The 144,179-nt window shown below is 38.7% G+C and overlaps 6 protein-coding genes and 1 long non-coding RNA gene across 28 annotated transcripts in view; 3 read left to right on the top strand and 4 right to left on the bottom strand.

Annotated features, from left to right (window-relative positions):
- Nep3 (Neprilysin 3) overlaps nucleotides 1–18,180 on the top strand; it is a 97,883-nt gene extending 79,703 nt beyond the window's left edge. For all 10 annotated transcript variants that reach the window (XM_045736062.2, XM_045736064.2, XM_045736058.2 and 7 more), the window contains one exon: nucleotides 7,591–18,180. In XM_045736062.2, coding sequence (XP_045592018.1) covers nucleotides 7,591–7,767 — 177 coding nt within the window. In that variant the 3' untranslated portion in view covers nucleotides 7,768–18,180. The remainder of the gene's footprint in view (nucleotides 1–7,590) is intronic.
- The window catches only part of LOC123753994 (uncharacterized), a 59,367-nt gene extending 30,607 nt beyond the window's left edge, over nucleotides 1–28,760 (bottom strand). For 2 of the 3 annotated variants that reach the window (XR_006772341.2, XR_011223357.1), the window contains exon 1: nucleotides 28,258–28,750. This is a non-coding gene — a long non-coding RNA (uncharacterized lncRNA). Of the gene's footprint in view, nucleotides 1–28,257 lie in introns of all 3 variants that reach the window. The other variant, XR_011223358.1, reaches the window with a different exon arrangement.
- A 13,220-nt stretch (nucleotides 28,761–41,980) lies between these two features.
- Nucleotides 41,981–42,913, bottom strand: LOC123753870 (collagen alpha-1(IX) chain-like). Its single transcript, XM_045735820.1, has one exon. The coding sequence runs from the start codon at nucleotides 42,911–42,913 to the stop codon at nucleotides 41,981–41,983; it is 933 nt and encodes a 310-aa protein (XP_045591776.1).
- A 2,353-nt stretch (nucleotides 42,914–45,266) lies between these two features.
- Nucleotides 45,267–66,659, bottom strand: LOC123753995 (mitochondrial nicotinamide adenine dinucleotide transporter SLC25A51). Of its 5 annotated transcripts, XM_045736069.2 has the most exons (9): nucleotides 66,536–66,659; nucleotides 66,050–66,416; nucleotides 62,463–62,518; nucleotides 61,442–61,680; nucleotides 57,508–57,735; nucleotides 54,366–54,546; nucleotides 53,728–53,839; nucleotides 50,324–50,588; nucleotides 45,267–48,677 (listed from the first exon to the last, which is right to left on the bottom strand). In XM_045736069.2, the coding sequence occupies exons 5-9, from the start codon at nucleotides 57,646–57,648 to the stop codon at nucleotides 48,504–48,506; spliced, it is 873 nt and encodes a 290-aa protein (XP_045592025.1). In that variant the 5' UTR covers nucleotides 57,649–57,735; nucleotides 61,442–61,680; nucleotides 62,463–62,518; nucleotides 66,050–66,416; nucleotides 66,536–66,659; the 3' UTR covers nucleotides 45,267–48,503. The 5 variants fall into 5 exon arrangements, with proteins under 5 accessions (XP_045592025.1, XP_045592024.1, XP_069163645.1 ...); XM_045736068.2 differs by lacking the exon at nucleotides 61,442–61,680; XM_069307544.1 differs by lacking the exon at nucleotides 61,442–61,680 and having other exon boundaries at nucleotides 66,050–66,315; nucleotides 66,536–66,655.
- Nucleotides 66,660–70,285: 3,626 nt separating this feature from the next.
- Nucleotides 70,286–97,126, top strand: LOC123753996 (BBSome complex member BBS7). 4 transcript variants are annotated; one of them, XM_045736072.2, is made up of 17 exons: nucleotides 70,286–70,398; nucleotides 72,532–72,671; nucleotides 73,540–73,663; nucleotides 73,778–73,892; nucleotides 74,281–74,410; nucleotides 75,626–75,822; nucleotides 76,355–76,565; nucleotides 77,564–77,648; nucleotides 80,804–80,909; nucleotides 83,653–83,770; nucleotides 86,265–86,417; nucleotides 87,129–87,266; nucleotides 87,554–87,766; nucleotides 87,959–88,063; nucleotides 90,914–91,015; nucleotides 93,602–93,749; nucleotides 96,285–97,126. In XM_045736072.2, the coding sequence occupies exons 2-17, from the start codon at nucleotides 72,570–72,572 to the stop codon at nucleotides 96,425–96,427; spliced, it is 2,190 nt and encodes a 729-aa protein (XP_045592028.2). In that variant the 5' UTR covers nucleotides 70,286–70,398; nucleotides 72,532–72,569; the 3' UTR covers nucleotides 96,428–97,126. The 4 variants fall into 4 exon arrangements, with proteins under 4 accessions (XP_045592028.2, XP_045592027.2, XP_069163614.1 ...); XM_045736071.2 differs by having other exon boundaries at nucleotides 70,307–70,398; nucleotides 72,561–72,671; XM_069307513.1 differs by lacking the exon at nucleotides 70,286–70,398 and adding an exon at nucleotides 71,245–71,388 and having other exon boundaries at nucleotides 72,561–72,671.
- A 1,644-nt stretch (nucleotides 97,127–98,770) lies between these two features.
- On the bottom strand, nucleotides 98,771–110,551 carry snf (U1 small nuclear ribonucleoprotein A snf). 3 transcript variants are annotated; one of them, XM_045736075.2, is made up of 6 exons: nucleotides 110,421–110,551; nucleotides 107,983–108,068; nucleotides 104,597–104,769; nucleotides 100,736–100,898; nucleotides 100,187–100,358; nucleotides 98,771–99,494 (listed from the first exon to the last, which is right to left on the bottom strand). In XM_045736075.2, exons 2-6 carry the CDS (start codon nucleotides 108,047–108,049, stop codon nucleotides 99,335–99,337), a joined length of 735 nt encoding a protein of 244 aa, XP_045592031.1. In that variant the 5' UTR covers nucleotides 108,050–108,068; nucleotides 110,421–110,551; the 3' UTR covers nucleotides 98,771–99,334. The 3 variants fall into 3 exon arrangements, with proteins under 3 accessions (XP_045592031.1, XP_045592033.1, XP_045592034.1); XM_045736077.2 differs by having other exon boundaries at nucleotides 110,445–110,551; XM_045736078.2 differs by having other exon boundaries at nucleotides 110,294–110,421.
- Nucleotides 110,552–110,944: 393 nt separating this feature from the next.
- On the top strand, nucleotides 110,945–134,941 carry Vps26 (vacuolar protein sorting 26). 2 transcript variants are annotated; one of them, XM_045736079.2, is made up of 9 exons: nucleotides 110,945–111,087; nucleotides 114,168–114,311; nucleotides 115,837–116,069; nucleotides 117,591–117,755; nucleotides 120,684–120,790; nucleotides 121,582–121,793; nucleotides 125,216–125,365; nucleotides 131,375–131,542; nucleotides 132,632–134,941. In XM_045736079.2, exons 1-9 carry the CDS (start codon nucleotides 111,085–111,087, stop codon nucleotides 132,821–132,823), a joined length of 1,374 nt encoding a protein of 457 aa, XP_045592035.1. In that variant the 5' UTR covers nucleotides 110,945–111,084; the 3' UTR covers nucleotides 132,824–134,941. The 2 variants fall into 2 exon arrangements, with proteins under 2 accessions (XP_045592035.1, XP_045592036.1); XM_045736080.2 differs by lacking the exon at nucleotides 110,945–111,087 and adding an exon at nucleotides 111,931–112,094.
- Nucleotides 134,942–144,179: the final 9,238 nt, after the last annotated feature.

The following is a 144,179-nucleotide window of genomic DNA, read 5'->3' as shown; positions in this document are numbered from 1 at the left end:
ATGATAGAACCCAACAGGCTCAGGAACTTGTACATTATTGATTGACAGTTGAAAGGCAGAACCAAAGAGCCAAAGTTCACTTCCCACAAGCATCATTATGCGAGTACACCCCCTTTCCCCATCCACCATAAAGCACAGGAATATAATTATACACTAATCCTACCATCATGTGCAAGAGTTAAGTATAAGAGCAGACAAATCAGTGCACAAGTCCTCAACCCACTTAAACAGTGACAATTACAATCATGAACTGTTGCCATAACACACAAACAATCTCTTCCATCTTTTCACATTTTAGCTAATGGCTAATGATGCATGATATCAAAGTTAGCTCTAGAACCAAGCAGTGCAAATAACCTCCCTCCCCCACCCCCCAGCAATGCACAAGACTGGAAATTCACCCAGACCCTATCTGAGTGGATAGCCATGTACTCAAGTGGATGTTACAGGCTGTGATGCCACATCAACAAAAATGCATACCACTAATTGGCACGCACCAAGTGCAAGCCAACTATGAGCGTGGAACCCCTCACCCAATTGAGTATACACTCAAGAACCATACTAAATTACTTTTAAGCCATGCCCTTCTACTACTAGTTTCTTGCTTGTTGACCAAGTCTCACAGCACCACCTGAAATATGGAAAACTCAAGAGAAGGCCATCCTATGAAGGAATCGTCTATGTTAGAGCAGATAACTATGTTCACAGACACTGCACTAATCAGCATGCCAGAAAAGATGACCCTAGAGCCACAGCTGAAGCAAGCTAAAAAACATGAGAGATGCAAAGTGACAGGCAAATTCACTTGCTTAATTCCTTTGGAAAAAAAAAAAAATGTACTCGGCAGACCAAAGAAACATGAAGAGCTAGTGGTTTGGCTAACACACCCCCTCCCCTTCCGGCCCGTTGGCGTCGTGAGGGGGCTTGGTGGACGGCTGCCGGAGTGTGATGCTCCGTTGGGCAGTCCTCTGTCCTTTTCTGGCCTTGCACTCCTGCTGCTGTCTTCTCCAATTGTGCCGGATCGCTTTTCCTTTTCCTTCTGTTTCGTTTTTCTCCCCCCTCTTCTCCTATCTGCTTGTCGTTTCCTGCCGACCTTTTGCTTGTTTTGGATTCTTTCTTTGGACTTCTTCTATTTTGACGCCCGGGTGCTTGAGGAGGCATACTCTTGCACCCGTAGAACTGTAGTACCCGACGTCTCGAGCGAGGGGAACCTTTTATTGTCAATCCCCCTTTCGTCGCTGAACCCGATCTCGACGGACTGACGGTTCTTAAGGTGGCGTTTGTGGGGCGTATACTCACGACGCACCCCTAGGGGGCCCCGGCATGATCAGCGATAGCTTCCTGTTGGGTGTCCTGCCTCTAATTGTGGCTCCATGGTGGGTATGGGGGCACATTCGTGGATGAATTTGTCACTTTTCGTCTCTATGTCGTTGAATGTTTCCGTTGTACCCTCTCAGGCTCGTGGGGTGGGCGACCAAGCCCCCGAGTCGGCCTGTATTGGAAGACCAGGCTCTGTAGCTCCCGCTGCGTTGGGCCCCGACCTTGCTCCTCCTTTGACCGTCCTGACTTCTTCCCCCAGCTCCCCTCCCTCCTCTGAGGTTGGGTCGAGCCTCCAGCCCCCGGTGGTGACCACTTCGTCCCCTGGTGTGGCTAAGTCTTTCGTTGTGACTACTGCGCCTTTTGACCCCTCTCTCTCTAGGGGTTCTCACCGCCGTTCGCGCCCCAACCGCACTCGCTCGATTCCTTCCCGTGCTGATGCGTATCAGGCCTTGTTTGGTCCTGCTTCATGGGCCAAATACTTTGATCTCCTCCCTCTTGATTCTGCGCCTCCTGACGATTTCTCCCTCCATCGGCATCTTGTAGATTCCGTGGATGCGTGTGTTACTTTCAACCCCACTCGTCTCGGTACACGTGTCGTTGCTGCTCCTTCTCAGGATGCGGCTTCCCGCTTGGCTGCCTTATCTTGCCTTGGCGAGATCCCTGTTCGGGTCTCCAAGAACGTTCAGATGAATTCCAGTGTTGGCACCATTCTCCTCCCACCCCATGTTGCAACCGGTGTTCGGAATCTGCAGGATTGCCACGATGATATTCGGCATATCCTTGATGCCCAAGGCCATTCTGTCCTCCAGGTTGACTCGTTTACTCGTCCCCCTCGTGGTCGTCGCCGTCAACCCCTTCGCGTTGTGAAGATCACCTTTGATGGTAGGACCCTTCCATCCTCTGTCATTCTTGCTGGTGCTAGGTGCTCTGTCCAGGAGTATATTCCTTCTCCTCGACTTTGTAATAAGTGCTGGAGGTTTGGGCATGGTGCCCTCCGCTGCTCTGGGACTGTCTCTCTCTGTCCTTTGTGTGGGAGTGAAGGTCACTCTAAGTCGGAGTGCACTTCTCCCCAAGCTCGCTGCCTCAACTGCGGTGAGGCCCATCCTACGTTCTCCCGTGCCTGTGTCCATTACAAGCTTGAGGCGGCCGTCCTTAACCTGAAGCACCGGGAGCGTTTGTCTTTTCCTGAGGCGAGGCGCCAGGTTCGCCGGCTCCCGCCTTATACTGACATCTCTTATGCTCGCGTGTTGCGCTCTTCCTCTCCTCGTCCTTCCCGCCTTCCTCAGACTCTCAACCGTTTCCAGGCCTTGGACCCTGATGCGCCCACTGCCCCCTCCTCTGTCCCTTTGGGTTCTCTCCCGAAGGATCCTCCTCCTGGTCCTCTGTCTGGGGTTCCCCTTCCTTCTACCCGGTCTGTCGTGTCTTCTGTGTCTCCTTCCTCGTCCCCCTCCGATCCTCCTTCCCATCCTCTTCCTCCATCTATCGGCTCTCCCCGCCGCCTGTCGGTGCGGGCGGATGTCCATCGCTCTCCTAACGGCCGTCGTGTGTGCTCTCGTTCGGCTTCTCCTGTTGAGACACTGGAATCCGTTGCCCGGTACGTAGTTGCTGGGACACCGGTCTCTTTAAGTCAGAAGCGTAAGCCTGGCTCCTCTCCTTCCTCTTCCCCGGCGGGTAAGAAGGCTTCGCTTTCTTCCTCAGCTCCTCCTTCTGGCTCTGTTGCTCCTTCCCCTCCCGTTTCAGTGCTTGCGCCCCCTGTTCCTGCTATGGAGGTTTCTTTGGCCCCTGCTTCCCTTTCGGTTGCTGCTCTTGCTGGGGTGCGCTCCTCTCTTTCTACTCCCCCTCTTCCTGCTGCTGTCCTTGACTGCTCCTCTCCATTGTCTCCTCCTCCTCCTCCTCCTCCTCCTCCGGACCCTGCCCGCCCACCTCTGATCTGTTCTCCCGTTTCCTTCCCTCTGTCTTTGCTCAGTTTACCCATGCCCCCTAACCCTGACTTTGCTGACCCTGATCCCGACCCTGATATTCTTTAACGTGCTCTGTTGGTCTTTCGCCTTTGTTTCTTCCTTGTTCTCTGTTTTTGTCCTTTCTCTTCTCGTCGTTGTCCATTCTTCAATGGAACGTTCGAGGTTATTACGCCAATTTCCTCGAACTCCAACTTCTGGTTTCGCGGTTTTCGCCCCTTTGTGTCTGTCTCCAGGAGCCGTTGCTTGGTGCTCGTCCTGGTCGTTTTCGTGGCTATTCCTTTCTCTCCCCCCCCCCAGCCATTGCTGGGGCTTCTAATTCTTCTGCTCTCTTGATTCGGGCTGATGTTCCCTTTGTTCCTTTACTTTTTCCTTCGCCTCTCCATTGTTCTGCTGCTCGTATCTTTGTGGGGAAATGGTACACAGTTTGTTCCATTTATCTCCCCCCGAGTGTCCCGCTCTCTCTTCCTGATTTGAAACACCTCCTAGACTCCTTGCCGGAGCCTGTGCTCCTGCTGGGTGACTTCAATTGTCGTCATTCTCTTTGGGGTGACGTTCTGACGAATACCCGGGGTCGCCTCCTTGAGCCGTTTCTCCTCTCTTCTTCCCTGTCTCTTCTGAATTCTGGTGAGCCCACTCATTTGGACTCTCGAACTCGCACCCTTTCTTGTCTTGATCTTTCTCTCTGCTCTTCTTCTCTTTACTTAGATTTCACATGGCAGGTTCTTGATGACCTCCATGGTAGTGATCATTTCCCCATCCTTGTTTCCTTTTTCTCTTTTCGCCCTTCCCTCTCTTTCCCTAGGTGGCAGTTTGCTAAGGCGGACTGGACCCTATTTTCCCTCAGTGCTACTCTCTCTGACCTCTCCCTTCTGCCCCTCTCTCGCGCTCTCCTCCTTTTTCATGACACTGTCTTCGACGCTGCCCTCCGCTCTATTCCTCGCTCTTCCTCTCGGGGTCCACGGAAGTGCGTTCCCTGGTGGAATGCGGACTGTGCTCGGGCTGTCCGCTGTAAGCGTGCAGCCTGGAAGAAGCACCGCCGTAGGCAGACGACCGATTCTTTTCTTTTCTTTCGGAAAGCGAGTGCGGTGGCCCGTAGGGCCATCCGTACGGCTAAACGTGAATGTTGGGCATCTTATGTCTCGACAATTACGTCCGAAACCCCTCTGGCCCAGATCTGGAAGCGTATCCGCAAGATAGCGGGTAAGTTCGTTCCCGATGTTTCACCGGTCCTTCACCTCCATGATACTCTTGTGGCGGACCCGTTGCAGGTCGCTTCCGAACTGGGTTCCCACTTTTCTTCTGTTAGCTCTGGTCTTCATCTTCCCCAATCTTTCCTTCTTCGTAAACCTGTCCTTGAGTCTCGTCCTTTAGATTTCTGCACTCATCTTCAGCTTCCCTATAATGATCCCTTCTCTCTCTCTGAACTTCGTTCTGCCCTGGCCCTCTGCGGTTCTACGGCGGCGGGCTCCGATGGTATTCATTATGAGATGCTTCGCCATCTCCCTCCGAGCACGTCTCAGTATTTACTGAGTCTGTATAATCGGATCTGGGAGTCGTCGTCAGTCCCTGAGGACTGGCTCGATGCCGTTGTCCTCCCTGTTCGCAAACCGGGGTCTCTGGGTACTTCCCCTAAGGACTTTCGCCCTATTGCTCTCACGAGTTGTGTCTGCAAACTCTTTGAACGTATGGTTAACGTTCGTCTGATGTGGTTCCTGGAACACCATCACCTCCTCTCCCCTTCTCAATTTGGTTTCCGCAAGTGCCGCAGCACGACAGATGTCCTGGTGAACTTGGAGGTCTATATTCGTACTGCTTTTGCTGCGCAGACCTCCGTTGTTGCCGTCCTTTTTGACCTGGAAAAGGCTTACGACACCACTTGGCGTTATCATATCCTATCTCAACTTCATTCTTTTGGCCTTCGTGGTCATCTCCCTCTCTTTCTCCGCAGCTTCCTCTCTCGTCGTTCCTTTCGGGTGCGCCTTGGTACCGCTCTCTCTCCCTCTTTTCAGCAATACGAAGGTGTGCCCCAGGGTAGTGTTCTGAGCACTACTCTTTTTCTGGTTGCCCTCAATGGTCTTCTTTCCTCTCTTCCTTCTGGTGTCTTCTCCGCTCTCTATGTCGATGATCTTACCCTTTGTTGTCAGGGTGATGATTCGCCTCTCCTTCAACGCCGGCTTCAACTTGCGATTGATGCCGTGTCGTCTTGGGCCACAGGTCATGGCTTCAAGTTCTCTACTTCTAAGACTTGTGCCATGACTTTTACGCGGAAACGGGTTGTTCTTCGTCCCTCTTTGTCACTTTATGGTCATCCCCTTGAATACAAAGATTCCGCGAAGCTTTTGGGGTTATTCCTTGACACTCGTTTGTCTTGGTCTCCCCATATCTCTTACCTCCGTGTTGAGTGCTCTAAGTCCCTTACCCTCCTTCGGGTCTTGTCCCATACTTCTTGGGGGGCAGATAGGCGCACTCTCCTTGCTTTACATTCCTCTCTCGTCCTGTCTAAGCTCGATTATGGTTGCCCTGCTTACTCGTCTGCTTCTCCTTCTACTCTTCGCCGTCTTGATGCTTTGCACCATACTGGGTTGCGCCTCAGTTCTGGTGCCTTTCGTTCGACTCCCGTCCTTAGCTTGTATGTTGACACTGGCTTCCTGTCTCTCCAGGACCGCCGTGATCGCTACTGTCTTCGCTATCTTGCGCGGTCCTTGCAACATCCTTCCTCTCGTCTCTGTCGTGCTTTAACTTTTACCCCTCCTGCGGTTCCTGTTCCTCTTCACCACCTCCCTCTTTCTGTCCGGTTATCTCGCCTACAGGATTCTCTTTCCGTTCGTATTTCTGATGTTTCTCCTCGTGTTGTTCCTTCTTTGCCCCCGTGGAGGGTCCCTCTTCCGCGGTTTTGTACATCCTTGACTCGTATCACTAAAGCTTTTACCCCTCCTACAGTTCTAAAACGCCTTTTCCTCGAGCACTTTTCTTCTCACTCCCGCTCCGTTTCTGTCTTCACCGATGGGTCTAAGTCAGCGGACGGTGTTGGCTACTCTGTTGTTTTTCCTGATCGCACTTATATGTGTCGCTTGCCTCCGGAGACTAGCATCTTTACAGCGGAACTTTATGCTATTCTCTATGCTCTTCGTCTCCTGCTTTCTCGTTGTCAGTCTTCCTTTGTGGTTGTTGTTGACTCTCGTAGTGCCCTCATGGCTCTCGGGTGCTTTAATCCAGTTCATCCGGTAGTTGTCGAGATCCAGCATTGGCTGTTTCTCGTTCACAGTAAATTTAAGTCGGTTGAGTTTTGTTGGGTTCCCAGCCATATTGGCGTGTCTTTAAATGAGCGTGCGGATGCTGCCGCTAAGGAAGCTGTCCGCTCTTGTCCCATCTCTCGTAAAGGCATTCCGTATTCCGACTTTTACCCGGTTATCCATTCCTCAGTCCTTACCCGTTGGCAGGCTTCTTGGTTGTCTGTTACTGGTAACAAGCTACGTACTCTTAAATGTTGTGTTTCCTCGTGGCCGTCCTCCTTCCACCGTAACCGGCGGTGGGAAACAGCTCTAGCGAGGTTGCGTATTGGCCATACTCGCTTAACCCATGGTCACTTGATGGAGCGCCGCCCTGCTCCTTATTGTCCTAGTTGCATTGTCCCTCTTACGGTCGTGCATGTCCTTCTTGAATGTCCTGACTTCCAGGACGAGCGTGTGTCTTGCTTTCCGACCGCCCCTCGCGGTCACCTGTCCCTCGATAGAATTCTTGGTGACTCGGATACTTTTGATATCGTTCGCCTTATGCGTTTTTGTTCTCGTATTGGCATCCTTGGTGATATTTAGCGCCCTCTGATTATTTTGCGTATTTGATGGTGCTACATAGCCTTCCCGGTTTGGTGCCTTCTTTTGATAATTACTTACTTACTTGGCTAACACAGGTCTCAGGTGAAATGAAGGTGGTAATGGGTAGCTGGGTAATGATGGAGGCAAAATTTCATAGCAAGTAAAGAGATGGTCACAGTTACCTGGTGTGTTGGATATGGCCCTCGGAGGTAACTATACATAAGCTCTGTGGAGCCACTGAGTGGGACTGCCCATAAAAATGGAGGTTTGAAAGTTTCTGAAACTCAACCCAAATTTTCCCTATACCTTTAACTTTGATTTTTGTGGATATTTTATTAATATGGTTTGTATATGAATGTAACCCCTGTGAAAGTTGAGGCATATTATTGTACAGTACAGCATTTGGAAACAGTTCTGCACAATACTCGTGGTTCAGTGGCATTTAGCTGTGCTAATCATTAAGGTGAAATTAACAGAATTTTAATTTAATACAGGTATGGTGTTCCTCTATCACTAAAGAAGCAGCTCACCTGGAGATCATGAAGGATTCTCATGTGCCCGGTGAGTTCCGTGTATTTGGTTCTCTCACAAATTCTCCAGATTTTGCTACTGCTTTTAATTGTCCAGTAGGGTCTAAAATGAACCCAAAGAAGAAATGCACTGTGTGGTGAAACTAAGGGCATATTCTCATATTTAAATAATTTTTTAAGCAAAAGTAAGAAATATATAATTGAATAAACATTTCAGATTGTGTCACTTGAAACTAGCACAAACTTAAGTACAATGTAATAATAATCTTATCAGTACTTAATTTTAAATTTTGGTTAACAGGCTGTAAACACTTTAGCATGGCTCATTTAGTGTCTGGAATAAGCACTGATATATTTCAAATTTATAATATACAATTATATAAAGTAATACAAATGTTTCATGATTTTTTAAATGAAGCATATATACCTACAGTGTAATGGTAAATGCTGTATACAAACTTAAACTTGCATTAAAAAATAGCAGTGCAGAAGGAAATGAAAAAAACTTGCATTAAAAAATAGCAGTGCAGAAGGAAATGAAAAAAACTTGCATTAAAAAATAGCAGTGCAGAAGGAAATGAAAATATTTGTATATATTGCCATCAAGCCTGCTGTTGGGTCTATACTGTATATAGATACTGTACTTTTTTTTTACATACAGTAATTAAAAAAAAAATTATAGTGATGTCAATGTAAGCTGGGAACCAGCAGGGTATAAAAGCTTCCTGAATAGTGGGCTGGTTAGTTGTACCCTTTCCTGACTCTCGGGCAAGCACATCATTACTGTATATATAAGCAGTTGAACATATCCAGTTACACGCAGAGACACTATTAATTCATCTTCTCATCTCCTTCATTCTTTCCAATCATGCTTCAGTTTCTACTCTCCATCCTCCCCTCTCTTTACACACTTCATTTCTTTGTCCTGCACCTCTTGCTAGTTGAATCCTTCCTCTGCTCTCTCTTCTCTCACTCACCCTCTCTTCTCACTATCACTGCTGCTCTTCCTCCTCCTCTTCCACTCACTTACAAACTTCAAGAACTGCACACAATCAGTAGAAAGTCTTCAACTGCAAGACATTGTACCCCAGTGGGCACAGTATGCAAGAATGGCATTAAATCAACACCATCAACGTTGAATTGGCATTGCTCTTGAATATTATGCATACTGGGTACAGTGTGCTACATATACCACACACAATAGTTCAGATATTGCTGATAGAAAAGCAACACAAACATCATAAATTTTAATGTTACTGTACTAATAACAAGAGATTTAAATTGTCTTTACAAGATTTTCTAGGAAAACATTGCAGTTCATCATATTTATGGCAGACAAAACATGTGACAGTTTTTTATCAGATAACGAATCATTAAAGCTATAATTGTAACTTATTTTACTGAAAACCAACATACAAGGTCATTGCTGACATACTGGACAAGAACAATATCACTACAGTATTACTATATGGTATTGTGAACAAGAATGGATATTGTGAACAGTATGGACATTTTTGGACAGACAAAATCAGTACTACCATATTGGATACTGACAAAATAAATACTAGTACTGCCATATTGAATACTGACAGAGTGAATATCCGTATTGCCATACTGGATACCTATGGTTGCTGTAGTACTGTATATTAATGTATAATAATAAATGCAGTGTTTGACCCCTGACAACTTAATATGTAATGGCAGGACTTATTTAGCCCGGTAATTAAACTGGTTTTCATTAAATCCAAAATACAGTAGACCTGCAGATCAACAGAGGGATACATTCCTTGAAACCACATGTAAAAATCAACCATAAACAATTTATTTAACCCTATTGAAATAATGTTACATTCCAAGACAAATATATTACATATATTAACTATTTTACTGTAAAATAACAAATTTGAATGTAAAACAAAATAATCTGAGGCAATTTAAAAAATGTCATATCTTTTTGATGAGAATGAGCATTGATAAGACTATGTAAACTTCATGGGCTTAAATATTGACAAACAAAGTTACTGCTTACCAAGCTATTTAACATTCAAGTATATAGCCTCAATATGATTTAAGTTATGTTTGTTCCAAATCAGTAAAGACTGTTGGCAGCATCTGTCCTGCTATTGATTTCCATAGCATGGCAGATGAATGATATTCTTGTGTGCAAGGGGCTGGAGAGACTGGTACACCACCACAGGGGCATGCTTAGTCTCCTATTGAGAATGCAATTATTGAATGCAATTGATTTTAAATTCTAATTGTTGGTACTAACGTACTAACATTGGTACTAATTGTTTGAGTGTGTAGAATTATAATTTTACCATGCAGAATATTTTAATTGTTTAATGTATTTTATTGTAAAGCAGAGGGACATGTAAAATTGCAGTACAAGGAATTGTGAGCCTACTGTATTATCTTTCATAAACTTTAATTATTTTGGTGCATTATTTCTGGGAGGATCCCATCAGTAACTTTCTGAGTTTATTCTGATACAGTACCACTAAACTTTAGCCCAACACACCTGGCTTCAAAGACTCATTTATTACCTACTGCAGGCCATGGGTAGAATCGGGCTCCCTTAGAAGCACGATAAAGAGAAGTTTGCAGAACAGAGATTGACCCAAAATCAGGACACCCCCTTCCCCCAAAAAATAGGTACAACGAGATAAGCAACTACTTGAAGGAAATATACCCTAGCTGTGATGTGCCCGATTGCCAATCAGATGGTAGCCCAAAATCTTCAGCTTCAGCCAGTTTACCCTTTACCCTTTTTTGGTGCCTGGTGTTACAAGCTTTCACTGGAACATTAATTCCATTGGGGCCACTGCTTATCAGTGCTCCATAATTATGTCTGTGCCACCCACTGTGTGCGCTCCCTATACCCTGCTTGATATATCTGTTCTGAGGGCTTACAACCTATCTTTTCTATAAGCCTACACCTCTTGAGTCATTTCACTTCCAGACACTATGCGAGATTAATTCTTGTCTGAGGGGCCTGTTGATGGGGAAGAGACGGGTGTATGGACCATATGCTTGTACTGCATACATTTAAAAAACTATTTATCATGCCAGCGTCTCTCTCCTGTGTGTTAGGTGTCTTGAACGTTTGTCGAGAATACACTAGGATAGTGTACTGTACATGACTTATGGATTTATTTATCTTGTATGTGTAATGAGCTGGGTCATTATGGCTTTCCAATCAATTCCACTATTAATGCTGCAGTTTGTACTTCTCCAGGATATGCTTTGTATTCTTTAGATGCCAAGGGCCATTATTGTTGGTTTCATTGTCTGAATAGCTTAGGCATGGGGACCCTTTTGTTCGACAAATGGCTTCTTTGCCTATTGACCTAGGTTCTGGTTCTCTTAGATCTGGCTTACTCCATATTTTTGGTCAACATAGCCATCCCAGTTGGTGCCTTTTCAGTGTCTGGCTGGATTGGGCATGATCTGTGTTGCCAGGGTAGGTTCCCTCTCTTTCCCTCAGTCATGATGAGACTGCATTTCAGAGCTCTGGATAGTTCTTAGGTGTCTAATTTTCTCTCAGGACATCTTTTTTCACCTTTTGGGGTGGCCATTCATCTTATTCCCTTAGCCATGTGATGCATGCCTCATTTTGCCCAAGATGAATTCTGTATCAACATTTTCATCAAACGTAATATTTGGGTTCTGGACTTTTTGGCAGTCCTTATGATGTTGACCTCTCATTCCTTGTTGGAATCATTTGGTCTTGCCACACTTGTGTGCTTGAGTACTGTATTTGGCATGCAGCTTCCATTTTATGCTCCATGGGTATGCTCTGCCTGTCTAAGCTGTTTTCTGAGAAAACGTGCCTTTTGCTTGAATTTACCCGATGGCCACTAACTCTCAAGTGGACTCAACAAGGATAGGAAGTCGTCGGCTTGTCAAACGTCCCCCCATTTGTCTTAAAGATTTTTATGGAACTGGATTTTGAAATTCAGCAGTTTTGGCATTCATGGCTTTGGCGAATAAGCAGTTTTGGCGGTTTATAACCACTATGGGTGAAAACGCATCTATTGTACTGTTTTCTGTCCTACATTGTGGTTTAACCAGTTATCCCAGAGCTACCAAGCAATCAAACTATAAGCTGAACCCCTGCGATGTGTGCAAGCACAAGGACCTAGAGGAGAGCCACCAAAATCCTACAAGTGGTCCTACCGCCACACCAGGCAGACCCCCGCCAGTCAAAACAAAACAAAATTAAAAGAAAACCTAGCAAAAGCACGTCTCCACGGGAACAGAACCGGCCACTATGCGTATATCAGACAGCTGCACAGTACCTTGTGCCCCTGCCAGCGACGAAACTACCTCCTACCCAAGGGAAAACAGGGGCAAGAACCACCCCAGCTGAATCCCAAGGGCGGGCAATCACCGAACAGCAACATAACCACGCGGAGGTAGTTCCCGAACGACTCAGGGAAGATAACCCTGAAGCCGCAAGGGCAATACTTACAGGGCACCTAGGTGGCACCTAATGCCATCTAGGGAAGGTGGCATTAGGTGCATGCAGCCCCAGTACTCTTGTGTTACTCCTGGCTTGCACGATGCTAAAACTGGACAACAACACCGCACTGTAGCACTGCTCAAAGGATAGAGCCAGAGTCTATCAACTGTTCGCCCTCATAACAGCCTGTGAACTGAGGAGAGTTGCTGGCATGGAGGTCTGGGACCCCCCCTGTCACCCCTTCCGGGGAGGGGGGTTGTGCAGACGGATGCGCGGCATTTGTGGTGACATACTTGTTTCCTTGGTTTTGATTGGGGAGTTCTGTTGCTTGTTCGGCTTTTGGTTTGCAATATTTTTTTATCAGCAGTAGTTTGTTTTGGGATTCCTACCTTTCTGGGTGCCTGCCCTGGTAGATGGCAGACAAAGACTGCATCCAATTACACAAGGTTGTCTTTAGGCCATTGCTCCTCATGCCTCTCTTGAGGGGGCCAGGTTTTGGCTCTGATCCCCGGTAGGCCTAGAACTCCTTTGATTGACTGTTGCCACGGTCTAATATATACACATCAGCCAGGTATAGCTCCGGGGAGCTGAAGGGGCTCTCCACAGAAAAGCAGGCTAGCCGAGACCCAAGGCATCCTGGGCTGCCAAATAATGACAGCCTGGTGCACTACAGTTAGGATATTTATGCAGCATCAACGATAATTTGCCTGGTGAACTAGTTAGGGTATTTATGCAACACCAACGATAATTTGCCTTGTTTACATAGGACAGTCAATTTTTGTTGTACCTGTTCTTTCTGGCAAGCTTTCTTGGTTTTCAGTCATTTTCTGATCCTCAATCTACCCTTTGCTTAGTAGAGTGAGCCAGATTATGGTCCTGCTTTCCAGTAGATGGCAGAGGAATCTCCAAGGCCAGATGCATTTGGCTAAGGCTTGGTGGTCTCAAGATTATGCTCAGGGAGCTTCAGGGGGCCCCACCAAATGTCATTTCATTACATTCAATGCTTTATATTTCTGTTCATATCATAATTACCTCACTTTTTACATGAGAAATGCTTTGTGTAATGTTGATCAAATAAGCTAATTAATTAATGAATGTATCTTTATTTGTTGCCTTTTTTTAACCCTTAAGGTGTGGTAAGCAATAGGAATATTCTCAAAAATATGCCTTAAAACATGACAACCAACTTGAGTCTAGATGATTGGAAAAACTTTTCAGAATCAAGTAATGTTGTACCAGGTTCTTTGACCTTTAACAGAAGCTCCTAGATATGGTAAATACTACCTGCAGTCTCTGGTAGAATCAAATATTTACTGTTGTGACAAGTTTTAATTATTGTAATTTGTATAAAAGAGACACTATTATATATACTGTACAATATATATACTATTATATATATATACTGTATAGTACATATATACTATTACATGTACTGTACAGTATATATATACATTCATTACATACATAAATTTGTACACCATTTTTTTTTTATAAATGCACACTTGGAATGAGCAGGCTTTTATTTTATTACACAATAATAATTTATTATTATTTTTTTTTTGCTGTGGGGGAAATGCAAAACAACAAATGTCACAAACAAAAGTTAAAAACTAATTATTTGTTATCATAATGTGAACTGATCTAAGAATTATTACTGTATGTATAAAAACTTTATTAACATTTAAGATTTTAATGAAATAATATTAGTTCTCTTATATACTAAATGCAGTAGTAGTAAAGTAACTTTTGCTAATTACTGTACATAAATATTCAATGAACTTTTATTATAATGCTTTGTATATTTTTGTAACATTAAATACTTAATGAGATGCCAAAGTGCAAGGTCAAAGCACTTGCGTATCAAGCACACGTCCGACATGCATAATTTTCCACAAATCTTGTTTAACAGTACTGTATAAACTATACTTCTCAAGGGAAGAATCTTTTCAGAGTAGTTACTAAATGGAATGCATTAGGAAGTGATGTGGTGGAAGTAGACTTCATACACACTTTAAATGTAGATATGATAGAGCCCAGTAGGCTCAAAAACCTGCACACCAGTTGATTGACGGTTGAGAGGCGGGACCTAAGAACCGAAGCTCAACCCCCACAACCACAACTAGGCGAGTACAAGCTAAGGTACTCGAGATATCTTCACAATGAGAAATTTGTCAAAATGCTTTCCTAATATTTTGATGTTAACGAAACTCGATCTAAGCTTACGTACCTGCGTTCAAGATTATTTTCAATAAAAAGTTGCGCAAAAAAAATCAGTTATGTTGACTCGTAAATTTTAACATCCAATTCTGTAATTTAGTTTGGCTCTAAACAGTGTAAGGTAATCAGTCTGCTTTAATTTGGAATAACCCTGTATATATGAAGACAGCATATTGATATAATAAAATATGTGCCATGATATAAGTATCAGTGATGGTAGCATTTTTAACATATTAAGTCAGCCAGTAATGACTTGTTTTCATTCGTCCTTAAGTTTTTCCATTGGAGATTTACCTTGATGCATATTTAATCATTGGTAAATGTGCTCCTGAAGACCCTTACAGCCAATAGACTGAGTAATCTTCAGTATCGGGCTTTCCCCACTGTTACCTTGTGAGAGACATAAGCATAGTGCCCTACCATAACACAAGAGTAAATGTCGACAATTGCTTATCCTTTGATGAAGCTGCTTTTTGCTTCAGGGAACAACAGAATGGCCTGGCTCGTATAAAAACTTCATAATAAATCTTTTTCCCCAATATTACAGATTTTTAGTCATATAGTACTTAATAATTATACTCTGGAATAATGGTGTTTGTACAATATGTATTAAAAATATAAATGTTCCAAATGCACCTTTCATATTGTTTATTGATAAAACTGTCAAGAAGTAAAGACAAAATTATCTCTTGGAAACTATATAACAATATAGCAAGTCTTCATCTACCCACGGCTCTGTATATGCTTCTCATGTGTAAAATATTTTATTTTTGCTACATCTATATTTTCACCACATTAATTTATCATTGTGTAGCTTAATAATCCAACCCACATATATGAAATGAAATGAAAGTGACTGTTTCAGTCCATCCTGGAGCTTTATCAAGTCATGATATACTGTACTTGATAAAGGTCGAGGACAGAGAAGACCATCATCATTTCCATTTTATTTCATATGTGTAGGTTGGGTATTTTGTTTCGCCAATGTTGTTGTGACTTGTTCTCTTCACTGTATAGTTTTCTCGATCTAAAGAAATCTCTACTTAAATTAGTGTAAATACATAAACTATTTTATAGTGCACTGGTTGATGTCATGATTATTAAATTGATTGTGCATTTAATATGTTTGAAACCCATAATTTCTATGGATATATGAACTGGACATATAATATACAAAACAAAAAAATATTAATTATGCATTTGAATATTTTAATTAAAAATCATTTGGCACTACAAATATTTAATTCTTGTGATAATTATTATTCTCTTCACAATTATATTAAAAATTAACCAACATTTATAGAATACAATATACCATTTTTATCTCACTGTACAGTACTGTACTGTATTCATGTACAGTACTGTACTGTATTCATACACAGAATTGTGCCAGTAAATATTTTCAAAAAGAGTTTATTCACACTAGTGTTAATTTCATTTTGCATACATGTACACACATTCTTTTAGGCATATACTGTAATTATATCCCAAAAGCAACATATTATTCCTCCAGTAGCTTTTGAAAAAAGAGTTTTCATGGAACATCTGAGATACTGTTCTAGATACAGTATTTTGCTGCCGTGTGGTTCTGAGAGTTTTCCCCGAGATGCTATTGTGTGGAAGGCATTAAGAATAGGTATTGCCACTCATTATCTATAACACTATTACTACAATACATTTCCATTCTTTCAAGATAAGCTCCTTCCTCCTCATAAGTGGTTGAATGTTAAAGAGCTGTGTGTGTTAAAAAATATTGCATTTTTTTCTCCAAAAAAAGTGAAAAACATCAATTAGCTTTGTACTTAACATATTTTCTGAGAAGGTGGAGAGAGAAGCAGGGGGTTGGTTGGAAGTGAGTCAAAGCGTGGGTGGAAAAGGGGAGGTACAAAGGGGTGGGAAGGATGGATAGATGAAAGGCTAGATTTATATGGACATATAGACCAGGCAAACTTGGTCAAAAGTGGTCATGTAGAAAGAGGGGTAAGGAATGTACCGGTTCAGCCCCGAAAGGTTGAGGATGAACCGGAGCTCCACCGAGTCCCATTTGGGGACTGGTGAGGAAAGGGACACCCACCGAAGCGATGAAGGTTACTGTAACCTGCTTCCTTTTCAAAGGAAGCAAGTTACTTTTTCCTGTATTGTCTTGTGTTGTAGCCATGTGATAAATGAGAAAGCTGTATACAGTAGTACTGATATGTTGACATGGCAGATTAAGGGGAGGATGTATAGTGAGAATAAACGGTGCTTATTTTATTGTTAATTCTTGGATTTTTCAAATGCATGATAGGGATCATATGTACCTTTGCCACAATTTCCCCAGCATTTCACAATTTGTTATATGCATTATAATTTCATTTCCTTAATTAACCTTGACTAATGTGGTACCTGAAGAAGAAACATTAAATGTTATTTGATTGGTTACATTTCAAGTTGATTTGATATCTGTACTACAATGCCAATAGTGTAATGCTGAGGAATATATTTTAATTGTCTTCATTTATTTAGTTACATTGACATTTAGCATATTTATGTTGCAATGAAACTGTAGCAGCAGATGTTTTGACAAATGTACCTATGGACTGTGCTTTCTTATCTAGCAAGGGTAGAGTACTCGCTGTAGCTGTCTTTGATATAATGAAGCTTTATATAACTCACAAATTTTAATAAAATAATGAGCAAATTAACCCATTTGTGTGTAAATAACTTCATTATCAAATTCAATGTCTTGGCAATGAAAACAACTGAAAAAGTTCTAAAAGGGCTGAATTACTGGAAATGTGCAATGGATTTTACTGCACTATACTTATGAATTGTTGCAGTAATTTTACTCCATAGCAAACAAGGGGCTACCCATCACCCTGCTAACAGAATTTTATTTACAGTACTGTACTGTACTTTAACATTCTTTAGAAATTCATGAATATACACAGTGCCGTCTTAATGTACGAGCATACTGGGCAGTTGCCCAGGGGCCTGGGCAACTGCTCAGGCCCTAATTCTAGGGGCCCCATGCTGCCATATTGCTCATGAAAGATCTCTTGACAGAGTGGCCAATTACTCAGCTTGCTGGGAAGGCTTGGGATTCAAATCCCTTTTTAAATTATGTTTAAAACATAAATAATTGGTGCAACTATCTGACGGTAGTCCTGCACTTTAGCAGATGGGTAGAGGCCATCAACTGGGTAGGGACAACAGTGCATTGCTTTACCCAGGCCCTACAATGTTATTAAGATGGCTCTAAATATACAGCACTGTAGTGTATCACTTACAGTAACATGTACAGTACATGATAGGTCTGTTACCAGGCTCTAGCAAAATGTTGTGACCATAATGATATAGTATACTAACTATATATATGAAAATTGTGGCAGCAACAGGTAACAAGAGGAAATAATATAAAATTACCAATCGATGAAATTTGACTATCCCAAAGCTATATCTTTAATTATTTGGATAAGTTACTCAACTATATTTTCTTTATCTGGTACTGTACCAAATAACAGTGTACACTATATTTTCACGTAAAGGTACTGTATAACCATTTAAAATCATTGGCATATTTAATGCCTGCATTAAAGACATACATCTTCATCTAAGACAAGCTTTTAAAAAAAAAAAAAAGCAAATCAGAAGCCAAATGCACTTGGTGCTATATAAAATTTCAAAACATCAAATATGAAATGGCCGTATCTCACCCTGTCATATCATGTGTAGGCTATCAGTCAACTCTTATTATAATCCATGATGAAATGTCTAGTTATATGTATGCTTAGAAAATATTTTATACCAACATATCCATATTGTCTCACATATGTACTGCATCTGAATTATGTGATCTGAAGGTATTTTGAGTGAATAAAGCAGAATTTTTATTTGCAATTTCAGTTCCACCTTTCATAATTACATATTACCCAGGAAACGACAATCATCAGTACAATGCCACCAAACGATCTTGAAGTGATTGCACAAGTTTGGTTGGTGGACAATGTTTCCTTGTAAGGTACAAGATTCTTTATATTTTATTTCTTTAAATTAATTAGTTTATCTCAACACCCATTAATAATATAAAAATTAAACTTGTACAAATAGAAGCTTTGAGTTCCACTGGACTCTACACACAACTATTTCAACTCGTGGGATTCAATCAAGCCAATAAAGTGTACATTATACTGTCCCAGTTCACTTATCTGAATTATATGGGAAGGAAGCCCTGTCAGATAAGCAGAAGTCTTACAGGGGGAAGTCAAATGACCATATTTGCAATTTTTTTGTATCACAACCACCATCAGATTTGCAATTTCTAATTCTAATAATTAGAAAGTAGAATTTGGTACTTTTGAATTTAGACAAACCAGAAAAAGATTTTGTATTTGTTAATAAAACGTGACCTGACCTAACCTAATCATCCTAGGCCTAATATAGTACATACACATGCTATACTAGGCCTAGGAATATTTAGGTTATAAAATAAAGCTAACTATTTTAGCTTTATTTTTTCTGGACTCTTATAAAGTGAATACTGTAGTACGAAATTTAACTTTCTAATTGTCCATTATGTCAATGTGCGATGGTACACATAATTACTAAAAGTACTATCTAAAGAGGAGGATGGTTGTTACACACAGAAATCACAATAGCATGATGCATCAAATGAACAAATCCACAAGGGCCATGACGAGGGTTCCAACCCTCGTTACAGCCCTTGTGGATTTGTTCAGAGGACGGTTGTACATATTATATTGAGCCAGGTATGCTGTAACTCTGGGCAAATGAACAAAGACAAAGCCAAATGGCAAAATAATAATGCACAATGAAATCACATGGAAAATTAGGAGCCATGAGAAAGATTTGAACCTATTCACTTTGTACTACCAAGCAAATACCCTAGACCACTACACCACGACATGGTAAAAGCCATGCAACCTGGGGTTCCACTGAATCCTCTAAGGGTCCTGAGGCTTCCAACTGAAGCCCAATCAGGGTTTTACACATTACACTCTGGCTTATGGTCGAGTAGTTCTACCTCCAATGGTTCGTGTCAAATGTACAATGAAATCACATTAAAGTCACGTATCAATGAGAAAATTAGGAGCTATGAGGAGGATTTGAACCCACTCATTTGGCACTTCCAAGCAAATATCCGAGACCACTACACCACTGAGTACACTGAGTTGGAAGCCTCACAACCCCTAGAGGATTCAGTGGAATCCCAGGTTGCAATGCTTTTACCATGTTGTGGTGTAGTGGTCTTGGGCATTTCCTTGGGAGTACTAAGTGAATGGGTTCAAATCCTCCTCATGGTTCCTACTGATTTTCTAAATAATAATAATGTGAGTACTGTATATAGATATAGAGTATAATAATAATAATAATTTATTTGCAAGAAGGTACAATGGGTTGGCGAGATTACATAAGCTTGGTATTTTTACAGTCATACAAAGCCACTAACATACATAGCATTTTGAGTAGGTCCTTAATATAACATTTCAAGTAAGATGAACGGGTACATTGTAGCAAGGTTTTTATATCAACAAATAACTACAACATAAGTTGACAGTGGTGATTACACTGTTAAGGATATATGTCTTAAGTACTAATATTGGGGAAATGGGTAATACAAGATACAGTGTGAGTTTGAAGCACAAGGTAGGAAACTATGAGGATGAAATTAGGTGCTTTTTTATTTTACTTTCTTTTGAACAGGAGATGGGTTGGATAATTTTTTAATTCAACAGGGAGTGAGTTCCAAAGACTGGGCCCTTTTATTTGCATGGAGTGTTTGCACAGATTTAGTCTGACTCTGGGGATATCAAAGAGACATTTATTTCTGGTGTGATGCTCATGGGTTCTATTACACCTATCAAGGAAAAGTTTCAGATCAAGATTAGCATTTAGGAACAAGGTTTTGTACATGTAGATAGCACATGAGAATGTGTGGAGTGAGTGTATGTTTAGCATGTTAATGGACTTAAATAGTGGGGTTGTGTATTGTCTGAAGACAGAGTTTGTTATAGTTCTGATAGCAGAGTTAGCCTGAGGTAATTTGCAGTGGGTGAACCCCCATGAAACTCTCTTCTCCTTTCACCAGTCAGCCCGACAGATGTTGGGTCCACCATTCACTCACTAAAAACCAAAGCTGGGAACATCAGTGAAATACCATCTATGGTATACAAGAGTGCCTCCCATACCCTTGCACTGCCCATAGCTTCGCTGGACAAACTAGTGGAGTGCACAATAAATAGGATGTTCATAGGATGAGTCTTATGATATTCGTGCTCTATATTAGGGTAATTAAAATACACCTCTGTTTCCAAAATTGAACAGTACGATTGAACAGTAGTTCAATCAGTACATTAATAAAAATAATAATGGAAAACTTACTATAATACCCTTGTGCTTGAATGAAACTGAAGGAAAGACCCAATAAATGTGTAAGTGTATTAAAAACTAAATTTTCGAATCTAACCTTCATTCCTTCTCAATGTGTTGTATACATGAAATGATTATACATTGTTCTGTTGTGAACATTGTATACAGTGCCTCAAGATATACATTCCCACAACAATTAACTAGCTCCCAAGTACCTAATTACTGCTAGGTGAACAGCAGTTCATCTAGCAGTGAGCAACACCTGCCAGCTCACCTAGTAATGAACACCACCTGCACATTGCACCACACCACTTGCCAGCAGGTGCAGAAGTACGATGGAGAGAGGAAAGTATACAATATTTCATGTATAAGAATAAAGATATATTTAGGATTTAACGTTTTCCTATAAAGTTTCAATAATACCTGTACCTTTATTTGATGGTGCTACATAGCCTTCCTGGCTTGGTGCCTTCTTTGATAATTACTTACTTACATTTATTGAACTTTATCATCATCATTTACAAAAAGAAATTAATATAAAAATGTAGTCATTTTAATACACAAAACAGAAGTAGATATGTATGTTAATTATGATGCATGATAAGATCACTATTAATAAGAACTTAATTATAAACCACAATATGTTTTATATCATCAGAAATTTGGAAACATACCATATATTTTCAAATATTTGTAATTAAAGTATTTATTTAGCAAATAAGTATTTTAATTACCCTAGTTAGCTCTGAGAACACACATTCTTGCAGCAAGAATTTCTTCGCACCAATCTGAGGTGCTAATGAGACCAGTCTCGACCCACTGGACAAGTCATGAACAACAGTGAACTACAGCACCATTTATGCCAGAGGAAATTCAAAATGTTCTTGATATCATTCAAATTGTCAATAGCAGAATACATAAGTTGAGTGATGTCAAAGGAATCATATTGACTGACCGAGCCCCACTGTAAATGATTGTGGCTTCCTGACCATAAAGTTACCGCCGTGGTCAAGGGTAAGAGACTAGATGTACCCAGTATACAAATCACACCAGCTATTAGTTCATATAAGCTGACAACTTACCCAGATAAACAAAACTTCCTAATGATATATATATTCAATTAATACAACTGAAATGTTTAAATTATGATTATATATGGACAATTTTTAATGTAATTTTTTCTCCTGATATTCGGGCTCTTTATTATGCTTCGTCTTGAGGCAAAGCCCAATACCTTACGCCATATTGATGCTCTGTCCACAGACCATTCTCTCTCTCTCTCAAATCATATACATTGATGGTTTCCTACACCGTCCCAAGGGTGCAGCTGCAAGTGCAGTTGCCTCTACCCATCAGACAGAACTATTTGCCTTGCTTCTTACACAAAAATGTGTACAAATCTCCAAACTTGATGCATTAATTTTAAGTGATTTTCTATCATCCTTAATTACGCTTAACTCTCTAAGACACAATTGTAATATGACCGTGTCTGAAGGTAGACAGAGAAAACACAAAATTATTAGTGATGGTAGCAGAATCCATTTCATGTAAATTCCATCTTCGTTGGCCTCCGAAACTTGAGGAATGGTCTAGAAAATATCTACTAAAGTTTAACTCAAGTGTGCCTAACCCTTTACCTAAGTTAAAGAAATTCTTAGTCGAGTCTAAGCCGAGCAGTAGTAACATCTAGGAGTCTGCTGATTTTACTCATTTTATGTCCAAAATAGAGTATGACTTTAAGGAGACACACACTTTTTTAAAGAAGCCAAAATTGTCGAATGATAACGACAGCAAAAGTTTTGGCAATCTTCACCATGGAAACTTTTTAGTCGTAGAAGTCTATTGGCAGTTGCGAGAAAATAGCAAAGTATTTAAAAGTATCCCAAATGGGCCTAAAGAAGCCCCTTTTATGTGGTTAAAAATTCACATAATCTTACTAAGGGCGACAAAACACAGTTGAACTTTCCAGACGACTGTAGAGTGTGGAACAGTGCCAGAAGTACTACCGTGAACTCCTTCTTTGTATGGGAAACTAATAAAAGTTTGAAAATGATATCAGAAAAATTATATATTTTGTTAAAAAGAAATATCAAAAGGGAAAGCGCAGTGGGTTCCCTTAGAACCACAGCCCTCCCCAGATACCCTAATCACCATGCACCGCTGTTACACAGTCCTCAAAGGTCAGGAAAGCCTCAAAAAACAAGTAATTTATTAAAGAGCTGCAGTCTGTAGCTATTGTAGAATACTCTGGCAAGCAAACAGGAGAGACGATGCATGGTAATTAAAAAAAAAACGTTCCATATGTTCGGACCAGGCCTGAAGTTTTAGAAAATATAGGCAAGATGGTTAAGATCCAACCTCCACGAGAGGTTTATCAGAATATGCTTATTGAAGACTCAGGTTTAGCCCCAAGAGACTTCCAACAAGTAAGGAGTAAAAAATACCATGACAAGAAAAAGGAACGCAAACCTATCCATAGGCACAATGTTGCTGATGACGCTTTAAATGTAATTAGCATGATAGATACTCATGATTATGTACAGGAGATAATTCATAAAAAGAACAAAGTTCCCTGTATGATATTGTTTTCGAAGGAACAATATGAAAATTTCAAGCAACATTTGTTTGCTGCAGGAAAAGAAAACCCTAATGTCATCAGTGTTGACAGGACTTTCAATCTTGGCCCTTGTTATTTAACAACAATTGTGTACAAGAATACTACTGTAATAAAAAAAGAAACATCAAGCAATCCTATATTCCTCGGGCCACTGTATTTACACTGGGATGGTGAATACGAGACTTACTTTTAATTTTTCTCCCACTTAAGCAGCAAACTCGCAGACTGTATTAATAATTCCAACGTAATGATTGGTAGTAATCAGGAAATCGCTTTAAGAAAGGCACTTATGTTTTGTTTTCCGAAGGCAACATTGTTATTGTGTAGTAACCACTTGAAGGAAAATGTTCGACACTATTTGATAGATAATATTGGTTGTACAAACACCGAGAGGATTTGTATCCAAAAGCAAATTTTTTATAAAACTGGACTAGTAAGAAGTGATTGTGAGGATCAGTTTGAAAAAGGAATCAACAATCTCATTTCTTACTTTTACAAACACCCAAAATTCAAAGATTATTTTGACAGCCGTTTGAAATCTTCTCTATGGAATTATGTGTGTGTGTGTGCCTCATGCAAAAGCTAAAATGGATAAGTTATGGACTAATAACAATTGTGAATCACTAAACCACATCCTGAAACTGACTGTTGACTGGAATCCACAAAAGCTACCGGAATTAATTGAAAAAGTGTGCAATGTTTCAACACTCCAAATGCTAGACCTGAGGAGAGCATTACATGGGGAAGGAAATTATGTACTAACACCAAATTTAGATAAGTACCTTGTTTCTAAGGCAGTTTGGAACCAAAAAACTAAAGCTGAAAAGAGAAATTACTTATGGTGCTTCATATCAAGAAAACCTTATATTGAAAAATGCTAAAATATGTTCCAAAGACAAAATATTTTCAATCCCAAAAAATTTGGAATTGTCAAAACACCTTATTAGCGTAAGCGCCCACGAAGTGAGAGAGCAGTTTAATTAAATAGTGTATAATAAAATTCTTTTGGAAAATAGCAGCTGATGATTTTGTGTTTATATTACATATCTTTATCTAATTTGCATTTTACAATATATGATAGTGCAAATACAATCTTCATTTAGGAAATTATTGGACTTGTAATTTGATTATTCATCTGTATTCTGGTTAATTAATAATGTAAATATTAATTAATTTATTCTTTCCTTTAATGAAATTAATTAAATGTGCTAAATTTCCATTTATATATATGCTAAATAATATTAGTTGTCAATTGTTCTTTTTTTAATGTTAATTTATTATTAATTAAATCTTATTTTTAAATTCCTTCATATATCCAACTCCATATCTTAAGATGTTTGTAAATTATTGTTAAATTTTTACCTTTAGTTCTTTATTTTTCACTTACATATTAAATAGATTTTGATATTGCCAGTGTCGAGTGCAGTAATTGCCAGTGTTCAATAAGTGTTCAAGTAGTTCACTGTTGTTCATGACCTAAAATACATGTTTCATACATAAAGAAACATTTCAATCATATATACATACAATACTAAAATACATGTTTCCTAAATAAATACTTTAATTACAAATATTTGAAAATATATGTTAAGTTTCTGAATTTCTGATGATATAAAACATATTGTGGTTTATAATTAAGTATTTAATAGTGATCCTGCATCATAATTAGCATACATATATAAATCTACTTCTGTTTTGTGTATTAAAATGACTACATTTGTATGTTAATTTTTATGTAAATGAAGATGATGATAAAATGCAATAGAGATATTATTGAAATTTTATAGGAAGTTATTAAATCCTACATACTATATCTTAATTCTTATACTTGAAAAATTGTATACTTTGCTCTCTCCATCGTACTAGCAAGTGGTGTGGTGCAATGTGCAAGTGGTGTTCATTACTGGGTGAGCCGGCAGGTGTTGCTCACTGCTAGATGAACTGCTGTTCACCTAGCAGTACTTAGGTACAGTACCTGGGAGCTAGTTAATTGTTGTGGGGATGTATATCCAGAGGCACTGTATACAATGTTCACAACAGAACAATGTACAGTACTGTATAATCATTTCATGGCATACAACACATTGAGAAAGAATGAAGGTTAGATCCAAAAATTAGTTTTTTAATACACTTACACATTTATTGGGTCTTTCTTTCACCTTCATTCAAGCACAAGGGTATTACAGTAAGTTTTCCATTATTATTTTTATTAATATCATTAATTTTATTTTTTATTATTATTAATAACAGAAGGAGTAGGGGAGGGGGGGTAATGGTTCACATGTCCACATTCAAATGCCCCCTTCCCAGGGCTGGGGGTGCGAGGGTGCACAATAAACCACGCACCTCCAGCGGCAGCTGGTCGAAGGTGGAAGTGTAGCCCAGGCCGTTTGTCATGATCATTAGTGATGGCTCATATTTTGATTATGGGTCCGTAATCCAGTTAAGCCTTTATTCTTAATTTACATTACAATGCTGGTAAAATACACTTCTTTATGATGAGTATGGAGTACCAATGAACTCATTGTGTACCCTATACTCACAGGATGAGTATAGGGTACACAATGAACTACCACTCACATGTTGGGTATGGGTTGCACAAGAAACTATCGCGCAGAGGATGAGAATAGAGAGCAAAGTAAACAAAGATTCACACGATGAGAAAGAGTTGCCCAATGTCCTATATGACTCATAGGATGAGTATGAGGTGCACAATAAACTACAGGTCACAGGATGAGTATGGGTTGCACAAAAAATTGCAGGTCATAGGATGGGTATGGGTTGCACAAACTACTGGTAACAGGATGAGTATGGGTTGCACAATAAATTACCGCACAGAGGATGAGTATAGGGTGCACGTAAACAGGACTCACAGGACGAGTATGGGGTGCACAATAAACTACCATTCACAGGATGAGTCTATGATATTCGTGCTCTATATTAGGGTAACTAAAATACACCTCTGTTTCCAAAATAAATACTTAAATGACAAATATTTGCAAATATATTTTATGTTTCCAATTTTCTGATGATATAAAACATATCATCATATATATAGGAGTCCCAGTAGTACAGTCGTGTTCGTTCTCGACGCACAATCGAGAATTCCGCGTTCGAATTCTGGGATGGACAGAAATGGTTGGGTACATTTTCTTTCACGTAATAAGACTGTTCACCTAGCAGTAAGTAGGTACTCAAGAGTTAGTCAGCTTGTTGTGGGGTTACATCCTGGGCGGGGTCAGTAATTCGACCTTAGGGATGACCTTGATAAAAGCCTATCGTGTATGAATATACTGTGGCTTCCTGTCCCCCATCACAATGAATTATTATAATTATAATATTATGGTTTATAATTAAGTTCTTAAGAGCGATCCTGTGTCATAATTAACATATGTCTATCTTTACCTCAACATTTTATAAGTTAATTTCTGTCTGTATATGATGATGATGATCATATACAATTAATATACCATTGCAACTTTATAGGAAATTGTTAAATCCAAAATATATCTTGATTCTTATACTTGAGATATTGTTGCAATAAACATTTGAAAGCAAAGTTTATATCTGTATTTAAAATATAAAACATTTTGCGTTTATCAACGCATCTCTCTGAATTACAAAATTTTTCTGAATTGTAAAGCCTGTATTGCCCACCTGGCAGAACACTGATGCGTTGGAAGGTTTCATGTGTCCGGACACCGGTGATGGTGTGGTATTGGCTATTCATTTAACCATATCTTGGCTTTCATTTAAGATATATTTTCCTTGAAATGTAGTCACATTATCATCTACATCTGTGTTTATGCTGACACATAGACCTTTAATGTTACTTTGCATATATGCAAATGAATTACACAATTGATTCACTTGTTTGCAGGCCTTCACACTTTCTGAGCTAGCCATCAAGTGACTATGAAAAGGCATATACAGTATCTTCACTTTCACTTCAGTTATATTTATACTAAAGTATTAACATGCAGCTTATATTTCTATCTTTATTATAACATAGAAAACTTCGTTTATTACAATAACTAGATTAAACTAACATTGATCTTCGAAAGATCATAGTTCCCATCGATAGGGAGTGTGTCGGCCAAGAAACCTTGTTTAAAATATGAATATCTTTCCTCTCTAATAAGATATAATCTCTGTGATGGATTCACAAAAACTATTTTATCTCTGCCTTTCTGATAACATATACAAATATTAGTTTTATTTGTGAATCTCTATTAATTAAGCAATATATCAGAGAGCGTGTAGGGTTCGGTGTTCAATGAACGAAAAGGACATGAGGAGTTTAAGAAGCAAACGCATACAAACGAATAACGTTAGTTATTCATATAACAAAATTATTGTCCTGTGGAGTTGATTTAACTTCCAGATGTTTTTTTAAATAAATATTAAATGTTTTGTGGCTATTTATGAAAGATATTATTACAAATACCCATTCTACTTGTTAATATCATTAATTAATTTTGCGACAATTTGAGCAAGAAGTGCGACGACTGGATCACTGTGTATAAGAGGCTGATATGGCAGCAAACACTCTTCAGGTGACCATATACCTTGGATAAGTCGCTCCACAATTTTGTCGCTTGGATCGTCGACTTCCTATGGCATCCCCTGCTAATATATTTACTTCTAATTTCAATATGAAATTACATTATTTCAGAGTAAAAATAGGTTTGATCATGTTCTACGTGCAGCACCAACATTACAGTAAGTAAATATACCATATTTCTTCATTACTTACGTAATGCTAGGAGGATTTGGGTAGATTCGGGTATAGACGGACCGCTACAAATTATCTACTTCAAAATCATCATTTAGGTTAAGGACCTGCCTGAAACGCTATGCGTGTTAGTGGCTTTACAAAAATGTAAAAACATCATTGCTATGTAACCTCATAAACCCAATGTACCTTCTTGTGTATATAAAGAAATATAAATAAAAACATTACCTTGAGAGCAGGAGAGAGAGAGAGAGATGATGATGTGTTGATTTAGGGGCGACGACGATCGTGGGATCGGATGCGCCCCAGCTGCCCGATACCGGGAAATAGAGGAGGGATGGGGTCCCTATAGTCTCTTCAGGCCATAGACCCTACAAACTCCTCAGGCCACAAATTTTACAGTCTCTTCAGGCCACGGACATGACGGATGAAGCGGAAGGTATGGCGAAGGATGTCATGACGGACGTCTTCGTCTCTCGCACCTGCCCCGTCAAGGAGAACGGGAACTGTGAGGCGGGGAATATTCAGCCTACGAACGGCACTCTGTAGTCTGACACGAGCGCTATGAAATCAAGGGCAGTGAAGAAGGTGCTCCACTGTACCCTCCTGGGTCGGACACCACTGGCAGTATGGGGAATCTACCAGCCGTAGACGATGGAGATGTGCGGCCAGGCAGGTGTGCCCAATCCGGAGACGAGTGATGGCAGTGTCGAGACTTCCCTCAGCTGACTGAGTGTTGTGGTCGCTTACCATACCAGACCATTCCACCAAGCTCGTTTTCTCTTATTATTTATTATTATTTTTTTTTATTTATTTATATATATACAAGAGTTCTTACAATCTTGTACAGCCACTAGTACCCGTAGCGTTTAGAGCAAATCCTTAATTCTATGTTCCATCCTTAATTCTATGTTCCTTGGAATACGAATAGGTTAAATAAGACTATACGCTGGGTTTTCTTGGTTAAAACCTTTTTGTATATTGTTATGCCTGGATGTATTAGCTTAGGATAGACAAGTTCAAGTTCAAGTTCAAGTATGTTTATTGAGACAAGAAAAAATACATCTCAAAGGGATAGAGTAGCTTAGGCTATTTCTACCCCACTCTACTTCAAGTCCCTCAAGGGGCGCACAAATTCAATGAGTACAGATACACAAATCACAATACAACATTTAACAATGCAGATTAATATAGTAAGTGTTACAATCATTGGGGCAAAATTCTTGTAGTTCCTAAGTATTCTGTCTATCATATCATTATCACACATCCAAACAATTTGAAGTGGTACACTACTTATTTCCTTATTTCTATGGTTATCCATAAGTTGACACTTTAATACACAATGTTCTTCCAAGTTCAAGTAGGTTTATTGAGACAAGTTAAAAAAAAAAAACTCAAAGAGTAGCTTAGGCTATTTCTACCCCTCCCCATACTTCAAGTCCCTCAAGGGGCGCACAAATTCAGTGAGTACAAATACAAGAATCCCATTTTATTTATTTATTTATTTATGCATATACAAGAATGTAAATAAGGAATGTGAGGATACAATTATGGTAATTACAGTCTTGTAAAGCCACTAGCACGCGCAGCGTTTCGGGCAGGTCCTTAATCTAAGAAAATTTTAAGGAGGTAAATACTTGCAAAATTTATAGACAAAAAAATGATAACAGATTACATGGAATGAAAAAAAAAAAGATGAGACATATCAGGTTAAAAAAGATGAGACATATCAGGTTATTTAACATATCAGGTTAATATAGTACTATCTAAAAGTATAATAGTATATCCACCGCACTAGATTTTAACCCATTAACGCTCCAAGATAATATTCTCACTCTACTTTCATCCATGATTTAATAAAACTATTTTTATTTAGACTCCCCCGGCTCCCCAGACCGGGGAGCCGGTCTGCCGAGCGGACAGCACGCGGGACTTGTGATCCTGTGGTCCTGGGTTCGATCCCAGGCGCCGGCGAGAAACAATGAGCAGAGTTTCTTTCACCCTATGCCCCTGTTACCTAGCAGTTAAATAGGTACCGAGGTGTTAGTCAGCTGTCACGGGCTGCTTCCTGGGGGTGGAGGCCTGGTCGAGGACCGGGCCGCGGGGACACTAAAAGCCCCGAAATCATCTCAAGATAACCTCAAGATAACTACCTTTGCCCTGTCTGTCACATTCCATGAGATACGAGATTTTCTCAGACAGACTCTCCCAACACTGTAACATTTTTGCTTTCTCCTCACTTGCACAACAGCTACTAACATCAAAGGTGATTTTATTCATATCTAATTTCTTTTTTATTTCTCTATACTGTTTTACTTTAACCTTTGTTTCAACATTTGTCACTACAGAAGGTTGAACGCTAACACTACTAGAAAGTTAATTTTCCTGACTATCCTCTATCATCAATACGTCATGTTCTTCCTTACTTTCTTCAACGCACGTTTCACTTTCCATTTCACGTCCTGTTTCACTTTCCACTTCACGTCCTATTTCACGTCCTGTTTGACTTTCCATTTCACGTCTTGTTTCACGTCCTGTTTCACTTAAACCACTTCACGTCCTATTTCACGTCCTGTTTGACTTTCCATTTCACGTCCTGTTTCACCACCATCTTCACCCCGTCTACCCTCCATAGCTAATTTTTCTAATGCCTCAATCCTCTTGTCTAGTTTTTTTTTAGATATTCCAATATTTGAGTACCAACCTCAGAGTTCACTATATTGTCCTGAACCTTGTTTCCACAAGGTTTAATTTTTTCAGCTGCATTTCCTACTTTTCCTAGGCTCGCCTTAATTGTCTCCGTTCCTTTCTCCCACACATTGTTCATAGCCGCTGTCATTGGCTTCCAGCTGTTTCCTCCATGTTCCTGCTGCACAATCTTTCCTTCCTTCGAGGATACATCTATCCTGCTTGTAGCACCCGTCCTAGAGTCTCTCAGAAGAGGCTTCATGCGACAGTTAGGAACCAGCATTGTGGCTGCCTCGACAATTGCAACAAGATGGGACGATTTTTTCACCGTTTTTAATCTTGACTCTACACTCTCGAGAGTCGTGTTTCTTACCACAGTACCGACACCTGGAGTCAAACTGGCATTTCCAAGCCATATGTCCCCAACGAGAACACTTCATGCATAATATCGGCTCCTCAATGTATTTTACAACTTTCCTGTAGCCTAGTCCTTGCACAAAAATTCTTTCTGGAGCCTCACCCTTTACCAAGGCAACAACCTGGCTTTGTTTTTCATCACGAACACTGTTCCTCTTTGCCCAAACAACACTATCATTGTTGAGCAATAAATAATCAGGATCCAAATAAGTTGGATACTTAAACACTATGACCTTGGTGTGTATCATACCTTCTTCCGGAGTAACCATTACAATATTCTCAAACCCATCCTTCGTTAGGTGTTCCACAGCCTTTTCTGTCCCAACTGTTATGTAGGGCCGGTGAAAACCCTCCTTGAATAGTGGTTCATATTAAAAAAACTCCTTAGCCAAACGAACCGTCCACTCCAGCTTTTGATGAAAATTTAGTTGACACGCTGTAGGGAACAACAGCCTCTTCCTTCCATTAGTCTGCATCTCCCACGTCCTCCTGAGCATGTCTTCATTTTTTGGTCTCTTTGTTATTTCCTCCTTACTGTCTGCGTCTCGCTGTCTTTGAATATTTCGACGTTTATATCTGTTCACTACTGCTTGATACGGCCTAGTATCATCCTGTCTGCCATCCCCCACTGTCACACTCTCCAGGCCCAGTGCAGGATCTTCCATCACCTAGGCAGACCGCCTCAGCCATTTCCTCGATACACAAAGGCACTGTATCACTGCAACAGTCGAGAACAAATTCACAACATCTAGCTGCAGCAGCCACGTGCAAACACGAAGATGCGGAGCAACCCGTCCTCCTCTCATCATTCAGCAGACCGCACTGAAGTTAGACTGTATTTGGCTGGGTAGGGTAAGGTTGAGCTAAGTAAAGTTAGTAAGATTTCCATACTGGTCTAAAGTAGTTTATATGCCTTGTGTTCCCCGTCCAGCGGGGTAGGGTTGCCAGATCTAAATTGCTGAAAGTAGCGAGGTGACGGTCTAAAAGTAGCGAATTTGCAATAAGAGTAGCCCAATTTTTTTTATAAATTTGAACTTGAAAATTTTGAAAAATTTGATAATAATCACGACATATCTGCATTAAAATCAGTGTGCAACTCCGGTTTTGGCCTCCACCGCCTTCTCACTTGTTCCCTTGTAACTTGTAACTCACTTGTAACAATTATATGCTGTGCTTCCTATTTTAACCTGCTATGTTAAATGGGATTCTTGTATTGTGATTTGTGTATTTGTACTCACTGAATTTGTGCGCCCCTTGAGGGACTTGAAGTAGAGGACTGAGGGATAGAAATAGCCTAAGCTACTCTATCTCTTTGAGATGTATTTTTTTATTGTCTCAATAAACATACTTAACTTGAAGTGGACTTTAATGTTTTTTCGGCAGCTTTATTTCCTTAGTTTCCGAGCTGTTTTCTTTACCGTGTATGTTGTAATAAACTATTCCTATATTTACAGTTGTTTCTCCCTGTGAAGATTATTAAACAATGGTGATTATAAGGGCGCGGAAGTTCAGCCTGGCCAGGGCCGCCAGCAGCCCTTGGGCCCGCCCGGGCAGCACCCAGCCTTTAATTTGGCACCTTTGTGGCACCTTTGTGGGACCTTGGTATAAGCCTAACATGTATATATACACTGGCTGCCTGTCCCCTACACAATGATTTATTATTACCTATTATTTTATCATTTAATTTAAATATTAAATAAAATAATTCATTTAATTATTATAGTAAGTACTTAATAATTTAATAATAAGTAGTTAGTACATAAAAATTATTAAAAAGTACAGTTTAGGAGATTCCTAAGATGATTTAGGAGATTCCTAAGAATTCACTACCAAATTTCAATATATCCAAGTATTTTTAGTGTGAAATACTGTTATTATATGCATAAATTGTTGTTTTAATAATATTACGCTTAACCACTTGGGCTGGACGGTAGAACGACGGTCTCGTTTCCTACAGGTCCACGTTCAATCCCCGACCACCCAAGAGGTTGGGCACCATTCCTTTCCCCCGTTCCATCCTAAATCCGTATCCTGATCCCTTCCGAGTGCTATATAGTCGTAATGGCTTGGCGCTTTCACTTGATAGTTCCCCCCCCCTGAATAATATTACGAGAGCAGTATTTACGGGCTATTCATGCCCGTGCCACCTCTTGGGTGGCTTAATCTTCATCAATCGAGAGCAGTACGTCCTAACCAGACGTTATATGATGATATCCTGAACAGTTGATAAATAAAAGTAATTGCGGAACTCCAGTTATCTAATACTTATCATAAATGGTATAAAACCTTATCATAAGCCAAGGGATTTGTAGATCAGTGTTTAAAGGGAATTCGGAAGTAATAATAACAGCTGATGCCATCTGTCGGCAGAAGAGAACACTATCAACTGGCAGGTCAACAGTGGCCATAAGATACAGCTTACGCCATCTGTTGAAATCAAATTACACTTATAACAAATCATCCTACAAAATACAACTAACGCCATCTGTTTTTTTTCCAACGCACTATAAATAGCCAAACAGCAACCCATAAGGCGGGTTGTTGTGCTCGGGGTAAGAGGTTCCAAGCTCCGCCCACAAGATGGTATGGGGTGCATAATCAATGGCATATCATTGGTAGAAACTCTTTGTTGACATTCACACAACAGCCAATCACAGGAAGGGATCAGCTAAAGGCTCCATCCACTTAATAAATCATCTTTATTCAGCACACCATCCTTGCTTATGACATTCTGCTTCAACTTTAATCTACCTAAAAAGTGAAATGTTAAGTATTTAAAAATATTAATATAGTGATAATTAAATACTGCAGGATGTAACGGGTGTTACAAAAACATGGGCTGGCTACCTAACTTTTGACGTCATCAGTGGGGGGTTGCTTCACACAAATAATGATACACTGTTCTGCCCTCTTATTCGAGTAAATTATTCAGTTAGATGGAGATTTCTGTCAGGTGCAAAACAGAAATTGTTGTTATTTTTCACAACAATCTTGTTGTACACAAGGACCTATTTCTTAGTTTAAATTTTATTCATAAAAGAGTGTTGATATTTCTGACCAGGGGGAGAAAGATACTGGCAGTATGGGGCGTTAAAGTTTATTGAAGATTAAATTCTGCAGAACATGTAAATATATAAAGTTCAAATATATAAGTAAGTAATTATATAAAGTTTATATTAAACACGGTTTATATTATAGACTTATAACAAAGTTGATATTATATTAAACTTAATATTGAACATGTAAATATATAAAGTTTCCAAATATAAATTAAGTAAATATATAACGTTTATATTAAAATATATAAAGTAAATATATAAAGTAAGAATTAACAGTAACAATTCCAAGTCCGAGGACTAGATTTAACTTAAAAGGTACACCCGTAGTAAGTATGAGACCTTAGCCTATAGTGACATGGAAACTAATTCTGCAGAAACCTAAAGGTTAACTGGTACTAGAATTAAGGCCGAGTGCAAATGTGTAGTAATTATATAACACTAGGATATAACAGGCAGGACACAAAGAATAACTAATAAGTGAGAGACCACATAACACGTAATGTACCCGGCCAAGAGGCCGTAAAAGACCTAATGGATAAGGAGAAGGGGGGGTGACTACAAGTAGGGCTTACTAGCACCTAGACTGGGCAAAGTATTAGCTGCGGACAGCGGGACACTTGGGGACCGGCGCTGCACCCCCCTTCCCACATGCAGTGGGGAGACAATCGGGACAACTGTGCAAAGCATGACGGGGGTACAAAAGCAGCCGCTTGCAAAGGGGGGGGGGGTGGGGTTTTGCGAGGGTAGCGGCGAGGGCAGGCGGAGTGAGGCAGAGCCCCATTGTGCGCCCGTATTTATACGGCCCCAAACTGCCCGCGCAACGCCGCGGGACGCGCTGCGCAATTGTTTCTTTCTCCCCCGCCAGAAAAATCCCCGCTTGCGATCAAGCAGTGACCATTTCCCCGCAACAGCCAATCACAGGAAGGTATTTCTGGAAGCTCGGCCTCCTTATGGACTCAGCACATCGCTCTAGCTCATGGCTCTCTGTTTCATCTCTTGTATATACAAACTAGGACTTTTTTTCGATTACTGTTATAATTAATAGTAGGAGATATAAAAGCTTTTACACAAAATGGTTAAATTCTGCCATTAAATGGACTTCGTCTGGTATACATACAAACATACACCAATTTATTACCATTCATCCATTATTAATTTCAAATGTAATGTATACTGTCTAGTTTTTTTCCTCTCGCCATTACTTGGTGCAATATTTGAAAGTTGTCTATTTATTTGTCGATCTATCTATTATCTTGTATTTATATTTATAAGTTTTTGTGCTTGGAAGAAAACTCTGCATTGAATTGGGACTAATTTATTAAATAATACTATTTAGTATTAATTAATATTTACAATTATTATTAATTACAATTATTTATAGCTTAGTTACTTTCATGTAACTCGCAATCGTACATTCTTCCCGATGATTGATTGACACATTTGTCAATCACACTGCACACATTTGTGAAGTGTGAATTTAATCCTTAAGTAAACAATAATCATAGTCTTAGTTAATTATGGGTTAAATGAGTCACAGAAGTTAACTAAGCTATGTATACTAAGGCTACTATCAGAAGTGGAATGGTTGCTAAGTGAATGCCAGAGGGAGGAGTCGTATCCAATAAACTCATCGTATAACAAGTCTAATAGTGAAGTAGGCAAGGCCAATAAGAGTGATGGGTTGGTCCGAACAATTTCTTCAGGTCAGATGTAACACAAACAAGGAGCAACGGTTTCAAGCTCAACAAGCCACAAATGTAGGACTGACAACAGGAGATGCTTTTTCACCCATAGGGTTATTAACTCATGGAACTGCCTACCCGCCGAAGCCGTAAATGCCAAAACTCTGTTAACTTTTAAAGTACAGCTGGTAAAGATCACCAAGGCAGATAGGGGGACCTTCGACAAGCCGTCGGCTTCTTGTCCTCGTCGATTTCGCTAGTGTTAGTGGCTCTCAGGTAAACTCAGGTACACTAGTGAAACGTTGTTGATTCGTATTTTATATTTTTAATACAACAAAAAATGAATTAATATAATGTTATGATTATTAATGATGCCCATTATTAATCAGTGTGGCCAGAAATTTATTCCCCCTAAATAAATAAACATTATTATCATTGTGATTGACTAAATCACAACTTCATTTGATAACTATATGCCTGTTAAGTAGAAGATTTTAATTTGTTTATAACATTATATTGTGGTTTTAGAATTGAACAATGATATATATGTATACGAAACGTACTAGTTTTATGTCCGAAATAATAAAAATATGTCTTGGCTAGTATCCCCTGTAACTATGGTAAAGTTAATACATATTATAATAATTATAGTAAATTAATTAGTTTACATTTTACGAATGATTTAATATTATTAAATCACGAAACTTATGATTATTTGCGTGGATTATTGTTTTCAATTTTTGTTTTTGTTTACTTTTGCTCCACAAAATAATGTAATTTGAAACAAAACCTAATAATTAAGATAATGTTAAGTAAAACTAAATCTTACAAGTTTACCTACATTGTTCGGAAGTGAAAACAAAAAATATATATATAAAATAATAGGGGTTGTAGGAGAGGAACCACGAGTCAAGTAAATCCATGAGTGAGAAGAACACTGCTTTTTCCCCCAAATAAAAAGCGGTGGGTTTTCTGAGGGAAGAAAACGTGTGTCTGAGAGCGGAGTCTAACCGCCCAGCAGGCTGTGCGCGCAACGAGCCAAGGTTATATAAGCTCTGCCCGTAGGTTGAGGGGGCCCCTGTTCTCGACAAGCAAGCAGCTGCTCACGTTTTGTAAGTGAGCACACACACGCTCTCATCCTGTCACTACACTTAGGAAGTTAATGGTCACGTACGTTAGACATATCAGGGTCTATAACGTCGGACTGGTGACCCTCCCCTGGATGCAACCCTGCAACAGTTGACTATAACTCCCGGGTGCCTATGTACTGCTAGGGAAACAGATACATTAGGTGATAGGGAACGAATTATCATTTACGGCTTCGTCCGGAAGGTGGTTCCATGGTTTCCATGAATTTACTCGAGGGTGGCCCTCGGGCAAATTCAGATATCTCTCTCTAGTGGTCTCGACGAGGACAAGAAGGTTGTCTGGCTTGTCGAAGGCCCCTCCCATTTGTTTTGGGGATTTTATCGAGCAATGTTCTGGCATTTACGACTTCGGCGGGTATGCGTTTCCACAACGTTATAATTCTATGGGTGAAACAAATATTTTCCATCCTTCAGTGTGACTTGTTGAGCTCGAAACCGTTGCTCCTTGTTCGTCTTACATCTAGCCTTTTGAAGAAGTGTTCTCGATTAATATCTTCCAAATTGTTCAGTAATTTAAAAGTTTTGCTGAGAGCTAGCAGACTGTCATATGTCTGGTCCCTGCATGTGGCCCTCAACAGTTCTTGGCACAGGAGCGGAGCTGTAACTGCTTATTTCTAATTGATTGATGAAGATTAAGCTACCCAAGAGGTGGCACGGGCATGAACAGCCCGTAAGTGGAAATTTTTTTTGGAGTGAATGTGATCTTTGTGGTCGTGAAAGGATATACTCTGCGTGCTGTGCTCGCATTTAAATCGTCTGTCTGTGGCTGCTATCGCGGGGTGCTTGTTTGTGTTGCATCTGATCCTAAATAATCATAATTGAGTTTCTTAACATTAATAGCCCAAATTAGCACATCTTGCTTTTAAATTAGACCAAAAAGTAGCAAGTAGCGAAATTAAAAATTTGGGAGCGCGAAGTTCTCAAAAGTAGCCCAATTCGCTATTTGTAGCCCAATCTGGCCGTGTAAATATTTCATTCAAAATGATCTGCTACCAGAAATTTTAGCCAAATATCCCAAGTTTGCTAACTGTAGGTAGTAACTGAGTGATTGTAACCTATCCACCGCTGCCCACTGGATGGGGGGCGGTGTGCAGGACAAACATATCAATTTTGACACTAGCTCTCCACATATGTCAGTTGCTTAATTTAGAAACTGTACTTGTGGTCGATCTCGAACCCATTGTTGATGTGACGACTTATACTGAATTTTGTAACTAGCTCATGAAGATTGTAACTTGCTTAGCTAAATGAATTGTGGGGTTCAGTCCCTGAGCCCATTATGTGCCTCTGTAACCCTTTCCACTACCGCCCACAAGATGGGTATGGGGTGCATAATAAATGAACTAAACTAACTAACTACCGGGCTGACCTCATTCAAACTTCTAAAATGCTAAATAATTTAGAGGATATTGTTCTAGATTACTTATTCAAAATATCAGACGTAACACAAACAAGGAGCAACGGTTCCAAGCTCAACAGGGACAAAAAACAGGAGATATCCAGACGTCCGCTCGTCGGCGAGCATTAACCAACATGTTGTTGTTGTTAAAGATTTAACTACTCAGGACGAAGTGTCCATGTAGCACGGGCAATGGAAATTGAAATTGAAATAAGTTTATTGAGGTAAAATACACACAAAGGGATGAGGTAGCTCAAGCTATTCTCACCCCATTCAGTACAACGTGTTAATATATACATAGACCCACATCACAAATAAACACATTACCAAACATTCTGAGAGGTAAAAATATACATTTCCTCCCTCACAAGTAGTATGTTATCAGACGTACACGGGCAATGGTGAGCCCGTAAATTAGCCAGCAGTTGTGGCCATTCAATGCGTGATTGGAGGCGTGGGTGAGGTGGTCAGCTGGAGCCATTGCGTAGCTAGGTGGAGACGCTGGCAGGTGAGTCAACTGGCCGCAGCTGTATGCCACCACCTGCTGACGTAGGTGGTGGCAGCAGGTGTGGGTGGATCAGCTGGGAAGCCAATGTGGGGCTAGGTGGAAACAGGGGTCAGCTGGGGGCCACACGGCCAATATAAGCTGATGTGTATCTGGCCAGCTTGGTCCTGCCTCCGCGTCATTAGGGATCACACCTCAGCGCGGATTATTATAGTCAGCTTTCGTACCAAATTGCTTTTGATGTGTTGGAAGATCGGGATGTGCTACTAACGAGAATACTTGTTTAGAGCATTCATATATATGTCTAACCTAAGCTTGAAACAATCAAGGGATCCTACTTCTATTATGTTACGCGGTAATTGGTTCCACAAATCAACAACCCTGTTACTGAACCAGTATTTACCCAGGTCTTTCCTAAATCTAAACTTATCCAAATTATACCCATTGTTTTGTGTTCTATTTTGAGTTAATACTTTTAATACCCTATTAATATCCCCTTTGTTATGCCCATTCATCCACTTGTGCACCTCTATCGTGTCACCCCTAATTCTTCGCCTTTCTAGAGAATGCAAATTAAGCTTTGTCAATCTTTCTTCATATGAAAGGTAATTGTCCACCCCCGCGGTAATTGTGGAACCAATTACCGCGTAACGTGGTGGAGGTGGGGTCCCTAGATTGTTTCAAACGTGAGTTGGATATGTATATGAGTGGTTATAAATAGGAGCTGCTTTATATGGGCTAATAGGCCTTCTGCAGTTACCTTTGTTGTTATGATCTTATATTCTTATGTAACCCTTTTCACTACTGTCCACAAGATGGGTATGGGGTGCATAATAAATGAACTGAACTAACTAACTAGCTCATCCTACGCTGGACGCGTTCTAGTAAATTTATATCCATTCTATAGTAACTTTATATCCATTATATAGTAACTTTATATCCATTATATAGTAACTTTGTCTCCATTATATAGTACGGCGACCAAAATTGAACTGCACAATCTTAATGGGGCCTAAAAATTTGTTTAAAAGTTTATCTACGTCGTCAGCGTATAGTATACTATACACAATCATACACAATATACACAATCGACTTGAGAATGGTCCAGGACGGACCGAAACGTCGTCGTCTCTTCATTTTCTAGTGTGTGGATTGGTCATCAATATAGTATACCATGTATGGTAAGTGTGTCTGTATACTGCATATTTCTGTATACTATATGTGTTCATACAGTATGTGTCTGTCCATCTACCATGTCTATTCGTCTGAGAATTTTATAGGTGGTAATCATGTGTCTCCTAACTCTTCTGTCTTCCAGTGTCTTGAGGTAGTTTGATTCCAGCTAGCCTAGCTCCTACCGATATTCTCATCAATTAGATATATTCACATTTATTAATTATTGGATTTAATTATTTCTCATTAAAAACTTTCCCCATCCATACAAGCTTTCATACAAGCTGCAGAAAATCCTTTTTGGCACATCTTTGAAAGAGTTCAGTAATGACATTTTTTAAATTTTCCCATGATGCTTCCATGCCATGGTCACCTATCAGCTCCCTCTCCTTTTCCTTGATAGTCTCCTCGCTGGTAATCTAGAAAGTCACCTCTATTGTTTCCTTATAGTAATACAACTTGATGTAGCAAGAACTAACAGGTGTACTCGCCAAGAAAACAGATCAACGAGCCTAGCAGATAGCACAACGGGCCTTCATTTTTTGTTTGTTTTTTCAGTGAAGGGTAAAATGTCGATCAATCTTGATTGCGGGCTAGGGCTGTGAGGCGGACGTCAGCCGTCGAAAGCTTAATGCCCTCTAATCCTCTTACTACAGTCGAGGCGCCTTTATTTCTGTTTACATCTTGGGTGGCGGGAGCTTAAGGCACATTGCCAGCCGGGGTGCGCGTGTACTCACCTAGTTGTGCTTGCGGGGGTTGAGCTCTGCTCTTTCGGTCCGCCTCTCAACTGTGAATCAACTGTTTCTGACTACTACTACTATTTTTTTCGTGTACTCACCTATTTGTAATCACATATTTGTGCCTGCAGAATAGAGCATTAGCTCTTGGACCCTGCTTTTCTATCCACCGGTTGTCTAATGAAAGTGACTACCCTTTCTTTCTGAGTAGGGGGCCCCCAGTGCCCATTATCTGGGTAAAGGCCCCATGCAGTGCCTATTATCTGATGGGCACTGGAATATGATCACCACATACAAAATCCTGAGGGGAATAGACAAAGTAGACAAGTGAAAGTCATTTAAATTGAAGAGTCGTAAATTAGTTCTCGTTCCCTGTATGGGTGGTCGGCAAGTGAAATGCACCGAAGAGGTTGTTGAAGCCAATTCCATCCACAACTAAGAAAAATATTATGAGAATATTAGTACCGAAAGAGGTAATTAACGAATCAGGTATAAAGAGTTAGAAGGCATAAAGAGCCATAACTCACTTCCCCGTAGTCACGGGAGACATCTCCCGTCACGAAGGGTGCAGTCGCACCTCCACACATCTCCAGTACCATCTATTAATACTGGTAATAGCTCAAAAGGGCCACCACTTACGGGCTATTCATGCCCGTGCCATCTTTTGGGTGGCTTAATCTTCATCAATCAATCAATCCCCCGTAGTCACAGAGAGGTAAGTACACGAGCGGCGGTGACCTGATGGTGCTTCCCTGGCGAGGGTGTTGACACAGGAGGCGGGCAGGCCTCGGGAGGCCCCACGCTGTGCGCACCCGCACAAGCTCTTCAACAAAGGGTTAAGGGAGCAGATAATAACTTTATGTGGTGAGGCTCAGCCACGGTGTAAGTTTATTATCTTGAACACAAATGGAGCGCGCTTTTACCCCTTGAGACGAGTGTACACATAGTGGACAATTAGTTTGTATAGTCTCCTCTTTTTCCTCATTCTCTGTAGGCTCTCCTCCCTCTCCATCTTTGTAATATTTCTCTCCTCACAACTTTCTGTAGTCTCTCGACCTCCCTCCCCACCCTATATAGTCTCTCTTCCTTCCCTCCCCACTCTCTAGTCTTTTCTTCCTCTCTGCTTATTCTAGTCACCTTCCCTCATTTGTCACCCTCTGTAGTCCTCTCACGCTTGTTTCCTGTAATCACCTCCCCAGTGTCTCCTTCCGTAGTCACCTCCCCAGTGTCCCCTTCCGTAGTCACCTCCCCAGTGTCTCCTTCCGTAGTCACCTCCCCAGTGTTGCCTTCCGTAGTCACCTCCCCAGTGTCTCCTTCCGTAGTCACCTCCCCAGTGTCTCCTTCCGTAGTCACCTCCCCAGTGTCTCCTTCCGTAGTCACCTCCCCAGTGTCTCCTTCCGTAGTCACCTCCCCAGTGTCTCCTTTCGTAGTCACCTCCCCAGTGTTGCCTTCCGTAGTCACCTCCCCAGTGTCTCCTTTCGTAGTCACCTCCCCAGTGTCTCCTTTCGTAGTCACCTCCCCAGTGTTGCCTTCCGTAGTCACCTCCCCAGTGTCTCCTTCCGTAGTCACCTCCCCAGTGTTGCCTTCCGTAGTCACCTCCCCAGTGTCTCCTTCCGTAGTCACCTCCCCAGTGTCTCCTTTCGTAGTCACCTCCCCAGTGTCTCCTTTCATAGTCAACTCCCCAGTGTCTCCTTCCGTAGTCACCTCCCCAATGTCGCCTTCCATAGTCACCTCCCCAGTGTCGCCTTCCTTAGTCACCTCCCCAGTGTCTCCTTTCATAGTCACCTCCCCAGTGTCGCCTTCCTTAGTCACCTCCCCAGTGTCTCCTTCCGTAGTCACCTCCCCAGTGTCTCCTTTCATAGTCACCTCCCCAGTGTCGCCTTCCTTAGTCACCTCCCCAGTGTCTCCTTCCGTAGTCACCTCCCCAGTGTCTCCTTTCATAGTCACCTCCCCAGTGTCGCCTTCCTTAGTCACCTCCCCAGTGTCTCCTTCCGTAGTCACCTCCCCAGTGTCTCCTTCCGTAGTCACCTCCCCAATGTCGCCTTCCATAGTCACCTCCCCAATGTCGCCTTCCATAGTCACCTCCCCAGTGTCACCTTCCTTAGTCACCTCCCCAGTGTCTCCTTCCGTAGTCACCTCTCCCTTGTCTCCTTCCCATTGTCTTCTTCCGTGGTCACCTTCCTCTTGTCTCTTTCCGTAGTCACCTCCACATTGTCTCCTTTCATAGTCACTTCCCCTTGTCTCCCTCTGTGGTCACCTCCTCCCTTGTCTTCTTTTGTAGTCACTCTTCGTCTCCCTCTGTATTTACATCCCCTTGTCTCCCTGTGTAGCCACCCCATGCCCCATATTCCTTGTTGTAGTCATCGTAATAAATCCAAACTTCCACAAATTTCTTATCCGCTTGGCCATTATCCTTGACCAATCACACGTATCCTCAATAGACCTCTAATGACCCCTTGTTAACCGCGGGTCAAGATCTCCATATAAGGCGTGACCATGTCGGAAGCTCCCAGTTTGACCTGACCTGTCAGCAGGCTCGTGTCGCCTCTCCTGACCTCTTTTTTTTTTTTTAGGTCACTACTTGATGTGACATTTGTCGGGGACGTGAATCCAACTTGATTAATTTTGAAGTGAACGAAATATTACATTAGAAAAGTATGATGCTGGTGTCGAACGCTGTGGGTGTGTCCGAATGTCGGTGGGTGGACACCGTTCGTCAGCGCCAGGCGAGGGCCAGCGAGCTGGAGAGTCACTCGGCTTCGTGGTGGTGGTCCTTGAAAGACTGTCTGGGCGCAGAGTGTGGGTCGCCTTGCTGGTCTACTGTAGCCCTCCACGCCAGGAGTACTAACGCCCTCGAGACAGATAACACTTCATACCTTCTTGCGCCGTATCAACAACAACTCCACTTAGCAACACCGTTCTCCTCATCAGATGAGCAGTCTGATAATTGCTCGCATAATACAGCTATAATGAATAATAATGTCGAGCAAACACCAGCGCACTTGTTACAATTCTTCTCCTGCAGTCTCAAAGACACGTCAACACAATGTGCGCTTCCAACACCATCTCCCAATATCAGCAAGATGCAGCTGACGAGACTTCCTAAGGTTGCCACGGGTTTCTCTCGAAGTGGCAGCAGGTACGGTACAATGTCAGCTGAGAGCGCCCAGCACCGTCGCCAGGCTGCCAACGCACGTGAACGCAAGAGGATGACAAGACTTAATGTGGCGTTTGACCGTCTCCGTCGTACCCTGCCAGGCACCTCATACAAGCTTTCCAAACATGACACACTCGAGATGGCGCTCGTCTACATCTCTGAGTTGCGTGGTTTGCTTAAGTATTAGTAACTGCTGTACTGATACAGTGACCATCTCATCCCTCTGACAGTGCCAGTGACCACATCGACCTTCTGACAGTGCCAGTGACCATCAGTCTTCCCTGACAGTGCCAGTGACCACATCAGTCCTCCCTGGCAGTGCCAGTGACCACCTCAGCCCTTCTTGACAATATGTACGAGTAGTTGAATGTATTCTGTTAGTGACTACAGTTAAACAATTAAATCTCTAGTCATTCTAAATCACTGTATTTTTTAAGTGATTCCTGAAAGACTGTGTGTGTACCTATATAACAGATGTAATAATAATGTTATCAACAAAATATATAGACACAGGGGTATTTTTTTGGCAATCATTGTAGTTTATATTTTTACAAGACTGCTAATGACTAAATTTTAACACAACACTTGCTACCCAGGAACAAAAAGCATATTTGCAAGTTTGGCCAATGTAACATCCACAGCACAAATGTGGGCGAAAACTAAGATATTAAAACTTGATACCCCTCAACATCATTACAACTATCAGATTATCCCAACATGTTATTAAAACAGTATGTAAGCATTGCTTGCATATAAACTCTAGCCCACAATATAAATCATCTTGCTAGCACCAACATTAATAGAAACTCTTTGTAGTGAAATGGGTCCAGATGATGTATTATAGCATATGACATCTCTTCATTGGAACTTTAAACTGAACTAAAAAAGGACCAAGCAACTTCTAGAAATGATGGCATAACACACAGTACTCTTGAGGCTTCTTTTCTGATGGACCAAACATTTCTGCTAGAACTGCATAAAGTGTACAGCAAAGTGCTTACCAGACAGCTAGATGCAGGGCCTTAATGCATATATACCAAAGTCACTCTCACAAATTAAGGCCAATATATTTAACTTCCTGCAAGTACGACATTCTTAAAAGTATTAGCCCCAGATGGGTGATGGTGCATACTAAATATCAACTTGCCCCTAACTATACCTTTTCTTAGGATTTTATTGTTGTTGATGCCCCCAGAGGTGGCCTAATTTATATGTAACTCATACTCATCCTGTGAACAGTAGCAGAGAAGGATTATAGGGAAAACAATTAAGTCTTGATCAGATTTCAATGGATGTTGCTTGACATTAGCTTACACACGTTTTGGTAGATCCCTTATTCCCAAGCTGCCCTCACCTTGCAGAGCCAGATTCTGGTCCTGGCTCCTGGTAGGCCAGCATGGGACTCAGGGGTCTAATGCCAAAATGGTTGGTTTAATCATCACTTGGGTTTTATCAGCACTGCAAACTACTGAAGCATCCACCAGAAAATGGCATTTTATTAATAGATTCAATGCCTGAAGAAATGTTAAACTCCTCCCTGCACACCAGCAAATACACAATTCTGTCTAATGGAGAGAGCCATGTTTAAGAAGGTATGGGCTGTGCATTATTAGCAGGAATTCAAGAGAATCAAGAACAGGCCAGAAATAATCAGGGACATTCAAAAACCTGTAAATAAACTCTTGCCAGGCTCCACATACTACCTGAGCCTCACAGAGGATTTAATGATCCTAGATGGTGAAAAAGTTTAAATTGTAAATGAAAATAGTCCTTGAACCTTCTGACTAGCTTGGGACACAGTATGAAGTATGTGGGGACCTGGAGGACAGAGGCATATGTGGAGCTGCCCGCTGTTCAGTCGGTTGAGGTATCGAAATTGGCCAAATGGCAGTCAACCTGTAAGCTCCCTCTAGTAACTTGTAATTTTAGGGCTAGGACTATAAGCCTTTAAGTTGCATATATGAACCAATGTAAAGTCATAAAAGAGCTGGAATTATAATTCTTCAGTGAGCTCCAAGCATCTTTAATAGCAATAGGGGTACAGTATTCTGTAAGTTTCCTCTGGCATTGAAGAAGAATGTGGTCCTACCCAATTAAGCAGGGTCCTGTCCTGTGGACACAGCCTATCTTACATTAACCAAATATGATGGTTCAGACATGTATCACTACCAAAAAATGGAGCTAATGTATGCCCAATACAAACTGATGTCAATTGCTAAAAAAAAAAAAAAAAAAAAAAAAAAAAAAAGTGAACTGCTATACAGAACATGGTACAATAATGTACTGTATTTTAAGGCAAAATTTCTGCTTGAATATGACCTTTAAGATTTTAGCACTAAGCTTTAGCACTTGGAAAATAAAATAAAGAGGTATTAATTATATGTCCATTACATGTTAAGTAGGCCTATTGATACAGCTTTTCCAAAAGATAAAAATTTGTATAAATGAATTTTATACAGCATTTGTACTTTACAGTATAAAAGTTAAATTTCAAATCAGCCTTTCTACCATACAATAAAATGAAGGAATACAAATTAACTAAAGTTCAGTTATACATACACCCAATGATTTGGTCATACAAGCAATGACAAATCTATAGTGCACTTATATTCTGAGGCATATGTACATATATAATAACCACTAGCACTCAGTAAGCTATACAATGAATCACCTGAATTCAGAGATGGAAGCACAATATCCAGACATCTGTGTCAAGAAAGCCAAGAGATACAAAACAGTCTGGGGAAACTAATCAGATCTAGAGAGCAGCATAAATTACCACTAGACTGGATTTTTTTTTAATTAGGTACAAAGTACTGTATACATACTTAACTTAAGATATACAATGATTCAGCCTTTGTTTTAAGCTGACCCCATCAATGATAAAACTCAGCACACCACAGATTATGATTTGACAAACTTTAGAACTTGGTACATCTTGGTATCCAAAAGCTGTGAACATATTCAGGTATCGCTACCACCTAACTACAGAATTTTACCTATAAATGCCATAAAAGTAACCTATTCCAAGATAGTAATTAACAATATTTAGCAGCCAGTTATTTTCTATTGGTGTACTTTTTCAATCTGAGAATGTCACTGAAATATTATACAGAGGTTTGGTTCCCAGATAGTGGCTTTTGGGAACTTCACATTTCACAGGTTTAAACTGACTAAAAAACGAAAGTTTCCAGTTGTCAGCAACTTTTAGCTAGTCCAAGCACCCTCATTACTTGCTTGGTACATTTTTATCAATAAAATCTGTATTTTTAATGTTTGTGTTATTGTAGGCTTACCCAATAATTAAGAAAACAGCATCTCAGTTTGCTACAATCACTATCATCATTTATTATTTAAAAATTATAAATGAAAAAATCACTATTAAAGGCATTATTCACTGTGCTACAGCATCACACCTATAACTAACTCTCATATTTTTATTTCAAATATTTTTTATCCTACATTTGGGCCCTAATATACTACATGTTTATCGATAGCTAACCAAAGCTTCTCAAACTAAAAAAATAAAAAATCTGTTAATAATGCACAGGGAAACCTTGGTACTATGCATTAGTGCGGTCCAGATTTAGCCCAATATATATATCATGCAGCATTTGCATATATAAATACTTACCTTTTCAATTTTGTTAACAGTATTCAATTATCACCATAAATTTTAGCATTCTCTCAATGGAAGTGATTTTTGTCCAATCATAACTAATGCAACATAACTTTGATGATTGGATTTATTTGTTATTGTATAATGGATTGGCTTCCCTGGAAGGCAATAAAACCATTAAAGGAAGACGAGTCACACATTTCAATTTCATTAACAACGGTTATACTTGATTACGTTACAATGCAGCGATGTCATCAAGGTTAAGTGTTAACTGATGTGAAATAATGACTCTCAGTTATGCATCTCGGGTTTTGATGAGAATAATTACACTTGAAATGGTTCTTACCTTTAGAAGAATGATGAAATTTAAATTAATGCTTGAAATGTGTAAGGAGAATGGTTAAAAATAAAATTTAAATCACAATATATAGTATATATATTTTACTTAGTTAATTATACCAGCAATACAGTTCTGGTATAATGCCACATTATGTCCGTACAGGGATACAAAATTTCCATAAAAGTATGACATTGGTATCAAAGTTTCCCTGTATACAGTATTTCTTGTAAATAGTTAAATAATGAGCTTTAGTTATTTTTTGGGGTATTCTATTATATTATCACATTCAACAGATTTCAACTACAGTATTAATATGCCAATGAATATATTTTTATTTTCTATCCAAAAAGCAGAAAATATACAATCATGTATTATTCTGCAGTCTTTCAACAGAAACTAACTCTTCCTTCCTCTCTATTCTCTCTTTCTAATAGGAAAAAATACACTGTATAAACAAAATCAGGTGTAAAACCTTAATCACGTCTGAGAAATTTTGAATACTGTGGGTATGAATACTATTATACAATTTATCACTAAGTATCTCCTACTGTTAGCTATAGAGAAGCTTTTGTAAAATTTCGTAAGAGGCATTAATAATACCCCATGACACAAGTGCACGAGTGTAATTAACGTGAGCACCACTAAAAAGTCTACTGAAGCGGCTCCCTCTTGTATAGTAAACATCCCAGAATGTCTGACGCATTGTCTGGAATGATCCTCCTACCTGTTAAATAAAGAAAATACAATTATAGAATCAATTACATATAAATTTGTAATTTATAGTAGATAGACTGCAAGAAAACATAATACTCACTCAAGAATGCATTTGTTTCTTAGATTAGAAACAGGTAGGCCACAGTAATAATGAGAAAAAGCAGAACACTTAATAAATATGTGTACGTAATGTAAAACAAAAAATTTCACAGTATAAAAGTTAAAATGAGTAAAAATTCAAATTCTCCAAAACTGGCACAGGGGTCCCTCTCCCCACATATCACATAAAGGTAGCACGTATCATTTAAACATTTTTCTAGTTTTTTTTTTTATTAACTTTTGTTAACACAGTTCAATACACATTAACACTGCTCTGGTGGGTTGTGGTGAGCCGGAACCTTTGGAGGGCAGGAAAGAATTTACTAATAGACAAAACACTTTTGGCCAACCAGAATATGGTATCCTTTTCACTAAGCTGTCGAGAGGAATGACTATCTGTGTCAAAAGCACAAGGAAACACCCTGCAGAACTGTAAACAGCCAAGTCAGGCTCTGTGCTGGCCAGGGAACTGATCACAACCCTTTCAGTAACACGGTAAAACAACCTGCGTGATGCCTGGAAACTGGTATTTCTCTGGTAGACAGCACAATAGAAATGACCATGACAGACAGACAGACACCAATCCCATCTAACTCTTACGAAAAATGACATAAGTAGCCTGGAACTAACCAGAAATATTCATTCAATGCTTCTCAAGTATAAACCTGGAAAATGTTCAGGGAATGGAACTCTACACAAGCCAGAGAAAGCAAAACACACCAATTACTCTAGCTACAGTATATACTGTACTTCACATCTACTCAAGAGCCTCACTTCACTGACCACATTGTGCAGCACTGCCTGGCTAGGTCCAACTCTTAAGGAGTCTTCTCCAATGGAGGAATAAAATTTTTAAAAGATAACTGATTAGAAATCAATCACTACTTATGGTATCAGGAAAAAGAAAAAAGGGGGAGACCTAAGAACAAGGCCAACGCTAAAGGAAGGCAAGAGACAAATGAACTGGCATACAAGTTGCAAAATATTCTAAGCACAGGGCTCTTACAAAAGACACAATGAGCCAGTTAACCTAAATTAATATGATGATATAGGTCTCAATTGGAAACACACAAGTCAGGTACATATAATAATGCCTGGCAAGATTGGGTGAGGGTTTCCTTATCCCAACACTTAGCTAGCTCAGTGGTAGTTGATGTCGAATTAATGAAGATTAGGCTGTTCTGAGAGATATTTAGCAATATGTGGTTTCCAAGCAATTTTCATAGGAAGGTTGAGCATTTTGTGATTTTTCTTTGTTCGGACAACATATTTTGACAATGGGTTGATCTCTCACTTCCACTCACTCCACTATCACATGGAAGCATTGAAGTTGATGATGGAAAAGGTGCCTTTCCCGATGTGCCAAAACTGTGTCATGAACAGTCGTATGTGACTGTTTCCTACACAAGTTAATAATGTATACTCAGCAGAGCTACCGCTGGGTGCAAACACGAACTACTGTACAAGAGGCATCAAACTACAAACGCAACCAAACTTCAATGAGATACATAAAAACTTGTTCAACTCTTTATAATGGTAGCAGTACATTCTTCTTACCTGACACTGCTGATGAGACTTGATTACATTAACAGGATACATGACAGTAGAGATGAATGCTCCTAGGAAGGCACCAGACACAAAGTCAGTTAATATGTGACCCCACCAAGCTGTGCCAGGGTTAGGCAAGCGTTCTTTAATCTTGGTTCTAAGACCAAAGAAGAGAATGTTGCTTGGTCCATTGCGTAAAAGAATGGAGACCATTCCACGGTAGTATTCCCTCACTCCAAACTTCCACAGCTCTTGGGTTATATGTAAACTATTTCTGAAAAAAAGATGAGAATTTGTTTAATTACATATACTGCAAAGAATTATGAAATTACCTAAAACATAATTTTCCTAAGAATTATCTGCAGCAGAGATACCCAAGATCTTGGGGCCACATTCAGCTGATTCTGTCCTTGTCTTTTTTGTTTTTTAGTAGGAAAAATTATAGCCCATTTAATAAAAAAAAAAAATACATTTTAAAAACATCCTTTTTAGGTATTTGTACAAGAGGTGGGCAGCCAAAATATCAAATTCTTCATGTTTTATATGGCCACAGACAGCTTACAATCCATGTCTTATGTGATGTGTGCGAGACTGTGATCCTCCCAGGTATGTTTAATTGTAGAAGATTAACCCTTGTGTTGCTCAGGGCTAATTAGCATTTGTCACCCACAGGTGCATACCAACAAAAAAAATTATTATTTTTTCTTCTAAACCTGTTAATTTGTGTTCTCTGATCATGGGAAAATAATAAAAAAATCATAAGTGGCATACATTGCCCGCTATAGGGTGGGGAAGTCTGGCAAAAAAACAGGCGCTGACTCAGCGTGCGTCCCAGGCGGTCTGCTCCTCTCCAGTTGTCAGGCAGGAGTGGCCTCAAAGAGATAATTACCTAATTATTTCATTGTCTAGTTTTTTTGCTAATATTATTCAATAGTGTGTAGTGTGATATATTTATATAATAAAATGTGTGCATCATCGCTGTACTCAAAATTATGGTGTGCATATTTTTGATTCAATTATTATGTTCATCAAACAGTGAACAAATACTTTGTCAGTTATTACACTATATACACAGGTTATATATGAGTATCTGCATGTTTTGTTCACCATAACGAACCACTAAGTTGGTATTATGAATCAAAAAGCAATGAGGAGTGACCGCCACACACCAGCCAGCCACTCGCTGCCACTCACTCCCTCAACACCTCACTCGACAACATTCTCCTCCCACCATACTGTTTTTGCTTTTATTCTACATCTGCCCGCTTAGTGACGATTGCGCCTATAAGAAATTTCGCTTTTGTGGTGATTTTTTGCATTTTGAACATTAAAATAATTATTATATATCACGCCATGAGTCCCAGGAAAGTCAGTGGTAAGGCTCAACATACGAAATCCCATGTAAGGATGACCATAGAGCAGAAACAAGAGATCATTCGTAAATATGAAGATGGTGTGCGGGTTGTTGGACTGGCTAGGCAGTACAACAAATCTCAGTCAACGATATCCATCATATTGGCTAAGAAAAAGGACATTATGGGTGCTAAAGTGATGCATCATTACAGACAATGTTAAAACGAATAGAAAAACAAATGTCTCTTGACATTTATAGTGAGACAAACAAGCACTGAACCACAACCAGGTCCTAGTGGTATTCAGGCAAAACTTGAGAGAGTACCCCAGAGAAAACATCACTGCCTGATGTGATAATGGAAGGGGACTCCCCTTCCAAACAGTAACAACTCTCCTCCCCCTCATCACCATCTTCCATATGCCATCAAGAGCCCTCCATAAAGGTCAGATAAACTTAGGTACTGTATTATAGTTAGAAAAAACATTGTATTCAGTATAAAAAGTATTTGTATGTTAATATTTTGGAGGGTGGGGGAACGGATTAATTCAAATCCCTTTATTTCTTATGGGAAGAATCGCTTCGACTTACGATATTTCAACTTACGATCCGTCTCTGGGAACGGATTAGCATCGTAAGTCGAGGCCCCATTGTATATATTATATACTGTATATACAGTACAGTATATAACATAATATATGCCTCACATCCTAAGTCTTCAAAAGGTTTTGATGTTTTATGGATCTAGCATAGAAAGTCATTTCAGGGCTGCATTGATTAATTCCTCCAGCAATGGCCTCAGCACAATATTGCACTGCAGAGATGCTTGAAAATTCTGTGCAGCACTATACTGTATGTTGCTCCTGTCTGCCTGTACACTCTGATGTTGAAGGACAGTCAGAGCTTATGTTGGAAGCAGCCGAATGACATGCAGTGATACTTGTACAAATTTAAATCCGTTCCGAGATACAGTTCGTGAACCGAAAATTCATAATGAATTTTCATTGAAATTAATTTTCTCATAAGAAATAATGTCAATTGAATTAATCCGTTCCACACACCCAAAAAATATTAACTTTAAAATAAATTTTATACAGAATACTACTAATATTTTTCATGCTCAAAACAATCAGGTATAAATATAAACCATAAATAAAACATTTAACAGCACTTTACTGAGGACTCTTGTTGGCGTATGGGAGGTGAGGGAGGGAGGGAGGGAGGAGCGGTGTTGGTGTATAGGGAGGATGAGGAGGAGGGGGAAGGTGGTAAGACTGTTCCCTGCTCTCCTTAAATGCAGTGCATCACTTGTTCCAGAATTTCCTTTCACACATTTCACTGCCTATGTTATGTAATTACCTAAGTGTAGTTACAGGATGAGAGCTACACTCGTGGTATCCCCGTCTTCCCAGCACTCTGTCATATAACGATTTGAAACTACTGATGGTTTTGCCCTCCACCACCGTCTCGCCTAACTTGTTCCAACCATCTACCACTTTGTTTTGCGAAAGTGAATTTTCTTATATTTCTTTGGCAGTTTTGTTTAGTTTAAATCTATGACCTCTTGTTCTTGAAGTTCCAGGTCTCAGGATTACTTCCCTATCAATTTTATCGATTCCTGTTACTATTTTGTACGTAGTGATCATATCACCTCTTTTTCTTCCGTCTTCTAATTTTGACATATTTAATGCCTATAACCTCTCTTCATAGCTCGTGTCCTTCAGTTCTGGGAGCCACTTGGTGACATGTCTTTGCACCTTTTCCAGTTTGTTGATGTGCTTCTTAAGATATGGGCACCATACAACTGCTGCATATTCCAGCTTTGGTCTAACAAAAGTCGTGAACAATTTCTTTATTCACCACAACACGTGTTGTCGTGAATAACACACAATGTTCTGTCCACAGCCTAAGGTTTAACATGCATAACACGAAGACCTAAAACATTTATTATATCACCAACGTGTAAACTTATTATAATAAACTCGTCATAACTCAAACATGCCATGAAAATACAGTAAATAAAATTGTGAAACTAAAAACACATATTCCAATGATATCTTACCGGTACTGGCCATGGAATTTCTTATCTTGCAACAAAGTTTGGATACGTTCAAATGGGCAAAGTAAAGCTTCAGTACATCCAGCTAAAGTGGCAGCCAAAGCCATTGTTGCTCCTGCAGTAAGCAAAATGGAAATATTATGCAAACAAAAAATTACTAATTAATCATAACTAGACATCAAAACCGATCTACACATCAACACCTCTGATGCTTTTTTGTCTTTGAAAGTTTCCCTAAACCTTTTCACTGCTGCACTTTAGTTTTGGCTCAATTCTTATTTAGGGTTGAAATGTGGGTAAAAAATAGAGCATCGAGCATAATGAAATGCTCCATTCGGAGCTTGCCACCAGATCCCAAGGAACTGCAGAAGTAAGGGTCAACTCAAGATGAGAAAGAGTAAATGAGTGGTTTTAGCTTAGGAAGGAATAAAAATGAATTATATTCCAGTATTGCTGATACTGTACTCTACCAAAGAGCTGATAGTAAATGTAAACAAACATTAAATTTATATTACTGTACTGTATACCAAATAAACTGACATTCCATCAAATCCAAGCAGTTCATGTATGTTGTGCCCCTGACAAACAAAAATCAACATTCAAGACAGAACATTTAAAACAATTAAAAAATGTTTATGCACCATCTGATAACTGGGGATGATAGTATCTCAATAATTTTCCGTACTGATCAAACATCCCAAACATGATCGATGTAGAGATGGTCTTCTGACACAGAGGTGGGAGGATTCCTCGATACAAATTTTTCAAACCCTCTTTTTTAAGTTGTCCCACTGCATTGGCTGTTGATATTCCATGGAGCATCTATAAAATAAAGAAAAAGAAACAAATATGTAAATCAGTGAAACATTGGTCAGCAGGTAGTTACAGCTCAGCCCACAAATTGGCCAATGTATGGGTACTTGCCAAATTCTGTTTGTTGGGAGCAAGGCTCTCAGGGTCCATTTCTTAAATATTAATGGACTGGTGTGATGACTCGCTAACTCCCATGGGTTTTATAATACATTTGAATCCATGTACACTAAACCATGGAGTTATAATGCATTCCAGTCAATATTCTAACATTAAATAAATTTCTTTGAATACCTCTGGTTCATTTGGGTACTCCATTTTCAAATGAATCCCCTTCATCACGATTCTGTCACTATCAAACAGTTTGTCCTTATCCACCTTGTCAATATACAAATATCATGTATGAAATGACCAAATCCTACATGAGAATCATAATGCCCCAAGCCATAATGTATGATAGAAAACAAAAGATGTTTTTTCACCCATAGGGTAATAAACCCTTAGAACTGCCTACTGGCCAAAGCCATGTTAAGGCCTTGGCCAAAATTCACCCAGGGAAAAATCCCCTGAAATGCTTTGTAGTAGTGATCTTATTTAATATGCAATGCCTGTACCTACAGGTATACCTCTGTAATGTGTTCTTACATATATTTTAGGAATAAAATAGTTTTTCTACTATTATTACAGTATTATTGGGGGGCATTTGACAAGCTACAGGCTTCCTGTTCCAATCAAGGCCACTAGAGATGATGTCCCAGAGATAAATTCAAATGTTGTTCTGTTAAACTCAGCCATCACATGGTAAACTATGCTGATATCATGACCTACACCAATCCACATGCTAACATTGAGAATACTGTACTATACTCACCTATGTATTAGACTCATGCCACAACTCGGCATTAGTCATCTCTGCTGAGAAAACAAAGGATCTAAATCAGCGCTCATCAAAACAGAAAGCTGTTCATAAGATGTAACTATCTGCTTGAAAACTCTCAGTTCATTTATGTAACCAGATTTAAATACCTCAGCCATGAGATCCCACTGTATGGCCATGTTGTAACCAGACATGGCAGCCCTGAATCTTAATAGGCATAAACATGATGGCAGCAGAAATAACCACTGACATAAAAAAACAAAAAACGTATCGCAACTTAAAAAGATGCAAGCAGCAAAGTCCACCTCTAAATCATCTGGGAAAACCAACCTGTTCCAGCCAAGAGAGAATATGAAGTAAACAGACCTCCCAAATACAAATGAATCTAGCTGCCCAAATTGTAATATCCAAGCTCATACCCAGCAAATCCCCCATGTATTAAAACACATATGGCACACAGCCAGGCACAAGCACACAGCTAACTAAATGGAAGCAAGATGACTAGAGGAGCTGACTAGTTTAAAGGAACTTTAACCCCTAAGAGGGTATCTCTGTAGACCAAAGTGATGCAAACTTGGCATTAGGAAAAGCCACCCTAGCTCACAGTCAGAGCTACTATAATTGAAAGTTAGGGAACATGCAATATGGGTGGTATAAAGCAAATTGTATAATTCATTGTGTCAGTGGACAGGAAGCCAGAGTGAATCCATACACTTTTGGCTTTTATCGAGGTCCTTCCCCCCCATCCCCAAGGCTATTATTACTGACCCCTCCCAGGATGCAACCCCACAACAAGCTGTCTAACTCCTGCTGAGTACCTACTCACTGCTAGGTGAACAGAGACATTAGGTGAAAGGAAATGTACCCAACCATTTCTGTCCCACTTGGAATTTGCGTCCGGAATTCTCGATTGTGCTTCCAGAACGAACCTGACTGTACTAACGGGACCTCAAAAAGCAAGAAAAACGCCACCAGAAAGAATAAGTATAACAAAACAAGCAACTGCTTGATGAAAAATAAGTATCCCATAACTGGTTAGGAGGGCAACTGCAGACCAAGCTCCAGAACTTAACAGAAGAGTCTGTAAACAGTTCAAATGAGGGTGAACTCATTTGAGTTCACCATACATACATAAATGTATGTATGTATGGTTCACTCTATACATAAATGAATGGAGAGTGTAGTAGAATTGCTATCATGGAATCACAAATTAACCTTGACCCACTTTGAAACTGGGCTGTAATGAGCTTGATTTACCAAATCTCCCCCAGAACCTAGTGTGGCAGTACCGGAAGACCCAAAACCTTGGCGAAAAGACAAACTGAAATTGGGTTAAAAATTAATTAGATGGCAAGAAAAGACATCTCGACTCTGTGAAGATAGAGCTCACAAAAAAATCCCTCCTCAGATAGGCCAAGCACCAGGCAAGTGTGTGAAGGGCTGGGCAACACTGGACCCCTAGTTGACTAGCCCTGCCATCTGCTGGCAGGAGGGAAAACATACATGATGGTATTTTGATTTGGGATTGTTTATAATTCATACAAAACATTTATCAACAAGTCTTTTGAGTTTTTGTATCCCTCTTATGACCTTTTCGGCAGAGTTTTCTTGTGTGGTGTCTCTCAATACCCTCAGTTTTCTCAACAATTAAGGATCAGCATTCTGGTACCTTCTTCTGATAGGCTAGGATAAGATGCCTGGTGAGATGGTAATGGCCTAGGGTACCACTGCATAATTTGAAAAGAGCCATCCCAGAAAAATAGAAGGAAAGCTACAAGAAAGAATTTCTTACCAAATTAAGTGTTGGATGGCTGCATTTCAATTCAGAAGGAAGAGGTATATGCACAAAAAGCACAGAAAATTTCAAGAGTAAATAAGCAAAAATATATGGTACACCAAGAGCAGATTTATCCTGTAAATCACAAGTTGGAAGCCCCAGCCATATTTACGCAATTGTTTTTATCAATAAATGTGAAACTTGCTTAAGGTATAAAGAATAGTAAAAATACATCAGCATTTCCTTTAATACACTACGGTGTCTATTATGATAAAAATAGCCATATTCAAGAAATTTCCTTCCACTTCATTTTCCATACCTGCCGAAACATGAGTTTGTTCATTGGAAATGTGACGGTAATGTTGATGAATGCTGCTCCCCAACCACACACAAACTCCCTACCATCATCAGTGAGTGTGGCCACGGGGGGAGCTTGGGAGGTGCTCAGCGAGTCTGGCATCGAAACAGCCGACTTGTCAGCTGGTAGAACAACACCCAGTGATGGAGGCAGGCCGCTGCTGTGCTCCTGCCCTACTATGCTCAAATCCTGGAAGAAATTGGCCTTCATGAAGATTCCTACTAGTTTACTCATCCAATGTAGTGAAAAAAAAAATACAAACTATAACATGCACCCTAAAATGAAATGCCAAGACACTTTCATATACAATACCTTTTTGGTATATTGTACAGTACAGTATATATAAATTTTATTCCACTATAACAAATTATATAAAGGGGATGTTAATATATATTGCAGCAAGTGTGAAGACATAGTACGTACAAGATAATATTCAATCTAAATTTTTTGTGATAAAATTGAACCAGTGTTGGTAAAAAGTTTTTTTTTTTTTTAGAATAAAACCTGGGTAAAACCCAGTGTGAGAGTATGGTCTCTAGATTTTCACAGCTGACTTGAATGGCTCATTGCAGTGCCATCTCTTTTACCTCTGAATGGAAAACTGTCATGTCGGATGTCCCCAGAATGCCCACATAAACAGGAATACAGTACTGTACTGGTATCATACGGAGGCTGCCATATGTCCAGGCAGAAAGTAGATAAAAGGGAAGTTAAGCAAATGCGCCATAGGAAATGAGAGTCAGAAAGTACACAGCTTAAAGATGCAGGCATGGGAAGAGAAGGGATACCAGCGAGGCGGGAGATAAGCTCTGACCTTTGGGGTCAATCTTAACTGTCTCGATGAGGAGCTGTGACATAGTCGCGAAGTGTTCATGACATCACTCTTCTACCCATCATATAAGAATCAATATCATTGGTTCTGGCACCTGTGTTGCACTGCCACTGATTATTTTGTAGACCTGGCGGGTGTACCCAATGAAGCCTCTGCAAGCCCTTGCACCGACATTCTCGTGGGGAATGTTGTACGTGGTAGACGTGTGATTCTAACCTATTAGCCAATAGAGTAGAACACACTACACATTCCTCACCGTCAAATTAAACTCTACATTCTGCTCGATATATTGGCGCTCACCTAGAATCTCAACCATGGCTATATTGTTCAGAAGCCTTCGAGAGTGACAAAAGTCTGCGAATCACCAAAGCAAAACAAACTGGTATCAGGTAACACCTGATGACGGTGAGATCTAGACCGTCTGTGAGTGACCTAGAGTGAACTAAGGAAGTTCCGCCACCTAAGTACTTTGTGCTAACTTATATACAGGCACCTGCATGGTGTAATAACTTAGCCACCGACACCGCCGCCACTCAGTCCAGAGTGAGTAGCCGCCAGTTGCCACTCGCTCTGCCTCACTGTACTACAGTACGTCACGTCACCATCTGTCACACCCTTATTCATGCGCCAGTGCAATCAGGGTCATCTGTCTGTTATAGACATTTAGCACATCCTCCTGCGAGTACCACACCATAGTACTGGCGGCCGTGATTAAGTACGGCCGTGTCGGGATAGCCTGTCATCCTATAGTGTTCTCACGTCGTAATGAGCGAGACCAGCTGTCGGGCCACCTACAAGGTCTTGCATGAATGAGCATGAGTGAGTGAATCAGGAGAGGTAGCCATACATGTAAGTACAAGATTTTGTTTCTTTATTAAGTGTCTTTCTGTATGTTGATCTGAGTGGTCAACAGCAGTTCTCACCTTCTCAACACCTGACACAGGTAGAGGTGGAAAACAACACACGACGGTGTATGCGTGTTTATCTGTGTGGTATCACAACATTACACTTGTCTGCGAATGGTGAGCTTCACATACACCACACATTTAGTGTGTGATATCATTATTGTGCATGATTATTGTCTGTCCCATTGACAATGCCATTGCTGATTTATTATGCATGAGTATTACCTGAGTATCCTGTTTGGAATGCCTGTGACCCTTTGCACACGGGTACTATTATGTACACCGTGTTAGGAATTGGCTGTCAATCGTGTTAAGTTAGGTTTTGTCCACGAGTAGATCGGAATTGGTTAGTTAAACGTCAAGAGTCTGGCTAATGCAATAATAGCCTTGCTGACACCAATCTAAAGTAAATCAAGCACCCATTGTATTAGTGGTTAAGTGTAAATAAACTACTGTCAAGCATTATGCAGTGTTTCCATTCAACCACTTGAGAATACTGTACTGCTAAATTCTTTTCTTTCTTAAGCTTTCAGTCCCAGGTGCCTTCAACACCGAGTTGCCTATTATTCACAAAACTATAAATGTGATGAGAACCCTTGGAGTCCCTTAAAAGTTTTTCAATTCCATTGAGGAGATTCCCACAACCAACATGGATCAGGACCAGGTGAAGCCAGTCAGAGGAGACCATCAAGGACTCTTACTCATCCGTGCTCCCAGGCCCTGTACACTTGCTCTCTTATTTTTGCTGGATTCCAACAGCTTTGTGAGGTGTCTGCCATATGCACATTGGTGACGTTGCATGCAATTGAAGTTGGGATTAAAAGTAGAAAACCCCACACCCAGTTTCCAAGTTTTTCACAACCTTTCAAAGTTTTAATAAATTACAGTATAGAGTATATATATTTTTATTTCTTATTCAATTATTTTCACATATAAAAGTACTTAGAATATATATGGTACAGTACAGTACAAGTGTAATGTGTCAAGTGATTAAAGTAGTGTATAGCACACTGTACTTGTGTTTTCAAGTACAGTATCTGGACTGTAAGCTGTAAATCTGTATTACATTACAGTATAACACCATTTATAATTATCGTAACATTGGCAAAAAGAAACTTTAAGAATTGATGAGAGCTAAGTCAATATACACAAGACAAGTATGATTACGATGAAAAATACAATGTTCAAATATTCAAGGTATAGTACCTAGCCTCTGAGATTTCTTAATACTAAGCTTCTGAATTATATGAATAGAGATATATACTACCCTCTATTGTAGCCTTTATATTTTTGGTTTAAATATTTGTTGTTTTTTCAAAGTGAATTTTTTTTATTATTTAAAAGAACTATCAAATATTAATTTACTTTTCCTAAAACTAAAGACAAAAATACTATGCAGTATGTATGTTGAAGATTACAGAAGATTATGGAAACCATGAGTAGCCCTACAAAATTTGTGCTGCAAATGGTGCCAGTAATGTGCCATATAATCAAAGTGTGCAAGCCCCAAGCCCCACAAAGTGAGCAAGCCCCACACAACCAACTTGAACATCCCCCAACCACAGACTTAAACAGAGATCAGATGACCTTTGAAATACACATAAGGCACTGCACCTAGGTGGGCTGTCATTGAAAAAGCAAACCCCTGAACACACCAGAGAAGAAACTCTACTCAATGCAAGGGCAATGCAAGGGCAATGCTGAACGAACACCCAGGGAAGTAACTGCTGGATGCATGCAGTTCGGAGTACAATAAGCCAAGTTCACACAGCAAAACTGGACAGAAAAACATGCTCGCAAAACAAATACTATAGTGGAATTATACACTACAGCAGCAAAAGAAGGATGTCCAAGTCTTAGGATGTTCAGCACTTAACTTGGCAGCTCCCAGTGCTTCTATGAGAGATGGCAACTAAGGGAAACTACTGTGTTGTAATAGATAACACATCAGCGGAAGACTGATGTGCGTGTTGGCACTGAACCGAGCTTTGTGCCGTCTGCTGGCGGCATTCAGTAAAAATTTGGTTCTAACTAATTTCAGTTGATTCTTTTGTTTAGACTGATTCACTTGAGGAGTTTGGTAAATTTAAAAAACACTACTGTATAAACATTACCTGATCACTATAGAACATAATCAATACAGGTACCAGGAACTTACATAGTGCAATATTGTACAACACTGATCCAGAGTCTTGTGGATAAACACTTTAGCCAATTTTCAAAATGGTTAAATTTCAGTTACTTGGATTGAGAATGGGCTAACATGCACAATCCAGGTCAATCCTCAAGTCTACTGCACACCCAGCAGTAAGTCAAGCATTCACCAATTTTCATTTATGCATACTGTAATTGCAAATCACAAGCATTCAAGGTCTTCATTATGTGATGAATTTGTGGCTGGAAAGTAGAGGGAGCATTAAATATTGATGTTAAAATAGGGGTTTTTGCCAAGGGTGAAAAATTATGGACTTTTAAGTCTTTGTAGCCTATCCCCTTTTATTTTTGTATTACTGCAGTTTACATTTGTATACCGATTCCTCATTTGATTATATATCACATGAAAAATATGTACTGTACATTTTTTGTTTGATATTGGCTACCATCACAGCAATGTTGATGAATGCTATAAGGACTGGTGTCCACTGCCCAGGTCATAAGTTGGCCTGGGGAGTGGACAATATGGGTCGAGATATGACTTTTTGTGTATTTTCTACGCTTCTGAATACTGATTTATTATTTCATAAGAAAAACAAGTAAAATAATTATATTTTTTGTTCACAGGCAGGGTGGCAAATTTTACAACAGCTGCACTTAAAGGGTTAAAATCTTGTCTTGCAACCTTTCTGTTCCCGATTTATTTTTATAATATTCCGCACAGCCATATGAATCTGCCATTGCTTTCTGGGGCTTGGGCAGGAATGGATCTATATCACAGCTATATTTGCTTATAGCGAGAAGAAATTTTGGGAAGATGGGTCGCCAACAAAATCCTCGCACCCCTACAATACAGTGTTGCACAGTAGGGTCCCCACATCCCAATTTAAAATAAAAATTACATTTCATCTCACTAGATAAACATTTAAGGAATGGTAAAGAAATATTATAAACTAGAAACTATTCTTTGGCTATGTAATTTGCCTACAGCACATAACATTTCAGCATACCTAACAGTTGCTTACCATTACTATGAGAGTGTGAGTAAGTTGTCGGGCACTAATTAGAACATCAATCCATACTGAAAAAGACAAAGCAGTATCAAAATTATGTAATGTTTCTATATTTGTAGTAAATGTTTTGTAATCTATTCTTACCATGACACTCAAGCTACATTTTTGGAATGCCTGAGCATTTTTTAAGCAATTTATACCCATTCATTATTTTAAAAATAGATATTCTAGCTTCCTTCCACAAAATGCTTTTACACTGGTCTTGTCATTAAATTCATGTGTATATCAAGTGTCATTAGTGAGCAGTAATTCCTATTCTAGCAAAATGGCCAAGCATAAGTTAACTATATACCCTCTATCCCCATAATTTTTCTACACAAAATTTTCCAGCCTATGTTATTTATCCAGCAAGAGATGGACTTCCTAAAAGATCTCATTTTAGACAGCTATGACCTGATACCAAAATACAATACATACAATACATACAATATTTGATGAAACTTAAGAAGCTGTACTGTGTTCTTTATGCAATTTGTTTTGTTTGCATAACTGGACTGTAGCAAAACCATCTGATCTAACTTGAACCATTTTAACTTAATCTTGCCAAAGACAAACAAGAGATAATCAATATTAAATATATATACTGCATATATATATTTATTTATTTTTGTAGCTTTATCAAGTTTACTATATTTTAATTGTAAATAATTATCTATTCTGGTTTATCCCCTTTTCTTAATCAAAAGTATTTATGCAATAAAAATAGATCAAGAGTAATGAAATGCTCCATTGCAAGCAACATCTTGGATGAGAGGAAATGTCAACACTGTGGAGAAATGCCCGACAGACCACTGGAACATTATCTAACACAGTGCACAGTTACAAACCCATTAAGATTTCAACTTAGATTCAACAGAGCAGAAGAAGTTGTTAAACACACATGGCAAAATCTTACTGAAGCGACCATACGAGTCATAAATACTCATACTCCGCCCAAGTAAAACAGAAACAAGCAACACTTAGTGGGCCAGCCAGAAGCTTAGGGCCCGCGCAGGAATATCCCTGCAAAAAAAAAAAAAAAAAAAAAGCTCCCCTTGGCTCTCTCTCACTAATTATTACCACACTAACTAGTCATGCAAGGTACCTGTGAGATCCCACCCACTGGAGACAAAGACCTCTGAAACCCCCAATGCCTCCCCTGCCGCTCTATGAGACAGGGAGCATATGGGGATCATAGATCATCACTCATGAGAAATGTTTTGACAAGTGCAAAACTATAAAAATAGAATTCACAACAACCACATCAACCTATTTCTCTCTCCACAAAAGGTAGCAGCCTGGCTCATGCTGGGTCTGGGTAAAGAGACCATTCCACTTTCTAGCTCAACCTATTGCAATATGAGGTGGGAGAGACAGAGCAGGAACAAGGAGCTACTAAGGTATTGCCCAGTAAGGAGCATTTCATTATATTTAACAATATTTCTGGGCAGCCTCCCACAGTAGATGTGCTCTGTGTCCTCACAATAGCACCTGGCAGCAAGATCCTAAACATTATACCCCAAGATAAACAGAAAACAACAAGACAATAAAATAATGGATGGTTTTACCATAGGCAGAAGAAGCCTTGACTACAGAACCACATGAGTAGCTGGAGCACAGACCATAAGTACAAGTGATGTGTTCAAGTGCCATACATCTTCAATGCATGGACAGAAAGAGCAAGCAGCAGTAGAGGAGTCTTGTGTCACCTACAGACAACACCAGGGAGGATTTAACATAAAAGTAAATCCCTGACATAAGAAACTATGCCTCAATAACCAGAGTCCCATATACGGATGCTGACAATGACCTTTACAAATGGGAATGGAAGAAACTACAATTGACATGAGAACCAGATGTGAGGACCATAGGAAAAGCCTTCAAGAGCATGCAATCCTTCGTAGGAGACATTCAGGTTTGGAGTGACTTTATCACACTAAAGTGTGTTTAGCACCAGTCCACAAATACTCAAATTTCATGCAACATTTAATGTGTTGACAATTGTTTATCAAATAAATATCTAGGTACAGAAAAGGAAATAAGGATTGATGTTAGCTTATGTGTCAAGGCAAGCTGAGGTAGAACATGTTAAAATAAATTGTAAAGCCTGAACAGCACAGCTGACTAAAATTACTTAACTGACACTTGATTAATACCTGCCTCATTAGCACTTCAGGAACTGTGTGAACATACAGGATCACCTCTATTAGTATCCAGAAATCATTGTCTGAACTACTATTTGCATGTAAATGATGATACAGGTACTAGGAGAACTGTATCCATGGAATTAAATACTGTACATGTACATGAATAAATTGTGTAGAAACTAAATGTGTTTGCTCTCACTTAATAATTCCATAAAGAGTCCCTCATTTCACCTGAAAGGGTGATGATGGGAAAATACAAGTGCTTGGTTACAGGGTACAATGAAGTTTTACTAATACAGTCTCTACAGTTCATTCTCAACTGGCCACAACATTACGGATGAATTTGCAATCAGAGATCCTGTATGCACACTTCATGCTATTGTTTCCTTAGTAGGAACTACAGTGATTACAAGCATACTGAACTCAATGGCAATCATAGGAGTGGTTTGCACATTCAGCTCACATTGGAATGGTCCTCAAGTCGATTCCTACACAGGATGCGACATTTAGGATGTGTCCCTTTACTGGATTTCTTATCTCCTAGTTAGTTAATAGTTGCCTAACCCAATAGTTAGGCAACTGTTTCAGGTTGCATGGGCTGAAAATGGTCAGTTGCTGGCCTATGAGGTACTCAATTAACATAACAAAATTTCCTATTTCTGGCAGCAGAAAAAACCATGTTTTATATAGAGGAATGGGATGTTGTACTGTACTTTGAATACAGACACATGGGATTCCCTACTGTTTATCTCCAGCACAGGACCAACATACGAATATTGTTTGCCCCCATGTACCAGTTTCCAAATTGTGTAGTGCTTCACATATCCCACATTTTCTCAGTCCTCCAATTGGAATGGGGCTTTATTTTTTAGGTAATCCTTAAATTACTCCCAAGAAGGCTGGGCGTTCCCTGTTAACTACAGTATACAGTTCTTGACATCTTGGACAAGCATGGCAGGGCTTGGCTATGTTGTCAGGTGAGCTTGGTTTAGGCAAGTAATATTGTACTTTTCCCTGTATATTACTATCTTGCAAGTTATATATATTATAAGTCAAGGAAATTGTCAAAAATCAAATTACAATGTTGAAATAAAATAAAATTTGCAAAAGGATTGCAAAACATTATTGTAAACTTGTATTATGGGTTACATAAGGTTACAAAATTTGTATGCAAATTGGTGTAAACAGTGGCTTGTGTCCTATAAAAATGACCAATGGAACTCTCACATGGGGCAACATTTAATTCAAGCTCAACAAGCTTGAAAATTCAAGCTTTTTCTGCTTGTTGGTCAGAAAACAGAAGATGGAACCGCCTACCGTCCACAGCTGCAAATGCCAAGACGGTACACTGCACTTAACATTCTGCTCGTTACAAAAAAAAAAAACTTATTACCACAAACTATTTTCACTAACCTCCTGGACGCCCAAAATACCCTGTAACTCAGGTGTCGCCTTATAAGGGTGAAGAGTTCAGCGCAAACTAATCATATTGCTGCGCACGTCAGCCACAGTGGTTGAGTAAGGAGAGAGGAGGAGGAATGGTGCCTGGCTTGGTGAGTCAGTGTGAGGCAGCTGGTGAGTCGCTGTGTCTGCAGCAGCCGGCGAGTCAGTCAGGGGCAGCTGATGAGTCAGTCAGGGGGGCAGCTGATGAGTCGGACAGGAGCAGTTGTTGAGGCAGTCTTGATCAGTTGATGAATCAGGAAGAGTAGGTCAGTCACTAGGGTGAGTCTCAGCTGTTGCGTCGGCTGCTGCTCACAACAATGGCAACCTCACCTACTCCCTACAAGCCATATTTATATATACTATGCTATATATATATATATCACAAATATGCTATACTAACACGTGTTTGTGTTTATAACGGAGACCACAATTTACGAGCAAAGGATCTTTGTTTACTTATTGCTTTACGCGTGGGTGCGTAATTTGGGTTATACAGGTGTGTGTAGTCCAGCGCGCCTCTCGCCATTCATAACTACAGCTACACGAGCTGGCACACCCCTAGCACCTGCTCCTCTCTCCTCACCCCGCGTGTAGCTATATATATTCCTAGAAGTAAACTCAGATAAAAAGTGTATCACGCTTCTCCAGATATTTTTTTTCTCTGCAGGGATATTTATAGTGTAGTTCATGTTAAATAATCGAGTGGACTCGCTTAATTGTGCTTGCTTTTGAGTTTCGGCTCTGTGGCCCCTAAGTCAACTGTCAATCAACCGGTGTACAGATTCCCGAGCCTATTAGGCTCTATCATATCTACATTTCAAACTGTGTATGGAGTCTACTTCCACCACCTCATTTCTTATATAATCACACACACACACATTATATATATATATATATATATATATATATATATATATATATATATATATATATATATATATATATATATATATATATATATATATATATATATATATATATATATATATCAATTTTATCTTCTGATTTTTGTCTGTAGGGATAAGGTTCCTAATCAACAATATCTTTCAGGACCCTTTCCTCCGTTTTATGAGCTGTGGAAAAAAAGTTCCTGTAAAATAGTCTAATAGAGGGTACAGGTGTTGTGTAAGTTGACTCTTCAGAGGTTGCATGGCGTTTCACTTTCCTTTTTATGATGTCTTTAACGAAACCAACAGATTGGTAAACAGATTGATCGAAACTGTGAACGTCAAGAAATCCAGACTCCATCTGCCAAAGATTATTGGGGAATACAAACCTAGGTATGTCAAGACACACAAGCCTGGAAACCCACTTCAGCCAATCATCAGCCAGATACCCACACCCACATACAGACTGGCGAAGCGACTCAACAGCTTGCTGACTCCTTATGTACCTTGTGCTTTCAGCCTGAAGTCTCCAAAGGAATTTGTTGACTTACTGCGGGGAACACGGGCCACAGGGATAAGAGCCTCGTTAGACGTAGATTCACTGTTTACCAACGTACCTGTGGATGAAACAATCGGGATGATAGTGGACAGAGTGTATCGTGATCTGGCCTGTACTCCTCTTGACATACCAGAAAACATTCTAAGGAAACTACTCCAAGCTTGTACTAAAGAGGCAGCCTTCTTGAGCCCGGATGGGCACATGTGGGATGAGCAAGTAGATGGGGTCGCCATGGGTTCTCCCCTAGGTGTCCTGTTTGCAAACTTCTACATGGGTACCATCGAACAGAAGGTCTTAGTTGACATGAACTTGAAACCTGCCATATATTGCAGGTATGTTGACGACATTTTTACACAGGTACCTGATGTCAGACGTCTGCAAGAGCTGAAGGAGGCATTCGAGCTGAATTCTGTATTGAGTTTCACTTACGAGATGGAGAAGGATGGGAAGCTGCCCTTTCTAGATGCAACAGTCATGGAAAGGAGCAGAGGTTTCCACACTGCAGTCTACACTAAGGAAGCAAACATAGGAATGTGCCTCAATGCCAGCAGTGACTGCCCAGACAGGTACAAGAGGAGTGTTGTCAACGCTTACGTCGACCGTGCTCTCAGCCACAGCTCAGGATGGAAGGAAGTCGATGAAGAACTCTGATAGGGTAAGGCAGGTCCTAGTCAACAATGGCTTCTCCAATGGTTTCGTTGAAGACATCATAAAAAGGAAAGTGAAACGCCATGCAACCTCTGAAGAGTCAACTAACACAACACCTGTAACCCTGTAACCCCTATTAGACTATTTTACAGAACTTCTTTTCCACAGCTCATAAAACGGAGGAAAGGGTTTTGAAAGATATTGTTGATAGGAACGTTATCCCTACAGACAAAAATCAGAAGATACAATTGACGATTTACTATAAAACCAAAAAAAAACGGCCAACCTACTCATGAGAAACTCTCCAGACACAAAGCAGAACGCCTTATAGGAGACCAACGTCGTCTATGCCTTCAACTGCCCACTTGGGGACTGTAAGCCCCAAAGAACTCAGTATATAGGCAAGACAACAACATCTCTTTCCAGGCGATTAACAATGCATAAGCAACAGGGCTCCCTTAAGGAACATATAATCTCTTCCCACAACCAGACCATCACCAGAGAAATCTTAACAAACAACACAGAAATCATCGATAGATACAGCGATAGCAGGCGGCTTGACATCTGCGAGGCACTACACATCAAGAAGTCAACACCAGCAATCAACAGCCAATTAATGCACAACTATATTCTACCCACTTCAAGACTCCGCACCAATATAGAAGCATCAAGAAATATGGGCCAATAGGCCCTTTGCAGTTACTTCCATCCTTCCCTTTAATTTACCCAATTTATACCCATTGTTTCATTTGTAACGGTTCTATTGTTACGTAAAGTATGGTGACAAATAAACACAGACACTAAGATACTATATATATATTTGGTCGAATATACAGAAGTACACAGGTGATACGTTGGTGTGAGTTGAGCACACTGAGCGTTGGTACAGTATCTCGCAAGTGTCTGCTCTAGACCACACTTGAAAGTAGACTAGCCAATGTTCGCTACACCGCTGCTTATATGCCCAGGCAACGCCTCACCTCATTCATCTCCAAAGGTTGACAGGAATATTAACACTATATTTGGAGCGAGTATATTATTGGGATAATCTACTCGCTACACATTAATGTAGATGAGAAAGAGGAGAGAGCCAAGTATGCTGCCCTGTGGAACAGCAATGTTTATGGGTAGTGTAGGAGAAATGAAATTATTCACGGAAACATACTGGAGTATTTATTACCAAACAAAAATATAGAAAGTTTTGTCTATGTTAAGGGTGAGTTTGTTAGCAGTTAACCAAAGATATACTTTATTTAGTTCAGTATTCACAGTGATATTTAGAGCAAGAGGGTCAGAACTGGAGAAAATGAAAGTTGTGTCATCAGCAAATAAAATTGATTTGAGGTGTTCAGAGGCATTTGGAAGGTCATTAATGTAGATGAGAAAGAGGAGAGGGCCAAGTATGCTGCCCTGTGGAACAACAATGTTTATGGGTAGTGTAGGAGAAATGGAATTATTCACAGAAACATACTGGAGCCTGTCAGTAAGGTAAGACTGAAGGTAATGAAGGGAGTGACCTCTGACTCCATAATGATGTAATTTAAGAAGGTTTTGGTGGTTGAGTGTCAAAAAGCCTTACGTAGGTCCACAAGTAATCCAAGAGGGATTTTTGTCGAGCTGTATGCATCAAGTTAATCATACTAATAAGTGCATCGTTAGTGCTTTTATTGGGTCTGAAACCATATTCTACAAACAGCTAGTTCTACATTGTATAATCTTTCATATAGAATAGGGTAGCAGTACATTGCTGTATTGGTGATTGAGGGGCCGCAGGGGCGACGACGACCGAGGGATCGGATGCGCTCTACACATTGTTGTGCTACACTTTGATCTAATTTAAAAATTTAAATTTAACATTGTTGTATGTACCTCAGCATGTTAATACAAAATAAAAAATCGTGTTAAATTGACGAATGCATTTTTGGGGTCGGCTTGGACAAATATTTTAACCTAAGGATGGGTGCGAATAAGTGCCTTATACTCTACATAATAGAGATACATTTAAATTGTTTTCTCATTTAAAAATTTGAATTAATACAAATATATTATATGACTAAGTGTTAATATCTTGCAAGTGTTTTAAATAAAGAATTAGTAAGGTGGAGGGTTTCGGACAGGTTGCCAGAAGTAAACAAGGCTCCGGGCACAACATTCCTGCTCGAGAATTACAGGAGGGAGATCTGAGTCACCCAATTCACTGCTTCGTAACTTTCTCGACATATCGGGTAATAAGAATAAAAGTAGTACGTGGGAAAATAACAGGAAAGAAGAAGACTATTCAGATAGGTTTGTTTACTTGAGGTACGGACTTCCAGGTAATATTCAAGGAAGGTAACAGACACCCCAATAAAACAATGTATAAAAACCGTTGATATACTCTTAAAACACTTGATATTATGTTTCCCGCTCTGCTCTTCTTACACTATACTACTCGCTAAGCTATCCCCATCTAACATACTGAATCTGTGCATGGGGTTCAACCGCTGCAAACTACCTCAAGCCCAGCATCATGCAGCGAAAATCTGCTATCTGAATTTACTAACACTAGTGGCATCGATGAGGACAAAAAGACAGCGGCTTCTTAAAAGTACCCCTATTTCCCCTGATGAATTTTTTTCCAGCTTGATTTTAAAATTCAACAGAGTTTTGGCATTTAATGCATCTGCAGGCAGACGGTTTTATGGGTTTATGACCCTGTGGGTGAAAAAGCATATCCTGTTTTCAGTACTATACAGTATTGTAGCTTATTGGGGTTGAAACCATTTCTCCTTGTTGGTGTTACATCTAACCTTTTTAAGATATTGTCTGGCTCGACATCCTCCAAATTATTCAGTACTGTGCTGTATTTTAAAAATTTTTATTTTTTTTTATCTATACAGTATATACAAGAGTTCTTACATTCTTGTACAGCCACTAGTACGTGTAGCATTTCGGGCAAGTCCTTAATCCTATGTTCCCTGGAATACGACCCCTGCAAAGAATCGTTTTTACAACCAAGTACCCATTTTACTGTTGAGCTAAACAGAGGCTACAGTTAAGAATTTACACCCAGTAAATCCTCCCCGGCCAAGATACGAACCCAGGACAAAGCGCTCGTGGAACGCCAGGCGAGCGTCTTGCCACTACTCCACGAAGACTACTAACATATCGATGAGATCCACCCTGTCATGCCTGGTTTGCAGTGTTGTTAGCCTTGTGGCCATCAACTGTTCCTGGTATGAGAGTTGACTTGGTTCAGTAATGATTTTTGTTGCCCCGTGTTGCCCCAGTTCCAATGCAATTGTGTCTTTTTGAAGATGAGGTCTCCATGCTTGGATACAATAATCCAAATGATTTATACAGTTGAATAACTACCTTCTTTTCCTTAAAATCAAAGGCATGCTTCATTATTCCTTGGGTTATATTACGTTTGTTTACTAGCACCCTAAAAGCATCTGCCAATCTTATGGCCATTTGTGGAGTTCATTTAGATATCTTCATAAGGCCTCAATATCATTTTCACTTCCCAGTCTACCATAAATCTTGGTGTCATCTGCAAATTTGATGGTGTGATTTGTAATATTCTCATCTGTCAGTGGTGTAGTATATGACAACAAAGGGTTGGTCCCATATGGTACCCTGCTCATCACATTTCTCCAGTCAGATCATTCCCATTTAATTTGACCCATTGCTTTCTTTGTTTTAACCATTGTTTTATTCATTCTGGTAATCTACCATTTATTCCATGTGCCATTAATTTCCTTGCTAGTCTTTCATGTGGTATCATATTGAAAGCTTTAGCCAAATCCATGAAAACTACATCTACCAGAAGTCCTTTGTGAGCAAGTTTGTAAGGCAGGATCTATAACAAACTCTGTTTTCAGACAGCACACAGCCACTCAGTATTTGATTATTTAAAGTTAGAAGCAAGTTAGAAAGGGGTAATTTGACTTAAAATCTAGCCACAGTATACTGATTATTGTTTGGTTGTGTTTTTGAGATGTACTACAGTACTTGGTTTTAGTTTGAACTGTTTGCTCCTGGTTCTATTCCCATGCAGGGTGATACACTAGAGCATGTTCCATACACCTAATGCCTCTATATACTAATATAGTAATACATAGGTACAGTTCATGGATATTCAAGTAGCCTTACTTTTACCTACAGGATGCACTTAGCTTTTGTAACTTGGGTAAGTCCCCAGTCCTCGAACAATTAAGAAAGTTGACATTATCGGAGGAATAATTCCCTCCCCCCAAAGATATGATATAGATTAAAAACGAGAACCAGATGTCACTGGAATGGCAACTACATTCAAAACCCAAGGAACACAAATATCATAATTTGTTTTGCTAATGGAAGCTTTGCTTTTATTTCAGGAATACTGTATGGATAACATTGTTTTCAGATTACTGACATGGAATTAAACTTGACACGTGTGGATTACGTACAAGTTGGATTGACCTCTCCACGATGTTTACGTGTCGTTCCTAATAGTGCTCCAAGAACTCAACAGAAGGTAAAGTACTCATATATATTCTATTGAATATTTTTTTAAAAATTTTCAAATAAAGTTGGCATAGAGTATGGTAATGTTTAACAAAATAAACTAGTGAATATATAATAAATTCTGTTTACTGAAATATAATTTTTTCTCTTGCACCACTAAAGGAATTTTTGCAAAACCACTCTGAAAACTTTTGCCTTTTGAATAAATTAAGGATCACAAAGAGATTGAAAATTTAATATGAAAACATTATGGGTAAATGTAGTGAATGATGCACTGGTACACAGAGGACAAAATTGTGCATACAAAAGGAGTTAGGTATTCTGTTTTTAAGAATATTGTTTACATTGATATACGTTCCTGGAATTCCCATGTCATATCTCCCTCAGTCATCCAGTTTTTATTTTGTTTATATACTGTATACCAGTACAGTATATACAGTACAAGTGTTCTTAAATTCTTGTGCAACCACTAGCATGCATAGTATTTCGGGCAAGTCCTTAATCCTAATGTTCCCTGGAATACGACCCGCCAAATCATTTAACAACCATGTACCCATTTTACTGTTAGGTAAACAGAGGCTACAGTTAAGGATTAGTGCCCAGTAAATCCTCCCCGGCTAGGATACAAAACCCAGGCCAAAGCGCTCACAAAATGCCAGGCAAATGTCTTGCTACTTCGCTATGGGGACTGGTTATTTATGCCTTACTTTGTAACCAGATTTATTTTGTAACTAGATAACCAAACTATTTATTTCAGAAAACAAGTTGCATTCCCTCTAGTTTATATAATTTCATGAATATTAATTCATTTTCTTAGTACTGTTCTGACTTGAATTAATCAATATAAATGAATTAAAAAAACCCACATTTCCATATAGGTAGTAGTGGGAGATCATGATGGTGTGGTTCAACTCTTCACCATGAAGCGAGGAGAAATGCAGCTTGGTTTTAAGGCATACGCTGGAAAGAGCATTACCCGATTAGAGCTGGGTGGAGCTTTGGGTAATTTTTAATATGCTTTCTTGTGTCTGATATATTTTTGATGTCAAAATAATGTTTGGTACTGCATTTTCTTTTAGCATTACAATATATAAAATTAAATTTTTCTCTACACAGGAACGATAAAAGATAAAATATTTTTATCATCTGGCAATGAAGTAAGAGGATATACAAAGAAAGGAAAGCAGTTCTTAGGCTTTGACACAAACCTAACTGAAGAAATTAAATCCATGTAAGTTGAAGATGATCATGAAATCCTTTAAATAAATTGGCTTTGAGTTATGAAAGGTTTTTGAAAATCAATTGTGTATTACTGTATATCCCCAAAAATACTTTATACAGTATATTCTCGTATAATTCTTTTTGCGAGGAATGAGCTCCTAATTACTGGATCCACACCTCTTAACTAGTTATTGACTGGTGTGATGACTTCATAACCTCATGGATTTTGTCATATGTTGTTAAATTCATGTTAGAAGTTAACCCACACATTTTGCTCTCCTCTTGCTCTCCACTCATAATCCCATCACAATGAAGAAATTTCTATTTTGGTATATCTGTGGTTCATGTGTGTTCATTGTCAATTTGCCTCCCCTCTTATATAATACATTGATCAACAGGCACATCAGTGGTAGTGATCTACTAGTTTGTGGTGACTACGTCTACAACCATTACCATGACTGCCAAGATTCAAATTATTTCTTAGCTGCTGATAAAATAAATGATGTGATCACATTACCTGTGGAAAAGGTAAGTGTAGTAGAGAAAGTAAGTAATTATCAACAGTAGGCATGAAGCCAGGGAGAGCACCACTAGTGTTACTAGCTATTCAAAAGGTGCTAAAGTTCAGTAGAGATATTTAATTAAATGGTATATTTTGCACCATTCTATTTTGTATATTAATAATATAATAATGTACCTTAATTTTTATTTGAATTTCCTAAATACTTTTTATTCATTTTACTAATGATTCCTAATTCTGATAGAATTATTAAAATCAAGAAATGGTGTTTGGAATAGGGTGCAGTATCTTATGACTACAATATGGAATATTACTTCACTCGGACCACATTCGTGGGCATTATCTAAACAACTGTGTCCTGAGCATAAGGACCAATCCTAGTTATAACGCCTGATACCTCCTGAGCATAAGGACCAATCCTAGGTATAACGCCTGATACCACTTTTGTGACTTGAGTATTAGGTACCAGTACTGTATATCTATACCAGATATAATTGTCATGCCATTCAACTCTTACTAGGGATGCGTTTCAAGTTTGACCATGAAGGGAGGGTCTTCTTGGAGTTTGTACAATTTGATGTCAGTTTATTCAATGATTGCTAGCTGATTGCAATAGTGGAAGACGACTCGGGAATAATTGACAAATGAATAATCAGATGGGTTCAGAGTAAGTTGATGTATACTGTATACATATACTGTATGCTTTATATATTGTATCTTGATTTAATGAACAATGCTACATAAAAAACAAAAGGGCTTGAGTTTACATTACAGTACTTGGTGAATCAAAACATTTATGCAAATTAATGCTTGGCACTGGCAGTTGCAGTTTAAACCCACACAATAGTACACTTTCAGATAGGACTTCCTTGGGTATAGGCATTGGGAATATGAATAATAATATCGAGCACATAAATATATTGTAAATCTAGGATTGCAGCATCTGAAACATTTGTAAATACATGGGTTGAAATCAATCATATACAGTAATAAAATGTATTCGCTGGTAAGGTGGGAGCTTGACTCGTGAACATGAAAATTCTCTCGCTTACTTTTGGAATGTTGGATTAATCTGGTTAATTTTGCATAATTTGATGCACACAATTTCAATTTAGTATTTTATTTAACATAATGAGTAAAAGTACAGCTATGTAAATGAAATTCCTCTTTTATATTAAGTATGAATCATTATTCTTTTGTATCCTTTTTAATACAATCAACAGATGAAGTGCTTGATACCCATTCTGGCATGTGAAGATCGCTTGCTTCGAGTTATGAGAGATTCTGAGGTATTGTACTCTGTGGAACTTCCTTCTCCACCATCTAGCCTCCAGCTCTTCTACAATGATGGAGGTGAAAATGGAGATCAATTGTTATATGGCACATCTGATGGAAAAATTGGTCTAGTACAACTAGGAAGGTAAATAATGATGATATTTAATATAGTTAACTGTTTACAAGTAGTTATTTTAAATACTTGGACAAATTAAAGTAAAAGAGCAACATATTAACCCCTCCTACATGATCATCATAGCTCACTCTTTGACTTGCCTTATAAGCAAATTTATGTTGGCACAGCCCTCGCACCAAATGACCCCCTCGCCCTTGCCTGTTTCTCTCCCAGTATGCACAAAATGCAAGAAGACTTGGTTAACACTGTTTCTTGCATTTTCTTTACTTTTTACATGCAAATGTAAAATTTTATAAGGACTATTCTTGGTTTTCACATGGGCCAGAGAGGTACAGTACCTTTAATAATTACCACACCTTAGAGGTTAAAGAATTAATTTACTGTATATTCAAAATGTACATTTAGCTAAAGAATAAAATCAGTGTATTGTGAGGGGGGTCATTTATGTACAGTATGTGTGCTATTACAAAGAAAATCTAAGAAACATTTCCTTGTATTTTAAGATGGTAATTGTGTAAATCAATTTACTAATATTTTTTAGGGGCTCCGCTAATCATCGTTGGGTTTGTGAGAATGGCAGTGGTGTGGGTAATAGCAGCACTTCAAGGCATGGTGGTGTTACATGCATGGATCACCACGATATAACAGGAGATGGAATACGTGATCTCATTGTTGGAAGAGATGATGGAAGTGTTGAAGTTTATTCTTATGAAGATGGAGATGAATCGGAACCAACGCTAAGATTCTCCATGGTAAGCGAGACTTCTTTTTTTTAATTTAATTTATCTGTTCTCATAGATGTATAAAGAGCATAAGTACCCGACATGTAAACCCAAAAAAAAATCCAGCCTGAGTATGGTGAGAAGCTTGGTTCTAGAAGGTATGGTCCCTGCATCATTGCTATTCATCCTTGTGGAAGTCACAGACAGGAATGACAGCAACTGTTTTGTGTCAGCTCTTGCTGATGACACCAAAATATGTATGAAAATTGCCTTGGAAAAAGATTTAGAAAAATTACAATCGGATATTAAAATTTAATCCAAATCTTAAAAAAAAAGAAAGTGCAGGATGCAAGACGGTCAGATCTCAAAGAAAGAAGCGTTCTGCTACCTCTTGGTGAGCAGTATGGGTAATTAGAGTAAATGTTGTTGTTTAACCATTGCCAACTATTGGTTTGTGTTACCATTTTAAGTTCTTTTCACTTAAAATGTTAGTGAAAATGTTAGTATTTGTTTGTTGATATATTTGCCCTAAAGTGTGATTTGCCTTGGTTGTAAGTTGATCTCTGATTGCAATGCTTTCCTTGCTTCTTTGAGAGGGCTGTATTATGGTACTGTGTTCTCCTAGGCTCGGGGAGCTTCTGAGAGCTTTGCACAGAATGGGGTATTTCATTACAGCTAATACTTTGTTTGGGATAAAAAGACTGATGGTTGCCATGAAGTCATCAGTCTTTAGACTGTTTGCTTTTATTTGCAGTGATTATGAAAAGCTTGTCCTAGCTATTATCATTTGCAGAGTCTATCTGGATATATAAATGTTGGGGAATTTTTTTTCTTTTTTTTTTTTTTAAACAGAATTCTTTGCAGATTAAAAATTTTCACAAATGCTGGGCAAATGGATACAAGGATCCTATCAATAGTTGCATGGCCTCTTGTGAATAGTGATAGATACTGTTGCCTGTTTGTCGTTCACTTTCCTCTATTTGTCTCTCTCTTTTCTGTATACTCATATAACACGTATTATATTTTAGGCATGCAGTGAAAGTGTTACATCTGTGCAGGGTGCAGTTGTGGGAAATGCTGGATATGATGAAATTGTTGCTTCAACATATACCGGTGAGCTACTATTACATTACTGTACTACTTAAAGCACTGGAATTCTACATCTTTTGTTTTCCAAGTTATTGGAGAGCATCACTAATAATTTTTTCCAGTTATTTCAGTGACAAATTATCAATATGTTGTTATTGCAGTGACATTATTTAAATAGAGGGGTGTCAGGTCCTCTGACTATAATTCACTTCTCTTACACCTGATGATTGCTGCTGGGTAAAGTCGGGTAAATTCATCATGACTCTGGAAATACAGGCATCTACACAATAGCTGACTATCACTTTTTTAGGCTGACCTGCTTTTTCTAGTAGTACCATTAAATTTTTTAAACATTTTATTTATGTTGAAAACAAGAAATAAATATCGGTAATAGCTTTTAAGTCTTCTTTGAATTATATAAAACATCTTGAGGTTATCTTGAGTTGATTTCAAGGTTTAGCGTCCCTGTGGTACGGTCCTCGCCCAGGCCTCCTTTTTTGTTACACATCCCCAGGAAGCAACCTGTAGCAGCTATCTCCCAGTTATCTATTTACTGCTAGGTGAACAGGTGCATCAGGGTGAAAGAAACTCTGCCCGTTTATTTCCGCCTCCACCAGGGATTGAACCGGGAACCTTAGGACTATGAATCCCGAGTGCTGTCCGCTCAGCTGTCTGGCCCCTCATGGTTTAGGTAACTCCATACAAGGTCGTAAGTGTTTACAAAAAAAAGAATATTAATACACAACAACCAACTAGCATAACTGCTATATAATTAATATTTTACAGGTCCAGTACAAAATGTTTTTTAATTTTGTATATTTTTTGGGAAAAGTTTAACCCAAGTTGCAGTCTTCCACATATTTAACTTCATAATTTTTGCATCAGCAAACATTGATAGGAAGGAGTCTATTCATACTCTTACCAGTCATTCATGTAGATTAAAAAATGGTTTGGCTCTAGTATTGACTCCTGTTGTATGCCACTGGTTATATTCCACTACTTTGAGGTCTCTGGCATACTCTGTTGTCCACTGGACAACAGTAGTGTAGGTAATTACACACTTAGGTAATTACTAGAGCACCTTCCATGATACTCAAAGTTTCTCGATTTTGTACACTGGTCTACTATAAGGTTATATTGATTATAACCATATAAACACAGTTATACCAGAGAGAATCCTAGGAAGCAGTTTAAGTGAACAGTCACACACAGATAACTCTTGCAATAGTGTGACAGATTTGCCATAAACCAATAGTAGAACCAACTAAGAAAGAAAATACCTTAGGTCTTATCTTTACAAACAGTGATGAACTGATTATTGACATAATGATTACAAATACTGTACATGTTACTTAGATCACAACTTAATTGTAGTTCAGACATGCATTGTCAATAGACCTGTACAGGCAGTCTCAAATCCAAGAGGAGGAGAATTCAACCAATTCAATTTTGGTAACAAACTTGGAACAAATAAACCAAGTCCTCATAGAAATATGCTGGAAAGATGACTAGATAATGCAAACTTAATGCCTTGAGAAAATAGGTGCAATAACAATAGAAATATGTGTAAGTCACATACCACTAAGGAGAAAGATAAAACAGATGTAAACTGGAATGAGAATGGCATTCCCTCTTTAGGGAAAGAAAACAAATTACAAAACATCTTAAATGTTCCATTCTATCCCGAGAAAGACAATGAAGACTATGTAGAGAAATGGAAACAATTGAGCTAAGGTTGCAAGAATTATATAAAATCCAGGAGAGACAGAGAGCAAATGGTCATAAACAAAATAGAGAGGAATGCAAAATACTTTTTCTCCTATGCAAAATCTAGAACGAAAACTACTGCATTGGGCCCTTGTGCAGGAGTGATGGAACCTTCATAGATGACGGCAAGGAAATGAGTTAAATACGGTAGTTACAGTACGATTCTGATTTCAGTGAACTTCTGAACACATTGCAGATCAATGATCCGAACTTATTCCTAATTATAATGCGACATTACCACTAAGCCGCCATATATCAGATGTTACTCTAACCCCACTCAACTTTGAAGTAGCCATAGAGAGCATGTTCATGCACTCTGCACCAGGCCCAGACTCCTGAAATTCTATATTCATCAAGAATTGCAAAAAAATGTTATCACAGGCCCTAAACATCTTTTGGACATGGAGCCTAGATACTGGTGTTATTCCTGACATACTTAATACAGCAAAGATTGTACCACTTCAAAAGTGAGGTAGTAAAACTGATGCAAAAATATATAGAGCAATAGTGCTAAGAAGTAAGATCACAAAACACATGTAATCACTGTGTCTACATAACCCTGGGCAACATGGGTTCAGAACAGGGTGCTTCTGCCTGTCATAATTGCTAGACTACTATGGCATGGCCATAGATGCCATGGAAGACAAACAAAATGCTAATATAATATATGGAGATTTTGCAAAAGCCTGCGGCAAATGTGACCATGATGTTATTGCACACAAAAAGTGCACAAGAGGAAATACTGACAAAGTAGGGAGATGGATCTTTAACTTTCCAACAAACAGACCTCATAGTGTAATAGTGACCAAAGCAAAATCTGAATAATCCACAGTGAAAAGCTCGGTTCCCCAAGGTTCCGTGCTTGCTCCAATATTTTTCCTCATCCTCATATCAGACATAGACAAGGATACAAACTATAGTACTGTATCATCCTTTACAGATGCCACTTGAATTTTCATGTTCGTTGACAACATAGAGGACACAGCAAATTTCTAATCTGATGTTAATAAAGTCTTTCAATTAGTCTTGCACATTATACGACAATAGTGAGCACACTTTACGTTATTGATCACTAAATGAAAACCGTGCTATGACAAAAAATGATAAAAAAAAAATATGCGTTACACTGTATAATACTCAACTACAGTACAGTAATTATTTATTTCAAGGGTTTCGTGTTCTTGTTCCACCAAAATTGATTGGAAATGGAGAAAGATAAATATTGTGGAATAAGGGGGTAAATTGCTGATTTCTTTTAAATATAATGTGCCTTCAGTGGAGCTAAAGCTTTTACTATATTGTATTGGTATTAAAAAGTTAACAATATTTTTAAACTGGACTCGCCATTTTACAAAACTCATTAAAGGAAGTCGAGTGACATTTTAGATAATGTTTCCAACACCACCCGCCAGGGTGGATATTTGGTGTGACTTCGGAGCCTATGGACCGCAACATGACCTCGGAGTCAGGGGTGGTTCACATTTCACAAGACTCGAAACAAAAGATACAGAGATTGAGGTACTGGTATTAGCCACATCATTATTGATATTCATTTTTGTTTTGATTTGCAATGATGAATTATTGTGTACTGAAGCACTTGTTATTTGCTTTTATTATTTTGTTGAGCTTTCTTATCTTTGAAATTTTATGTCTTCTTTTTTTTCATTGAGTTGATTATTTACTTGAAATGACTTATCTTTTTTGTTGTTAACATTAGATATGTTGTATGCACATACTGTATATGAAGCACTTGATACACTGCTTAAATTTTCAACTCATGCCAAAAGATTTTGAGGTTTCTAGAAATGCTATATTTAGATTGTAATTTAGCTGATAAATAAATTAGTGTCTGCAAAACATTAGAGTTTGTTATAATTGTAAATGCACTATCATAGTAATAGTGTCAGGAAAATTTGCTTCCGAGCAATCACATTTAGCTGCTGCTTAACACTTTCACGCTTTGGGCGAGCGAGTACCAGACCACCCCAAGGTGGGCCGGGCATTCCACAGGAGCGCGCGGTTTTCAATTTTGGTTTTGCTCTTTTCAACATTGTCACGTTGAATTCATTTTGGTATCAATGTGTTCACCATAGAATTTCCTACAGGAATATATGCATATAAAGTCCACAAACAAGGCGTATCACCTGCACCATACCGAGAAATTGGCTGTGAGTTACCCGTGAGCACCCAAGAGCAAAAAATGTGTATACTCTTTTTCACTTTGGTCACCTCAATTCTCGTCCTAGGTCTTTCAATTTGGTATCAATGCGTTCGCAGTAACATTCCCTACAAGAGTACTGTATATGCATGTAATGTCCAAAACCGCGGCGTACCACCCGTACCAAACCAAGAAATTGGCCTCACGTTATTACCTGTGAGCGTGCAAGAGTAATAAAATGGGAATACTCTTTTCACTTTGGTCACCTCAAATCTCGTCCTAGGTCTTTCATTTTGGTATCAATGTGTTTGTAATAAAATTCTCTACAAGAGTATATGCATATAATGTCCAAAACTGTGGCGCACCATCCGCAGCCAAGCCTAAAGCAGGCCAATTTTTAAAATTTTTGACGCAATACTGCTTCATCACCGAGCAAAAGTGTTAAAGTAAGGATCCACTGTATTCATGGGACAGAATCGTTCACAGTCTGGCACAATAACAAACTGCATTGGAACCAGAGAGATCTTTTCAAACTGTCCTTACAGGGTCATTAACACTACTGCATAGCAATCCAATGATGCATTTTAGTATTGTCTGTTGTTTAACAGTGGTTGGTTTGATGACATGTCATTCATTTCCAATTTTAAAAACTTTGATTCCCGTTGTGTTAGTATATCCCAGTTCTTCTGAAATACATAGAGTGGGTGAAGCTTATGGTGTCCATTTTGATTATGGAGAAACCAACCAATAGCTTACTTTAGGTGATTGGGGTTCATAGCTACCCCAGGCCTACAAATTTTTGTTCCCTTGGTTTAAAGTGCTTTTTTTCCTGTCTCTGATGTAGTAATTTGTGCTGGGATTACTGTATATGTGAAGATCATAATTCATTGAAACTGTTGTCAAGAAAGTCAACGGTACGAGTGTGAGTGATTGCCGTAGTGTTGACAATAGTTACCTCAGTAATAAGAGTTACCTAGGTACAGTAATGATAAAAGTTACCTAGGTACAGTAATGATAAAAGAAACCAAATATCAGCTGGACAACATTGAAATTGTCGAATCTGATTGCAAAACAAACTATATATATCTTAATGAAAGAAAGAAGATGGAATCGAGGGAAGCAGTAGTTTGCTCAATGCCAATAAAAAAGCACTAGTACAATATATACTCTGCATGCCACCAGATGGCAGTTTAGACCACCCAGGGGTTCCACTTGCCTGCCCACTTCACTCTCATATCTGGTACAAAGCCAGCCACTCTACATCTGCAAGGACCACCATTTTTGTTAAGGCTAAGCTTGGTTGGGGTTACTTCCCGCCAAACACACAACGAAACTACGATGTTGCTACAACATTCGAACAAGTTTTAACACCTCCTAACAAGTTATAACAACAAATATAGCAAGTTGTAACAACGTTCTAATACGTCATAAATACGTTAAGCCAAGATGTAATAACTTTATTTCAAGTTGTAAAAAGCGGAAAATAGGGACAGTTACGGTTTGTGTTTCCAGGGTTGGGACTTGGTTATCCTGTGGGGGGGGGGGGAAGGGAAAGGGTAGGTATGCTTAGTATTTATTTTTCTTACTCTTGACAATTGTGTTTATGCTTCCTATCTTGCATGTCCTTTGCTGATAGTTTTTGTATATCAAGATAGGGGGGTAAGAGTTGTTTGCATTGATTTCACCTTTCATCGGGATCATGATGTTCTTCCAGCAGTTGCTTGTTTTGTGCTGCTCTGGCTTTCTGGTTGAGTTTTTTTTTTTTTTTTAAGTTTCGGTGTGCTCCCTAAATGTAGGGTTCTCAAGTGTTGTAGCCTCGGAGAACTACTGAGTGGCCCGCCCCACCAGAAACGGGCATTTGATTACATTCAACATTTGATTGTTTAGTGCAACAGTCCACATTCCATCCACATTTGCTACTATCATATTTTTTATTATAGAGTGAAAATATTACAGTATAGTATTTTATATAAGCATATGATGTCCCTTTAATATACATAAAATGAACTGTATTCATAATAACTTTCACAGTAACCTTTCAATTTTATCTGGAAGTATGAATATTACTTTTATTAGTAATTTTTACACTGGCAATTTTCTTAGGACTGAAATAGAGGAGTTGCAGCAGCGAGTGTTGAGAGAGCGAGACCAGTACCAAGCTGCCACTCAGAGTGCCTTCCCGGGCATTTCGGCTGTCCCTTTTTTCTCTGTAAATGATAAGGTAATTAATTTAAAATATCAAATTATTTTTATGCAATCCATGATCTACATATACATAATTCTGTAAATTTGATAAATATCTTAACAAAAAAAATCCAATTTGTGCTCAGTATTTGTTTGAATTAGAAATGTTTTTCTATGGAACTTTTTGTTATGAATTGCAGCTATCTGTCAAAATATAAAAATTAAATAGTTGACTGACTTACTGTGATGTGCTTCTGTGTTGACTTTTATTTTAAAATGTGACATAATAATACTGTACATACATCAGTTTTTAAAGCATTTAAACTCATTTAGGGATTAACTTAAGGAAATTCTTTGTAGCAGTAAAATCTTCTGAAATTTTTTAGTTATGAAGAATCTTTTCACATCTATCTGTATATGAAGTTTCACGTTGTCGGTAACAGGAAATCTGTTTGATTTATCGGGGGTTTGCCTAGGCCAACAACTGACCTGGTTCAGAATGTCGTCAAGTGGAATGCATTGAGGTAAGGGGTTGTTGAAGGCAATTCCATCAACAGCTTTAAGCAAAAATATGAAAAGATGAATGTTGAGAAAGGTAATTAGCATACCAGGCATAAACTGCTAGAAGGTGAGGCATATACTGCTAGAAGGGGAGGCATAAACTGCTAGAAGGGGAGGCATAAACTGCTAGAAGGGGAGGCATAAACTGCTAGAAGGGGAGGCATAAACTACTAGATCTCACATCTCCCGTAGTCATTCATATGCAAGCACAGCAATTCCCTAACTCCCAGGTATGTATTTGCTGCTAGATAAACAGTGGCATCAGGTGTAAGGAAATGTTTAGGAAATGTCTCATCCTGTGAGGGAATTGAACTCTGGGCCATTTGGTTGAGAGGTGCCTGTGCTGACCATGAACATATCTTATCTCGTGTCATATTTTGTAATAAAAGTCAACAAAGAACCAAACCAAACCCGAAATGCTGCGCGTACTAGTAGCTTTACAAGAATCTAATCACTATGCTCTGTATCTCTACGAATGTATCTTCACAATCCCAATGTACCTTCTTGTATATATATATATATAAATAAATAAATAAATAAAACCACATGAAGTCAGGTGTAAAGTTTTTAGATGTCTTGATGTATCATGCTAGTGTTAAGGCTATATCGATCATGGCCCTTGAAAAGTGGTTTCTCTAAGTTCATAAGCTCTAGAATATTATAAATATTGTGCATATGTAATTATAACTGATATAATTTGCCCTATGATTTAAATATCATGTACACAGCATGTTTTTTTTTTTTATCAATATTCTACAAAATTAGGTTTAGTTCATATCCATTCATGCAGTCAAAATATCACACATTCTTGAAATATTGTACTGTACTTGGTTTCTGGATGGATAGACAGATGAATGAACATATATATGCATGGATGAAGGCTAATCATCATGCCCTACTGTCATTCATGGATATATAAACCATTGTGTATAATTGCAGCCCAGGTTTTGACCCATATTCAATACAACAGAATAAAATAAGTACAGTCTTACTTTATACTGTATATAGGTGCAAACTTAAATATTAAAGTGACAAATTTCTATTTAATATTTTGTAGTGTTTGATATGACCAATTAGATTGTAAAGGATGTCATTACCCTTTGTGCTGCACATCTGCTACATTTGCCACTCTTGAAGTGTGCACCAAGAAAACTTATGAAATTTTTTTTTTTTTAAATTTGACATTGTTAATTAGCATCCAGAGAACATAAAAATCCAAGTAAAATGTCCCTATCTCTTGTGGTATAGCTGAAGTAGCCGGCCTGGAGAAGTTGTATTTTTTTCGGTAGATTTGAGGCGAGGTGCCACACGGGATTAGCTTTGTCGATTTATTTTAATTTGATCTATTTGTGTATTTATTTATAAACCTATATCTTGTAATTGAACACGGCACACAGTTTGCCGATAGAGTAAATATATACATAGTAACCACTCATTTGATGTTGCTAAAAGTTCACTGGCTCCTAGTATTGCTGCCCTGCATGTTCAGACACTGGATGGTGATGAGCCTGATATGACCCTTATCTTCCTCCTAAGACCCTAGGAGGAAAATGAGGGACTCGGGACTTTTTTCAAAATGGAGGGGATGGTTACTGGAGGCCTGAGGAAGCAAATATGAGCCTCGAGTATTTGTGGTAGTTTTAAATTTTCAGATAGGCCTAAAACAACCCCCTGGTTGTAGTGTGCACCATCAATGAAACAATCCTAGTTATGGTGTGCAGTTTAAGGGTTAAACTGCACACCTGTTACATTACTTCTAAGGAAGCTTGGGGTCTTATTCTAAGTAAAAGTATTCATCACTGTAATTTAGTACTGTATACTTATTGATTTGTAAAATACCCGCAGTTTTAGTAGTGACTAGAGAAGGGATAGGTTTACTTTACTTTATATTTTTAGCAGTTGTTACTTACTGTATATAGTATTTTGTAACAAAATCATACATGATTTATTGATTTTGTATTCTTTTGTAGATGAGCCTAAATCGCAGTGATGCTTCATATCTCTTAAGTTTGGAGGTACAGACAGCCATTGACAATGTGTTGTTGCAAAGTGATGTTCCCATTGATCTCCTGGATGTAGAGAAAAATTCTGCAGTTGTTAGTTACAGCACGTGTGATCCTGACGTAAGTAGAGAAATGGGGCACAGTATGAAATGCCAAGATTTTCAGTTCATTTTTAATATTCATTTAGTAAAATTCTAGCATTGAATATAATGAAATACTTTTTTGGTGGGCAGCTCGATAGCTTCCCAAAGGTGCAACCAGGAAGCAGTCAAGCCACAGGAAACCTTCTGATTTTGTCAGAGTTACAATGTTTTCCAAGCAGGTGCTCGTTTTGAAGCACTTTGCATTTCTGACAGTTTTTTTTTTCTTCCTGCGGTGATTTCTAATTTACGGGTTTCCCTTTGTCACTTTAGTCTGTATGAACATCAGAGGTCCACGGTTGTTCAACGTCCTACCAGCGAGCATCAGAAATATTGCAGGAACAACCGTGGACATCTTCAAGAGGAAACTAGATTGTTTGCTTCAAGGAGTGCCGGACCAACCGGGCTGTGATGGGTATGTGGGCCTGCGGGCCGCACCAAGCAACAGCCTGGTGGACCAAACTCACAAGTCAAGTCTGGCCTTGGTCCGGGCTTGGGGAGTAGAAGAACTCCCAGAACCCCATCAACCAGGTATCAACCAGGTTTAAACAGACCAGATTCTGGTCTTGGTCCCCAGTAGGTGGATTACAGAGGCCTGGTGCATTCCCTAAGGCTTGGGTGCTTCCACATTGTACCTTTGGGGAGCTAGTGGGATAGGAATACTTTATTTTATTTGTCTTTTTTACTTCAGAGTGGAAATTTCCTTTTGGCAACATACCGGTGCCAAGCCAATACTACACGTTTAGAAGTTCGCATTAGAACAATTGAGGGGCAGTATGGCACGCTTCAGGCATTCATCACTCCAAGACTCCAACCCAAGTGTTGCCAAGTTAGTATAGAATGTGTTATGCCTGTGCTGTATTAAAATATCTATACACTATATTGTTTTTATGAACAGGATATTTTTAATTTATTTATGTAAATATTTTATTTAAATATTTGAGGAAAGATTTTATTTATATTTATGTAAATATTAAAGTTACAATTGACATTTATGCTGTAGTGTATTACAGGTCTACCTGTTATTCAGGGTATTATGTACATGCTAAATTATATATAGATCCTTCAACTTATTTACAATACAGTATTTAATACTAAACAAAATTCATGTAACAGGTTCGTCAGTACCATATCAAGCCTCTCTCTCTTCACTCACGAATTCACAGTTTTGACCCAAATCGTCCAAACAACACCTTGACACTAAAAGGCCAGTTTACTCTGCCAGAAATCCATGCATGGGTGGTGTTCTGTTTACCCGAGTTGCCAGACCGGACCCCTGCTGGTGAACAGGCAGAATTCACTTTTGTTTCAACATTTCTTGATACTCAGGTACAGTGCATGATGATGTTCACACTAAAAATTATGTACAATTTTCTGACCTTTTGTTTATGCATCGCATTATTAGATCTGTATTTTCTTGTATAATGCTATTAAGATATTGTCAAGTTTTGATGTATAATTTAACAAGATTTGAAAAAGTCTTTCTTGTAGCTAAACATTGTTAATTAAATTTTGAAACAGCTACAGTGTGTATATGAAGCTGGTGAAGCAACATTTAAATCAGACAACATCTCCACAATCTCCATTCTTAAGGATGTTCTCACGAAAGAAGCTACACGAAAAAAGGTATGATTATTTTTTCCTCAAAACTATGTATACAAACCCTTAGTAATACTGTATATTTTTCTGGGGTGAGCCCCTTGTTGCTCCCCTGAAGCTATACAGTGAGATTGTTCCCATCTACCAGGTCACATCAGCCATGGAGTTCTTTAAGCCTACTGAGGACCAGCCCCAGAACCTGGCCTCCTCACAGTGGCACAGGGAGCAGTGACATTTTGCCACCTCACTGGGAAAGGCAACCAGAAAGCTAGTGAGTCAAAACAAACTACTGCTGGGTTCAAGAGAGACTAAAGCCTCAAAACCTGCATAACGAACTCCCCCAACTATGTAAGCAAACAATCAAATTCTCTCAAAATGAGCTCTTTCACCCCACCTCCCCCATTTGTTTCGGGGAAGGGGAAAGAAGTGGCTCACTGCCTGCCGGGGTCTGAGCGCCTCTCAATGACTGCCTGTTTATTCTTGCTCTTTCTCGGGACATGGATCTCTTGCAGCTACATGCCCAGTTGCCTTTGTTGTCAATGATGCTCGTAGCAGTCGACTCTCATACCTGTTTGAATTTGGCTCCACGTGCAGTTTCTTGGTCTCCTTGAGCCTCATATGGACTGGGTCTGGGAGGATGTAGAGGCACTTGGCAGAGTACATAGTGCAGGGGCTTTGGCCTATGCTGTAGCTGTGTCAGTTTCACTTCCCAAGCTGTATGTTTGGGTGTTGGCCACACAAGCGAGAGGTGGTGGCCACATTCTTCACTGCCCAACTCACGTGTTGCTGCGTAGCCCTTGGAATCAACGTGGGCCCTGGTTTTCTTGCCCGCCTCCCCTTTTCTCTTTTCGTCTTTCCTGTGGATGTGGTTTCGCAGTTTCTATCTTCAATGACTGCTGCTTGTTGTTATATTTTGGACCGCCTTTGCTCCCTGGGGGTCTTGTTCTCATGCTTGGAGGCTGTCTGGTAGAGCTGGGGCATTGTCTGGTGTGGATAGGCCTTCAGGGAGCCAGATTCCAGATTACAAGAATTTTCCTTAGCCAGTCCTCTGTCTGATTGGCACCATGCTTGCTCTTCATTGAAGGCATCAGTTTCTCATAGTTTGCATCAGCCCTTTCACAGTTCACCCCTTTGATGGGGTGGTGGGGGTACTCGCCCAGTTTCCCGGACCCGGATATATGAAACAGTTACGCAAGCACTTACGAACCTGTACATATTTTCTCAATCTTTGGCGGCTTTGTTTACAATTATTAAACCGTTAATGAGCTCCGAGGCACCAGGAGGCTGTTTATAACAATAACAGTAGATTGGGAAGTTTTCATGCTTGTAAACTGTTTAATAAATGTAACCAAAGCCGTCAAAGAATGAGGAAAGATGTACACGTTCGTAAGTACTTGTGTAACTGCTTCGTGAATCTGGGTACTGGCTCCTGGTCCCACGCTTTGTGGGCTTTTCTGGTCATATCCCGTGGCCTGCAGTGGAGTTGGTCATTTTCCTACCTTCTGGGGAGTCCAGGTCTTTCCAGGCATGCTTCTTTCCCATGCCTATGTTGGGTCATCTTGGAGTGGGTGGGGAGTGTGGGAGGGGGGGGCTTCTGGCATCTTCTTGTGATTATCTTGTAATGATTTCGGGGCTTAGCGTCCCTGCGGCCCGATCCTCGACAAGGCCTCCTTTTTGTTACACACCCCCAGGAAGCAGCCCCTAGAAGCTGTCTAATTCCCAGGTACCTATTTACTGTTAGGTAACACGAGCATTAGGGTGAAAGAAACTCTGCCCATTTGGTTCTGCCTCCACCGGGGCTCGAACCCGGAACCTCAGGACTACAATATGAAGCGCTGTCCACTCATCTGTCAGGCATGGTTGAAACAACTACAGGTATGTCAGTTTGGGGGGTCCCGGCCCTGAAATGGGACTCGCCAGACCTTTAGTTCATCCTTGATCTATCGAGGCTGACCTGGTTCATTTCCTGTCCCTCCTTCCGGATGACCTCTTTGTCCCAGATCCATCTCATACTGGAGGCACATGGTTGGACGATCTACCTGGATCTCTAGGACTGGCTGGTGTGGACTCCCAGTCTGTCTGCTAACCATTGTACAGGTGACAACCTATACACCAGTTGACTGACAGTTGACAGGCAGGACCAAAGAGCTGAAGCTTAACACCCCCACAAGCACGATTATGAATATTGTAATTATATTTTTGCTAAAAATTACACAGGAATTATAAAGCAAATATATTACCTAATTTTAGGAATGACTGGAATATTTTATTTCTGTTTGCAAAAGTAAAAATACAACAGATTTACATATTGTTGACTTTTAAATTTGTTTTCATTTGAACAACTTGACCATTAGTTATATCTGCTTTAAAGAAAATGGGAGTTTTAGAAATGCACCTGATGTTCACCACATGTATTAACAGTGGGTATAATTATTGGTGGCCTAAGCACTGTAAACCACTTGCCTTGGCTGGCTTCCATAGTAAATCTCCAACACCACCCATGGTAACACTGGTCTTCAGTATGGTAAATATATAATATAATGTTTAGTAGTTTTCACATTTGTGTAGCATACAGTATTCAAATTTGTATATACTGTTTATTTGTGTGCAAATATGTGCAAAAAAGAAAGTGCCAAAAAAAATTATAATTTGTGATAAATAACTTGTAATAGTTAAAAAAAAAATCAAGCAACCTTTATTTAAAGAAATACTGTAATCAAAAACCTGCATGTAACAGAAACCATGAGGTTTAGATTGGATTTGGTCCCATATACAGTAGTCCATTGTATCTACCTTAGACTCAAAAGGCATATGCCTTTTTCTACAAGACTTGGCAGTGAATATTAATTTTTATTTACTTGAATGTTGTTGTTGAAGGTACGGCTTGATATTTCGTGTGACGTTAGTGAGGAAAGCGTTGTCCATGCCCTACAGCTCCTTCATCCACGTTTGGAAGCCCAGCTCTTACTAGCTAAACAGGTAGGCATACAGTACTACAATTCACTGTTGCTGGGAGGCTCCCTTGGTAGCATCTCATAGCTTGTGCTGTGGTGAACCCAAGCCATGAGAAGTGCACCAGGCCTCTGACATATGAGGAAAGCTTGGGGATTAGAGTTCTATCCAAAATCAAAAAATCCCCACCAGATAGACAGGTAAAACAAAACACATTTCTATCTGAAGAAAGAAAGAAATTCCCAGGCAAACAAGGTAAATATCATTAAGTGGGGAGAATAACACTAACCTAGATCCTGGTGGCTACCAACCACCACTGGCTGGTTATCCGGGCTCCCAGCCACTCGCTCATTCGCCTAGTGCAAGTTGAGGGTGCATCACTATGCTGTGATCCTACAAGCTGCACTTATTTTAGTTAAGTGGCATTAACAATCCCTGGAATAGTAGCTCACTCGGTTGTGTGCTCAGGTTACCTTACCTGGTATTAGGTTTGCATTTCTTCTGTTTCACGAAAGATACTTGTTTTGAGTTCAGGTTCCTTCCCAGCATATTGGCTCCTTTTTATTTCTCTTCCAGGTAGTGTGTGAGACTTGCTCTCCATAGTCAGGTCTGTTGTTATGGAGTTGATGTACAATGGAACCTCGAATAACGAATTTAATCCATCCCGGCGCCGTGATTGTCATGTGAAACGGACGTCATACAAAACTAATGTCCCCATTGACAATATTGTTATTTTCGTATTTTTTTATTTAAAAAACATGGAGCAGCCTACCTGCTGAAAACCGAACGAACCTTTTTGACATTTGTTGTTTTTCAATTTTCTTTTCTTTTTTAAGAAACATGAAGCAGCCTACCTGCCGAACACCGAATGAACCTTTTTGACATTTGTTGTATTTAAAAAAAATTCATCTTTTTTTTCTACAAAAAGTCATTGCTTTGCAAAATCTCAGCAGTTACCCCTTTATATCCTAGTATCATTAGCATCTTTAAACAAAAACATAATTTATTTGCATCGTCAGAGGCGTCCAAGAATGTGCGAGAAGCAGCACGACCCCACCATGTGGTCTTGTCATTCAAACGAGCGGTCCCCATACGAGACAAATTGTTGGCGATCTAGGCGATCGTTACCCAAAATGTTTGCTATTTGAGGCGATCGTCACTCGAGGTTCTACTTTGTAGTGTGCCTCTGGCCCTGATTCCTCTGTGTTTTGGTCAGGTGTGCACTTGGACCTTCCCTCACCAGGCTAATCATATCTCTGTTATGTGTGTAATTTGCCAACGTGCTTCCCATGCTGCTGACATGCCTGACTGTTTGGTAATGATCCAGGCAGCCTGTGACCATTGTGCTCGGGAGGTACATTTACTTTGAACAAATCCACAAGGGTCTTGATGAGGGTTCGAACCTACATCCGAGAGGATCCCAGACGTGCCTTAATCGACTGTGCCACAACATGGTAAAATAATTGCAACCAGGAGTTCTACTGACCTCGCACAGATCTTGCAGTCTCTCTGAGGCACAATTAAAACAGGGTTTTACACAATTCCCCCATGCACATGTCGTGGCACAGTCGATTAAGGCGCATCTGGGATCCTCTCGGATGTAGGTTCGAACCCTTATGGATTTGTTCGTTTGATGCATCACGCTATTGTGATTTCTGTGTGTACATTTACTTTGCTCTTAAATGGCTGGACCCAGACTGCACAGCTTCACAACATTGCAATTTTTCATTTTTTTAATTGCAGTTGGTTTTTCCTGTAACTGTCTGCCTGTTGAATAAAAGACTGCCCTCTGCCTGCCCCTGTAATTGCCTGAAGGTTTCTGCCCTTGTGGTGGCAGCTGTGGGCTTCTGCCCTTGTGGTGGCAGCTGTGGGCCTCTGCCATTGTGGTGGCAGCTGTGGGCCTCTGCCCTGGTGGTGGCAGCTGTAGACTTTTGTTGATCTATTGATGGGCAGTTCAACATGCAGTCGTCTCTTTTATATGTCCTTGCCTTACTATTCAGGGTTTGAGGCCCAAGGCTGCTGAGGAAATACTTGCTCTCGCCCTTAAATCTCTCTGCTGGCCCTATCCCCTCTGTTCCACCAGCTTTGGCTGTGGTTCAGCTTTCTCTTGTCTTCTTAGCCATCCTTTGATTTGTGCATCTTAGGGCTTTGGCAGTAGGTGTGTTAGGACAACAGCAGCTAGGAACATTTCCTTTGGGGTTGTGATGGTGGCTTTAGAGCGTACCTTTGTTCAAGGGGTAGAAATGGATGTTTTAGCGCTAGCTGTGGTACAATATGAACACTCGGGAAAGAGAAAAGTTCTGGAATTAGGAAAGAGTAGTAGAGATAATAAATAAAACTGTATTGAGATAGTTTAGACATGTATGGCAAATGGATGAGTACACATTGGCAGTGTGTGTGTGTTCATAGCTTGGAGGAGAGGAAGTGGTGACTGAGAACACAATGTAGAACATAAAAAGTCCATATGAGTGAAGGACTTCACTTGCATGCCTGATATCAGTAGTTAATAAAAAATTGTGTATTGAATGTAAATTTTTGTATACAAAAAATACAGTACTGTATTTTATTTAATTAAATTAAGAAAATTCTATGTTGAATTCTTCCGTCTTGCAGGTGTCGCTCATTGAAGCTCTTCGCGAACTAGGCTCACATGAATCTGACACAAGTTTTTTGTCACCTGAATATCAACATATTGTGGACAATGCTGACGATCTTCAAGCTCAGTACCGAAAACAACCTTGTCACCTGGAACGCCTTTATGGTAGTATTTTATTTAGCTTATAGAGTGTAATTGCAGATAACTTGAGAATTCTGAGTACTGTTTACACTAAGGTAAATTTAAAAGTGAATACTGTATAAGAAATATTGCATGATATATATATATACTAATAGAGGATTTATTTGAAACAAGCCAATAATTAAGTATGTGGAGGTTTTGATGTATCCATATGTAGCTGTAGAAGGTTTATGAGTTAGGAAATTTTGAAAGATTCTGCAGGCAATATTTGACTTTAATAATTAAAGTAAAGATGTGCATCCTTCAAGCACTGAAAGTTTAAGTACAATAAAAATAGGGTTTCAGTGTGATGAGGTAATATAAACCATTAAATTGATTTTTTGTTGCATAAAATTATTATTGGGAGCGCCAAGTTTATATAAATAAAATATATATCGATAATACAATGCTGTTATCTTTATTTAAACTTTTCATCAAGTTTTAATAATTTAACTGGCAGCAAGTGAATTTGTGCCAGCCAGCCAGGCTACCCACTACTGCTCTTGGGCTGTACATATTCACTCTCCTCCTCCTCACATACCCACCATATCTGCCAATATTTTTGGTCTTTCTCTCATCATACCCTCTTGTTCACTTGAATAAATTTCACCAGTCTATAAACAACATAATTAACCATTTCCTGCACTATTTTCAATCTAAATTGATCTACCATTGCACTCTCCACCTTTAACCCTGAAACTGCTCACATTATTATGGGATGATTGGATGCAGTGCTAATATAACATGGAGACGATCTTGCACAGCCCAAACTGTCTGCAAGTCATAGGGGGTGTTTGATTGTCAAAGTCATCTAGCAATATAATATGTAATCATTAGGTGACAAGGCAACCTTAGGTCTTATGACATAAACATACCAATCCTGTTGTGACTACCGACCACAAGGTGGCAGCCAACCTCACGTAGGTGCCTCGCCAGCTTACATTTTTACTTATTCGCATCGGTACCCCAGGTCTCAGTGGTGTTGGGTATTCCTGGAACTTTGATTTTGCCAGGGGCTATTGCTATCTTACCTTGAGGTTACCTTGAGGTGTTTCCGGGGCTCAACATCCCCGCGGCCCGGTCGTCGACCAGGCCTCCTCGTTGCTGTACTGGTCAAGCAGGCTGTTGGACGCGGCTGCTAGCAGCCTGACGTATGAATCACAGCCTGGTTGATCAGGTATCATTTGGCTGGGTATTATTTGTTCCATGTTTTTTCTTCATGCTTTTGTTTTAGTCATCCACATTGCATATGCCCAGGTTTAATATTTTACCCAGACTTTGTGCCTGGATTACCCCTTCTTGATTGTCAGTTGTATTTTCCCTGTCCCACCAAAGATCCCTGCTCTGAGGGAGATCCGGGTTCCTCCCTTATGCACTAGATTCTTTTGAGTCGCCTCACTTTTAGGTAGTGAATGGTACAGTACTTGTTATCCACTGCAATGTCTGTCCGTGAGAAGTAGAGCTTGTTTGAGTTGGCTTTGTGCTGTGTGCAGTGTGTAAGAGATCACGCTTCTTTAGGAATGTGCAGTTTAAATGAACGTTTTTTTTCTAGATCACACTTAGTTTAGCTTCTGATGTGTGTGAAGCTTTGCATTTTTTCTAAGAACATATCTTGGTTGCATTGTTCATATCCAAAACTAACTACTTTCTCCAATAGGTGGCTCAGGTCAGGGTTTGAATTTGTTTAACAAAGACATATTCTTCATGCCTTTTACACCTGCCTATCTGCACAATAAATTTGGTGACTAGTGTTCCCTGTGGGGATTTTCTGGACTCAATTTTCAGGTGGGCTATCATGACTTTCCCATTGAATTCTGGGCTTAAATCGATTATTTATAGTTTCACACGATACAGTTCACTTCTTTGAGCATCAATGATAATTCCTTTTGCCTCTGTCATTCAGGTTGGTGGGTCTATTGTGTGTTCATGCTGGATCACTGTGTTGGCTGTACCAAAATAAGAATTGAGAACGTCAAATGTGGTTTATTCGGCTCCCTGTAATGACTGGCTAAATATTAGAATGCATTGAGCTGGGTAAATGAAGTTGTACTGTACCTTTAAGACTGATCTTTATGGATTTTGCTTTGCACAGTGTTTACAGGAACATAATTCCCACATATTGAGTGTCCTGTATGCTCCTTCAGTCCACACACACTCCCTGGAAGTACAAAGTTTTCCTAGGCTAGCTACAATCAATGTTCCACTTCTCTGAATGCTCACATTGAGCTTCATGTTAATTGTCCAAAATTCTGAATTCTTCTCCCTTGTAGGTTAACATTGCACGACATAACTTGCTTCCCAACACCACATGGCTAGGCTGTCATCACATTAATTCAGTGTCATGATATCTTTTAAATGCCCTCTCGTAACACCCAATTCAGGTCTTGTTGGGTTCTAACTACTGAACTTTACAAATTTTAATTAAATTCAATTATAATTATAGTACAAATTTGTGATAATTAATTAATCAGCAGTACCTTTTATTATGTTCTAGGAACTCATATCAATTTAATTTTCCAGGCATGATCACCGACCTATACATTGACAAGTACAAGTTCAAGGGCATTAACGTGAAGAGTCGTGTACCACAGCTGCTTGAAATATTGGACAACTATGGAAGTCTCAGTATTCAACATCTTATAAACTTCTTCCAGGCTCAGTAGCATTTTGAAAAACCTTCAATGTGTACTCTCCATTCTATACTATTTTGTGCATGAGCACAATATCACATTTACTTTAAGAGCTGAAATTAAAATGACTGTACAGTTGATTGGTTAATATAAATTATTGTTCTAGTCATGCACTTTTGCAAGGGTCCTCAACCTTTGCTGTTTGGTGGGCTACTTTGTGAATTTAATACAAGACAGGCACCACACATTCTTGTATATAAAAAAAGAGTATTATTTGATTTATGTAATTAACAAAAGGTAATGTTATTTCTAATGTGGGTAAATAGCTCCACATTTCTTCTGTCAGCATGATGAAATCTGGGTTTTCCACAATAGAAAACTTTTACCAACACACTGCCAATTGACACAAATGTATCCTGCATACACAAACATAATGAACCTTTTGTAATCAGTGCTGTGTATCCCACATACTACTTTGGGCAAGGACTACTTAATTATGTATTCACAGCTAAACTGTATGCTTTGTACTATGCTCTATTAATTATAACCACACTGCCAGGTGGGAAATGCACAATCTGCAGTGGTTCAAAAAGAGCATTTGAAGCCATAATGTACTGCTAATCTACCTGTTAAAAGCTCCTCCTCCAACACCTGGAAGGATATATCTACACAGTTGGTACCTGGACACTATAAAACTTGTACACATGCTCTACAATAAAATTGACAAATTAACGAAGACAATGCATACTTCAACACCTATCACAAACCAGCCTATTTCCCCGTCTAGCACAAAAAGGGGTCCTAAAATCCATTACTCAAAACTTTGCTGGAAAATTGAAAGCATACTCGAAATTTGCTACGAAATTTAAGTGTATCAACAGAATTAGACGGCAGCTCTGGTCATCCTGGTACCCGGGACTGGTACTCTGAGAGAGAACTCTATCAACATCAGAGGTCCGAGACTGTTCAACACGCTTCCACTACACATAAGGGGCATAACTGGCCGACCCCTCACAGTGTTCAAGAGAGAACTGGATAAGCACCTCCAAAGGATACCTGATCAACCAGGCTGTGACTCATACGTCAGGCTGCGAGCAGCCGCGTCCAACAGCCTGGTTGATCAGTCCGGCAACCAGGAGGCCTGGTCGACGACCGGGCCGTGGGGACGCTAAGCCCCGGAAGCACCTCAAGGTAAGGTATCCTGGGACCCACTTGCTGCATTCACTCTGCTGGTGCTGGCAGAGTTCTATCTGCAGGTTCCACATTTAGCTTAAAGCTTCAAGAAAAATATGCGATGGCTATTCTTTATAAACCATGTCAAGTGCATTTATTGATATTGCAAGTCATAATTTAATGCTTGCTATATATATTGCATAATCTATTATGTGCAATAATGGAATTTTAGCCAAGCTTGATACATTATGTACAATATTGAATCGCACTGCCTTAATTTAATTTAAAACTCTTACTTGGCATGTTCTCAGTACAACGTGGTCTAAATGGTTTAATTGTTCAGTACTCGGTGCCGTCAGTCCAGTCTTTATTATTCACCTAGTTGTGCTTCCTGGGTTGAGCTCTGCTCTTTCGGCCCACCTCTCAACTGTTACCATTTTTTTTATTTTTTTTTTTCACCCCATCCCCCCAATAAGCAGCCGTCTAACTCCCAGGTACCTATTTACTGCTAGCTAACAGGAGCATCAGGGTGAAGGAAACTGCCCATTTGTTTTTCCGCTGGCTGCCGGGATCGAACCTCGGTCCATAGGTCCACAAGTCTAAAGTGCTGTCCACTCAGCCAGCTAGCCCCTTATGAGGGGAGGGGGGGCCTGGCTGGCTGGCCGAGTCATATTAGTATGACCATCAGTGCCCGTCATTCATGTGGACATCTGATGATCGTGTTAATGCACTTTCTACAACATTTTTGTATTTTTAGTGACAATGTAATTCAAACATTATTTTTATGCAGACCTTAAACATGATTAATTAATACATGGTACAATTGGCTGGCACATCAGCGAGAGCCACAAGGCTATACGGAAGCAGGAACAGCTGAACAGTTGTGTTCCCACTCTTTCATCCTTACACAACACATCCCATTGTAACCTTTTCACCATAGAAATTTATGAGAATTAGAGATTTTACACTTTTCACTCTAAAATTGCCTTATAAAATGACAGATCCTGTTGCTTCACATATAAATATTCTAATTACTTATATAACATGTGGCATCATTACATCCAATAATATTTGAGGAATGGAGCGGGTAGCAGAAACCATGCTTAACTGCCCAGAAATGTGCACAAATTTCCCATGACGCCAAGGCTGTGCCCACGAGGGGACAGCAAGTAGAATCACACAATGGGCATTAAAACATCACACTCGACAAGGTTTTTCTTTTTAATATGAAGTGATATAACTTATAATAATTCGTAATGACAATGCTTTTCAAACATTAGACGAGTCAAAAATAGGGACGATTTTAAAGCTTAATTTGTTATGTAAATGCTTGTAATATTAAGGAATCTGGTTTACAAACACATACTCTCTGAAAGCGCAAGAATAATTATCCTTGATCACGCAATACATAAGTTAATAAAAATAGTATAAAGTATGCCCTCTTTGAAGTCTCTGCCTTCAATACATGTCATTCCACACTGTCAAAGAGTAAATGACACTTTCAGGTACAAATATATCATATAGTTATACATAAATGCAAATAACAGACTACCAGACCAATCTGTTTTCACTTGCATACAAATGTTTAGTAATTTTCATTCATGCCATGTAACATCTTGAAAACTAAACTATTTTGGTATGTTAATTTTACTTATATGCATCAAATGTATGCCTGAAACTATCATGTACAGTACACCTTATGCTTAAATTCATGCCTATGAAATGAAATTTAAAAATTATCATGTAAAGAACTAATGTACAGCCTTTTCACTTCTTTGCAAAAGCAATTTTCATGGCATGCGTCGGTGTAATCTTGAAACCTTGTAAAGCATCCTTCGCTGCAGCAGACTGCAATTCATTCTCGAATTCAACAAAAGCGATATCATGACGACCAGGTACAAGACGCACTTCCTTAAATCCAGGAAACCTGTAGAAATGATAGCATGTCAAGTATATTCCTCATCACTAATATAACAAAATAATGCTTAAATCTGATTTAACATTCATGCTTAGTGTAGTGATGACTATCAATCTTGCCACTCCCTTTATGCTAGTTTACACATATACATGCACTTATATGAGTAAATATTAACCAATAGGCAGATCAGTCAATTTATATTTACAGTATACTGTATGTTGCCCTTTTACAATTAAATATAAATATATTGGCTTATATATCAATAACTAAATCACATTATCTCAAACTGTATACTAAACTTATTTTCATACTCGACTCAACAAAATAAAGATTAATTAAATTCCTTGAAAACATTCAAGTATATCTGGTGTACCGCATCATACTAGTATGAAATAGCAACAATGTTTGCTCAACTATGATAGAAAAGATGAACTGCTGCTATTTAACACTGAGCAGTAGTGTGTGTTTAATAACATATAAGGCAAGACAATATTGACGAGGCCAATGTCACACTAGCTTGTGTACAAGTTCTACACAGTTTTAACAGCAGATATGAAAAACATTAAAAGTCCTGGAGTAGTTGCACCAGTCTACTAATAACAGATTGAACAGCAACAGACAAGCCACTGTTAAAAATATTTAAAGTTCTAAACCTTTCCTAGATAATTTGAAAAGAACTTTCAACTAACAACAAAACTTACTGTGTAAAGAGCATAGACAACATCATTTCAGATGTCTCATCAGGAAGATTTGTCAGGAAAAGAATCTGGTTTGGAGGCTGCTCAGGTACACCCATTCCACTACCACCGTGAGCAGGGGGCGGCTGGTTGAAGAGATTAGGCCGAGGAGGAACCACAGGTGCTCCGGGTTTGGCTGAAATATAGTAGTATATATTACATTCTGCTCAAAATAAATAAGCATACCTGGAGTGTACTCGTATATATATCAGCCTCAGAAACCACATGTTTCTGAGGGGCCAAGAGTATCAGCAGCTCTCAGGTTTAGTAACCTGATAGACTACGAGTGCAAGGATTTTTTCATCATATTAAATGGATTAAAAAAAATGGAAAGATGACATATAATGGATGAGTACTGTATATTGTTCATCATCTTGTCAACTGTGTTGTCCAAGCAGAAAGCTAAGAAAATTAACACTTTTGGTGCTATTATTGTAATACACATCAAAGCATGTGTAGTATTACAAGTTGTCTGTCTTGCCCCACTGGTGAGGCCAAGAGAAGAACACGAACCTGTAACACTCGCTGCTCCCGCAGCAGGAGCTGCTGCTGCTCCTTTAGGTTCTTTTCCCTTTTTCTTCTTTTTCTCCTCCTCTTTTCGTTTGCTTCCCCGTTCCTTATAAGTGCCTTTCTGTTTAGCTATTAAGTCAGAATCTGTCTTGGAATAGGCAATTTTCTGTTGGGAGTAAATGTTTAATACAATTAAAAACTAATAAGGACATTAATACTATAATTAATAAAATGATCAATAATAAATAAAATGCTCAGTAATTCATAAAATCATCAATGTTTGCCATCAAATAGTATTGATCAACCTGTATAAAATATGACTTGCACATACAATATATTTAAAATTGTATATAAACTTAAATGAAAAATACCACACACACATCAAGTAATACAGCACAAATTGCAAGCTATCTAATTTTTTATAAATGTTATGATATTAATGCAATGTTTTAATGTTACTAAAATCGACTTTTAAGTCCAACATTTTTATTGTTTAAATTGAGAGATTGTCTGAGTGGATTACGATTTTGATTAAGTTACCGGGATCTGAATTTGTGAGTGTTCGGTGTAACTTTAGGTGGTCCAGAACAGACGAGTTTCCTCTAAAGGAGAAAGGGTTCAGAGCCTTAGATTATGAAAGGTTAAACAGAGAGGATTACATGACATTTTCCAGCCATGTCCCTTAACAGTGAAGATCATGGAGGCTATGCAATAAAATATTGGCTACAATACACTTCATGAAATTCCTGTGATAATTGTACAAAAGGTGAGAACAACAATAACAACAACAAATAATTCTAATAAATAAATCGTCAGATGCAACAGTTGAGGAGTTCACAGAGCAGATGCACAAAATAGAGACTATCCTTGATAATCTAGAAAATCCAGTTCCAGATATCTTCCTTGGAGAATTTAATCTACCCAGTTTAAGATGGAGAATGGCAAACTATAATATAACAGGAAACCAACCTGGAAATAATCAATCGCAGGTCAGAGAGCTGTTGAGATTCTGTGACAAATTCTCGCCCAACCAACAGATTACAGCACCAACTAGGAACGAAAACCTGATATTCACAAACAATGATGAACTAATCACACACACTACAATCTCAAATACTACATACTCAGACCATAAGCTCATTGAAGTGCAAACTAACATTAATAACGGTAGTAGTTCCAAGAGAACCAACAAGCGAGAAGGGCTATTCAATCAATTCAATTTCAACAATAAGAGGATCGATTGGGGAAAAAATATAGACCGTATAAACATTCAATGGGAGACAGTCTTAAGCGACAAAACTCTCACACAGGGAATAGCTCAACTAACAGCTGAAGCATACAAGATCTGCTTGAAGCATGTGCCTGCGAGGAGGGTCAGAAAGAGAATGCAGACAACTGTACAAGAGAAGCAAAAAAAAAACAATACTGGAAATGCTTAAGCAGACACGACTATCACAAGAAAGGAAAATAAATATAAACAGGGAGGTCGAAGAAATGGAGCAGACATTGAAGCAATCAACAAGTCTGAAGAAATGGGATTGGAACATGAAGCTATACAAGAGATAAAGAAAAATCCAAAATATTTTTTCACATATTCAAAATAAAAAAAAACCTACACAGCATTGGACCTTTAATTACAACTGAAGGTACCAACACAGATGACAACAAAGAAATTGATGAAATTTTAAGAAGCCAGTTACAGGCTATGTTTAGCACCACAATAACCAATATGAAAGTTAAAGATCCAGACATCTTTATGAATGACATCCAAGCTGCAGATAATATAACTGATATTAACACAAACTCTGAAAACTTTGAAAGATAAATTGACATGCCCATGCACTCAGCCCCTGATCCTGAATCATGGAATTCAATATTCATAAAGAAATGAAAAGTACCAGTGGTGCGAGCGCTCAATGTAATATGGAGAAAAAGCCTGGATACAGGGAATACCAGCAGCACTTAAATCAGCAGATATAGCTCCTCTGCACAAAGGAGGTAGTAAAGCTTTGGCAAAAAATTATAGACCAGTTGCACCAACATCACACATAATACAAGTTTTTGAAAGAGTGATTAGGAATCAAATTTCCAATTTTATGGAAAATAATGAACTACACAACCCAGGACAACATGGATTTAGTGCAAGAAGATCCTGTCTGTCACAATTACTCAATCAATATGACAAAATCACAGAAGCCTTAGAAGAAAAGCAAATGCAGATATATACACAGACTTTGCAAAGGCATTCGACAAATGTGACCATGGCATGATAGCCCATAAAATGAAATCAATAGGAATAACGGGTAAAGTTGGGCATTGGATTTTCAACTTGTCAAAACAGAATGTAGAGTGACTGTCAATCAAATAAGATCAAGCCCAAGTGCAGTGAAAAGCTCTGTACCCCAGGGCACAGTCCTTGCACCCTGCTATTTCTCATTCTTATCTTGGATATAGACAAAAATATTAGCAACAGCTTCGTGTCATCCTTTGCAGACGATACAAAAATCAGCATGAAAATTTCTTCTGTAGAAGACACTGAAAAACACAGGCAGGTATTAATAAAGTCTTCGATTGGGCAATTGAAAATAATGATGTTTAAAGGTGACAAGTTCCAGGTACTTCGGTATGATGGAAACGAGGAACTTGTGTCCTGTACACTGGGTACAGGACACAATCAGACCTACTCATAGAAGGAAACCAATATGTAAAAGATCTGGGAATTATGATGTCTGCAACCTGACATTTGGTGAACATAACTGAGCAAATATAGCGGCGGCCAGGAAAAGGATAGGATGGATTATGAGAACATTCAAATCCAGAGACCCTACAGCAATGCTAATATTATTTAAATCACTGGTGCTGTTTTGTCTTGAGTATTGCTCGGTGCTCACTTCCCCTTTAAGAGCATGAGAGATTTCTGAATTAGAGGGAATACAGAGAACACATACAGCACACACAGAAATGATAAAGCATCTAAATTATTGGGACAGTCTCAAAGCTCTCAAAATGTACTCTTTGGAAAGGAGACGAGAAAGGTATCAAATAATATATACTGTACATGGAAGATACTTGAAGGCCAGGTCCCAAATTTGCACAGTAGAATAACATAATGGAGCAAGACATGAAAGGAAATGCAGAATAGAACCCATGAAGAGTAGAGGTGCCATAGACACAATCAGAGAACACTGTCTGAATATCAGAAGTCCACAGCTGTTGAACACCACTCCCCCCCCCAGCAAACATTAGATATACTGTATTGCTGGAACAAAGGTGGATGTATTCAAGAGGAACTTCAAGAGGACAAGTTCTTGCAAAAAGTTCCGGACCAACCAGGCTATAGTGGATATGTGGGCTTGCAGGCCATTGATAGTGGATATGTGGGCCATTCCAAGCAACAGCCTGTTGGACCAAGTTATCAAAAGTCGAGTCTGGCCTTAGGCCGGGCTCTGGGAGTAGAACAACTCCCAGAACCTTTCCAGCTATGCTCCAGGTAACAGTTAAATGCAATTTTGAAAGTTGACTAATTAAAGCCTTATAATGCAAAAATGGGAATGAATAGGTCTAAAGCTTATGTTTAGACAGGGCTATCTGCAAGGTTTTCCACCACAGCAAACCCTTCAACAGCTAACAACTATGAGTGATTATACATTTCCATACTCACCCACAGTAGAGGGGGGAGGGTAAAGACCACGAATAGGAACCAAATCTATTCGAACCGAACCTAACCTAATCTGGTGCAAACCCGACGCGCGCCTTGGTTTTGACTGAAACACATGTGGTTATTGGAGCTTCTAACAATTATGAGTGTTTATAAGAGTGGTGCGAAGGAAGAATCCAAGATGTAAAGATCGAAATATTACTTACCATTGGCTTATCATAGAATGGGAAGCCTTGCATAGCTCTCATTGCATTTGTGGCACTTTGAATTTCTTTGAAGATTACAAAAGCCTGGCCACGCATTTTCAACGTTTTCAATGCAACTATGTCAAGAATTTGACCAAACTGGGAGAATATTGCATAGAGAGATCTCTTTAATTCTGGAAAAAGAAGTTAGTGAGATTTAAATGTCAAAATCTTAATAGTGTATTAATAATAAAAACTATCAAAGAAATTTCAATGTTAAAAACAAATAAAAAGTTGCAATTCTTATGTTTATTTTATTTTTACTTAAAATATATCCCCAACAATTATTTTTCAAATAGTATGTCAAACTAATCAGATTGATCTTATTTCTGGGGACAAATATTCCCTTTCAATCACCACATTATTCATGTGTGCCCTTCCAAATTTTACTTACTAAAATTACACTTCTCTAATAGTTACAATATAAAGAATCAACATAAATGATATATCTTATCTTTCAAATAGATGGGGGTTCATATTTAGGAATGTCTCCAAAACTTGATCAAAACTACCCCCATCATAAAACCATACAGTATTAAATGGACCAGGATCCAAAACATACAATGCCCAAACACATCCACTGCATCATGGTACTTTATTACACCTGCACTTGGCACAGTGGTCATAGATTGTTACTCATTACAGGTACTGTACTTTTAAAAATACACTGATACATCATCATAAAAAAGGATTAAGTTAGCAGTATCCGGCAGCTGAACCTTGAGTAGAAAGAACAGCCCTATTCTATGGCTGATGACCAAACGTTTAGAGACCATAACCAAGCAAATATTACGTCAGCCAGAAAAATGATCGGATGGATTTCAAGAACTTTCAAATCCAGGGATCCCATCACATTGGACGTACTCTTCAAATCACTTGTACTGTACTTTCCTCCAACATGGAAGGAAAGTACAAAGGGAACACAACATGTAGTGAGCTGATGTGATGAACTCCAGAGTAGCCCTTAGAGAATGGCAGGGGGGGCATCATTCAACACCAAAATGAGACCATCGCAGAGTAGATATTTCCTCAAAAAAAAAAAAAAAAAAAAAAAAAAAAAAAAAAAAAAAAAAAAAAAAAAAAAAAAAAAAAAAAATCAAGAAGGCAATACTGTACTCCAAATTGAAGAAACAGCAAGATGACAAGCCAAAGCACATGCAACAACAGGACCAAGATAAACCATGCTGCCAACAAGGAAGATGAGAACTACCACACCTCTAGGCTTTGATGAGAGAAGAGCCAGAAAGCTTCACATCACAACAGAGGACAGGAAAAAACTCAAGAGTGAGAAAAGGGCAAGAAACCCCCCCACATATATCCTGCCTCTGAAAATTTGGAAAATGAAGAAAAACTCAAGGGGCACAGCACAGAAAAGCCCAGAACCAAACTGGCCACAGTTGTTTCCAACAAAGAGCTTGGCACCAGCCACCCCAACTTGCAAAGCCCCACAGGTATGGGGGACATGGGTGGAAACTTAGTACTGCACTCAAATGAGTCACTAGCCACCAACACATTATAAATAAGTTTTTCATTGTCAAAGAAGTTAACAAATGGAATGCATTAGGAAGTGATGTGGTAGAGACAGACTACACACAGTTTCAAATGTAGATATGATACAAACCCAAAAGGCTCAGGAATCTGTACACCAGTTGATTGATGGTTGAGAGGTAGGATCAAAGCCAAAGCTCAAGCCCCACAACCACAACTAAGCAAGTGAACAAATTAACAAGGGCAGTGACGAGGATTCGAACCTGCGTCCGGGAGCATCCCAGACGCTGCCTTAATCGACTGAGCTACGACAGGGTAAAAGGTGTAATGATGTAAGGGCGAAGAGGGAGAATGGCCTATTGACATAGGTCGAGTGCAGGGAGGGGGGGTTGTGTAAAACCCTAGTTTGTGCCTCGGAGAGGCTGCAGGATCCAGTAAGTTCAGTAGAACTTCGGTTTCAACTCTTTTACCCTGTCGTAGCTAAGTCGATTAAGGCAGTGTCTGGGATGCTCCCGGACGCAGGTTTGAATCCTCGTCATGGCCTTTGTGGATTTGTTCATTTGATGCATCAGGTTAGTGTGATTTCTGTGTGTAACAACTAAGCAAGTACAGGGGCTATCTTGAGGTTATATTGAGATGATTTCGAGGCTTAGCGTCCCCGCGGCCTGGTCCTCGACCAGGCCTCCTTTTCGTTAAACAACCCCCAGGAAGCAGTCTGTAACAGCTACAATTTCCAGGTAAAGTACCTATTTACTGCTAGGTGAACAGGAACATTATGGGTGAAGGAAACTCTGCCCATTTGTTTCCGCCTCCACCGAGGATCGAACCCAGAACCTAAGGACAACGAATCCAGAGCTCTGTCCACTCAGCTGTCAGAGGCAGAAACAGTGCAAGGAAAACCTAGTAGAATATGAGCATGAACAGAAAGGTATCAAATACACTGAACAATGAAAATGAACAGGCCTACACAGCGGGGAAAAAAAAATCAGGGAACCCTTATCAACTGAAACCCATGGGAGAAATACCTGCTGGGGGAACATTACAATATTTCAAAGATTACCAACCCTAGTTGGTAATCTTTGAAACAAACCTCTCATCTCAAGGCCAATATGCCTGGGAATACCCATTTTGTTCATCAAGGCAAGGCATTTCCAATATATATTTTTTCAATTTTTTTTAATAATGGGAGTATGGTCAAATGGGACAATTGGTGGCCAGAGAATTGGTCAATGGTGTTCACATCAAAAAGCTCTTACTAAACCTGCCTGCAAACTTGCTTATATGCCTGGCTATTTATATATCTTGGTTCAAGAATTGCAATTAAGATTATCACATCCCTTCCTCCTAAATGCATCACAGTTACAATGAATCTATCACTCCAATGAATTGGGTCTTGTCCAGTGTAGGTCACCAAATCAAAGTTGCACTGTACAGTACTTACCAAGAAAATACAGCTAAATAATAAAGCAATTATGATAATTTATAAAGCAGAAACTACTAGAGTTAGCACTACAAACATTTGCATATTATATCTCTGGTATGGATCAAAGACACTCAAAGTTTGATTTGAGCAATAACTCAATAAATATATAAATGAAACTGAAAAGATATTATAGTACAAACTGCAATGACAATAGGGAGCTTTCCTGTATCGTCACACTGTTTCAAGTTTCATGGCAATGTGCAAAAGCAGTCTCTGGGTTATTATAGACACCCAAGAAAAGCAATCTTGTGAAATCCACAAGGTACCTTTATTGGAGTTATAAAATTAAAGTCTTCAAATTTCATTTATTACTTGCAACATGTCATTTCCTAGGCTACATAAGAAATTTTTAAATTATGAAACGAAGATGACTTACCCTCTTTTTTAACCTTTTCATTCAGGTTGTTTACATATATCGTATGATTTGGTCGAATGTCCAACATTGCTTTTTATTTTTGTCACCTGAAAAAACACAAGAATTATATAGTATTTAAAGACAGTAAGTTAGTACCATAGTATATATACCAAAGTACAAGGAAATTAGAAAGTAGAAATCTGAACTATTGAGTTGGACAAACCGGTAAACTATTTTTTACTTGTGTTGCTTTGACAAACTAAACTAACCTTGCCTAATCTTCCTAGGCCTAATACAAGATATTGGAGGCCTAATATAGTACATGTGTGTGCTATACTAGGCCTAAGAATATTTAAGTTTATTATTTAGCTTATTTTAAAAGAATTCCTTACTAGTCAGTATACAGTACTACTGTACTATCTAAAAGCTAAGTACGTACGAATTTGTGACTATTGACGACCGTCACAATAGGTACTATCTAATCTAGAGGATAGGTTGAATACACAGGACAGTGACCCTGTAGCACAACTGTCATGGAAATTGATCCCACTTGCGTATCCTTTCCAAGCCTGTAATTTTTTTTAAAAGTCCAATTACATGTACAGTAATTACAGTACAGTATTTACTAATTTTGACTTAAACCCATATCAAAATCTTGAATTACTATTTAATTTGCACATAAATAAAAAGTGTGCAATGTCCTTGTGCCGAGGCGTGCAGAGCGCTTGTGCCGAGGCGTGCAGAGCGCTTGTGCCGAGGCGTGCAGAGCGCTTGTGCCGAGGCGTGCAGAGCGCTTGTGCCGAGGCGTGCAGAGCGCTTGTGCCGTGGCGTGCAGAGCGCTTGTGCCGTGGCGTGCAGAGCGCTTGTGCCGTGGCGTGCAGAGCGCTTGTGCCGTGGCGTGCAGAGCGCTTGTGCCGTGGCGTGCAGAGCGCTTGTGCCGTGGCGTGCAGAGCGCTTGTGCCGTGGCGTGCAGAGCGCTTGTGCCGTGGCGTGCAGAGCGCTTGTGCCGTGGCGTGCAGAGCGCTTGTGCCGTGGCGTGCAGAGCGCTTGTGCCGTGGCGTGCAGAGCGCTTGTGCCGTGGCGTGCAGAGCGCTTGTGCCGTGGCGTGCAGAGCGCTTGTGCCGTGGCGTGCAGAGCGCTTGTGCCGTGGCGTGCAGAGCGCTTGTGCCGAGGCGTGCAGAGCGCTTGTGCCGTGGCGTGCAGAGCGCTTGTGCCGTGGCGTGCAGAGCGCTTGTGCCGAGGCGTGCAGAGCGCTTGTGCCGTGGCGTGCAGAGCGCTTGTGCCGTGGCGTGCAGAGCGCTTGTGCCGTGGCGTGCAGAGCGCTTGTGCCGAGGCGTGCAGAGCGCTTGTGCCGTGGCGTGCAGAGCGCTTGTGCCGTGGCGTGCAGAGCGCTTGTGGCGTGGCTACCAATCGTTTAAAAAGTGTAGCACTTTGAGAAATTTTAGAAGGGTTATAGTCAGTGTTTGGCAAGTCATTTTGTCATAACCTCATAAGCTAGTTTATTTTGACCAAACACCCATTAGACAGAATGCTTCACATTCCTAAAGTCACAAGTAAAGTTAGGTCAGAAAATCTGTATGCAAATTGTGCTTCAAAGTGTTCTGTATTTACTGTAGAACCATATAACAATTGTTTACCTAAAGATTAGGACAGGAAAAACCCATGAGGGACGATGCCTTCTGGATAAGGACTCATGAGATCGTCTTAGAAGTAAAATAATATAGCAATAAGTGTCCAAACAACTTGGTGATAATTTAGTTTAGTTTACAACAAAAACATGAAGTTCCACATAGAAATGACTCAAATATCTCCATAATCCTAAAGTAAGGTGAAGTGTCAATTACTCACATTCCCCGACTCATACAAAATCCCTTTTACAAAAATGAATTAATGTCTCGAACAATGCCCAAAAAGTGTATTGTTAGCGTGTTTGCATCAAAGTATATTTGCTGCCATTGTGTATAATATATTTCATATGAGAATGAAAGAGTAATTGTACACAAACCCATGATAAGGGTCGGGATCCGTACCGCAATACTTACCCGAAACGCTGCACATATTAATGGCTTTAGGCAAAGTATATACCAGTTCTATCAAGAAATCCAATATTCTGTTTGTAACTCATTTTGTATGTGTGTGTGTACTTTTACCTGAATAAATATTATTATTATTATTATATACTACGGCCCTCCAGTGGACCCGGGTACCACCCCCAACCTGAGAACACGAAGAACTTATGAAGGGCCGATAACCCAGACTCATGTTGATAATAACAGCTAAGTGAACATATATGCGCAGCTATATACACGCCCAAAGCTAAATCTTGGTATACCTGAGGTATTATAAAGGAGCATGCGAGGGGTTGAGAGTCGGCGGCGAAGGAAGCGTCAACTGGACCGCCCAGTTTTTAGACGCTGTAAACATCGAAATATAAGAAACAAGTCACTTTCTAGTCTCACCTATAGATGAAGCGTATAGCAAACCTTAGCAAGTGCAAGTGGCGCTGGTGTGAGAGAGACAGGAGCCAAGTATGGTAAGTGCGGCCTGGAGCCCCGGGTCGTGCGCGTTCGTAAGGAGCGTGCAACTTACTCTACAACGTTTGATGATAAACAATTATTATCCATAGCACAAATATCAGCGCATTTTTATATGAAATACGACTCGCAAAAATTACACAACTAATTCTATATTGTCTAATAAACTTTTAAATTCAAAATTTAGTAGATTAATTATATTTTACATTAAACAGAAATGATAATGTTTACAGTTAGTTTTGTTATATCTTCCATTTATGCAGCAGAGCAACAACTCCACTTACTACCTCATACATATATGCCTCTTTCCTGCTCTCTCAGCCTCACACCTCCTTTAATATTCCCCACACAACCATTATTTTTCTGCGTAATATCGAGAAGCCGTCGACTGTGGCGGGGTAGACGACATAAGGAATCAGATTCGTCTTAAGAGAATAAGAGCCTGATTAAAGGGGTCATAAGGTGGTGAAGGCCGGCGTAGAGGGTCAGGGCGCGGGGGAGGCGCCTCGCACGTCAACAGGTTCCTCCGTCTATACTTTCATATGATTGTTGAGGGGAGCTGCCAGTTGGTACAAACATACCTGGAGAAATGGTGAGATTTGGCTTATTTGGGCTCCCTCTTTTACTGGCTGTCGAGGCGATATTTGTGAGTCCGGCGGCGGGAGGTGATGCCTCTGGCTGTGAGGCTGTGGCTGTGTGGCTGCCGAGGTGTATAAGCCAGGACTTCCGTCGCCGACTAAGGGCACGGGTTTCTCCACCCCCTTTTCTTATACTATTAACGTACAAGTATTTATTAACGTCATATATATGGAGAATTTGTATTAATTAATACATCTCAGCAAACAGCATTCCACTGAACATGAGTTTGATTGGTAAATTATTTCCGTACTTGGCATGTAGTGTTGTTGATTGAGGGGCGACGACGAGGAGATTGGCTTATAGGGTGTATGCTGCTTGATATGTATAGGTTAGTACACTGTCTTCTTCCTCATTAACAAATTTGGGGAGGCTATAAGAACCCCTGGAAGTTTGCACTGCCTGCTAATATATATCTGATCTAATATTAACTTTGTCAGCAAAAGATTCACATATCCTGTCACTGTAATTGAATGTGGAAAGTCAAAGAATTTTGAAACAACTCTCACTCCTCTTGAAATGTCCAAAAATTTAATTCAGAATGACATGTAACCCAAAAACACTTGCCAAGTGCCCCAAGTTTGCTTGTCGTAGATAAGTGTATACTGTCCACGAGCTTGCATTACCTGCAAGTCACTTATTTGCTTACCACATGACTGTGTACCATAGCATTAGATAAAGTACTGTACTTCAGTCATTGCCCTTTCAACTTGTTCACTCATATGAGGGAAATGAAAACAACTGATTTCTGAGCCCATTAACTAATTATAACCTTTTCAGTATGATCCAGACGATGGGTATTGGGTTTATATTGGCTGAATTTACCAGAGGGCAAGTGTGTGTGGTGGCCTCGACAGGCAGAGGAAGTTGTCATTCTTGTCACGATCCCCCCATTATTCTTGAAGAGTTTTTCCAGATTAATTTTAAATTGGAATGCTGTTTTTGCATTTATGACTTTGGCAGGTAGGTGATTCCATAGGTTTATTATCATATGGTGAAAATGCAACTCCTATATTCTGTCCTATATTATGGCTTGTTAATCTTGAGGCTGTTGCTCCTTGTTTGAGTTACATTGGACTTTTTAAAGAAGTGGCCCGGATTAATATAAAATTCGTTCATTATTTTAAGTCTCGGTGGAATCAGTCCTATCATGTCTGGTTTGTAGTACTGTATTTGTCTTGGGAGGCCCCACAACTTTTCCTGGTACAGTATAGGTACTGACTTTGTTCTGGGATTTTTTCCATTGTGTTATACTTTTCCAAAGTAGATGTTTCTTTTTAAAGGTGAGGTCTCCATGCTTGGGGGTTACATTAACCCAGATGGGGTGCACCAGAGTTACACAGCCGAATAACCAATTTCTTTCCGTGAAGTCAGACTCCTTTTATTATTTTTGTACTACAATTCCTACATACTAAGCAACTTTCAAAGAGTGGTTTATCATAATTTCTACATCCTTTTCTTTTATCAATCTGCTACATTGATTACAATATATACTGTATTCTGATATATGGTTTAGATTTTATTTGTTTGGATTCTTTTGAAACCGGTGTATAAATTTATAGGTAAATATCTATTGGTCTACATTATTGTATTGGTAGATCATTAGTAATAGTAGTAACCACATAATTTTTAGTATTTTGTCTTGCACTGGCTTCCAGGCATAGGTTTGCTGAACTTTATGCTCTGTTGCAGGAGGGGTTTATTGTCCTTTAGTACAGTATTCTAATACAGTACAGTATTTCCAAAATGGTCCTTCACCTCTAGGACACAATAAGCTTGAAATTTATCTGAATATTCATTGCATTTGTTCATGTCACAGTCTCTCATACTCACACAGCCCGTCTCCCTGCTAACCAGTTCACACTTGTCCTATACATACATATTCACCTGCATACTCATCCTATATATGTATACATATTCACCTGCATACTCATCCTATATATGTATACATATTCACTTGCATACTCATCCTATATATGTATGCATATTCACCTGCATACTCATCCTATATATGTATGCATATTCACCTGCATACTCATCCTATATATGTATACATATTCACCTGCATACTCATCCTATATATGTATACATATTCACCTGCATACTCATCCTATATATGTATACATATTCACCTGCATACTCATCCTATATATGTATACATATTCACCTGCATACTCATCCTATATACGTACTGTATATGTATTCACCTGTACACTTGTCTGTCATTATTGTATAGTCTGTTTTGTAATAAATTAATTATCTTTAGTTAGTTAGATCGAGTATTGGACCACCTGTTTTTGATTAAGGATGGCGTTTCCTGACACTTGGATGCCCAAGGGGAACTATAGAGGGGAATCACAGACCATTATGACCTCAATTATTATGCAAGGTAGCATGGTGTATTATGCAAGCACTGGTGGCATTGTCTTTTGATTTGAAGATACTGTTCTTGGTTTTTAGTGTCTGGAAACTGGGCTGTTTCTTGTGTTGGTCTCTGAACATGCTTCATTATCCATAGTTCACTTTTCTAGCTATCTACCTCAGTACCATCCAACAGTACTTGAAATGCCAAATGTGATTTTTTTTACTTTAGATTTGTGAACTATTTATTGTCATGCACATCCTGATGTAGGACCTTCATTTAGCTGAGCTGCTTAAGAGTTTATCTGAAAATTAGACATAAAATTTAACAAAATATAACTCCATAGATTTGACTATATGTATGTAAAAAAAAAAAAAAAAAAAATTGTATCATGCTGATTTCATGTAAAAATATATACAATTCTTACAAGTTTATATTCAATTTATTTTGCCATAACTGATGCAGGGGCTATTGGTTTTTTCACCATCAATGATCAGGCACCAACAACTTTACCCCTACTGTAAATACTGTACAGTACAGTACTACATGCATGTTTCAATTGGCCCCATAGCAATGTATTTTTGTTTTTGTTAGAGATAAAAATGATTTATTTTCTATGAATACAATAAAGCATTGTCTGCTAAAATATTTTTTATACAAAATTTTAATTTCAGAGCTTTTTTGGGTTCGGCCAAAGTGCCGACATTGAAATCCAGCTGGATGGCTCTGATACCCGAAAAATGGCAGAGATGAAAACTGAAGATGGCAAGAAGGAACGCTATTTTCTTTATTATGATGGAGAAAGTGTATCTGGCAAGGTTAGTAGCTTGGATATGTTTCATTATGAGTTACCCATATGAGTAAGGGTAGTGAGCTTGGTAGACAACCAAGCTCATACATATTATATTGTATGAGCTTGGTTATCCAAAGCCTGTTCAACCGAACCTTTGGGTTGTCCAGCCAAAATCGAGATCGGATATTTGCCAAATTTTGCCATATCTGGACAGAAATCTGGATAACCAGGATTTCTGCCATATCTGGACAGAAATCTGGATAACCAGGATTTTGGCCAGATAACTGAGGACAGCACTGGGAGACCTATGCTTACCAGGAAGCCAAGGGCCTTCAACCTGTGAAGCCCCAGCAGCTGGCATTCATAACTGACCTTGCTAAGCTTAGGTACAGTAATTTTAGTGTTGTGTTGGATTAGGCTAATAAATGATCATGAATGTAAAATAACTATATTACAGTACTTAATATTGTATTATAACAAATAATAATTATTACTAAAAATTGCATGTAAAGGCTATACAGTACTATGTATTTCCCTGCTAAAATAGGTACAGTACTTACTTTCACCTATGTATTGTATCATGATGCAACATGTCAGCAGTGGGCAGGTTCCTTTGTTGTTTTCCTTGTTAATACTTGCCACACGATTAGGTGATTTCACACACATGCTCTGACCCTGCCTCTCATACACACATACATTATGAGAAGAATCAAGACGGATGAAGATAGACAGAGACTACAGGGTGACCTGGACAGACTGGAGGAATGGTCTAGAAAATGGCTGCTAAAGTTCAACTCAGGAAAGTGTAAGGTAATGAAATTAGGCGAAGGGAGCAGGAAGCTGAACACAAGGTATCATCTGGGAGGTGAAATCCTGCAAGAGTCAAATAGAGAGAAAGATCTGGGGGGTTGATATCACACTGAACCAGTCCCCAGAGGCCCACATGAAAAGAATATCATCAGCGGCATATGCTAGACTGGCCAACATAAGAACTGCCTTTAGAAACTTGTGTAAGGAATCGTTCAGGACCCTGTATACCACTTATGTAAGACCAATGCTAGAGTATGCAGCTCCAGCCTGGAGTCCATACCTAGTTAAACACAAGACAAAGTTAGAGAAGATTCAGTGGTATGCCACCAGCCTCATCCCGGAACTGAGAGGAATGAGCTACGAGGAAAGGCTAAAAAAGCTGAACCTCACATCCCTGGAAAACAGAAGAGTAAGGGGAGACATGATAACCACCTACAAAATTCTCAGGGGAATTGACAGGGTGGACAAAGACAAACTCTTCAGCACGGGTGGGACAAGAACAAGGGGACACAGGTGAAAAACTGAAAAAGACAAGCGTTATATGACAGTGTGTTGGGAAGACGGGACACCACGAGCATAGCTCTCATCCTGTAACTACACTTAGGTAATTACACACACTCATTTTCAATCTCTCTCTCTCTCTCTCACACTGACACACACATTAATTCGTTTGTCAGCTTTTCATGTTTCATAAAAATCTTGACTTTTTATATACATTTAATTCCCATCTTGTTTTGCAGGTGAATGTCACTCTTAAACGGCCTGGAGGCCGACTGGAACACCAAGGTGTGAAAATTGAATTTGTGGGTCAGATTGAACTTTACTATGACCGAGGAAATCACCATGAATTCACGTCTTTGGTGAAGGAGCTAGCAAGGCCTGGGGAACTCTCACATAATACCTCCTTTGACTTTGAATTTAATCAGGTGGAGAAACCCTATGAGTCATATTCTGGAACAAATGTTAGACTAAGGTGAGTAAGTGTCCTTTGCTTTTGGTGACTATTTATCATAACTTTGATGCACTTTTATTTATGTATTCCCATCTACACAACGCTACATAAGTTTTTCAAATCTGCTCATTTCTACTGCTTAAATTCTAGCTAAATTTGTCTAATTAAAATCTGAGTTTCAATAATGGGTCATGGTTTGAAGTTGTTTGGAGCATACCTCTGTTAATTTATATTTTGGTTAATTACCGTCTCAATTTTAGGTATAAATATTTTCTTTTTCCTTATCAGACAGACTAGCTAACACTAAGAGACACTATGATTATGGCATGATCCATTCATATGCAAGTGTTGCAGTCAAAATGTAAGGGGACCTATTAACCCTTACTGGGCTATACCAGAACACGATTTAATTCAGCCACAACCCAATCAGTTCTGTATTTGTGTAGCTTGCTCCATATACAGTACACATGCCCTGCATACACATTGTTATATACACTCACATGCAAAAGGTATCCACTAAATTAATAAGGAGGGATAAAGGACATTGCCAGAATTTTAATGTACCTGCTTGCCTGATACCTGCTTGATGGGGTTGTGGGAGTTGTTCTACTCCCCAAGCCCAGCCCTAGGCCAGGTTTGACTTATGGGAGTTTGGTCCACCAGGCTGTTGCTTTGAGCGGCTCGCAGTCCTACATATCCACCACAGCCCAGTTGATCCGACACTCCTTGAAGAAAACAATCTAGTTTTCTCTTGAAATGTCCACGGTTGTTCCGGCAATATTTCTTATGCTCGCTGGGAGGATGTTGAACAACTGTGGATCTCTGATGTTTTTACAGTGTTCTCTGATTGTGCCTATGACACCCCTGCTCTTCACTGGATCTATTCTGCATTTTCTTCCATATCGTTCACTCCAGTACGTTGTTATTTTAGTGTGTAGATTTGGGACCTGGCCCTCCAGTATTTTCCATGTGTATATTATTTGATATCTCATCTCCTTTCTAGTGAGTACATTTGGAGAGCTTTGAGACGATCCCAATAATTTAGGTGCTTTATCGCGTCTATGTATGCCGTATATGTTCTCTGTATTCCCTCTATTTCAGCAATCTCTCCTGCTCTAAAGGGGGAAGTGAGTACTGAGCAGTACTCAAGATGGGACAACACAAGTGACTTGAAGAGTACAACCATTGTGATGGGATCCCTGGATTTGAAAGTTTTCGTAATCCATCCTATCATTTTTTGGCTTACGAAATATTTGCTTGGTTATGTTATTTGGTTTGTTATGTGGAAAAGAGATAAGTTAGTGTCACTTGGTATAAAGTCATTATTTTTGTTCATTGGTATTTCTTTCAAATAATCATTAGTACAATACAGTACTTGCTAATTACTGTACTATCGTGATTGTCAACAGACTTACGAACCTTACAGTGTAGTAATCTTTAGTAAATATCAAAGTGCCTTCTGTACAGAATGTTTATTGTATTTATTCTGCATTTTAAATGTTGGGTAATATATTCTTTAAATTGTATTTCTTTAATTTGCAGATACTTTTTAAGAGTAACAATTGTCAGAAGATTGTCAGACATTGCACGGGAAATGGATTTACTAGTACATACACTCTCATCCTACCCGGAGATGAACAACTCTATAAAAATGGAAGTTGGTATTGAGGATTGTTTACACATAGAATTTGAATACAACAAATCTAAGTAAGTAATGTATACTTTGTTCAGTGATTTGGTGTTTAGCTTAGTATAAGTACCATGAATGTAAGATTGAGGAGTGTTTCATTATTGGCAGTGCTAGGTTTCTGACAGTTCATGATATTTCCTAATACAGAGTTTGAACATTTAGTTTTATTATTTGTATGTACTTTTTACTTTATACGGTATTTTAAAATACTTTTGTATATTAATATTTTCTCTGAGTTTTATCACAAAAACTAGACCTTGTGATACAGTGTATCCTTTGACTCATTGGTGATTACTATTAATATTTAAATTTTTCTGTAAAAAAATATAATGGTGAGTGTGCTTGCGTGTGAGTGGAAGCAATGTGTAAGAATCCAGTAGCTGGGGACCACTCATGACAGGATTTCTGTATCATCTCAGTTTTCCTAAAGCTTGCAGACATCTGGGGAGCACACTACTATACGTGGAGTGGAGTCTGCAAAAGTTCTAGATCCAAAAGACTGATGCATCTTCAAGTTGGCTTCATTTATAGATAGTAATCTCTTGTTAGATAACATATAGATATGAGAGTTGAGAAGGTAAGCAGCACTCAGATTATGAACAAACCTGAGTGTGCATGTTCAAAGTTATGGTAGTGAAGTAAATACTAGAGAAGGATACCCTTACACAAGTCAACTCTAGAATATTAAAAGTAAACCTTCCACCATAACTGATATTTGGAGCAATGATCCCCCTAACTCAGTGCTTGCGCTTGGGCCTAAATACTTATAATTTTATCAGACTTGCTGGGGTTTCCTTGCTTATTCATTATTCCATCCTTGTTGATGTCCATTACCTATACACTGCTCATTACTGTGGGATGAGGGGCTCTTCGATATGGGTAGTCTTAGTTTGTATTTTGGATGGTTGCCAGTTACCAGACATTGGCACTGAAAAAAACTGCTCCAGTGCATGGAATGAGGCCACAAAACTCAGAAACGCGTAGAATTTGCCCCGAAAACATATTGCAACACGAAAAAGCTATAATATAAACATGTAAGAATAAATATTATAATATTCATTTTTCCATGACTCAAAGAAATGTTTCTGTTTGATTCTCAAATTTAAGGGGGTATTATATTATATTATTTAACTTGTTCTCTTTTGTTTTCAGGCTGGTGTATAGTCCTTAAACTGTAGAATGACAGAGGTAGACACCTAGGTGTATCATGGCTAATAAACCAACTTATTCTCCAGAAAAAAGTACATGGCACTTTGACATATAATTTCTTTGAGGCCAAAAACCGAAGTACTTAAAACTGTAGTAGCTCTCGAAATTGACAAGTCCCGTTTTCAGTTCCTGGGTTCTTGAGTAGGTCAGGTTTGGGAAATTTAGTACAACAGTTTTGTGACATTGGGAATGCTTGAGAGAATGGGCTGAATAAATGTCTTAACACTGGCATCAAAATACACAATTCTTGTATCTGGACTCAAAAGCCAAATTAACTCTTAATTGAAAATTTCACCAACACATGCTAAACACATCATACTCCTTGCATGTTAATATCAGATTCATTAAGTTCATTAAGTAGTACCTTACATTCATTGTTCTCACTAACATTCCAATGTTTTAAGAAAGTTCAAATTATTTCTTCAAGACACCCTTACAGAAGTTCATAGGATTTGTATTTCAATATTTAACACTTATATTTTAATAATATTTTGCAATTGCAGAATGTACATGGGACTGCATATATATTTAGTAGTCCCCATGGTGTAGTAGTTAAGATTCAACTGGCGTTTCGCAAGAGCTTTGTCCGCCAGGGTTCGTATCCTGGTCAGGGAGGATTTACTGGACATCAGTCCTAAACTGTAGCCTTTGTTTACCCAACTGTAAAAAGGGTACCTGGTTGTTAAACAATTTGGTGGGTCGTATTCCGGCGAACATAGGATTAAGGACTTGCCCGAAATGCACAAGAATGTAAGAACTCTTGTATATATAAATAAAAAAATAAAATAAAAATATTATTAATGTTTATAGTATTTGTTCTTATTTAGAGAGGAACAGTTCACCCCACGGGGTGAATATGCCTACCGCACAGGCTAGCTGCTGCCTTATTGGGAGTTTCAAATATAGAGATTCACAGTTTTATCATTAAGAAACATTAAAATGCCTCTTCCTTACAAATCTTCACACACAATTACCTAAGTGTAGTTACAGGATAAGGGCTATGGTCATGGTGTTTCGTCTTTCCTGTACTTTGTCACATGACGCTTTGAAACTATTGACAGCTTTGGTATCAGCTGCCTTCTCAGTTAATTTTTTCCAACTGTGTGCCATTCTATTTACTAAAAATAACATTCTAATATTTTGTTGGTACCTTTGTTTCCTTCGTTGTTATGTCTTCATTTATTTTACTGTATTCCTTATAGTTGTTATCTATGTCCTCATGTTCTTGAAGTTGCAGGTTTCAAGAATGCCTTTGTCAATTTTGTTGATTCCCGTTACTGTACTATTTTATTGGTATTGATTGTCTCTTCCTTCTGACTTTGGAATATTTAATATTGTACATTTCATAGTGTGGCATTTGTTCACATTGAATTCCATCTGCCACATGTTGCTCAGTACACTTATTTTCTCCAAGTCATTTTGAAAGGCAAGATAATTGTCGAAGATTCTTTTCGTCCCTAGTAGCTTAGCATCATCAAACATGTTCTTATAAATCTGTATTTCATCTGATAGTGTTTATATAGACAGTGAACATTACTGCTGCTAGAATACTGGTGTTATTAGTGGTGCTTCACTAGTAACATTTCTCCAGTCTAATACATTGTCTTTGGTTACTGCCCTCATCTTTCAGTCAGTTAATTTTTCATCCATGTCAGAAATCTTTGTCTCCCCTCTAGCATGTTCCAGTTCCCAAAATACACCCTTGCTTGAAACTTTTTCAACTTTTATCTTTTCAGGTATCACCTAAAAGATGTCATTGTTGGCAAAATCTATTTTCTGTTAGTACGTATTAAGATCAAGCACATGGAGATAGCGATCATCAAGCGAGAGACTACAGGCTCAGGTAACATTTATGCATTGAATTGTATCATTAGTGAATGCCCTAAAATTAGTGTTGTAACTTATTTGTAGTTAAATTTATGCTCATAATATAATAAACTGCAGAAGGCCTATTTTTTACCAAGAGGCAGCCTCTATACATGTACTCTGTGTGTGTGTGTGTGTGTGTGTTGTGTGTGTGTGTGTGTGTGTGAGATAAACCTAAGTGTAGTTACAGGATGATAGCTATGCTCATGGTGTCCCGTCTTCCCAGCACTCTTTGTCAAATAATGCTTTGAAACTACTGACAGTTTTGGCCTCCACCTCCTCACTCAACTTGTTCCAACCATCTACCTTTGTTTGCAAAAGAAAACTTTTTAATATTTTTTCAGCACCTTTGTTTCCTTAGCTTGAATCTGTGTCCTCTTGTTTAAGTTGCTGGTTTCATTGAAATTGGTGATGGGAACTTGTTCAATTTTCAATAGGAATTTTTTTTAAATGTGTAGCAGTGAGAACAAGAGGACATAAATTCAAAGAAAGTAAGTAAAGATGTAAAAATGTGTTTAAATTATCTTTTCCAAACAAATTGGTAGTTGATGGAATAATTTAAAAGAAAGAAAAGTGTGTGCTAAACCTATTGAAAGCTTCAAAACATCATATTACAAAAACTGTTGGGGAGATTATACTACTTGAGCTTAGCTCTCATTCTGTAACTAAGGTAAAGTAGTTACTCATTCTCCTTTCCTATGCTCATAAATTTCTAAAGATCTTTTGTGCATTAAATCTAATATGATTAAATATTTTGTTTACTTGCAGGACCCAACACTTTCAATGAGAATGAAACTATTGCCAAATATGAGATAATGGATGGAGCTCCAGTGCGCGGTGAGAGCATCCCAATCAGAGTGTTTTTGGCTGGGTATGACTTAACTCCAACAATGAGAGACATAAACAAGAAATTCTCAGTTCGATATTACTTGAACCTGGTGTTGGTTGATGAGGAGGAACGACGCTACTTCAAGCAGCAAGTTAGTTATTCCTGTTGTATATGCTGTTCTTGTACTGTAAGTGGTACTGTTCTCACGTACTTTAAATACTGTGTTTATATTTCACGGTACTGTATGTGGTTTGCATCTCCTGCTCTATCATGAATGTGCAAAAGATTTGTGCACATTTGTGGCATTGTTAAACAGTTATATTATTGTATATTTTAATTCTAAATGCAGAATTTATTTCTAACTTGTCATTAAATAAATAATTGGAAATATTTGATGAGATGGAGAGTTTTAATTTTTTCTTGGATGTAATTTTATTGATGTAATTTTTGTTTAATGGTGTGAGTTTAGAGCAGCAGGCAGTTACACTTTAGGAAGCAAGGATTGGTTAGCCGTTTGATTGTGAAAAGTGATTGTAGTCTTTTCCCCATGCCTAGAAAAACATTTCCATATGTATTAAAAGGATTACTTAGCTGTTGTGCCCAGGTTTTTCCCTCCTCCCACCTCATCTTTCAACTCCCCCTCTCCCCCTCACTCCACTGCCTTCCTCCCAATCCCTCCCCATCTCCCTCCCTTCCCTTATCTTAATCCCTCTCCTGTCTCCCTCCCCCCCTACCTATCTAACACCCCTACCTATAACATCCCCCTTCCTATCTAATACCCCCATTCCTCTCCCACCTCACCCATTTTCTGTCTCAGAAAATGTAATACTTTAACCCAAATGAATTCACATTCATTGTTTTCCAGCAAAATGAAAGTACATAGGTAGATGGTGGAAGTATGCATCAAAACTGTTTCAAAAACACATAACAGATTTTATTTCAGACTTCATGAAAATTACAGGGATCAATTTAGATGCATGTATTTCTCAAAGCTTGTGGGAATTGTGAGCCAGCTGTCAGCGAGAGAGGATGTGGCTCTCGGAGCTCCTCCCTCAACACTGCACCACTGGATCTCTCATCACCAATATGAGCTTCATGTGGGCATTGGCAAGTGATCTCATTTGCCATTTAACTAAGGAAAGAAAAGTGAAAGGAAGAAGCAAAAAGACATCAGAAAGAAGTACAGTCATGGTAGTCCAGAGGTCCCTGGAAACCACCACGTGCCACGGCCGGGCCTGCTACCTGCAACTTCCACCACCACCTCCTGCCACACATTTGTCTCGGACCAACCCATTTTTTATTAACTCATTTTTCATTAATCATCTTGCCACCCATTATCTTCAGTGATTCATATCACCCACATCACCTCCCATTATTGTACTAATTTATTAACACTAACCTACTATAACTTCCATACTTTTTTCATACTCTTGTTCCTTTTACCAACTGGTCATGCAGACTTGTGTGAGTGCCACGGGCTAATTGGTAATCTGAAGAAACAAATGGCACTACTCAAGAAACAAGATACAAGTAACTCCAATCCCAGCTGATACAGCCCAGGAAAATCAAACAAACGACTCCAACAAAATCAAGCCTGGCCTCAGGCTGGGCTCGGGGAGTAGCACACCTCAAACCCTCTCCAGGTGACCCAAGCTGGCACAACTCGTGAAACTTGCTCCAAAGAGAAATCAATTGAGTGGGAACAGTTGTGAACTGACTACACAAACAGCAGCAACCCAGGCTTGTGCAAGCCAGAAACTCAAAAAGGTATCTCGTCCTTTGTTTGAACGATATGGAAGAAAATGCAGAATAGAACCAGTGAAGAGCAGAGGTGCCATAGGCACAATCAGAGAACACTATATAAACATCAGAGGTCCGCGGTTGTTCAGCGTCCTCCCAGCAAGCATAAGAAATATTGCTGGAACAACCGTGGACATCTTCAAGAGGAAACTAGATTTATTCCTCCAAGGAGTGCTGGACCAACTGGGCTGTGGTGGGCATGTGGGCCTGCGGGCCGCTCCAAGCAACAGCCTAGTGGACCAAACTCTCACAAGTCAAGCCTGGCCTCGGGCCAGGCTTGGGGAGTAGAAGAACTCCCAGAACCCCATCAACTAGGTATCAACCAGGTATCTCAACAATGCACCCAAAGTTAAACAAATTAAAAGAACAAATGATCTTCAGTGGTCACTGATGATGAATGATGGCAAAAGAAAAAATCTAAAACAGAGTGGGTATGTATACCTCCGAGAAAGGCATCGAATACACAATCTACAATGATAAAACACAGCCCACCATCTTCAAAAACACATTCTTTTGTCCAGTAGATTGGGCCATGTGTGAAGTGAGAAAACTGCCTATGGACTAAGTATCCCCCAACATCTTACATTAGAGTATAACAAAGTCTGAAAACAAGAAAGCTGCACTTGTTTCTATAATGGGGTAGCATTTCCTCACCCTTCACCCACTACCAGTAAAAATGTCAGCTCGGAAGTAAGTCACGAGAAAGAATTTATAAAGACGATGACTCAGAAGGAAGAAAAGAAACGAGTTAAGAAGAAGAAACTCGACTACAAACTATTCCAGAAAAGGCTATAGTGACTATACTCGGAATAATAAATAAAGTAAGGAAAATAAACAATATTAGACAATCAGAGATAAGAATCATACAAACACCACCATTCAAATCACCAAACCAATCAAGGCCAAAATGCTAATAAAATCCACAAAGAAAACATAATCAATAAAATCAAACTAGCAGTCAAGTTTTCACAGCATCGCTCTCCAGAATAAGCTGCAAGTAACATCAAGCAACACCCTTGCCAAGACTGACATCACCAAACTTCTGGTGAAGTAGCAACAGTGGGCCACCAAAGGAAGCCAGCAAAAAAAAAAAAAAAAATTAAAAAAAAATCATATATGCGAGCACAGTGTATGTTACCATCTGTCATATGAACCAAAATTCATACCTTACATCTACTCATATCACAGTATTAACAAATTTCCAACAAGGCCAAAGTGGTTGGGCCACTACCCTGTACTTCCCCTCCTCATTTCTTCCTTGCATCACAATCCTTGTTCAAGATTTCCTGTATCCTTATCCTACCTCTACCATCCTCTTGCTTACCAGCTCTATGGTCATCCAAAGTCAAAGTGGCACATGGACCCACCTCGACTGGCCTATAACACTCCCATACCCCTATGAATCATATGTGAAAGTAAAGCGAGGTATCTGGTATCTGAGATCCCCAGGCATCTGGCCTCCTAATTTGGACTCGTAATTCGGTACATTTCATTTTATAGGTATAGATAGATATATGTATTCATTTATATTTATTACGCATATTGAAGTCGATTTATAATCATGGAAATAGCCTTTCTTTTGAATGTAAGTGTTTATCATCTAATTTAAAACACTCATCTTTTTCTGTGTTATAATGATTAATAGTAAATATGAAGACTGCATTCTTTTTTTATATTCAGAAATGTAATAAAAACAAATCTATGAAGCATCAATGATATAGTGACATTACCAAGGAATCAGTAATTATAAATGTAAGGATTTCACTGTTCTAGGAAATCACACTATGGCGGAAGGGAGAGCGGTTACGACGCCCTCTACAACAGCAACTTATGGCACAGCAACAATCCCTACAGCAACTGTCACTAAGTAATCAACAGGGAAAGTTCCCACAGTCACACCCCCAAGGCCAACCACCAGAATTTGTAAGTGAATTATGAAGGCTGTAATGATTTTTTTTTGTCCCATGATGGAATCAAATAGGCTCAGGAACCTGTACACCAGTTGATTGATAGTTGAAAGGCAGGGGAAAAAAAGGAGCCAAAGCTCAGTACAATAAAATACAAGTACAATTAGGGAAGTACAGTACACACACTCCTCTTTTCCCCACCCTCCTCTCTCCCCACTATTTGTCACACACACACATGTTGTGTGTTGTGATTATCATCCCACCTTCCAAGGATCCCCTCACCCCCTCCCATTGCAACCTCCCCCCCCACGTCTTTCTCTGTTTCACTCTTCCCCTCTGTACCAATGCCTATACCTACCCCTGAGTTCCCCCTGACTAATACAACCTCTCTCCCACTCTCACTATCCATGCTTCATCCTCCCTGCTTCCCCCCACCCCCCACTATCCTTCTCCCTCCCAATCTCTCAACCTCAATCTGACACTCAGCCTCACCCTACCTCTCAGATCCTCCCTAATTTTCAGACCCAGTATGCCCTTCCTACTCCAGACCTACCTACACAGACCTTACTACCCCAGACCTTCCTACCTACCTTCCTAGATGCTCAGACCCCATTCGACCCCCCAGGCACCCCCCCAGCAGATTCCCCCAGACCCCCAGAGAAAGGGTGAACTCTGGTACCAAAGTTTCCAAGAAGAGTCTCAAGGTTTGGTACACCAATACTGATAGGGTAACTAATGAAGCAGAAGAGATAAAAGAAAGAGTTAGTGAGGCAGATCCTGACATAGTTGCAATAGTGGAAACTAAAATAAATGGCATGATCTCAGATGCAATCTTTTCCAGAGGGGTACCAGGTGATAAGAAAAGAAAGGACACAGAGACAGGGAGGGGGGATTGGCACTCCTAATAAAGTGGAAATGGAAGTTTGAAGACCTGGAAAATCGGGGTACCAATGAGAGCACAAGCTCCATACATGGAACTCTGACAGTAGATGGGAGGAAGATTGTGATCTTGGTAATCTACAATCCCCCACCAAACAGTAGAAGACCCAGGCAGGAGTATGATGACAACAAGAAGGCATGTATCAATGAACTGCAGAAGGCAGCAATAGTAGCTCACAGAATGAGAGCAAAACTGCTGGTCATGGGGAACCTAAATCATAGAGAGGTAAATTGGGAATCAAGGAATCCCCCTGAGCGGGGAAGAAACGTGGGGAGCAAAGTTAGTAGATGTTATAGACAGCAATTTCCTAACACAACATGTGAAGGAAGACACAAGGGAAAGAGGAGGGGATAAACCAAGCCTATTAGACCTGATTTTCACCCAGAACGTAGAAGACATCAAGAATTTGGAACATGAAATACCTCTAGAGGCCAGTGACCATTGTGTCCTAGTCTTTGACTACATGATGGAACTCAAACTTGTGACCAAGGGACAAGAGGTCTAGGAAAGGAAAGTTGACTACAGGAAAGGGGACTACAGGAGGATAAGGGACTATCTGGGAGAAGTGCAATGGGAGGAAGAAATGACAGGAAAAACAGTCCAAGATATGATGGACCTAGTCACACGGAAATGCTAGGAGGCCGAAGAGATTTATACCAACAGTAAAGGAAAAAAGTAAGAGGGAATAAAATAACCCATGGTTTAACAGACAGTGTCAGGAAGCAAAAATGAGAAGCAGGAGGGAGTGGAGGAAGTACAGAAGACAAACAAGAGGACAACAGGATCAGATGCAACAGAGCTAGGAACGATTACATTAACATAAGAAGAGCATCGGAAAGAAATTATGAGAACGATATTGCGATCAAAGCGAAAAAGCAACCTAAATTACTACACGGCCATATAAGAAGAAGAAATGTTGGTGAGCGACCAAGTGACAAGACTAAGGAAAACAGAGGGGGCATATACAGAAAGTGACAAGGAAATCTGTGAGGCACTGAATGCCAGTTTCCGTAGTGTTCACAATCGAGTCTGAGCAGCTCCCATTGTTAGAAGAGATTACCTTAGATGAAAGACTATCAGATATAGAGGTAACAGCGGAGGAGTTAATGAAACGGTTGACAACGCTGGATGCAACTAAAGCGGTTGGACCAGACAAAGTATCACCGGGGATACTAAAAGAGGTGGCGCAGGCCCTCAGCATGCCTCTGGCAAGGATCTTTAATGAATCACTGATGTCAGGAGAATTGCCCAATTGTTGGAAGAGGGCAAATGTTGTACCGATTTTCAAGAAAAGTGATAGGGAGGAGGCACTTAACTATAGATCTGTATCACTGACAAGCATCCCCTGTAAAGTTCGTGAAAGAATAATTAGGCGAAGACTGGTTGCACACCTAGAGAACATAAGGTATGTAAACAAACATCAACATGGGTTCTGGAAATGGAAATCTTGCCTAACAAACCTTTTGGAATTTTATGATAAAATAACGAGGATAAGGCAGGACAGAGAAGATTGGGCAGACTGCATATTTCTAGACTGCCAAAAGGCCTTTGATACAGTACTGCACATAGACTGCTATTCAAACTTGAGAGGCAGGCGGGAGTGAGCGGAAAGGCCCTAGCATGGGTACGGAACTACCTAACAGGAAGGAACCAGAGAGTTACAGTAAGGGGTGAGAAGTCGGACTGGCGAACAGTAACAAGTGGAGTACCACAAGGATTGGTACTGGGATAAATTCTATTTCTAATATACGTTAACAACATGTTTACAGGAGTAGAATCCTACATGTCGATGTTCGCGGATGACGCAAAGTTGATGAAAAAAGTTGTGACAGATGGAGATTGTAGGATCCTCCAAGAGGAGTTGAACAGGTTGCAGAGATGGTCAGAGAAATGTCTACTGGAATTCAACATGAGCAAATGTAAAGTTATGGAAATGGGACTAGGTGATAGGAGACCAAAGGTACAGTACACAATGAAGGGGAACTGCCTACCTGTGATGACGCGAAAAAGAGACCTAGGCGTGGACGTAACACATAATCTAACTCCTGAGGCACACATAAATAGGATATCAACAGCTCCGTACTCTACACTGGCAAAAGTTAGAACATCATTCAGAAACCTAAGTAAGGAGGCATTTAGGGCGCTTTACACTGCCTACGCGAGGTCAGTCTTAGAATATGCTGCCCCATCATGAAGTCCCCACCTGAAGAAATACATAAGGAGGTTCAGAAGTTTGCAACAAGACTCGTCCCAGCGTTACGAGGGATGGGGTATGAACAGCGCCTGAAGGAACCGAGTCTTACGACACTAGAAAAAAGAAGGGAGAGAGGGGGGATATGATAGGAACGTATAAAATACTCTGGGATTGACGGAGTGGACACAGATGAAATGTTCACACTGAATAGCAACAGAATGAGGGGACATGGGTGGAAGCTGGAAACTCAGATGAGTCACAGAGATGTTAGGAAGTTTTCTTTTAGCGTGAGAGCAGTGGAAAAATGGAATGCACTTGGGGAACAGGTTGTGGAAGCAAACTCTATTCATAATTTTAAAATTAGGTATGATAGGGAAATGAGACAGGAGTCATTGCTGTAAACAACCGATGGCTGGAAAGGCGGGATCCAAGAGTCAATGCTCGATCCTGCAGACACAAATAAGTGAGTACACACATTGTCTTACTCTGAACATTACTTTTGTGTTTATTTTTAATTATTAAATACATGTTTTATTATCATGTGTAATTACCTAAGTGTACAGTAGTTACATGATGAGAGCTACGCTCGTGGTGCGCCATCTTCCCAGTACTCTTTGTCGTATAACGCTTTGAATCTACAGAGAGCTTTGGCCTCCACCACCTTCTCACTTAGTTTGTTCCAACTGTCTACCACTCTACAAAAGTGAACTTTCTAATGTTTTTTAAGCACCTCTGTTTCCTTAGTTTGAAACTGCATCTGCTTGTTCGAAGATTTGAAGTGAAGGGAGCTGTTAAGAGAAAGCACCAAGCCATTACGACTATATAGCACTGGGAATGAGTTTATTTTTTTTATAAATTTTTACAATTTTAATATTTTTTTATATAAATGTACAGCTTTCAAACTCTATTCTCTTTGTGTCTTTAGATTGTATTGATGAATGGGGGACCAGATGCGGGCCTTATCACTTGTATAAAGTATACTTATTGTTCTTATTAACCAATTATTCTTATCCCTATATTTTGTTTTATGGGGGTTATTTTTTCTTTATTTCAACACATACATTAACCTACAACTATTAAATATTTGAGTATGAATGCCAAGCAATGTTTACTAAAACTTATAAGGAAATCCATAATGCAGAACAACCATATTCATTGTTGTGAATTTAAAGTTAATTTTTCTGTATAAACAGGATTTTCAACTGAGACAAGTTACCAAACTCAGTTTCTGAGCAAGCCTCACCATTTTTACATATTATGTGCAAAGCTCTTAATTTTTAGATGTCCACAGTAGCGTTTATTCATAAACCCATAACTTTGGGAGTTATACATTTTTGCGTCTAAATTTTTGCGCATATTTTGAAGACCACATTGACTTTTTTTTTTCTGTAAACTATACTCTCAAACTAAATTTTATACTGAGTAAAATGAACATTATATGCCATTCTGAGCCCATAATGAATAAAATAAAAATTGGGAAATATTAAATTTATCTTAATTTTAAATTGTGAAATTTTAAATTTTTTACAATAGTTTTTTCTGTTCAAGTTATGATATTGATCCATTAGGAAAAGTTGGAGCATTTATCATGTAGATTATGCACAAAAATTTGAGTGTGTTTAAGGAAAGTTGAGAAAGTTTGCATCTGTCCCCTTAAATCCATTGAGGGGATAATTTTTCTTATTTAACTAAAGTAAATCAATGCTTGGAGATTATCACTATACAGCACTTTTGTCATGAATAGACATAGAGAAATCGCCAGAAAATGAAAGCGTAGAGAGTAATGTTTGATTTTGGTTCTGATTTATTAATGAATAAATTAAATTGAGATCCTAACTAGATATAAACCTACAGGTAATAAAAAGATGATTCACAGAATAACCACCATGTCCACTTACGTTTGGGACTGTGGCAAACGGTCAATCAGATCAGGTCGTTTGAGTTCTTCACCTCCGCGCACGCGTACACAGCGCTCGGCACCAACCCTCCTACTCTTATCTACACACACTCACTGTCCTCTTCCTCATCCTCCATGGTCCTTCTTCCCTCCATCGTTCCATATATGGTCACTATAGCAACTGGATTAACCAACATGAGCTATTCCTCACACACATTGTGTTTTGTTTTGTTCGTTGAAAGCCCACCTGGAGCCACCATCAGGTTACTCACAAGTGTTCACTGTTCAACGCATTACATGGTTAGCTGTACGTGTTGTGGTAACACTTGAAACAGCACTTTTAAAGCCAGAATTGTGTTTAACAGATGTTCTGGTAATTTTAGAAGTTGCACTGTGAAACCTGGAATCTCATTTAATAGGTGTTCTAGTAACACTAAATGTAGCACTGTTACAGTTAAAATCCTTTTTAACAGGTGTGCTGAAAACACTGGAAGCAGCACTTCTAAAGCCAGTGTTAGGCTTACCCCAACTAAAGCATGCGATACAAGATCGTCAACATTAGTTTTATTTCACTATAAAACAGTATTTCTCTTCCTATTGGTTTTCATGTCATCAGAATTGAGAATGAAAAAATTAATTAGCCTGCTAATGAATCTAATGAATTAAAAAAGAAATCAACCCCTAAGTAACAAAACAAAAATTTCCACTCATAGAATGCCCTGATTTCCAGGATCATAAATTTGGTTTCCTGTCAATCATCTTCAATCAGATGCTAGTAGATCCACCCTAGTTATTCAGATTAATTTTATACTGCATAGCTAAGCTTACATCCTCTTGTATTAACATCTTAGAAATATGTAAATGTATTCTTATACCGGTAATTTGAAATAAGCTTTGTTCTGGTTTAGCATTTTTTTCTGTGTATTGCTTATTTTTCATTTGATGTCTTTAAATATGTTCCTTGTATATATATAATGTCCCACTTATTTTCCAGGCACCCCAAATGCCTTCTACGGGGGGTGAACCTCCATCCCCACAACAGTCCCAGTCTCCCATGCATGAAGAGGCCCCAGAACAACTACCCACCAATTCATCTCCACAACCTAATGCTAGACAACAGCACTCATCAGCTACTCCCCCACAGACACAGCCAGAACAAGAGGTAAGATCGAGATGTTAAAATTGTCTACAGTAATGCATTATATAGTGTTAGGGTTTATTAGGGGTGTGTACACTCTCCACAGCACGCACCATCTCTGTGACAATAATTTGTACTCACCTTGAGTGCCAACTCTACTCATCTAGACTGTGGTGGAATGTCTGCTTCTCCTGTACCTATATTCAGTATATATATATAGACTGCAGCCTCTATCAAGATGTGGGGAATAATTGCCAATTTGGCCCTCTGTCCTGTATGCACACTGCTTATCGGCATAATTCTTTAGGCCACAGTTCCTTGTGCATTTGATGTCCTCCACACTATACTCTAATGTTAGTTCTCCGCAAATTAATACTCAATAATTAATGCAATAAACATTCCACACTTCTCGAGGTCCCACTCAACAACGCTAAAAATATATATATATTTGGTTTCATCAGTTATGGATAAGGTTATAACTAGAATTGTTTTGTCAAAAGGTTAGCAAATGAATTTGCTAAATTATAATTAAAACAAAAGTGTACTGACAATAGATTGTGTGTGACAGCAATGAGTCTGCTAATGGGGGTCTGCAGAGCCCATGAGTCCATTGAACCTCTGCATTAGTCTGCAGAGGTTCAAATGTTTATGAACCTCTCCACATTCCATATTCATTTTTCAACATTCATGAAAATTATGGAAATGTCCATTCATATTAGGTCTGTATCACTGAGAAAAAAAAATTAATTTCCAGCAGGTAATTTGCAAAGCATTATGAAAATACTCTGAAGCAGAGCAGTTATTGTCTTTGTGATGGATGGTTGGCTGAGATCATCTTTAGATGGTCCTTTTATACTTTGGTTGGTCCTCGGATAAGCTCTGCCCAATCTGTGTTAAAAAAAATTGGGGGAGGGGGGGAGATTTTTGGAAATTCTTAAATGGCTGATGCAGTGACAATAAACATAATTGGAATGTTTATTGTCGAAGTACAAAGGATACATTTGAGTGTCATCTGGAATGATAGAACTTTAAGTCGCTGATGACCATAAACTTTGCCTTATACAACTTGCTTTTCAGTTGTTGAGTGATGATATGTTGTTTTTCCCCCAACAGGCAGATGATGATTTAAGTACTCCAAAACTGCCTTCCCCTCCCACGGAACCTCCAAACAGTATTGATTCTCCCGAGGATGAATTCTTGGAGGCCCATGCCGACTCACTTTCTGACGAGGAGGACGTGGAAGAGCAGGAGTCAGTCAAACCTTCCTCTGGAGTAACACAAGAGCCTGTTCCAGTCGCTCAGTAGTAGACAATCTCGTTACCAGGTAGAGACAGGTTGAGGGTAGGGGGATGGGGTAATTTAAGATCCAGTAACAGGGTTGATATATACCTGTTTTATTTATGCTCTGTTGAATATTGATTTTCATTGTTTAGTATATTGTTGTAATCTTTCCATAATTAAAACAGGTGTGTTTACCAGATTTTGGGTGACTAAACAAATATTCTAACCCTCAGATACTGTAATATATATTCCAGTCTGGAATTATGACTCTTGTAAAAATACTCTTAATGAAGAGCTGAAGAACTGAATAATAAATCAATTTAAAAGGTTAATTAACATTCAGATATGGAGATAAAGGAATGTGTATATTTTTTAACTACAATTTGTTTGTTGACAAGGATTTATATCTGTCAAATTCCTATTTATCCATATTGAGTTCCATAACTATGTAATTTGAGTAATTAGCATCTGTTTCTCAATCTATGTAACCAGAATAGAAAATTAACACGTTGAAAAAAACTGAAAGCTTTGAAAAGCTGTTTTTATCTGGTATTATTAATATTTCTAGTTCTATAGTTTATTATTTTGTGTATAGTTTTATAACCTTCAAGTCAATTTGTGTTGCTACTTTAAAGACATAGTGAATAGCTTTTCTACTATCTCAACCTGTAGAAGGTTGACACTACTCAGTCTTGGCTTGAGCTTAGCCAGAGCATCATTACAGGTACTGCCAGGCTTGCTGTTAATTATTGAGGGTTTATTCTTAGCCAGAGAAGTGAATTAGTCTTGGCTGTTAATAACGAGTAGTGAATTTTAAGGTTTTATAAGATCTGACTACGTAATTAAAACCCAGTGTGTTTCTGTATATGTGTGTATATTATAATATATATATATATATATATATATATATATATATATATATATATATATATATATATATATATATATATATATATATATATATATATATATATATATATATATATATATATATATATATATATATATATACAGTATATATAATGTACATACAAGCTAATAGACCTATGCTAACAGCACTCTTGGGTTTCTGAGTCTTCGTGGTATTAATGTGTGAAAGTAGTAAAGATTTCTTGAAGGAAATGAAATTGCCATAAATATGCAATTTATATTTATGCTGATAATAATAATCATCTTCTTGGTAAATTTATTTAGACAGGTAATTTCTTTTACAGAGGATTTGTTAGTCACTTCTTTGTAAAATTTAATAATTGTTATAAAAATTTATACTTTGAAGTTTATAACTAGACATCTCAATGCTGTATTCTTATTATCTCGTATAATGATGAACGTGGATAGAAGAGACCTTTTGGGATGCAAGTTAAATTATCAGTCATCAGTTGCACTTTACGAAACACTAAACTTCCTTTTTTAAGACTATTACATTTCTGAACTTGTGGTTGCATTTCTGTTATTACCTTCCAATGTCATTTATATTTCTTATCAAGAGTGTGCAGATATGCCAGGTGCTCTTGATCCTTGTATTGCCAGAATAATTGGAATGCTGTTAATTGTTAAAGAGCTTCAATATTGTCATCCCATAATTTAGGGTTACCAGTTACGCTGCTTATTTGTAATTAATGGCATAGAGTTAACTGGTTTTCCTTGGTACAGAAGCGTATGAGGACACAGGCGTAAATTAGTGGTTTTCTTTACAGTTTCTCGCCGACTTTCATAGAGAGCACATAATGTTCTGATGTAGTCATTCCAATATATATTTCTCCATATCTCTTGGCTGCTGTTATTTTCGTTAAGTTTGTCTACTCATTTTTAATTTAGTTGAATTTGTTACAAATTTTATTAAAAAGTAAGTTAAATGCAGTGGTAAGTTTATGAAGCAGTTTCTTTTTGCTCCACAAGATTAGAACTTCTGGTTGGACTTGTTTGTGACCTTCATTGTACATTATAGTGTATCATTGTTTACAATGTCACTGATCATTTTCTCTTTAAAGGGATAAAACAGTTATCTACAAAAAACTATTAAATCTGAGCATTATTGGTAATGTGCCCTCTTTCTTTATCTGTTTTTACATATGCATTGTTTCTTGGTTATTGAAGATCTATTTTAATATGATTATATACCAAATATACAATTTTTCTAATCCTCTGACTTTTTAAAACTTTGAAAAAAAGGTCTGGACATATCTATAAATTGCAAAATTGCTCTTGACACACAGTATAGATTAAGTACATCATTCACATAAGCTTGAAGAAGAGTAAAAAAGAAATCAAATACCTTGTACTGTTAAATGTTCCCGGTACAGCAAGACCTTTTGCCTGTTGACCAATTAACAGTGAAGCAGCCTGACATTATCAGTCTTGTAATATATCACCAGTAGAATGACATGTACATACTCTTTATAGTTAATGGTAGACACAAACATGCCTTGAACAAAACAGTGGTACAGTTATTACTTGCTTACTATACTTTAAAGGCAGTTTGGTATCTGGAGGGCAGAAACAGTGGTGATAGTTACAGAACTGAGAAATACTTTTTTTTTGGGGGGGAAGGGGTGTTTTGTGCCCTTTTAAAGGCTGCTAATATGCTCATACTGTAGCTTTGCATTCTCAGGATTTTTTTTAAGCAAAATATTTAGATGTGCAGCACCTAGATACAAAATTAATCATGAAGACAACACGGAATTTTGTATGAAAAAATGGATTTTGATATCACGCAAGATTTAAGTGTATTATGACAAGTGTGTGAAAGAGCTTATGCTACTGTTCAGAATTCAAATGAGAGAGTACCAAAATTATATGAATAAGAATGAAGCAAAGAAAATTACCATTAATTACCATTGGTGTATAGTTGATGTACAAGCTTTGAAAATAGTTATATTTTTTCTTATCTTTTAAAGGGTATAATAATTAAGAGAATTTATATTTCTTCCTTAAAAATATTTTATATGAGCTGGACTAAGCACATTAAGTTAGATAAGGTATAATCATTTAAATACTAAATCATTACCATAAAGAAAAGGCCTTTCCATTATTATATGGTCTTATTGATTTTTATATTTAATATATATAGCACAATTGCGTATTAAGAACCAGGTTTAAGTTTTTGCCATTTACAGTAAGTAATATTTTGTGGCTGACTATTCAAGAGTGCATCTTAAAACTAATATACTGTATTTATTGTTTAGTTTAGAATGATATTAAGAGACTTTGTATTCTTCCTGTTTCAGTTCCAACCTCCCTTCCCCCTCTCCTTCTCTTCCTCCCTCCACCCCTCTCTCTCTATTTTTTCTCTTCTCTCCTCTCTTTTCTCTCCCCTCTCTTCTCTTCTCTTCTCTCTCTCTCTCTCTCTCATTATCTTCTCTCTCATCTCTCTTTCTTTCATTTCCCCCCACACTCCCCCCTCCCTGCCCTGCCATGTGACTCTGTCATGCTATATTTGTGTTACACCTTAAATGGTTTGCCATTTGATCACGCTTCCTTCATTCTAAAACAGGGAATTGTAAATATATTCCAGAAGCCTTTAATTGCAATTGAATTACAATATTTTAGCTAAGCATCTGTGCCATTTTAAGAATATTGGGATCATATACTGTATAATATATTTGAATAAGGATATTGCTTTGATCACATAGTACATTCAGCTTGTTTTAAATAAATGTACTATAAACTTTGTTTAAATTTATATTACATTTAATAAGGTTTTTCTTTGATCAAATTAAACTTTGAATACCCTTGAAGACCTTCAGGCAGAACACAGTATTTATAATAAGTTTCAAATTGCATTGTGATCCAGACAGACAAAGCATTATTATTTCTTGTAATTACTTCCCTTCTCAGACAGTTAAGTGGAATTTTGATAAGACTTTAAATTTTTGACAGGACAAATAAATTCATATGTATAATATGTGCATATGTACCCAGGAGCTATAATCCACTCACTGAATACATGTGAATGTACATATGCATATATGCATGCATGCATGTATTCATGTAGGTGCATATATCTGTACATGCATGTGCAAAATCTGAGTGCATGATGTACACTTACAAACAACACAACACACATTCACACACACGTGAACACCAAAACGACGACCCACCTTATACCAACATTTAAATTTAATCATTAAAAATGAAAAATTGGTTGATATTTCAAAGAGAGGAGAATATTTCTATTAAGAGTACTTTTTCTTGACCCTGCAGAATTTTGACATTTCTTATAGTAAGTTAGCATGTGAAAGTTTGTCAATCATATACAGTACTGTATTATTATGAAATATATGTTTTGTACTAAACTGGGAAATTGTAATGATTGTGTCTTAATCCTTGCACTGTCAAAAATGATCAGTATATTTTAAAATTTACTTTTGGAATTTTTTTTTTGTATCTCTGGTATGATTTTTGTTCTCAAATGGTCATATATCTAGCTATTTTTTCTATGATGTTTTAGTAACCAGTGATGTGCATTATGTGTTTGATGAGGGAACTTGCTTTGGATGTAAATGGTCACCAGCGGGTGGTGTGATGGCAGTGGTGGGAAAAGTTATTTTATGCCATTTATGATATATTTGGGAATTTCATCAAAATGACCGCCGAGTCAAATGGAAAGAAAATATCTTTGTCACTAAAAGCTGCATTTCTTGTTTACGTGTGACTGTGCAGGTTAGAAATTTGATTAATATATGCAAGAGAAGACTGTTGAAAGTAAATGTGTATCAAAATAGTTTGGTAGTGAAGAGAGGACGAGATTCAGTACAGTATGGGAAAGGTGAAGTGTGGGTTAAAAAGGAATTTGTCCAATAAAATTTGAGGTGATGAGCCAGAAAAGAAAAGTTGGTGGGAGTAATGAATGCCTTGGTTCAGAAAAACAAAATGGCTATTGCTGTAACCAGAAGGTTGTATGGAGGAGTGGTAGCACTGACCCTTCTGTGTAGATGTAAGACAATAATATAGTATGAACATGGAAAACCAAGAAAAAGAGCAACAGAAGTGAACAGTCTGAGATGCCTGTGTGATGTTAGAACAGTTAACAAATTAAAATGTGAGGGAGGTATGTAGTGTCTAAAAATTGGATAAAATGCAAGCTTGAGGAGTGTGTTGAAATGGTTTGGCCAAGTTGAACGAGCGGATGATGACAGGTGGAGGGTGTATTCAAAAGTATTAGGGGATAGTAGGAAGAGTGAAAGGTCGGAAAGATGGACAGCAGTGACCATATTTGTGGTATGTAGGTGTTAAGGAGCACTACACGTTAACACTTTAAGCAGTGGATAATTGCTGGAGTGTGCTGGTGCAGTTTTATCTCTAAGCTAGCTATATATGTATGTGTGTATGTGCTGAAAATCCACAGAGAAATGGGGAGGGAGATGAACGTTTCGGCCGACCAAGACCGTTGTCAACACCTGACTCTCAGCACCAACACCAGAAAATCAGTCTGGTGTTGACAACGGCCTTGATCTGCCGAAACATTCATCTCCCTCCCCATTTCTCTGTGGATTTTCCACATACAAACGATCAATGTTTCGTGATTGACAATTGCAGATGCATGCATATATATAATATATATTATATATATATAATAAATATTATATATATATATATATATATATATATATATATATATATATATATATATATATATTATATATATATATATATATATATATATATATATATATATATATATATGTCGTACCTAGTAGCCAGAACTCACTTTTTGGCCTACTATTCAAGGCCCGATTTGCCTAATAAGCCAAGTTTTCCTGAATTAATATATTTTTTCTAATTTTTTTCCTATGAAATGATAAAGCTACCCATTTCATTATGTATGAGGTCAATTTTTTTTTATTGGAGTTAAAATTAACGTAGATATATGACCGAACCTAACCAACCCTACCTAACCTAACCTAACCTATCTTTATAGGTTAGGTTTGGTTAGGTAGCCGAAAAAGTTAGGTTAGGTAGGTTAGGTAGTCGAAAAACAAATAATTCATGAAAACTTGGCTTATTAGGCAAATCGGGCATTGCATAGTAGGCTGAGAAGTGCGTTCTGGCTACTAGGTACGACACATATATATATATATATATATATATATATATATATATATATATATATATATATATATATATATATATGTCGTACCTAGTAGCCAGAACTCACTTCTCAGCCTACTATTCAAGGCCCGATTTGCCTAATAAGCCAAGTTTTCCTGAATTAATATATTTACTATAATTTTTTTCTTATGAAATGATAAAGCAACCCTTTTCTCTATGTATGAGGTCAATTTTTTTTATTGGAGTTAAAATTAACGTAGATATATGAGCGAACCTAACCAACCCTACCTAACCTAACCTAACCTATATTTATAGGTAAGGTTAGGTTAGGTAGCCAAAAAAAGCTAGGTCAGGTTAGGTTAGGTAGGTTAGGTAGACGAAAAAACATTAATTCATGAAAACTTGGCTTATTAGGCAAATCGGGCCATGAATAGTAGGCTGAGAAGTGCGTTCTGGCTGTTAGGTACGACATATATATATATATATATATATATATATATGTCGTACCTAGTAGCCAGAACGCACTTCTCAGCCTACTATGCAAGGCCCGATTTGCCAAATAAGCCAAGTTTTCCTGAATTAATATATTTTCTCTAATTTTTTTCTTATGAAATGATAAAGCTACCCATTTCATTATGTACGAGGTCAATTTTTTTTTATTGGAGTTAAAATTAACGAAGATATATGACGGAACCTAACCAAGCCTACCTAACCTAACCTAACCTATCTTTATAGGTTAGGTTAGGTTAGGTAGCCAAAAAAGTTAGGTTAGGTTAGGTAGGTTAGGTAGTCGAAAAACAATTAATTCATGAAAACTAGGCTTATTAGGCAAATCGGGCCTTGCATAGTAGGCTGAAAAGTGAGTTCTGGCTACTAGGTACGACATATATATATATATATATATATATATATATGTCGTACCTAATAGCCAGAACGCACTTTTCGGCCTACTATGCAAGGCCCAATTTGCCTAATAAGCCAAGTTTTCCTGAATTAATATATTTTCACTAATTTTTTTCTTATGAAATGATAAAGCTACTTATTTCATCATGTATGAGGTCAATTTTTTTTAATTAAAGTTAAAATTAACGTAGATATATGACCGAACCTAACCAACCCTACCTAACCTAACCTAACCTATATTTATAGGTTAGGTTAGGTTAGGTAGCAGAAAAAGTTAGGTTAGGTTAGGTTAGGTAGGTTAGGTAGTCGAAAAAACATTAATTCATGAAAACTTGGCTTATTAGGCAAATCGGGCCTTGAATAGTAGGCTGAGAAGTGAGTTCTGGCTACTAGGTACGACATATATATATATATATATATATATATATATATATATATACATACATGTCGTACCTAGTAGCCAGAACGCACTTTTCTGCCTACTATGCAAGACCCGATTTGCCTAATAAGCCAAGTTTTCATGAATTAATATATTTTCTCTAATTTTTTTCTTATGGAATGATAAAGCTACCCATTTCATTATGTATGAGGTCAATTTTTTTTATTGGAGTTAAAATTAACGTAGATATATGATCGAACCTAACCAATCCTACCTAACCTAACCTAATCTATCTTCATAGGTTAGGTTAGGTTAGGTAGCGGAAAAAGTTAGGTTAGGTTAGGTTAGGTAGGTTAGGTTGTCGAAAAAACATTAATTCATGAAAACTTGGCTTATTAGGCAAATCGGGCCTTGCATAGTAGGCTGAGAAGTGCGTTCTGGCTACTAGGTACGACATATATATATATATATATATATATATATATATGTCGTACCTAGTAGCCAGAACTCACTTCTCAGCCTACTATTCAAGGCCCGATTTGCCTAATAAGCCAAGTTTTCCTGAATTAATATATTTACTATAATTTTTTTCTTATGAAATGATAAAGCAACCCTTTTCTCTATGTATGAAGTCAATTTTTTGTTATTGGAGTTAAAATTAACGTAGATATATGACCGAACCTAACCAACCCTACCTAACCTAACCTAACTTATATTTATAGGTAAGGTTAGGTTAGGTAGCCAAAAAAAGCTAGGTTAGGTTAGGTTAGGTAGGTTAGGTAGACGAAAAAACATTAATTCATGAAAACTTGGCTTATTAGGCAAATCGGGCCTTGAATAGTAGGCTGAGAAGTGCGTTCTGGCTATTAGGTACGACATATATATATATATATATATATATATACTGTATATATATATATATATATATATATATATATATATATATATGTATGTCGTACCTAATAGCCAGAACGCACTTCTCAGCCTACTATGCAAGGCCCGATTTGCCTAATAAGCCAAGTTTTCCTGAATTAATATATTTTCTCAATTTTTTCTTATGAAATGATAAAGCTACCCATTTCATTATGTATGAGGTCAATTTTTTTTTATTGGAGTTAAAATTAACGTAGATATATGACCGAACCTAACCAACCCTACCTAACCTAACCTAACCTATCTTCATAGGTTAGGTTCGGTTAGGCAGCCGAAAAAGTTAGGTTAGGTTAGGTAGGTTAGGTAGTCGAAAAACAGTTAATTCATGAAAACTTGGCTTATTAGGCAAATCGGGCCTTGCATATATATATATATATATATATATATATATATATATATGTCGTACCTAGTAGCCAGAACGCACTTCTCAGCCTACTATGCAAGGCCCAATTTTCCTAATAAGCCAAGTTTTCCTGAATTAATATATTTTCTCTTATTTTTTTCTTATGAAATGATAAAGCTACCCATTTCATTATGCATGCGGTCAAATTTTTTTTGTTGGAGTTAAAATTAACGTAGATATATGACCGAACCTAACCAACCCTACCTAACCTAACCTAACCTATCTTTATAGGTTAGGTTAGGTTAGGTAGCCGAAAAAGTTAGGTTAGGTTAGGTGAGGTAGGTTAGGCAGTCGAAAACACATTAATTCATGAAAACTTGGCTTATTAGGCAAATCGGGCCTTGCATAGTAGGCTGAGAAGTGCGTTCTGGCTACTAGGTACGACATATATATATATATATATATGTCGTACCTAATAGCCAGAACGCACTTCTCAGCCTACTATTCAAGGCCCGATTTGCCTAATAAGCCAAGTTTTCATGAATTAATGTTTTTTCGTCTACCTAACCTAACCTAACCTAGCTTTTTTTGGCTACCTAACCTAACCTTACATATTTATTTAGGTTAGGTTAGGTTAGGTAGGGTTGGTTAGGTTCGGTCATATATCTACGTTAATTTTAACTCCAATAAAAAAAAAATGACCTCATACATAGAGAAAAGGGTTGCTTTATCATTTCATAAGAAAAAAATTATAGTAAATATATTAATTCAGGAAAACTTGGCTTATTAGGCAAATCGGGCCTTGAATAGTAGGCTGAGAAGTGAGTTCTGGCTACTAGGTACGACATATATATATATATATATATATATATATATATATATATATATATATATATATATATGTATATATGTATATATTATATATATATATATATATGTATATATATATATTATACACACACTCTCACACACACACACACTCACACTCTCACTCTCTCTCACTCACACTCACACTCTCTCACTCACACTTTCTCACTCTCAACTGTACACCAGTTGATTGACAGTTGAGAGGCCGGACCAAAGAGTCAAAGCTCAACCCCCGCAGGCACAAATAGGTGAGTACACATACACACACATATAATATATATATATATATATATATATATATATATATATATATATATGATATGATATGATGAAATATGATATGATGAACAAGTGATATTCTTTATAACCTTCTATATATATATTCACTATATATATAGTCTATAACCTTCGCATTGTACTATATTGTTACCCCTTTTTTCCAAGCTGATGCCTCCCAGCCCCATGAAAGTGAGAATGGAAATAATGATGCTTGATGTTCATTCAGTACATACCCTACATGTGGAAATATTTGGCTGTAATTTGGCAGTGGGTGGCATGGAAAACTATATACAGATTTGCGCTCTAGTTCATGAAAAATCAAACGATAGCATCCATGTCACTTAAGATATCTTTATTTAAATTAAGGTCAGGCCATTTCATAAAATTTACAGATTTAATTGTGGAACTTTGTATTAATCAATTATGCATTTATTTGCCTTTATTAATGCATTCGTTATTTTTTTTTTTTAATTATAATGACATATACTGCAGGTGTTGTTATGAGATATAACATACACATCTTGAATGTTAAGTGACATATTGAGAACTGGGTGATGTTAGAGACATCTGTAGCCAGAGCTCTCATTTGCTCAGTTAATTTGATGTAACTTGTGACTGCTGTGAGAACATGTTCCAGGTATGAGTGTGGCAAAGAATAAATGTCATTGTAATTGTGGTCTCTAGAAAGGTGCAGCAACCAGGGTGAAATTGTCTAGTAATTTTCCAGCTCTCCATGATGTTCACCCTTGGTAATTGTAAGGCCATTGACACCTCTAGTTTTAATGGATCTGTTGTTGAATAACGAGTCATACTTAGCGATGAGTCACCCTGAGTGGTCTTCCATCTTGTCTTCAAGTCAGAGATAGAATGAGGGTCTAGATTCTCATTCTCATAGATTCTAGTCCAAGGCAGTTATGCACTCAAGGTGTGAATAAACTTGTGCCTTGTATAAAGTTTCTACAGTTACTACTCTCAAGTAGTGACTACTGTACGTTTCTTTCTTGCCTTGCTCATAAGATACAGCATTTTGTTTTTAATCATAAAGAGTAAAGTTTCACGCAGAATATTTACATCATCATTGAACACTTAAGGCTCTTCATTCATTCACGTACCAGTTCACCACCATGTTGATTGTAGGGATCATCATTTGTTTTCTCAGCAATAAATGTAGTCTACCCTCTCCTCCACCAGGTGTATATAGCTGCAAGTTAGCGACAAAGTTAGTGCTGTCATCTGCATAGGCATTACGTTTAATAGGTTATCAAAGTAGACTTTTCATAACAAGGGACCTAGCACACACCCTTGAGGTACACTGGCACCCCTTAAGGGACTTGATTTTGCTCCATTTAAAACTACCCATGATTAATTTTCAAGGTACAGTAGTTAAGTGTAAACCACAGTATCTTTGTATTTGTAATTTAGCCAGAAGCTTGTGGTGCAACATCTGGTCAAAAGAACCAACAATGTCAGATGAAACAATGGAATTGATAATAGGTTCATCTAATGAATGTTTACACAGAATGACAAGTTCACAAGAGATAAGGTACAGTGTGATCTTTTGTTAATCATTTTGTTACTTTGAAGCAAATAATACAAAAGTTTCTTTGACTATTGTCTAAATAATT

The sequence above is a fragment of the Procambarus clarkii genome, chromosome 6 (assembly GCF_040958095.1).
Source record: "Procambarus clarkii isolate CNS0578487 chromosome 6, FALCON_Pclarkii_2.0, whole genome shotgun sequence".
Taxonomy (NCBI): Eukaryota; Metazoa; Arthropoda; class Malacostraca; order Decapoda; family Cambaridae; genus Procambarus; species Procambarus clarkii.
The sequence above is the reverse complement of the archived record's forward strand: the minus strand, read 5'-3'. Positions and strand labels throughout refer to the sequence as shown.

Excerpts from the sequence above, each read along its gene's own strand:
- LOC123753995 (XM_045736067.2), bottom strand. The coding sequence starts at position 66,605 with ATGGCGAGAGGCGCGCTGGACTACACACACCTGTATAACCCAAATTAC. Across the intron at positions 62,519-66,535 it reads ACCCACGCGTAAAGCAATAA|TATGGATTGATGTTCTAATT; the intron begins GTAAACAAAGAT and ends TGTCTTTTTCAG. Across the intron at positions 48,678-50,323 it reads AGTCTCATCAGCAGTGTCAG|GTAGGAGGATCATTCCAGAC; the intron begins GTAAGAAGAATG and ends TTTATTTAACAG.
- LOC123753870 (XM_045735820.1), bottom strand. The coding sequence starts at position 42,913 with ATGGAAGGCGACATTGGGGAGGTGACTATGGAAGGCGACATTGGGGAG.
- Vps26 (XM_045736079.2), top strand. Across the intron at positions 117,756-120,683 it reads TTTGAATACAACAAATCTAA|GTATCACCTAAAAGATGTCA; the intron begins GTAAGTAATGTA and ends TTATCTTTTCAG. Across the intron at positions 121,794-125,215 it reads GACGCTACTTCAAGCAGCAA|GAAATCACACTATGGCGGAA; the intron begins GTTAGTTATTCC and ends TCACTGTTCTAG.
- LOC123753996 (XM_045736072.2), top strand. The coding sequence starts at position 72,570 with ATGGAATTAAACTTGACACGTGTGGATTACGTACAAGTTGGATTGACC. Across the intron at positions 74,411-75,625 it reads TCACATTACCTGTGGAAAAG|ATGAAGTGCTTGATACCCAT; the intron begins GTAAGTGTAGTA and ends TACAATCAACAG. Across the intron at positions 91,016-93,601 it reads AGCTCTTACTAGCTAAACAG|GTGTCGCTCATTGAAGCTCT; the intron begins GTAGGCATACAG and ends TCCGTCTTGCAG.
- snf (XM_045736075.2), bottom strand. The coding sequence starts at position 108,049 with ATGTTGGACATTCGACCAAATCATACGATATATGTAAACAACCTGAAT. Across the intron at positions 100,359-100,735 it reads GGGAGCAGCGAGTGTTACAG|CCAAACCCGGAGCACCTGTG; the intron begins GTTCGTGTTCTT and ends ACTATATTTCAG. Across the intron at positions 99,495-100,186 it reads TTGTCTATGCTCTTTACACA|GTTTCCTGGATTTAAGGAAG; the intron begins GTAAGTTTTGTT and ends TCATTTCTACAG.